This window comes from Dermacentor albipictus, chromosome 6 (assembly GCF_038994185.2).
Source record: "Dermacentor albipictus isolate Rhodes 1998 colony chromosome 6, USDA_Dalb.pri_finalv2, whole genome shotgun sequence".
Lineage (NCBI taxonomy): Eukaryota > Metazoa > Arthropoda > Arachnida > Ixodida > Ixodidae > Dermacentor > Dermacentor albipictus.
The window spans coordinates 79,939,618-80,083,796 of record NC_091826.1 but is presented as its reverse complement, the minus strand read 5'-3'; the positions used below and the strand labels follow the sequence as shown (position 1 = coordinate 80,083,796).

General features: G+C 47.0%; 1 non-coding gene and 1 pseudogene across 1 annotated transcript; one reads left to right on the top strand and one right to left on the bottom strand.

Annotated features, from left to right (window-relative positions):
- Nucleotides 1-10,312: 10,312 nt before the first annotated feature.
- On the top strand, nucleotides 10,313-10,384 carry TRNAE-UUC (transfer RNA glutamic acid (anticodon UUC)). Its single transcript has one exon. It is a non-coding gene; the product is annotated as a tRNA-Glu (tRNA).
- A 65,159-nt stretch (nucleotides 10,385-75,543) lies between these two features.
- LOC139047046 (uncharacterized) lies at nucleotides 75,544-119,666 on the bottom strand (annotated as a pseudogene).
- Nucleotides 119,667-144,179: the final 24,513 nt, after the last annotated feature.

Below are 144,179 nucleotides of genomic sequence, written 5' to 3'. Positions count from 1 at the left end.
ACGAGCTGTACTCTCTGCGGAAGAGACGACATCGCGGTTTCCAAGGCCGTTCAGCACTTTGTACTCTGCGCAGGATTGACGACTCGTTGATCCGACACATAGCAGATGAGAACGGCTGCTGCAGCTGCAAGTTCGTTCGGCTACGATCAACGCCTCTGAAGCAACCTTAAAGTTCCTGTGGCAGACCGACAATAAAGAATGTGTTCTTTTGAATTTTTTCGGCTTGAGTGATGATTGCACGTATGTTCAGGTCGCCGGCGACGGCTTGCACTTGTGCATAACGCGCGTTAGCTATAGGTCATGGTACACGTTCTGCCACGTTATTAGAGGCAATACGCTATTGTGACGACACGCATATTAGTTTATTTAGATTACATTCTGTGTCTTCGATAAAATGTACTTCTCTATTATGAAGTACGCAATTAACCTAAACGAAAATTACAATGATCGTAAAAAAATATCAAGTTTCGCCGATGAAGGGCAGAAATCCTTTGCAACACTCATCTTTGGTCTTGCATTCGATATACGTCGAAATGTGGCTGATGCGGTCGGTACCGCAACCTGAAGCGACACCATAGTCACGCAGCTAGCGCGACGGGTACAAAAGTGTTTGACGCTGCGCCGCCTTCGAGGTGTCGAGCAGTGTGGATCCTGGTAGCGGTGCCACTGCGGCGGTTTGCATTTTCGTCAGTGTTTGCGGTCGCGCTGCGCTTTCCGCGCTTATTAGACAGATACGAATTACATTTAATTAGAAAGGTTTCTTTCTGTGCTTCCCAATAACACATAGTATTATCACCTAAGCTGAAGCGTTACCTGACGGCACTCGAAAGAGTGCGAGCAAAAAACGGTGTTTCTGCTGTACTAGTCACCGTCGTACTGCGCTTCTGGCAGAAGTATTAAGCGTAACAAGGAAAAGCTTGCTTTGCCTTCCAATGAAAAGTGGTACACGCTTTCCTTAAAACATATTGCGTGTAAAGGAAATAAAATTTGTATGTCCACTATTATATACTGGCAAGTAAATTAACGTTTATGCATGAATATAATTTTCACTTTTCAATGCAGAACAACAAGCTTTTGTGTTTTTCTACGTTACAGATGCACTTATCATTTACGCGAGGTTGTTTTGTGTGCTGATGAATAGTTCACGAATTATTGGCATTTATGCCTCTACTTCCTCACGCCTCACTGAAGAAGAGGTAAAGCTATTCAACTTGCGACTCTGCAATTTGATCAAGCAGCAAGCCCTTCTCGATAATTCTAAAAAGGGAAAATTGTGTTATGTTGATTGAGTAATCTACAAGGGTGCTGCGAATATAACCAACTTTTCTGCCGGTCATCATCGTGAAAATTGACAGTCTTGTATGCGGACACGCTCATTCACACGGGTGTTGCACATCAGTAGAGCCCCATTCGATGCCTTGTATTTACTAGCACTCACTAGTTTTACAAAGCAGTGCTTGAAGCAAAGGATTTCCAATAAGTAATAAATCTCGCTGGCGTTTTTGGCTCCTGGAACAAACTGTGGAAAAAAATTATCGTGCTTTTTCACGGAAGTTCCAACAATTGTGAAATGTCGTGCCCCTGAGCATTAGGATTCCTACAAAACGCGGATGTATTCTTTCTCCAGATTTCAGTGTTTGACTTAGACTAGTCGCCGAGCATACCCACATTCCTTCAAACACACGTGTTTGCAACCTCGCCATCGATGCAGCCCAACGAGAGCTAACTCAATTGTGGCTGCTGGTAGAAAAAAAATGAAACAAGAAAAGGGTAGCACACGGTGCAGTCGCCCAAACCTTTAACTGGTGTGCGAAAGCGGCGACTTTTCCGTGCGTCAGCGCCGTTTGACGGGGCGAGGCTGGAAACAGTCTGAGGCTAAGCGCATGCGGACAAAGCGCGCTCAGCTGGGCCCATCGTCTACTAGGCTGTTTCCAGCCTCGCCGCGTCAAACGGCGCTGACGCACGGAAAAGTCGCCGCTCCCACACACCAATGAAAGATTTGGGCGACTGTACATTATGAGTGCATGAGACCAAGCCAGCAGTTTTGCCTATTGTGCAATTGTACCAAGGAGAACAGCAGATAACGTGAGATTTCAGAAATTCTTCTGAGTGCCCAGTTTTGTTGACAGGCAGCTGTGGAAGCGCTTTTGAAGTGCACACAAAACATGCCCTCGAGTCCTTCTAATTTCGGAGCTCGCACGGCGATATCTTCAAACTTGCTTTACTCGCGCGGTGAGGTGCGACGGGTTTGGCATAGTACTGTGCTTGCCCTATTCTACGAGACTCCTGTTGAAAGATAGGATGACCAGGAAACAATGAGCGAGCCCTCTTTCCCCCACTTCACGCAGTGAGAAGAGCGATGGCGTCTTGACCGGTAGCATTCCAAGCTGCGCGCGAAAAACCAAATGTCACGGTTTCCGACACCCAATGAAGTTTTGGAACACGTGATTGCCAGTGGGCGGTCTTCTTATTGTAATGTATATCGTATTTACTCGGGTAATCACCGCAAGTTTCGTGGCCTCTCATTAATATTTTAGATATACATGTATTCCCAGCACTTTTGGTTGGTATGGTATCAACATGTGCGGACGCACATTTCAAGCTGTCAGGGTTCCCAACATTTTCTCTTTTATTTTGCATTTAATTGCGCGGCCGAAACGACGATTTGATGCACCATTGAAGGGTTTTCCCGCTTACCTGATGCATTTCCTAAGCGATTATATATGACCTGGTATATAGAACGTTTATGAAATGATATGTATGTTCCCGCATCATTTATTAGAAATTCTTCTCCCCCTGCTCTCATCCTTATTAGTTCACCTTGTCATAGAATGTTTACATTTATCTCTTGTTTTCCTCTTCAAACGCGGATGCACTTCGTATATATAAAAAAAGCAGCCTATCCGCAGACACAAGGTATACCACTTGTGCAAAGACGTCAATGGAACGCAGTTCGTTCAACTAGGAGGTCAATGCAGGTCACAGTGCAGTTGTCCGAAACTACCAGGTGGGGGTGTATTGGCCGTCTTCAAGGTCGCACAAACGTTGCAGTGAAGTACAAAAGAACAATTTTCCTGGCAACTGTGACCCCTCACCTGTCACCCCTGCCTACATTCCATTCCATGGCTATGGCTTTGGTCACAGTACAGGTGGCTTTCGACTTTTACAATTGACCATAGGCAATGGTCACAGTACATGTGCACATTCAGTCGTGCACACGACTATGTGCGCCTGCTGACGTGTAGGCTATTCACAAACTGCCTACCTGATTTGCTTTCCTTCGTTTTTTTTTTCATAATGCCACTGTATGTACTCACAAATTTTCACTCCTGCTATAGCACCAACGTATGTTGGAGCAATTTGTCCTTGACAGTTGTCTTCGTTGACTTTGACGCGAGCCAACGCACGTGTTGGTATTCATGACGCCACTAAATTTACGCGTGCTTGTGTTCGTAAACTATTTTTTATGCCACTGTCGGTACACTCGCAGGCTTGTATTCTCATTTTCGTTTGCACTATCTCACTGGTGTTTTTTTTGCAGATAAAAGTATATAAACTGAACCGTTGGGACTTGTGTGTAATGTTGTTTGCCGTTTCTTAGAGATACTCAAATTTTGTAATTCCCCCTAATGACCTAATTGGTCTTCATTATTCATTCAATTTTTCAAATATCATTATTTGAGGAACACGAAGTACTTCTGATGTAGCTTTTGGTTGCTCACTACAGAATGCATATAAGTATTTTTCCTAGCGTGAAAAAAAGCCGGTAAACAGGCTCAAGACTATGCGGACCACCTCGTCAGGCAGAACTGGCACGCTTTCTGTGACAAGCTACAGGGGACTCTGAGCACGAAGAGGACCTGGCACCTCCTACGCGCACTCCTGGCCACTGAACCCACCAAAACGAAACAGAAGCAACGTCTTCACAGTCTTATCCACAACCACGCCGGATCAGAAGAACACCTCCTGCGAGAACTACAAAAGAAACTATGCGGAGACGCACCCTCTACCACGTCAACTCGCAGCAAAGAATACTCTGGAAAACCGAACCCGGAACTCGACCGACCCTTCACGCAGGCCGAAATCCACGTAGCCCTATCCAAGCTGACTAGAAATACCAGCCCAGGTAAAGACAGGATTGTTAACAAACACCTACGCAACCTACCGCAGCAGGCCACCGAGGCTCTCCTCTGTTACTACAATGAGTGCTGGGAGAAAGGAGAACTGCCTGCTGTGTGGAAACACTCGGACATCACCATGATCCCCAAGGCCAACAAACCTCTCAGCTTGGAGAACCTACGCCCGATCTCCCTCACCTCGTGCGCGGGAAAGCTCTACGAACATATGGTGCACGACCGCATTACCCAGTACCTAGAAGACAATAACCACCTACCAGACACCATGTTCGGTTTCAGGCGGCACCTCTCAACGCAGGATGTACTCTTACAACTAAAGGAAGGCCTTCTAGATCACCTAAACAATCGAAGCAAATACTCCATAGTGGCAATAGATGTCAAGGGAGCCTCCGATAACGTTAGCCACGACGCGATCCTCAACAATCTCGAAGGAACCGGCTGCGGCACTAGGACCTACGCATACGTCAGAAACTTTCTGATGGACCGCACGGCAACAGTCGGAATCTGCAACATCCGCAGTGAAAGCTTCCTACTTCCAAACAGAGGCACCCCGCAAGGGTCGGTCATTTCCCCGCTACTCTTTAACGTAGCTATGATCAAGCTACCCCCACTACTCGAGACCATACCAGATCTGCGTCACGCAATGTATGCTGATGACATCACGCTCTGGACCGGAGCTACGAACGTTGGAAGGCAAGAAAGTAGCTAACAAGAAGCCGTCGACACCATCGAAAGCTATCTCCGAAACTGCGGCCTCCGCTGCGCCCCAGAGAAGTCTGAACACCTCATCCTGAAAGCAAGAACGAGAGGCCGACCACCCAACTACGAAGAGCCTGACCCCAGCATCACACTCAACGGGACAACAATCCCGAAAGTCGACACTATGCGAATACTTGGACTCCACATCCACAAAGACGGATCGGTAGCTGCCAGCCTACCGAGACTAGAACGCACCCTTTCGCAACTAATGCACCTCGTCAAACGGATCTCAAGCCAAAGAAGCGGGCTCAAGGAGCAAGACACTCTAAGAATAATACAGGCGCTCCTCACCAGCCGCATCACATACGGAACGCCGTACCTGGCTTTAAAGAACGCTGAAATAGAAAAGCTGAACATCATGATAAGGAAGGCAATCAAAGTCGCCCTGGGACTACCCGCCATGGCCTCTACATCACGTCTCCTTAAGATGGGCGTCCACAACACGTGGTAAGAGTTCGCCGAAGCGCACAAGAACAGCCAGCTGGAACGACTCAAGCTCACGCCCACAGGGAGATCAGTATTCCGACACCTAAACTACAGTGAGACGTATGTCGCAGACACGGACAAGAAAGAACGAATACCACCGGACGTTCGAGAGTGCATTTGCATCGCACGTGTCCCGCACAACATGCATCCCATATATCACAAGAGCAGAAGACAGGCTAGAGCCAACGCCATCAAACGAAGTTTCAGGCATGACCCGAATGCCCGCTACACCGACGCGGCCAAGTATCCGCATCGAAACGCGTATGCTCTGAGCGTCGTAGACTCCCAAGGCTCCGAGCTAGCATCGGCAACCATCAAGGCACGCAACCCGGAAACGGCTGAAGAAGCGGCAATCGCTCTCGCCACCACCACATGTACAGACGCAGCGGTTATATTCACCGACTCTCAGGCCGCCTGCAGAAACTTCTTGAGGGGCCGCATCTCGGCCGATGCACTCAAGATACTAAAAAGACGAAGCACTCCGCTCCCGTACACCTGCGTAACGTGGGTACCCGGACACGAGGGCCTAGAGGGGAACGAAGCGGCCCACGCCGCTGCCCGCGAGCACGTCAGCCGGGCTCCCCTCTCCCCACGCGCTCTCGGACCCGTGACAGAAGAGCCGGAGGCCGTATCCACCAACTACTCGGCCATATTGCAACATTACAGGCTCGAGCGTCGAGTGTACCCTCCACCGCACCCTAAACTCGACAGAGAAGAAAGCCTAATCCTTAGACGCCTGCAAAATAATACGTACACGCACGGAACGATAATGCATCGCCTCTACCCGACGCTCCACGGCTACCTCTGCCCACTTTGCAACGTACCCGACACTCTGGCACACTTGCTCCTGGAATGCCCGTGGCAGGAAGGCAGCGAAATGCAACCAGACACGCACGCAAAACGAGCAATAGAAGCAAACGACCTATTCGAAACGTGGGAGGCCAAGCTAACCCTCGGGGACCTGGAAGACCAGCGACAACTCGTCGCCAGGGCCAAGAGGGCAGTCGAAGCCAGAGGGTTCCTGGACTAAGGAGCCCTCCCACCTTAGGGTGATACCCGACCTCGCTCGGGACACTGTTTCGTTTAATAAACGTTTCTCTCTCTCTCTCTCTCTCTCTCTACACACAAAATTGCGGCGCGACTGGCCGATCGAGGCGCTTTGCGTGTAAGCGCAGTCTCCTTTCACGCTGGGAAAAACACTTTTACGTAGCACGTATTGAGCAACAGAAAGCTGTACCGGGAGTTTTTTCTTGTTGCTCCACAGTTTTCTCATTGACACTTTTGATCTGATTGTAATATTTCAGGAGTTAAATTAGGACGAATTATGTAGTTAGGAGGGGCGAAAGAATAATCTGAGTACATCCATGTGATGGTAAACAAGATCACTTTGGTTCGGTCCAGCTACGTGGCATTTGCATATATTTTTTGCTAAAGTTACGCGGGGCACCCTTTATATATATATATATATATTTATATACACATAGGCTAAGAAAAAATAAGTGTCTGCACCGTAGCTAAGATATTTTGTAACGCTGAGCACTGCTATCTCAAAGGTGCGGAGTGAGAGCATTCCTTGGATGCCGGCGCTCTTCACGTCCTCTCAGCTTGCGGAGGAACTGGCAGTTTCCATAAAACAGCGAGAATGGCACCCGACCGAACAAGGGTGCTGTCGGTCGCGAATGCAGAATCGACGCGTTCTCCCTTGTGGCCGAGATGGCGAGGGATCATTAGAGACCAAAAGGGGTGGGGATGGGGGGAGTAGGTGGATGGGCAGGTGGTGACATTCCAGGCAGTGTGTTACAGCGGGAAGTGGGACGGGGAACACAGGAAAAGCGAGGACAAGCGCTTCGCGCCTGTCCCACTTCGCGCTGTACCACAGAGACTAAAATGGAAGACCAACTAACCCAAACCATCACATTTCTAAGGTGGTGACAGTTGGGACAGGATCATGCAGCCATTGTGTCCTACGCCCCAGGTGGCACGCTTACGTTCCGATTTCATTATTCTCCTTGTACAAGGTGCTGTCTCGTTTTTTTCCGGGGAATTACTGACAAAAGGGATTGTGGGTACCAAGGATTTCAGACGCCTGGCAAAGGGAGTGCCCAAAAACCAAGGTTTTCTGAAGTTGTTCTAATTATATGCGAAAGAACAATAAATATATGCATCTTATTTGGGAACAAGAAACATGATTGAACGTACCTGGAGCCTCAAATTTAAAAACAATGGCGTGTGGGTTGAAAAATTTGTTCCGACTTGCATGGGTCACGAAGTGACATGGAGTTTCATACATGAGAGCACCGCATCCGCAGACACCGACAGAATAAAGGAAACACTATAGTGCTGTCAGTACCGTCATCAGTTGTTACAACAAGCCTGTAATTCGGTTAGTAAAGATTTCGCAATCTCTATTTAATCACGTGAGTGCTGCCCTCTGCGCTTCGCCCGTGGGTCGTACAGAAAGAAAATTCTCCGTTTTCATCCCATTTGATGTTTGGTGCCCGAGCACTTCACATATTGATGACTAAAGTTGGAACGGCTTTGTCCGCATGGTTCCACATGCCGACGAGGGCCCGAAACCATTCGGCCGGTTCGTGGGACGATAGGAAACGCAAGTCCTTCGAAAGGGGAGAAGGCAACATCCCGCGCACGCGAGAATTGAAGCACACCATCGACAGAGAGTAGGGGCGCTAGCTGGCGGTGTCGTCCACTTACCCCGATCTTTGTGTGGATAGCTTCTGCTCGTCTGCCTTGAGTTTTTGGTGCATTCTTGGTGATGAGGAATTGTTGTAATTGTGGGGCAAGGGGTCTACCCTCGCTGCCATTACCGTAACTGTATCTCTCAAAGCGGACATTCGAACAATTGTGCGGGAGCCGGAGCTATCACCCGTCAGCGTTCCTGGAGGTTGTTTCCATCTCATGTACTAGCTCAGATCAACGCTGCTTAGCTTCGGTGATTTGAGGAGCCCTCACTGTGGCACTAAAACACGGCCGATGTCACCTTAATCCTCATTCATGTTCATGCAAAGAAACAAAACTGGTTGGCGATAAATGTCACTCCCATGATTCTGTTCATTTTAGTTTCAATCTCTCTGTATTATTACAGTGTTGTGTTCCTCCTGATCAGTCAGCACTGCCGTCAGAAGCCACCTACCGAGATGGTTCATAGGCACGTGTTCCTGGGTAGCTTACAAACACACTCTGGCTTCCTGTACCAGTCGGGCCTCGAGATCCGGCTGTTCCGCGGGACCTAACATTGACGGTGAGAAAATGGCTCGACAAAGTCAGTGCACTCACGGTATTTTTATTTCTTCTTTTAACTTAGTCCCTCTGTTGTAAATATTCCATTTTATCTCTATACTAATCTCTCCCCCTGCTCTTTTACCCTCACCCCTCCTCCGCTGCTGACCGCTGTTCAGGTGTCAACAGACTGCGCTTGATAGCTACTGCTGTCCTTCCTTTCCTTCTCTTTTTCGTCCTTTATTTATCTATCTGTTTATAGGCACAAAGCTATGTTTATACTTCGAAGCCTAAAACCTTCTTTTAGCGGGGATGTTCTTCGGACAATGTTAAACGAAAGTAGACGCCACGAAGAAAAAGAAACAAAACTGGTTGGCGACAAACGTCACTCACCCATGATTCTGTCCATTTTAGTTTCAACCTCTCTGTATTATAACAGTGTTGTGTTGCTCCTGGTCAGTCAGCACTGCCGTCAGAAGCCATCTACCGAGAGGGGTCATAGGCGCCGACTACGGGGACAGGGGGCTCCGCCCCCCCCCCACCTTACGGCAGTGCCGAATCATACCACCCTCTGCCCCGCACACGCACCTAGAACGTCCTTGCCAGAGTTTCGTCACCCACATCAATTGAGGTTTCTTTTGTATTGCTTCGACGTTTTCACTTAAAATTTTATTGTGGCTGATAGCTCACTGCATCATAATTGGTGCAGGCTTTTAATCTCTGCTTTCGCTTCATTTCTGCGAATCCTACCAATAGGAGGACAAGCCAATAAGAAGCACTAACGGTGGCTGCCTCTTTCGTGTTTTCTCCCTTTAACATTGTTTTATATTTCCACTTTAAACAGTATGCTCATACACAATATTGCTTCCAAACCAACCCGACGCAAAAATCCTCTTCTGACCTTGGCCACACATCGGAACCTCATTAAAGTGAACGTGGACCGTGTACCTGTTACGGCTGTGATTGACACTGGCGCGCACGTATCTGTAGTGAATGCTCAGCTTCTGAATCGTCTCAAGAAAGTCCTCACTCCTGCCTCTTCGCCTGTGGTTCACGTCACCGACGGTGGAACACCAGCCGTTAGTGGCCTGTGTCCGGCTCGCGTGAGTGTCGCCGGACATCATACTTCTGTTTTATTTTATGTCCTAGAGCACTGGGGCCCTCGTGACCTCATACTGGGCCTTGACTTTCTGTCTACACATTCCGCTTTAGATAGACTCTTCTTCTGGTGTTTTGCAGCTCGCTCTATTTAAATATAGACACATGAGCAATTTATTATATTTTTGAAAGCGATGGAACCAATTCAAAATTTTTTCTCATCCAAACCTGGGAGGCTAAGTTCGTCTCCGAGGGCCTGGAGCCACAACGATACCTCGATGCCAGGGCCAATGAGGCAGTGCAAGCCATAGGGCCCCTGAAGTGAGGATACATCCCACCTGGAGTAGAAACTGGTGCTTGCCCCGGGATACTGTCGATACCCGTCTGGCGACAATCAACTTCATCGAGAGTGTCGCGTATATACGGGAAATATATCCTGGCCAGAGTGAGCCTCCTGAGTGGGTGTCTATACTCAATCATTTGATCAAGCTGAAGCGATTTTATTATTCAGTGTTAGCCAAAGTATGGTTAACATATGCGAGCATTTAAACGTGTACTTGGTTTGTGCTGCAAACACGCGGAATAAAGAAGAAAAATCAGGTGTAGTCTAGTGGTTAGGATACCTGGCTTTCACCCAGGAGGCTCGGGTTCGATTCTCGGCGTCGGAAGTGTGCGGTCTCATGGTGTAACGCTAGTACTCTGAATCCAGCAATCCGAGTTCAAATCTCGGTGAGAAGTTTTTTTTTTCTTTTGCTTCTCCCAGTTCACCTACAGTGCTTAGTGAGTGACAGCCGCGCTGCTTGACCATGTCTCGAACCCGGCGTGTCTTGTGGCATTCTGCTTCCGGTTCCCGAGCTAAACGGATCGTAGGATCATGGGCTTCAGTGGAGTGGCATATGCGGCTGTTAGCCACGGCAACAGGTTTTCGACGGAGGATGATAAGAATTGCCAGATTTAGAGGATTTCCGGGAATCACTTCAAGCTGTTGGTATGCTCTCTGGTGTCGTCGCGCTTGGAGCGTACCAGATTAACCTTGTATGGGCGGTAACGATGAAGACACCCGTGGCTGCTCAAAAGCTGGTGGCACTGTAGGAGCTGCAGGTGAAGGGGCGTCGCTGCCTGGTCATCGACCCCAAGGAACAACAGGTGAAGCTTCGTATCCACTGGCTTCGGCATGGGGTGGATGACGAAAACGTAAAGACCGCGCTAGCCTCCTTTGGCATAGTGACCGAAGTGATCCGCGAGCGCTGGCGAGTGGATGGCGTTTCCGACAAGGGCTCAACAACCTGAGCAGGGCTGCTGCAGCTCAAAACTGGGATGAAGGTTGATAACCTGCCCCACCAGATTCGCGTCGCCGGCGAGCTGGCGCTGGTGGTAGCCCCAGGTCGTCCTATTCAGTGCCTGCGCTGCCGGGGCTCTGGCCACGTTCGTGGAGAATGTAAGGTTCCCCGTTGCTCCCGGTGCAGGTTTTTTGGACACAACGACGCGGACTGTCCGCGGTCATACGCAGTAGCCAAGGGTTCGGCGCAGGGCGAGTCGTCGACATTAGACCATGTGATGGACGTGACCGAGGCGGAGGAAGCCGCCAAGGGAGCTGGAAACGGCAACCTGGAGGCAGAAACTAGCAGGACGACCATGCCGACCAAAAGAGGACGGAACAACGTCCCTCCCCCCAAGGAGCCAGCAGCTACACTCGATAGCGTGAGGAAGGCCCCGCAAGATAATGAGAGCCACCAGTGAGCTACGGATGCTAAGCAGGCAGAGGAAGACTTCAACGCCACCCCTGCCAGCGCCCGCGTCGAAGGCGTCTTGGCACCGGTCAAGAGGTTCCTGCAACAGGAGAAGAAAGTCGACGGAACGGCTGGCGGTGACTCCGACCCATCGGCCGCTAAGACGCATTCCTGAAGGCGCTCCACTCTCAAGCTTAGGCCGAACATGGAGGCTGACAGTGTACACCCACCGTGAACCCGACCAAAGAGGAACCCGTACGACGGCCACCGGATGGCCACGGAGGTGGCTAGCGGTCAGCTAGACGTTAAGGTGAGCACCATGCTCCGGGCCTTCTCCCCTCCGGCTTACATCAGTAATGACTACCAACGCATCGATTAGCCTCGGCACGCTAAGCGTTCGACGTCTGGCCGCCTAAAGGAAACAGTCACGTTTGCAGACTACTAGCGGACCACGACCTCAACGTTTTAGCCATGCAAGAAACCGAGGTAGACGGTGAGGAGGAGACCGGGAGCATGGTCCAAAGCTTCCCGAATAACTACTACAAGGTAGTGAGCCACGCCTTAGGGACTTCGGCAGGGTGTGTGCATTTCGTGAGGAAGCTTCCTCGTCTTCTCATAAAGGATTACTTCTCGTGCACTTCTGGTCGACTTCTCGTTTATGACTTCAGCTATTGCAATGTCCAACGGCGCGTGATTTGCATTTACGCGCCTAATACTGTTCAAGAGAAGGCAAATTTCTTTTCGAGTTTAAAGCATCATTGCCATGTGCACAAAATGATAGTCTGTGTAGGGGATTTCAACTGTGTATTGAACGCCGAGGTTAGGTGTACGCGACGCGTAGTTTATGATGAAAGCAGCGATATCCTGGCGCAGATTATACAAGAATACGAATTAGAAGATGTCGCTGAGTGTTTTCGGGATGACCGAGACGTGATGTACGCTCACTTTCAGGGCACAAGTCACGCACGATTAGACCGTATCTATCTTTCATACGATTTAGCAGAAAAATGCCAGTAATATGCTGTTACTGCTGAATCCTTTTCTGCCCACTGCATAGTAAAATGCAGGGTGGGCTGCCAAAAAAAACGTAAAGAATTCGTCTGGGAAGCGTGGAAAATGATTGCTGAGCTGCTACGGGATGAAACCTTTAACGAAAACGTAGTGACTGCTGTTAATTCTTTTGGAAAAGACAGATTTGGGAAGATTGGCGAGGAATGGGAGTTGCTGAAGCAAACAATAAAAATGAAAGAAATTCAAAGAAGTAGCGTACTGCTATGTGAAGAGAAGGCCAAAGAACAGTATTTAAAAACATTGCTGGAAAAATTGGCGACGCTGAAATGCAAGCAACCGGGCGCTTATCAAGACGATATGCGCGCTGTTAAGAAAAAGCTCGAAGTGTTCGACGAAGAGCGCTATCGATGCGCACTGGTGCGCGCTAGAGCAGAAAGACTAACATGCGGGGAAGCGCCAACGAAGAGAGCACGGACTAGAAAAAAAACATTCCAGACGTAAGCAGAGTGAGCCCATTGAATATGAATGGGTGGTATTAACCGATAACAATAACATAGGGTGTGCGTTCTTTCAACATTACCAAAAGGTTTTTGCATTCAGGCATGTCAACATGCACGATTTCAAGCATCTATTTTTGCAGCGAATGCCACAGCTGTCGAGCGAAGTTAAAGAAACGTTAGAACGACCAATAACAGAACATGACGTGATGCAGGCCATCGAAGACCTGAACCCTGGCAAGTCACCAGGTCCAGACGCTCTTTGTGCCGCTTGGTACAAATCGTTTAAAGGCCACCTAGCTCCTATTTTAGTCGCAGTTTTCAACGAAGCCTTCGAACTAAAAACATTTCCTCTGTTCTTTGGCCAGTCCCATACAGTACTAATACCGAAAACAGAAGAGACCGAAAAGCTCAAACAACTTTCCTCCTACAGACCCATAGCGCTTACTAACTGCGACTACAAATTATTAGAGACTTTTAGCGTGTCTGGAATTCGGGCAAGCGCGGGCGGTTTTCCGGTTTAGAGGGGGCGTCAAGGTTAGCGGCCAGATTGGTGGCGCCAGCTAGTGGCGCAAAGCTCAACCACACAAACACAGAGCTAATTACTATATTCTGCTTAGCTGCTGGCGTAAATTTTCGACAGTGGCGTAATCGTGTTCACAATTACGCCGCTGCCAAAAATTTGCACGAGTGGCGAAGCAGGATATGGTGAGTTACTGCAGTTTTAGCTATGCGTTTGTCTGGTTGCGCTCTAAAACACCAGGCGGCTTCACCACTCACGTTTACGCCCTGACCATGCGGTAATCCGCCCAAACCGCTCCCGTTTACCGAAATAGCGTACAAGCTAAAAGTCTCTATTGTGGAAAGTGCTGGCACGACGTGTGCAGTCAGTTATTAAGGTAGTCGGCCCACACCAGACGTGTGGCATTCGCGGCAGAACCATTTTTACTAACATTCATAAGATGAAGTGTGTGCTGGAGCATTGTGACGCCATGTGTGATGCAGTAGTGATCCTCCAGATTCACTTGGAGAAATGGTTTGATTGCGTTTCTCACGAGATATTGCTCACCATCCTTGAACACGTTAATTTTGGCCACATAATCACTGAGGGGGTGACCATGGCGTACCGGAGCTGCTATACCAGACTTATAGTTAATCAGACAATGGGGGCCCCCATTAACGTGAAGTGCTCCGTTCGCCAGGGTTGTCCACTCAGTCCACTCCTGTTTTGTGTCTACGTAGAAACGCTGTCAGGCCATCATCGAAAATGAATGTATTAAGGGGCTTTGTCTTCAATCAGCAGAGGGGAAGCTATTGGCATACGCTGACGATGTGGCTGTGTACTGTAAACACAAACAAAGTGTAATGAATACTGTTAATATCGTCAAAAAGTTTGGTAACGTCACTAACAGCTTCATTAACTGGCAAAAATGTTTGGGGCTTTGGCATGGAAGATGGGCGTCTACACCAGACTACTTTTCGAACGTAAACTGGGTCACGACTCCAATTAAATACCTTGGCGTACCCCTTGATGCCTACAAGGACAGTAGCGTGTACTGGAAGGAGCGGACAAAAGAAGTAACAGAAAAAGCCGACCGATGGAACGCCGGTCACTTGTCAATGTTTGCAAGAGCTACAGCGTGCAACATGGTTCTCGTGACAAAGATCTGGTGCGTAATGCAGGTACTGCAGTGCTCATGGATTAATGTGCAGAAATTGAACCGCGTATTTGCTGTATTCATGTGGGCATCGATCTGGGAGCGATGCAGCCGAGACAATCTTTTCCGGCGTGTGAAGAATGGCCGTCTGGGGTTGGCGCACCTCTTCTTGCGTCAATTGGTGAACAGGTTCTTCTTTTTTCGAGACACAAACGACCCAATTCTGCGCACCGTGATCCAAATCAGGCTGTCAAGATCACTTCCCGAATTCCTTGTAGGTACCGAAATAATTCCAGGACCAGTCCGTGGTTTCTTTCGAGAAATAGTTCAGAGTGTTGCCATTTTCCGTGTTCGCTTTTGAAATGCAAATTTGTGGAGTGCAAAATGAAAAAAGCTATACCGTGATTTGCGTGACAGTGTCTTGCTTGTACCCACGTACATTGCCGTGTACACTGGAGACCCAGGCCTAGACGTACTGAAGAGTGACGATGATGCCAGTTCAACCAGCCACGAAATAATTCTTTTTTAAATTACATACCGGCACTTTACCTGTTAAAATCTTCCTGGAACAACATGGGTTCTACATGCCATGGAGAACACGTTGCCTTATTAAAAAAAAACGGAAACTATAGATCATGTCTTCATCCACTGTTGGGAAGGGGTCTTCTTCTGGGACGTATTGCAAAGAACTATAAAAAAGGAGTTACCGATTGATCCCCACGGAATCGGGTTTCTACCAGTAAATGGCGAGGAAGGTCGTTATGCTTACGGCCCTCCACTGTTTATGGCGCACAAGAATGGCGGGCGCCCATTGTGATCCGGATGCCCGACTGGCATGGCTATACTTACGTGAATGCATGCAATCTTACGTGGAAGTAGAGAAGTTGGAACAGCCTGTTCCTGAGTGGCTGTACAGGGTTGAACCTCTGACAGCGCTCAAAGAATTTTCATGAGACAACGTCATCCTACGGTATAGCGGACGGCAACGCATGTGTATAGTACTATTTATTGTTCGGTTCTTGTATTGATTTCCCTTGTGTTTGGTGTCGTTGAATATATTGTTGTATATATCTAAGGAATGTGTGTTGTGACATCTCGAGGACTGGCAATAAAGACAAGAAAAAAAATTGGAGGCTTATCAAGGTTAAGCCCAGTGGATCGACGAAGCATCCACTGGACGTTAATTAACTGGACTAAGCATCCACTGGGCTTAACCTTAGCGTATCCTTAGCGTTTGAAGGCATCTTGACCGCATACACGTCCGGCGCAAAGACGCTGGCGCGGTTGCGGGCACAGAGACTGACGCGACGGCGGGTGTGCGCCGCTTCATCCCTGGCGTGACGTCACATATCACGTGATGCAGCGATGGTGGCGCCGCCGCCACGTCGCGCGCGACGGCGCGAACCGAAGCGTGGAGGCCTCCGCCGGGCGACGTACGACGGCGCGATATGAGGCCTCATCTGCAGCCGGTGTGACGTCATCACGTGACGTCACATCATGTGATCTCACTTCAGGGTCAATGGTGGCCACCGCCGGGAGGCGACGGACGGCGCGATATGAGGCCCCATCTGCAGCCGGTGTGACGTCATCACGTGACGTCATGTCACGTGACACCACTTCAGGGTCAATGGTGGCCACCGCCGGGCGTCGCGCGAAGGCCCGAAACCTACGTTAATATGCTTCGCATAACAAAAGATCCGGCGTGGTTTAGTTAATACGATACCTGGCTTTCACCCAGGAATAGTGGGTTCGATTCCCGGCGTCGGAAGTGTGCAGTCTCATGTTGTAACGTTAGCACTCTGAATCCAGCGATCCGAGTTCAAATCTCGGTGAGACCTTTTGCTTCTCCCAGTTCACTTACAGTGCTTAGTGAGCGACAGCTGCGCTGCTTGACCATGTCTCGAATGTGCTTGAATGTCAAGCAGTCGCGCTGCTTGACCGTGTCCGTGCTAACACCACCTAACGACGGGGTTACTTGGACGCTGAAAGGAGATGGCACTTCCACTTTGGCTGCGGATCGGCAAGTGGCGCGGACGTTCCGCGCGTGCGCCGATCCATGCTTCTGAGAGACCGTCTCGCGTGGCCTCGTTCGAACGCGCCACCGTTCATGTGACCGTACACGCGAGTGACCAGGCGTTGGTGTCCAGCATGAGGCGAACATATTCGCTCGTTATCCGGCAGCGGTGAGTCGGACTTTCGCGATTTGATGCGCGCCCATCGCCATGATTTGTGAATAGGTACTGGGCTAGCAGGCGTTGATGTATGAAAGGTGCAATAAACGCCCTCGTGATTGTTTGCAGTACTGGGTTGTCATTCCTTTGTCGCAAGAGCGCGGATGACAATCCCACACAGCACTTTTCCAATCTGCTCGCTTTATTTCGCCCTAAATCACAGTTGTTTGTCTGGTCAGGTGATCCTTGTAGGAACCATAATGTTTAACAGGGAATATTCGACATCTAGAAAAGCAAACAGCCAAACTATTTTAAAAAAGGTCCGTGTTAGCAATGCTAACTATACGCAATTTTTCGACTTTGTGCTGCCACGTAAACATGACTCTCCCTGGTATTTCACATATACCCATGTTCCTCATCACGCTCAGATAGGTCACAACGCCGTATTGATGGATAATTCTGCCTAAGGCACATCGTATGTGAAGGCTGGCAAACGTACAAGTGCTCTCCAAGCAATTTGTGGCCGTATTTCATATGAATATGATTGCGAATTTAGTAGAACCACGTGTTTCTTGCAACACATTTAGTTGGCAGTAGAAAACATAGGAGGGTCACCAACTACAGTGTTGATTTCTTTTACTTATTTCTCCATCAATTTTTGTTTGTCACAAGGATACACGTAATATGCACTTTTCGATCCGGCGAAAAAGTATCGGACCAGCATGTTTGAGAGGCTTGGGAACTACGAGGTGACCCCGCATCGCTTTTCCGCAGGTCTTCCCAGGGTTCTCTCAATTGCGTCAACGATGGCGTCAAGGAGTGCAAGCACCAGTACGAACACGAGAAGCCGTTCTTCAAGAAATACTCCGCGGCCGTGTCCAACATGTTTGTCTGCGACGCCATCGCCGGCGGCGCCTTGTTCTTCGGTGCGCTGGGGCTCATGCTCACTGGATGGGTGACAGCCAAGTCATAATAAAGCCTGTTACCTCACAACTTGAGATTTTTTTCCCACACGAAGATATACTACGGGTCGACCTACACTTGCAAAGGCCTGTCTGAGCTTCTTTTTCAAAGAGGAGGTGGGGGGGGGGGAATAATTCCCTAAGTGTCTTTGTAATGGACTGTCCATTTCGGCTGCGGCTGAAGTTCTGATTGGCTGGCCTGTGACACCTATCTTCTTCTCGCTCGTACAGCTTCAGCCAATCAATGGCGCCCGAAATGGATAGTTAGGTGGACACGGAACCCTCCTTGTGTAGGAACGGCGCTCCAGGAGGCGGCGTCCGAGTAATCCACAAACTAACTTATCGGTCATGTGCGCGCACCACTGGCTGCGCATCTTTATTTTCGTCGCCCTCGTTTGTCGTTGCAGCCTAAGATGCTTTCACAGTTGCGAAATTTCACGCATAGTAAGGCACGGCACGATTCGGCTTCTGCGAGGGAGGTTCCGAAAGTAAGTTTCATCATTTCTTTTTAAAGATGTTACAGCAGGTCAAACAAACCAACGCCACAAGAATCCACTTCCCGTTGCTGGTTCAACCATAGAGAAGGGAATACAACAAGAGCGGACACTCCCATAGAGCCTAGCGGCTGAATTGACTGCAGCGCACCAAGCCGTCGATGTTAAAACCTGAATCACACTTCCGGTTTCGGTTTTGTGCGCGCGCGTTTTGAATTCTAGCTGGTGCGCGTCACGCCGGCTCCGTTCTTTTTTTTTTTGCAGCAAATATTTATTTACATACTTATTTTTTATTTAATAAATATTTATGTGCAAATTATTTTATAAAGTAAAATTGATTGCGAACGATCTTCACAAGTCTCCATTGAATATGTGCCACGTGCAATTTCATAAAGACTCAAGACACCTTGTGAAATGTGGAAAAATTAACGTTTATTTTATTCTTTGTAAATGCTCGTCGCGGGCTTTTTGTGCATTCATCCAGCGTTGTGGCACCAAGTAAGCAGCAATAGTTTACGCAGGAAGCTCCACCTGACGACGTGAGCTGAAAAAAATTACAAGCGTTATTTTGGTATTAACATCTAAGAATAATGCCTGTAGAGGCGAAGCGTGCGAAAGTGGTGAGTGGGTGGCATTACAAACAAGAGCAGTTCGTATTTACATACACGGCGTAGAAAATACCCGACTCATCCCAAGCAATACCGTACATACCACAAACACATTCTAATTCCAAACATTCCCCTCTTCCCAATACTTATTTCCTGCACTTTAATGGCACGAATGCGTGGGCAACGGCGCGTTTCGCGAACTTGGCTACATCCGACGCGATAGTACGGTACGAATACAGAGAGGTGGCCACAACAAACGCTCTCAACCAGAGCATGCTGGACGCTTGCAGAATGCCCTACTCGCACTCAAGACAAAATGCGTGGGTGCCGTTCACAAGACAGAATTTTCGAATTACTAGTTCCTGGCGTTTGAGCTCCTTGGCTTATCACTTCTGCGTTCTGCAGGCGCAAGCAACGCACTCCCGTGTTATCACTCTTGACGATTGCTCGTCGCGTTTTCGACAAGCGTGGGTACCGAAAGAAGGCTTAGATTGTTGTGGGGACATAAAAATTGCGACAAATTTGTCGGAGTAAGATTCAGTACGCGCCAAACTAACTGTCACCACGACCGAGCTGCTCTTCGCTGAGTCACAACAGGCGCGGCGAGCGGGCCTCATAACATAAAAGTATCGAAAATAATTTTCAACAATGTTGAGCGTCAGAGAAAGAAAAGCGCCATGAACTTGTCAGTGCATTAAAGCGCGAAACCGCGCACCACGGCCGAGCTGATTTTCGCTAAACGAGTCACAGCGCCAGGCGCACCCACTGTGCTCGAAAGGTGGCCCAAAAAGTAATGAAATTAGTTTCAATAATGCTGGCAGTCAGAGAAAGCGCCAAAACTTGTCGCAGTAAAATTCAGTACACGCGAAACTGCGTCACAGCACCCTGTGCGACTATACCACTGAAATTAGTTAAAACAATATTGTGGCTTACAGGAAGCGTCGCAAACATCTCCCAGTGCGATTCTTTAATTCAAATTAACTGCTCCACGACGGCCACGCTGTTTTACGTTAACTGCGTCACAAGTCTAGCCTAGTTGCCGGGCAGTAAGCCTAATTGCCTGAAGTGCGTCGCAGACTGTCGAATAAAGTTTCTCACCTTGCCGTAGTCCAATAGTGCAGTGCTGCCTTGTCGAAGTTCCGAATGAACGCAATAATTCGGCGGGAGGCCACCAAACCAGGCTAAATCCCAAAATAGAAAAACAGTTAGACGGGCGAGTCGAGCGACCAAACAGGCCAACGCTCAGATGCGCGGCCGGTCGCTCTCGCTTCGGTGGTGAGTCTGACGAATGACGTAAACATTTGGCTCGTCATTCGCCAGTTCGCCTGTCGCTAGGCAACGAAAGTAAGCCGCAAAGTTTAACTTAATTTATACGCAGATATTTTTCATTTTTCCGGGAAAGAATAAAAAAATAAAACAATTTCTGTTAATCTCATTTCACATTCTTCTTTTTCTCGATGCTCGCGGCCCCAATTCATCGATGTTAAAAGTATAGCGTGACGTGTTTCCTGTTTCCAATTTTCACCGAGTGTCCGCTCTTGTTCAATCCCTTTCTCTATGGTTCAAAGGAGAAGGAACGACGCATGCGCAGAGCACCGAAGCGAACGCGCCCTAGTACGCTCTATTTTCGGTATTGGAAATAAAGTGTCGCCACGACACTGGTAGTGAAAGGAAAATTCAATAACTTTTGAATATGTGGCTCTATCTGTTCAAACTACACACCAATAAAGTGAAGCGATGCAGTTATATGTTGAAATAAAGTGTGCTTCTGGCCATTTTCTTTGCGCCTTTATTTGGTCGCTTCACTTGTTGCGCCAACAGGCGGCACTTTCGCTCTTATCGCTTCGGCTGCCATTCTCTTCGTCTGCTTCTGCTACCGTCTATTCGCGCGCGCATTTTTTCGTATTGCCTGCAGTTTAACACTTTTTCCGTACGTGCGAATGTTGCGGTAATGTCGGAAAAACTGAGGAAAGGATTCAAAGCTCGCTGTGCGGCTGTGTGATGTGGCAGCTCAGGGAGCGAGGCAAGGTCGATATGTTTTCCGTTTCCCAGCTGACATAAGGTAAGCACACTTTTTTCTGCAGGCGTTATGAAGAAACAAGCGCTGTGCTTATCAAAGCAGCTATAGGACGAAACGGCAGATCTTCCGCGCTTGTTTTCAAGTGAATATCTTTTTTTTTGGTTTGGCGCGGTGCATTGTTCTGCGGTGTTGTAAGAATTAAACTGAAGCCATATATATACTTGGCCGATTGATGCTAGATGACGCGCAGACGGAAATATCTCTTCGGTATATGTTAGCGGTTGCTCTTCATTTTTTACACGGGTTTAAACCTTGCAATTTATATCTGCCGAATGTATTTGAATTCTTCCTGCACAGACCGGTTACGCTGGACAGTTTTTCCGTTGAGCAGTTCTTTTATTATTACATTACCACCTTTGAATGGTCACGAACACAGCAGAAGCAAAAAAAAAACATTGCGTAGCAGTCACTGTTTCCGTTATGAATTACATGAAGCTCGAGTTACCTATGTGTCAACGTAGGATCGCTTCACTTTTCAAACAGTGCCTAAACGGCAGAATTTTGTAAGTCGCTTCTTCTTATTCTCAACTTTGGTTTCGCTTCTATAAGTGTTCTTTACTCATGACCACGAGGTATTTTGACAATTCTTCAGATGTGATACATGGTGAAATGACGCTTAATTGGGTGTCCTGGCGGAGCTCAAGTGGGGGCAGATGTATAAGGGCCACGGCCTCTGCTTGGGCCACTTGAGAGGAAAGGACTGCGCCTACTGTTGTAGTGGAAGAGCGGTTCCTGATCGATGAACGTAAGAAAAATTAGTTAATATTGGTTGCGATTCGGTGCTTCTGTAGTTCATTATTTTCGTACAGATACCACTTGACAGGGCACGGCGCAAGGGCCATGAGCACGGAGAGCGCTGTCTTTTCCTCGTCGTCTGCTAGGGCGCCGGGTGCCTTGTGACGTTACGCAGCGAAATTCGCTCCACGTGCTCCAAGAAACCACGAGCTTGTCTTTTTCGCGTTATCGCTTGCTCGTCTGTGGGGCGCGATGTTCCCGGCCGGTTACGAGCTAAACTAAGGAGCCAAACAATTTTCGCTGACAATGAACGAATTCGCGTTCGCATAAGGTTGCGCCTCGCTTGGCGCTGTACAGCATACGAGACGTCCAAGCCAGTTCTCGCTGCGCGTTGCCGTCTTCGCCCTAAGCTTCGTATACACTCTAAGAAGAATTCCGGGGAAAACGGGAGTAACTGCGCAGGTAGTCCCAAAAAGGGCGCTTTCGTCCCTCAAGGGAGTAACTGCATGGATGTGCGTGCCGTGTGCAAGATTTGGAGAGTAAGTGTTTAGTCCCTGGTCGGAAAGAGAACAACGGGAGGACGAACGGCAACAGTTACTCCACATGCGCTCCGCTGTTTTCGCCCGTGCATGTCGTGCAGTGATGCGGCGAAAACTGTGTTGTCTATAAATCGTGAATAGTTCGAAGTTCGTGCACTGTCTACTGAACTACATGCAAAGCAGCACTATGCCTCCTCGTGATAAAATTGCGTGAAACTTAAAGTTGGTATGTGAAGAGCCATGCCCTTCGTGCGCACACCATAAGTGAGCGATAGACATCAAATGCTCAAGTCATTGATAGACTGCCAGACTGCCAGATTTTGCTGGTCAATAGTACCTAAGTTCTTTCCGTTCCAAGGAGATTACGAACTTAACTGAAGCGATGTGTAGCTCAAACGGGACAAACTAAGCGACAGAGCAATTGTCCGTCTCTGTCGTCTTAGGTGCCCCGTTTGAGCTCGCTACACGTTTACATCACCTAGTGCCTCAGTTTAAAGCACCATAAGAATACTCGGGCAGATTTCTTTTCGCACTCGCTTATGGTTGCAAGTACACTCAACGTTACCCTCTCCCCGCACAGCATACACAAAATGCCCAGTCGCTTTTACATTGCCACACCTCCGTTCTGATGCTTAACCTTGTGGGGATTTGGGGAATTCGACGCGCCATTGCGCGGGCGCATTTCACCCATGTCTGTAATCCTTAGCCACCTCGTCCTTGCTGCGAACCAGTTTTAGTGGTGGCGCTCCACTCGCGCGGTGGTTCGCGGTGAGGGCGGAGCTAGTGACGTCACGGAGCGGCCCCTGGTGGCTACAGAAGCGTATCCCCGCAGGCCGGCTGTACCCGGTTTGGAGGCAAACCGGATGTGACGTGAGCCAGTGCCGTACTCCCTGCCCCAGATAGGTACTTGTACGCCTAGGGAAAGACGCTGCTAGGTGCTGCTGCTAAATCCCTGTGGTTTCTGCTGGCTCACGTTTGTGTTCTGTGGGTTAACGTTCACGTGGTCTTCTTACCCCTCGCTGCATCGTGTTGAATCATGCCTTCCTTGCGCGGTGTCATTGTCGGCGACAGTCAGGTTAAATTCTTAAATAGGTCGCGCCTGCGCCTAATTGAGTCAGTTAAAACCTGCACTTTCAGTTTTGCTGGCTACAATGCAGTGCGACTGGCGAGAGCGGTCTCCACGATGCGCTTCGAGCGTGTCGATTTCGCCGTGCTTTATGTTGGCGGAAACGACCTTGATAGCAACGTGGATCCACAAGAAATATGCGACAACATCAAGGCGAGTGTACTGAAATCACAAAATTCTAAACATTAAGCGCTGATAGTTGTGATTTCCTTTAAATTTTAGGCCTTGGTTGTTCAACTCCAACGAGACGTGGCCCCCGTAGTGCTTGTTTTCAAGGTGCTCCCTCGCTGTCTAGAAGGTGCTGATGCGGAGCAGAAAATGAAAAAGCGTCGCTTGCTTAACCGCAAATTGACGGCTACGCTGAAGCGCATGCCGTGTCTGCGGATTTTGAACCCCGAGGTATGCACCCCCTTTGTTTAGCGGCATGCCGTTGCATACCGTCCGGAACATGCTTGGCTTATTTTTGACTCGGTTGAAAATTTTTTACTTTTTGTCGCTGCTCGCTGCGGTAGAAATGCAGACCGTTTGTCGTAGTTGTGTCTCCATTACAGAATCGCATTACTGCGGTGGACAAAGCAAGTGTTGAGGTACATACTGTGCGCACTTCACCCTTTGTTGGACGGTCGGAAATATTAGTCCCACTTTTCAGGGCAACTTCGCTACTCTGTAGCGGTGAAGTGTAATTCCAACAATTGAACATTCCTGTGTGGATATATGTTTCTGAACCACTTTAAGCATATTTTTTTCGTCCATTTCTTTGTCAAACAACGCGATATAGCGATTGCGCAGATTTACGTCCCTTTCTACAATGTTTGCGTCTGCGTAAGCAGGCGTTTGGTGTGTTGCGACACCACGTACCCGAGCACACGAGGGTTGGACCCTCCCGCGCGTAGCCGTGCGCGGCTTAGCCGTGTCCGGGGAAAAGGGGATCCTGGGGGTTGAGCCAATGCCGGGTGTTCGGACCTTTAAGCCCCCCCCGGTGGAGGCAACACACCCCTTTGGCCTCGGCTTCACGTAGACGGCACCCCCGGACTGACCCACCCGGGGGAAATCGGTAGTTGCCTTTTCCTGTCTCTCTCTCCCTCCAGCCTTCGTCTTTTTCTCACTTTTTCATCTTTCCTGTCTTCTCCTAGCTTCCGTTTACTTCCAATATTTCCTGGCAGCAAGGGTTAACCTTGTGTGAATAACCAACCTAGGTTATCTCATATTTGGTTATAGTAACAACGTACAGCTGGCGTTTGCAGGACCTGTTTTTACAGTCCCTGTAACGTCCCCTTGTTGGGCTCCATGGTGGGTGGCTGGCGTTATTGCCGAAAACTTTCTACTATGGCAAATTCCTTCCCACCCCTCCTTGATCGCCCTCAGAAAAGAGGGCGCACCGAAGATGTATTCAAGTTCTTTGGTCGTGAAAGACCCAACTTCCCACGATTCCATGTTATTCACTCGGAAAAGTCAGACACACAAGTACGCACAATCTCCCCATTTCTAGTTTCAAAGTTCTTAACTGAGGCTCTTGGTCAAGGTTACAAGGCAACAAGGTTGGCAAGTGGAGATCTCCTCTTGGAGCTCCAGAATCTGAAACAATTTGAGAAGTTATCCAGTCTCGTGTCATTTGGGGACGTACAAGTGACAGTGACTCCGCACCGCACTATGAACACTTCACGCGGCGTTGTCTCAGATGATGACCTGCTTCAGCTGACAGAGGCAGAGCTCCTAGAGGGCTTCAATGAGCAAAATGTTGTTAATGTGAAAAGAATAAAGATGAGGCGCGATGGTAAAGAAATTGCAACCAAACACCTAATTCTCACCTTCAATTCAAGTGTCCTGCCCGAATCAATTGAGGCCGGGTACATAAAGCTCCGTGTCAGGCCTTACGTGCCTAATCCACTCCGATGTTTCAAATGTCAGCGCTTCGGCCACAGCTCGCAGAGCTGCCGAGGCCGCCAAACTTGTGCTAAATGCAGTGCCAAAGAACACACCACTGAAACCTGTGAGAACGCTCTCCGCTGTGTAAACTGCGATGGGGAGCACGCCGCCTACTCGCGGTCGTGCCCATCCTGGAAGAAAGAAAAGGAAATTGTTACAATTAAAGTCAAGGAAAACATCACTTTCAAAGAGGCACGCAGGCGGGTTTCATACCTGCCCAAGAAAAGCTTTGCCGAAGTGACGCGTCAGGGGGCAGCGTCACAACGGCCTCCGGCGGCTGTCCGACCCACACACAGTGAGTCGGCAGTTACGCCGTCTGCCCCTGCGGCGGTTGCAGCTAGCGCTGCTCCGCCAGCCGTGGAGAGGGGACCATCGATCCCGAAGGTGGGCGCAGCCGAGGCTGCCTCAACCTCCCAGGTCCCTTCCAGCGCTGGCAACGGCCGGCGCAGCCAAATCCCCCAAGGAGCCCCAACGACCTCCGGGCTGGTGGGCGCAGCGGTCTTGCCCTCCAAGGCGGGACTCTCCCTGATAACCTCTCGCTCGCAAGAGCACGTGTCCGGCGCCTCACAAGAGGCAATGGACACAACACCTATCCTCAAGGCGCAACTAGCGCCTAAGGAGCGGCGAGGCTCCCTCGAACGCTCCAGAAAAGGCAAAACTCCCGTTACAGGGCCTCGAAAGGGCTCTGTAATTTAATCTCCGTAATCTCCATAAACACTACTTCTGTTTCTGTACACACAGCACTTATTAACTTCCAATATGGATACACAAATAATTCAATGGAACGTCAGAGGTCTTCTCAGAAACCTTGACGATGTGCAAGAACTGATCCACAAACACAATCCAAAAGTGCTGTGTTTACAGGAAACACACTTAAAATCTATACACACAAACCTTCTCCGAAAGTACGTTACATTTCGCAAAGACCGCGAGGATGCTGTTGCATCATCTGGCGGTGTAGCCATTATTGCTGACAGAAGTGTAGCGTGTCAGCATTTAAAGCTCCAAACGGCCCTTGAGGCCGTGGCCGTTCGAGGCATACTTTTAAATAAACTCATTACCATCTGCTCTTTGTACATACCACCACATTATCAGCTTCACAGACGCGATTTAGAATCATTAATAGATGAGCTCCCAGAACCCTATATGATTCTCGGTGATTTTAATGCCCACAGTAGTTTGTGGGGCGATTCACGCTGTGATGCGCGAGGTCGCGTCATTGAACAGGTCATTTACTCCTCCGGAACATGTCTCTTGAATACGAAGAAGCCCACATATTTTAACCTAGCCAACAAGTCATACTCTGCCATAGATCTTAGCATTTTATCGCCGACGCTTTTACCCTATTTTAAATTTAATGTGCTTACCAACCCGTATGGGAGTGACCACTTCCCAATAACCCTAACCACGCCGAAACAAGATCAACTTCCCCCGCAGGTTCCTCGGTGGAAGATTGACTCAGCCGATTGGGAACGGTACCGAACTCTTACTCACATGACGTGGACTGAGATGTCTGGTATAGCCATAGATGATGCAGTTGCGTATTTTACAGCTTTTATACTGGATGCCGCCTGTAAATGTATTACGCAAACGAGCGGCATGGGTTCCAAGCGGCGTGTTCCCTGGTGGAACGATGCATGCAGGCAAGCACGGAGGAGCCAGAACAAAGCGTGGGCGATACTTCAAGATTCTCCAACTGCTGAAAACCTGGAAAACTTCAAACATGTCAAATCCCAGGCAAGGAGAACGCGCCGACAAGCAAGACGAGAGAGTTGGGCAAACTTTATATCAAGCATCAACTCCTATACAGATGAGAGAAAAGTCTGGAATAGAGTGAAGAAAGTTAATGGGCAACAAACGTATTCCTTACCTCTAGTAAATAGCCACGGAGAAAGCCTTGAAGATCAAGCCAACTTTCTTGGAGCACATTTTGAATACATATCGAGCTCCTCACACTACTCCGAAGCCTTCCTAAAGTACAAAACGCAAATAGAACGACAAAAGTTAGAAACAAAATCTGCTAAAAGTGCGGCGTACAATGAACCATTCTGCATAGCAGAACTGGAGGCAGCACTTAACTGTTGTCATACATCCGTCCCAGGTTCAGACCGCGTAATATATGAGATGTTAAAACAACTACCATCCGAAACACAGAAAACCCTCCTTTACCTTTACAACGTTATATGGTTTTCCGGCGAGATCCCTCCTGTTTGGAAGGAGGCTATTGTAATTCCAATTCTAAAGCAAGGAAAGGATCCGTCCTCTGCATCAAGCTACAGACCCATAGCATTAACAAGTTGCCTCTCCAAAGTTTTCGAAAAAATGATTAACTGTCGCCTGCTACACTTCCTCGAATCAAGCAATTTGCTCGACCCGTACCAGTGCGGGTTTCGAGAGGGTCGATCTACCAGTGACCATCTTATACGCATCGAGGCACGTATCCGTGAAGCTTTTGTCCATAAGCAGTTTTTCTTATCGGTATTCTTAGATATGGAGAAAGCCTATGATACAACGTGGCGGTTTGGGATATTGAGAGACCTCTCACAGTTAGGTATACGTGGTAATATGTTCAATGTCATCGAAAGTTATCTGGCTAATCGCACATTTCGTGTTCGAGTGGGCAATGTTTTGTCACGGAAATTTGTACAGGAAACAGGAGTGCCGCAGGGCGGTGTGCTCAGCTGCACGCTATTTATAGTAAAAATGAATTCTCTTCGACTACACATACCACTTAACATCTTCTATTCAACATATGTTGACGATGTGCAGATAGGATTCCAATCAAGTTCTCTTGCAATCTGTGAGCGACAGGTCCAGCTAACCCTTAACAGGGTCTCCAAATGGGCTGACGAGAACGGGTTCAGACTGAACCCACAAAAAAGCACGTGTGTCGTTTTCTCGAGAAAAAGAGGCCTGCACGCTGATCCTGAAATTCTGTTGCATGGTGAGCGTCTGCCTGTAAACAAGGAACATAAATTTTTAGGCATAATTTTAGACGCGAAATTAACCTTTGTACCGCACATAAAGTATCTCAAAATCAAATGTATGAAAACAATGAATATCTTAAAGGTGCTCTCACGCACAACCTGGGGCAGCGATAGAAAATGTCTCATGAACTTGTATAAAAGACTCATGCGCACACGACTAGACTATGGAGCCATAGTCTACCAGTCGGCTACTCCAACGGCTCTAAAGATGCTAGACCCTGTCCACCACTTAGGGATTCGCCTGTCCACAGGTGCCTTTAGAACAAGCCCAGTGGAAAGTCTGTACGTTGAATCGGATGAATGGTCACTTGAACTGCAGAGAACATACTCCTCTTTCATGTATTTTCTTAGAGTAAACGGAAACAGTCAGCACCCCGCGTATTACACCGTGAACGATCTGTCCAGTTGTCAACTTTTTCGCAACCGGCCCACAGTGGCAAAGCCTTTCTCACTGCGTGTCAGAGACCTAGCTGAAGAAACAAGAGTTCCCCTGCTTGAATACCACCTTATGTCCCCTGCTATACGGCCCCCACCGTGGCAGTGGCAACCAACAGAGTGTGATACATCCTTCATAACTGTTACAAAGCGCGCTCCTCTCGCGCATATACGAATGTACTTCTTGGAATTACAACACAAATATTCATGTCCTGAATTCTTTACAGACGCATCAAAGTGTAATTCTGGCGTATCTTACGCAGCAATCGGTCCATCCTTTTCGGATACCGGTGTTCTGCACACGAGCACAAGTATCTTTACAGCAGAGGCCTATGCCATATTGGCTGCCGTTAAACACATTAAAGAAAGTAATATCCCAAAGGCAATTATATACACAGATTCATTGCGCGTTGTAAACGCTTTGAAAACTGTCAAAAAATATAAAAACCCTATCATTGTATCTCTTTACTCAGCATTACTAACCACCTATGCTTCCAAGCAGCAAATCGTGGTATGCTGGGTGCCGGGGCACCGCGAGATTGAAGGAAACGTGTTGGCTGACCAGCTAGCCACATCCATCCACGCGAACGCTGCAGACATTTCCATGACTGTCCCTGTAATGGACCTTAAGCCCTCCATAAGGAAAGCGCTCAGGGCTTTCTGGCAGCGGTTGTGGGATAAAGAAACAGAAAATAAACTCCATGTTATCAAGCCATATCTTGGCAACTGGCCGCCGGTATCAAAGAACCGCCACACGGAAGTAATACTTTGCAGGCTTAGAATAGGACATACATACAGTACACACGCATACCTCTTGTCAGGTGGTGATCCACCCATGTGTGATAAGTGTGGTGAGCCACTTACCGTGCTTCACATCCTGATACAATGCAGACAATTAGATGCAAATAGGAAAAAGCATTTTCCATTACCTCACCGGCAACAAATTCCACTTCATCCTCAAATGATTATAGGCATAGAACCTTTCTTCAAACATGAATCCCTGTTTAGATTTTTAAAAGATGTAGGTAGTTTCCATATTATAGCCCCAGGAAATCCGTAGCACAGCCTCTAACAGAGGTTTCTGCTGCGGTAGGTGCAATAAAAGAAAGCACCTGCCTCTCAGCCTTTGTACTCAAAGGCCCCCGGAGGCATTAGTGCTGTTTAGATATTCTCGCATTCTAGCTCCATGATCACTTATCACGCGTACTATATCCAGAGACCACTACATGTATCACTATCATAATTTTATGCTGTATCCTATTTTACGCTTCCATGTCACTGATTGATTTTAGGCCACTTTACAGCCATGTTACATTCCACCATCGCCACTCACAAATCAGCGCTTAACACAACATTATCAGTCATGGCGCTCTTTGGCCATACCTGGCCCTTGCGCCACTAAACAACACACATCCATCCATCCATCCTTCATTCAAACCACCATAGCGGCAAATGGACTCTTTTGATCGAAATTCCGTGTTTTCATAATAGCTGGATTTTGGTGCGGTTAGATGCCTAAATTTCTGGTGCCCATAGCTACCAAAACAGGTGATCAAATTAATAGCATCGCGAACAAACCACATTGCTAAATATGAGAACTGCATAGCCCTCAAGGATTTTCAAGGATTTTCAAGAAGCATCTTTTTTCTAAGATCCCTTGCGATAGTGGAAAGCCCTGAATGAGGATTCTCATACAAAGCATGCTGGATAAGTATAATGAAAACTTGCACAAACTTCATGTATAATGTACTGGCTACACTGGATGCTTGTAATCGTATTACAGGTGACCACGAGTAGGTAGAAACAGACCTTGAGGCTGTATACTGGGACGTATTCCCACTTTTTGCTATTACAGAATGGTCAGCTTTGAGATTTTACGTTATGTGAAAAATACTTCACAAAAAAAGCACTTGTAATGTCTTGGACACAAAGCAATCTGTTCTCTGTTTGCGTCCATGAAAGGGTTAAGATGCACACACTATTCAGAGGTAAGACCATGTTCATAGTTTCTAAAACGAAACCCTTTTTGACTCTTCCTTGATCAGTGAGTGGTGGCTGCTGCAGTCCTGCCAATATTGGTCACTGTGTGCCTGGCACTGGATATGTGCTACTTGGCATGTGTCCAAATAGGAACTTAGATTACCGGTTAAGTGCAGCTCAACATGTACCACTGGGTAGACAAGTAGAACAAGAGGAAAGAAATTAAGTATACAACAGAAAATTTAAAAAGTCAGCCACAGACAAGTCGGAAAGCCAGCCTCAAAGGCAGCCGAGTGTGGACAAAAATGAACTAGACACCAGGGCATGCATTGAGTGTTGAGCTATAGAAGTGAACGAGTGATTACATATTACTGAACATTACAAAGGCTTCACTTATAGCCGATTTTCACGTATGCATGGAATCTGCTAACTTTTCTATGCAAAACTCTACCGGAAAGTATATATTGCATCGATTGGTTAATACATTTTCTAGCATATTTTCTTGTTTTCAGCCAACACACACATCCCTGTTATATGAAACAGATCACTGTAGATGGATGCCACAAGCATATTACAAGAACTGTGAATTGGAAGCTGTTAGCTACCTGTGGCACAAAGTCATGCTACATATAGTCTTTGTGTGCACATTGACTTCATATGTTTTACTAATTTGACTGGCTCCTATTACGCTCAGACTGGATAGCAATAACTCACAGGCCACCTTACGTTTGAGCTACTCGAAAGCCTGCGAAAGCTGGAGGTACATTCATAAAAGTTCATAAGTCCATGGCATTAGTGAAAATTTTAAACCTTTTCTGTTACAGCCATGCGCTGTCAGAAGTGTCTCAATGCATTGCATTGGTTGAACAGGCACGTATTGGCTGTACCACTTGGATTTCAGCGTGAATGCGTAAGCTAGATAAAAACATTCTACCATATCTTGCATCTAAACTTTTGCTCACGAGTGGGAAATGCTGTTTCTGTTGTAATAGATGTGGCTTGCACACAAGGCATGCGCATGCTAAATTTCTGGGTAAAAAAAAAGCAAAGCTATGTTGCATGAACAGAAGGTGCTGCAGCCACATAACCTGACCTTTGATCTTCATTGCGCTCACAGATTGAAGGGATGGAACTAAGTGAATGTCTTTTAAATGCTTGATTTCAGCCAGTTAAATTCGCCAACACGGGGATTCAAACCATGGGTGTCCATCTGCTGTTAGGCTGGACTCTATTTAATAAGAACACTAACTACTGCATTCATTGGTGCTGACAGATATCAAGTCAGTTGTAGTTCAGCATACTGTATTCCGTTTGTCACCAAAATGATTGAGAACCGCTTGAGATCCTTCGATGTCAGCATCCTCGTAATCAGTGGGCACCCCATAAGAAAAACACACAAGGTAAATCTTGAATGGTATCCTTGCAAGTGCAGAAAGTTCTTGAGATATGGGATCAGGTGACACGAGCAAGTGTGAGAAGGCTAGGCCACAGAAACTCGCGTTTCTGATTTGTGCACTATTTGTTCAGCCACGTTAAAATGTGTGGAGCTTTAAGATGTGAGGAGCCTAGACATCTAAAAGACTAGGTAGAAGCAAGCAACTTGAACGCGCTACCAAGCCAAAAAAAAATGTGCAAGTGTAAGCTGTTCATTTTGACTCTAAAGGCACGTTCACACCGAAGACGGGGCAGCTAAAGCAGGCAAACCTCCTCGCCAGGCGCAAAATGAGGCGGCGTCCAATCGCTCGCGGACCAATTTTTTTCCCGCCCGCTGGAGCCTTCCGCTTTGCCACAGCCATTCGGAACACGAGACGACGGTGGCGCAGTAACGACGCCGGTGTGCCCGTGATGAGGATGGACGACAGGTGCCACGAGATGGCGAGACGTGCGCCACAAAAACATTAGATGCTCCGCCTCCTCGGCGGTGCGGGCAGCCATGCAAGCTGTCCAGTCTGAACAGGCCCGCACGCTCACCGCGTTGAAAATCCGCCGAATGTGCCTGTAATGTCCATGTTTGTGCTCCAGACTGTACATATCGCAGTGATCTGAATACATTACAAACAGTTGTCCCAATTGCACTCCTCTTTTTTTTCCCCCTCCAGCATCGATTTCTCAATGCATCTAAGGAGCCGAGGCGCCCCATGTTTGCTGACGATCGGTACCATGTGCACAGGGGCCGAGGAATCGACCAGTTGGCAAAGATCGTTGTTAATGGTCTTGCTCAGCAGTTTGGCCATTGTGTCAAGTCACCTGCACGTGCTGAACCAGGCGCTGTCTACAAGGCAGTCAAGTGCTGCTTCTACAACACCAAGGGCCACAAATCATATGAATGCGTGAAGTTTTGTAGGCCAGCTTCTCGGCACCTGTCAACACAACACTAAATGTTGCCTGCCATCAAACGGCGCCTTTTCAGGGCCACCCATACGTTGTCCGGCAGGTTTGAGATGCTCCTGACCGTTGCCCTCTCAATTTTCCTGCTTAGCTAGGAATCGCTTTGCTTAGCAAGGTATGTCAGGAAGGTAAGGATGCACATCTGGCATAATGCTAGGATTTTTCCTTCCAATTGCATACTTATAGTTTCTGCAATAACATATGCAGAGCACTGCTGAGACCATGCAGTGCAAAAGGGATAAGAATTGTAGTATAACTGTTACTGATAGTGAGGGTGTTTGTACAATATACAGGGTGTTTTAGCTAACTTGTGCCGAGGCTCTAAAAGAGAAAGAACGAAAGAAACTAAGCCTGCAGTACTCAAATGCAATCAATTCAGTTGACTGCCCTTTAGAGCAACTTCAATACTGACGGCTTATTGAGAAATATCTAACTGCTTTATTTTTATGAATATAGCCGCTGTGGTTATTTTTTCAGCACAAAAGAAAGTGCACGAAATCGGAAAAAGTACCATGCAACTATGCACTTTTGAACAGTGACGCGAGTGCTCTCATACATGCATTAAACAAATGAGCAATGTGGCATGCAGACAGGATGTAAACAATATGCAGATCCAACACACTGACAATTATTTAAGCTAAGCTTTCTTTGCTGTTTGTGTTCGTTGATGGCATTTGGCAGTGATGTATTAAATGTTACCTTGCGTGCAACACTTGTGTTTGCAGTACACAGGGAGACATGCGCTCCAACGCTCGAGGTGGTGTTGTGCACTATTCATATCCTGCAAGAGTAGTGGCACTGTCATTTCCTCACACGGCACATCGCATGATGTGTGAGGTAAACAAATCCTTTTATTGAATCCTTAGGAGAAATAGTTGCTTCCTGTGCCCGACGGTCCAGCGCCTGCTGGCCTGTGTACACAGGCTTATGTCACACAGCATGACCTCCCAGTGTTGCAGTGTGGGGACATTGCTTGAAGTTTCGATGCTGGACTACTACTTGCGTACTGTCGTTTTGACGCCGTGGTGCTGTATTGCAGCTTTGCATCCTGTGCCAATTGTTGGCATGGACACACTTCCCATGTTTATTTTTCATAAATAGCATAAACATGCCATACCATACCTTGAATTATCATTATAATATTTTTAGTTTGCCCACAACTGTCACCATGTCTAGTTGTAGTGCTTTCTTTTCCATACAAAGGGTGCTTTCTGACGGCATCTTTACCTTCTCCCGTGATCATTCAGCGAGCACAAGGTAAGCACGGCAGCTTCCGCAATACTTTTGTCTAGGCACACTACTCCCAATGTATCCTTAGCACTGAAATAAAACGCCGCTCATTGCTCAAAGCAGCTTCAGTATAGATTGGCATAGGGCAATATATAGGCATAGACATGTGGCAGTATACAACTTTCTATAGCCATAAAAGGCAACCTAGCCTAGTGCGGCATCTCGATGCTCGTAAAAGCATTCAACTCCGTGTATCTCCAAATAACTAAGCTTAAGCAGACACTGTCAAAATCCGCTCTTGTCACGGTGAGTTGGTGCGGGAACTTAAATGTCGCTATTCCTTCACTTTTGTGTCTTATGTTTTTGCTAAGGCTCTTGCCACAGTTAAAGTTGCTCTTGTGGTATTTTAGAAGGGTAATTTACTAATCACCTAGGCGATGTCATTTCCTTCATTTGGTTGCACTGTATGCATCAGTGCAATAAATGGGTCAAACGGCTTAATACGAAATGTCGCCAGGCCATTTTGGCACGACGCTTGTGGATAACATTTTGGTGTGGCTTGGGCGAGACTGAAAGAAATTGACACATACAAGCACAAAGGCCAGGCACTGTTCCCTTGTGGCCTGCACAACCACTAGAATAGCAGCTAGTCTTATCAATTCATACTGAGTATCACAAAGTGTAACATTGCAAGAACTGTAGCTCGGTGGATGAGACAAGGCACTTACAGCTGTAGCTGAAACATGTGGTGTGATCAACATGAACAAGGTTACAATACTCTACACCCTTTTTGTATTTGTTTTTAACTTTGCCCACAATCTGATTACAGCTTTCCAGAGTTCCTTGGAAAATCCTCCCAAGCACCTGCCATGTACATTGCCCCTCCTCCTCGATGTGGCGTACAAGATGGCAGCAGCAGCTGTGGGAACAGTTGAAGAGGCGAAGAAAGGTCCACTTTATAATAGGTTGTATGTAAATAAAACTGATCGAACTCAACCGATTCGGCTTCCACTTTTGTCAAGACAATTGTCAGCAAAGCAATGGAGCAATTTCAGTAGGGCGATACTAATAAATAGTGCATAGAAATTCTTGGAAGCCCCGTCAGCTTTCTTGCTGTTAACAAGCTGTGTTGGTGAGGTGGTTTAGGCAGGGAATGCCAATTCATGAGGGATGGTCATGGCCACCATGTTCAATGTATGTGCAGCATTAATCAGTTCTCTAGACCTAGTGCACTAATGTCACATGATGCATTTTCAAACCTCGCATGCTTTCTTTGGGGCTGAGAAAATTAATGAAGCATGAAACTAAAATCGGCATGTTGCAGTTTTCAATTAACCATCACTTCATTTGTCCATTCTTGAAACAAATTTTATTGTACCAAATGCATACAGAATGAATTTGTGGAATATCCAAAGTACATTTTGCTTGTTTTGGTCAAGCAGCTGGCAGAACAAAACCATGAATTTCCAAAGCAGAAAGGTAACACTTCTTTTGAAGTACACAACTGGCGAAACAGTGTTGCCAACACACGAGTGCAAAACTTGCCGCCGTTTAAAAAAAGAAGGGAGCTGCTTCACACCACTTCGTTCCTTGACCATTTATTTTTTCTTTTGTGGCTGATTTTTAAAAATCCTTGCTATAGCAAATGCAAGGACATCAGAAAATCAACGCACAACAGATATTGGTGCAATGGTGTAAAGTAATAAAGATATAATTTTGCATGCACATTATTTATTCTGAAATAGAGGGATACAGCAGAAACGTTACTCTTCAATCCCAATAAAAAATATGGAACTCGTGGGCTACACGAGGGCTACGGATAAATCTTGAGGGCCTCTGATTCTGTAATGTGCAGCTATGCTTAAGCACACCAGAATTTTTGGATTCTGCCTCTACCTGGGTGCAGCTTTGTGACCTGGAATGAAAAGCCACAGCCATCGAGCTGCTGCAGTGGCGACATCACAGTAAAAGGTAATAGCGAAAAATTAAAACAATAATATGGCCACGCAACTTGCACATCAGATAGGTCACCTGAAGCTTCTATTTCCAAATTTTCTGGTGTTGCATAGAAGCACAAAAGTTTTGAAAAGTGAATGTGTAATATTTTCATACATTAACAATTATGCATATCTAGCTTTTTTTTAACCATGCAGATATTTAGCAAAAAGTTTTGAGCACGGAGAGCTTGGCGTTTTTGCAAAGGAGTTTCTAGGTGAGGTGGACACACTTTGCAGCTAATGCGAGTTTCAGAAAATTAATTTTGAAAAATTCAGTCACTTTTTTATTAGTAACTTGGCGGCAGCCTTCTAAATGGCATATTTTGAGGCAGTCGCATGTGAACACACCCTTTTTTTTCTAAATCTTGAAAATTGCACTTATTTTGAAATATTCATTATCGCGCTCAATTGAGTACAATCAAAACTTGGTGCATCCTCCTCCACATCAGGCGGCAGTGCCCTGTCAAGAAGTGTGGGACAAAGCTTAAATGATAGCCTGACACTGCACACTGACGCACAAGCTTGCCAGGCAAAGTGTGTTGTATCAGCTGCTACAATGACTGGCCAAGATGTTGTTTCAGACTTTCTGGAGCCTGTTGTCGGGGGTGTTTCCATCTGATGAGATAGCGGGAACTTCTTTTCTGCGCTCCCAGCACACTCGGTTCCAATATTGCCTCGATTTACCAATGAAATTCAATGATGAAAATCTTCAATTAGGTGCAACTTTCAAGATTTGTAAGAAATGAGAGTGCTATAAAATGTGACTGCCTCCAAATTTGTGGAGTTCCAAAATAGAGGAATTCCTCTGCAAGAATGCCACATTTGCCGCGCTCATAACTTTAAAACAAGAAAATCTGTATGGTAATAAAAGACACCCTGTACGTTTACAGTGTGCATTGGAGCATTTCATGCAACCGATATTCAAGCATCTTCTGTCTACAAAGAATTCATAAAGCAAATTTATGCATTACGACTTGAATCAGTTACGAGCACTGGAAATGCAAACACTGTTACGAACCCTGGTCACATGCCAGGCATTGTGTTGCTGCTCTCTGTGTAGGGCCTATGAATAAAAAGCACCTTCAACATCACACAGTAAGCTACCAATTGCTATGTGTAGGAAGACTTACATTTCTTCAAATGCAATTATGACCTAGACATTCTAAAGCTTTTCTAATAATGTACTTTTAGTGAACAAGTACCCCAAACTTGAACAACTCTGAAGCTATAATGCCATTATTATCTGAAAGATGCACTACACATTTTTTTAACGCAGTAAGGAAACATTCATAATCGACGATGCCACCATAGACATGAGAGTCATATAATATTGCACTGCGTGCAGCAAGGATAGCACAATCTCGCACAAAAGATTAGTCTCTCCCGCAGCCTTTGAGGCCCCCTTTATTATGTCTCGCTTATGGTGCCGTGACATGGTACGACACCATGATGACGTAACTTATGATCATGAGTTACTCTTGAATGAAAGCTTATGCACACATGCATATTCCTGCATTGTAACTCTGGAGTGCACTTACAGTAAGCACACTGTGAAAAGAAGAAAAGGCCAAGAGCAAGAACCAGGCAGCCCAGTGCTGTTTGCACCTTCTCGGCTGTTGTCGGTTTAGGTCACCTTCACTGCAGCAGAATCGTGTTATGCGGCGAAGCATAATTATCATCATGCAGTGAAGCATATCTGAAGTTAAAGGGGACACTGTCACGGGGCCCCTGCGGGTGCTTATGGTTACCCGACACTATCAGCTTAAGTACTCGTACTGCGACCTCTTCATGCATTTGGACTACACCAATCGCCATGTGAAAACCTCTGTTCACTACTAATCTCGCTAAGAGCCTAAATTGTTTCCAAACTACAAATTTCACCAAGTGGCAAACTTGGAAATGCTTCTGGAACCTCTTTCTAAGTACTTTAATACTACCAGGATGCTTCAATGTCAAACTGGATTAAAAACCTGGGATGAGATTGCGCAAGCTTCTAGCTTTCTGACTGTTTGCTTCAGCTTCTACATCAGTGAGTAGGCAGTGTTCAATAGGCGCTCCCGCTTCACCAAGCAGACGACCACTGACGAAAGCACGGTGAAGGCGAATAATGAGAGCGCAAGCAAACATTCAGAATGCAAGATCTCGCCCTTGGATTTAGAGAAAGGAAGGATAATTTCAACACCAAGGAACCCAAGTATGCGTTCAACAACAAATGCTTCTGAACGGGCCACTTCCACATCAGCACTGCGGAAAGATTGATGAGCTCATCAACAAGCAGAAATTTTCACTCGTCGCAGAATTTTCACTGCCACAATCGCAGGTTCAAAGATATTTGCATGAAGACATTTTGGGCCAAAAAGAAGTTCCGTTTGACCGATGGTGTAAGCGTGGTGAGCGATGGTGTAAGCGTAAGCCCACTGTTGGCTCGGCTTGTGAAGAGCGACCTGCTGATACCAGACACTCTAAGCAGCTGTTTTCGATGTCTGAATCGATGGTGATATGCAGTAAGGTGTCACTGCTCTTCGAACATGTCGAACTGTTGTCCTTGCTTCATGAAACATTAAATAACTAGTTATGACATTGTCAAACAAAAGTGTTGTATTAGAGAATTTTGTTAACCACGAAGCATAATATCCCTGTACATTATTTACTATGCAGTAAACTATTTTGCATCTCTGGTTGGCAAAAAAATGCATTTTTACAATACCAATAGTATTCATATTAGAAAAATATTTGCTTTGCACTTAGGTTTCATTATTCGAATTTGCTTTGAAATTGAAAAATTGATATTTCCACTCCAATTGTTTTTTACTAAAGCTTCAAATATCTGTAGCATAAGTTATTTGAGGACATAACTTCAGGAATAGCAACAGTATGCCACCAAAGAGTCAATACAGTTCAAATTTTTTTACATTCACAATTGTTTCCTAATGTGCATTCATTAAAACCATCTTTAGCCTCAATAACTGACTAAACTAAGCTTCGATAACAGCTGCATGCTTGGATCGAACGGTGCATATGTTCCGGCCACTCTAGGGTAGCAGTGTAGGAGAAAAAATATCCGTTACTTAGGAATGCCTTTTGGTGACCTTGTGCACAGAAAGACCGGCTGGGCTTTGCCACCTTATGCTGCTGCACAATGGCTATCACTGACTTTTGGGTGTTCTCGATGGCATCCACTTGCTTGAGAAGCTCAACCTCAATGACGTCTGACCACTGGCAGCACTTACTTCTCTTTATCACAGATGAAAATTGCCCACGAACTCTTATTTCGCCCAAAACATGAACTTTTGCCATATTCAAGAAAGTGACACTCTCCAAGTTGGTGTGGTCAGCATGTCTGGCATGCACTTTCATCTTCTGCATCAGAGTGGAGTTACTATCCCAGATTAATGTGCTACAGAGATGACAGAGAGGTTGGTGAAGAAGTCATGTGCCGGTGCTCGTATGAATGAAGTCATGAATCGGTGCTCGTACACACGGGGGCTGGACCATTTCAAACCGCAGTTACATTGGAACTCTGTCCACTCTCGTAGGGTGCATCTTCTGTGTAGTCACTGCAACTGCAGGAATAATTTTCTTCCAAATGCACAAACAGAAAATTGCAGCACTGTGCTTTGCAGTGCTTGGTGCACAGGCAGAACTGCCATGAGCCTTCTCCCCTCCACAATTCTCAAATCTGCCAATTCGCAGATGGCTTTCAGTGGCATCCCTACAGGCAGCACACACAACCTATATGCCGCTACTTGAATTGCTACACACTGAGGGTCTCCATGCTTTTATGTAAATGCTCAAATATACTATAGCACAGGATCTTTAGGGAATAAAAGGTTCTTTCACAGTCCTGACATCTATGCTATTACAAAGCCAACTCCAATTGCACAGGTAGAAATTTCTGTGGAACATTAAATTTTACAGTTCCATGTACCATATTTTCCATACAGTACTATAGTCTGCAGGATCTCATCTGGGCTGAAAAAGCCCCTCTCACCAAGCACCACGGCAAATTTGAATTATATTGCCACATGGTGTTTTGAGCCAGCGAACATTCAGCATTGCGTGCACAGCAAAACGGCGAAGAAGACGACGAAGTGAAAGATCCCGCTCCAGCTGGACAACCGTCGCTTAGTGCTTGGCATTTTTCGCCTCTGGCTGCCCGTACTGTCACTTACTCTTGTGTTAGCGCGTGACAATATGTACATTAGAAGTTGTAAGACGCTGTCAAGGGAGCATTTTATCAAACAAACATTTCTAATTAGTTCATTATTAAAGGAAATGGAAGAAATTGAAATGTTGCATTTTCATGCTGCCAGGAGGTGAGCGCTAAAAGCAACGGCACTCAACCGCTTTGCCTCCCTCCAAGTGATCTTCCTTCTTCGTCTTCCCTCATACCAGAGCCAAGGGTTCACGTCACACTTGCATGACGAGCCTTGTCTTTTCTTTCTTCTTTTCCATCTCTTGCTTTTTTGCTGTGGGGCACACATCCAGGGATGGCATTTAACATTGGATGACGACTTACGAATGTCATGTGCCATGGTTGGTGATGTTGCAGGCAGCACATTTTACATTGAGACATTTGTGCATGCAACCTTGACTCTGGCTGAAGCAGGGCCTGATGGCTTTTCTTTAAAATTTCAGCTGTTTTCCCGCTGTGCATCATTTTGATAATTTGGAGACAAGATTGTTAGTGTGTGATCTATGCACTGCACTTGTCGGTTTGCAAGGTCCAATGTTGGTGAGACGCCTTTTAAATTACAAAGTGCGACTGAACTTCCCAAAGGCCTTTGCCTCCTATGTTCAAGGAAAGCAGCCCACATCCATATACGTTATTCACAGATGTCAATTCTTTTTTTGCTGCTGCTCCGTACTAAAGATGGGAACCCAGGACTGTAGAAGTAGTGTGGGTTTGGTGGTCTGGAGCTTGACCATTGGTTGTCGGGTCGCACCGTTGGCACCAATCGTTACAAATTGTGCACCCAGGTTCTGATGATCGTGCCACTGACTGAATTTTGCAGCAGCTCATGAGTACCGAGGGGGCCAGGCAGTAGATACGATACGGCAACAACGTAACAAGTAACAATGAATGTTTACTTCCCATTGTTACGGAGTGGTCAGCTCTGCAAATTTTCTGATGGAGAGCGACAGACATTCTAGTTTACTCAAAAACTGAAGGCTGAAGTCGATTCGCGAGGATGTTCGTTATAGTGTTTGGAATACCCTCGCTCAAGAGAAAAAGAGAGAAAACACTGGTGGCTGCCGCTTGATACATGGAAGTGTTCAACGGATTTTCTAACCGCCACTGGCTCAGCAGAAGGAAAGGCACTGACGTGCACACATGCACACACAGACACCGCTGGCGTCTTCCCTGCCGAGGAGGAAGAGAAAGAGCGAATGCACACACGAAGCTTAATGGTCCCACTCACTGTGGAGACTACGCAGGCATCAGGGTGTCGTGCAAGGCGTGGGTAAGAAGGGAAAAATGCCTGCACAAAGGGTAAGGTCTCTTCGCTATTGGAGCCTCCTAGGCGTTTTCCAACAGTTGTGGGTGGTTCGGCGTATTTAAAACGTCCAGCCTTTCGGTGTTGCTTTGGCGGCGCGACACAAATTATTGACCATACAGGCCAGTCATGACATCAGGTAAGACTAGTTCTTGTGAAGCTCAACGACACTGAGCTTGAACGACGCCGTGAACGCTCTGTCTTTTCAGTGATATTAGAACAGTTCTTGCATTTTGTGTGTATACAAGTCTATTATAAATCTCTTGTGCATTTTGCAACATGGCCTTAGATATCCAAGCACTGAAATGCAGGCCACATGATCAGAATGAGCAGCATTCACTAGCATATCATGAGTTGCCAGAACAAATTCAAAATATTGTGCTGTGACTATCATTACTGCGTCATGAAGCAACCAGAAATGACAGTACCATGCTTCACAATACGACATTCATTTCTCTTCTGGTGCGCTTGTACTTCTCTGGTCCCCTTTCCACTGTATGGGGCTTTCAGAAAAGCTTTTCTCAGGACAGGGGACCATATTGTGTGCTCAACCAGGTGGCACCCATCACCACAACAGTGCCCCAGTCAGTCTCACCTTGTCATCTCTCGTTCTGTCCAGTGACGCCCTTCGCATTTTAAGGCTGAAGGTTTAGCACTGCGCTTCTGATGACTCTCTTTAGAGCTCTGGGACAGTGCTTCCACTGCTAGGGGCAATGCTACAGAACAGCTATTCCACTGACCCCGGACAGGTACGCTATGTTTGAAGAGACAGAGATAAAACTTTGTGCAGGCTGTCCGACATGTATATACATATTTTTCTCTGCGCCTCTTTCTATGCAACAATACTTTCACTGGTTAACAGGAAGACAGCGTTTCTTTCCTTTTTTTCATTATCTTTTCTCAGTTTTACAAGGCCATATAGTAAAATAAATAAAACAGTATTGACAATATTACAGACTCGTGGATAGCTATAAGTACATGACATGCTCACATACACGAGTGTAAACATGCATGTAAGGAACATACCTGGTACTCCGTAGACACAGCAGAGAGGTATATGTGTGGTTGATGTCAGTCACACTTATGCCTGCCTGGTGCGCTGCTGCTCCAGACCCACCATCTGGTCCTGTCCCTCCTGAGGCTTTGGAAAGATTGTGAACCAGCCCTGCAATTTTCCTGAATTATTGGAAACGAATATGTGCGAGCAGAGGATGCCAAAGTGAGCAAATGAAATGAACAGCCAGGTGCAACAAGTGACATCATTCAGGTGGTGCAGGTGGTTTGGCGGGCTTATAAAATGCCTTAATAATCAGATTTATTTGAGCGTTAGCACGGTGACGAGGTTGCTTCCGCCTTGCAGTGGTGCCAAGGCTGCTGCATGTCTGGAGGTTAAAATGCTCATCATTCTATCATACATGGAAGTATTCCGACTATTTAGTGGAGGCATGGAAAAGCTACTCAAGCCTACATTAGCAAAATCTGTGTGGTATTGATTACAGCACACACACTCCCTCCATGTTCATGCAACCGAATGTAAACATACTGAAACCTGAGGTGTACCTGACGAGTGCAGCACTGTGTTGCTTGCCAACAGCCCATAGGACAGGAAAGGCAAATACCCGTGCACGCATAGTAAACTTGTCACTAGTGTGCACACTTATTTCGGCAAACTGGCATAACAGATGTATTGCAAGTGCAATATATGACTGTAAACCATGTGCTGCGTCTTCGTCACCATAGCTCGAGCTCGGTGAGAATCAAGCGGTTTGATAAATGTGCAACAGAGTCAGCAATGGTGGGACAATTCTGCTTGTGTGACAGTTCTTAGGAAGTGCACAGCGTGCTCGTCTGCCTCTACAATCTAAAAAACAATTGGCTTTGATACACGAGCCAGATCTTTCTGACTGGGCAACATTCTTGCACCAGCTTTGTCAGTTTTTTAGTGCTCCAACTACTTGTGCTGAGGTCGCAAGAAAAGCCCGGAGAGAGTATATAATTCGAGAGTCACGTACCTCTTACATTGTGGATGTCTTTGCAGTGTGCAAACGCATGAACACCACCACACGTATCAAAATGATCGACTGCAACATGTTATTAAAGGCACAAACACTGTTACCTTTTACGTCCTTTGAACGCAGAACCCCAGCACCTCCAACACTTCTAGGGAACCGTTTTATTGTATGCGAGCTAGAGCTATGGCAAGGAAGAAACAACACACACTACGTACGGATGAGGAAGATGAAAGAAAGTCACGTATTGCGCTCACAATATTGCTAACGTGGTAGCTTCCCAAAGGAAGCGGTCACACCACTGCATCTAAAGTGTATGCACAGGGATTGTCATGTCTTCGCTGTCCAAGGGACTGGTAGCAAGCAGCACAGCACTGGTAAGGTGCATTCAAATTACATTCTTAAAAATTGAGAAAAGGCCGATTCAACACAAAGCAACGACCTGACACCCTTCCCAACAAACCTGTTGAACTGGCATTAAGTTTCAGATGTTTGAGGTCACACATAGGTAAACCAATGGGCTAGCTGAATGGTTATGTAGAAGTCGCGGGGCGCTTTTTTCGTTGCGACGATAGATCCGATTTTTTTACAAGTACTGCTCCACGAAGGCGCATGTAACCGGCAAACAGAGTCCTCAGGAGAGCACCTTAGATTATAATCAAGGAAGATGCGCAAGGTCTCTAGGGTACCCAAGGGGCATCGGGGGAATCAAAACTGGAAGCAGGGCGGTCCATAGGTTAGGGTATGTTGCCCCAACCCACGGAACACCCTGCTTCCAGCTTCGTCCGCAAAAGCGGACAGCTGATCGTAAAATGCATCAGAAAATTCGTAAAGTACGACTTACACACAGCCTACAGGTATCATAGATATACTACTAGCACGCGCAGGCCTCGGCGAGCCCCAAACCATGGACCAGTCCGGGTTCTAGCTCAGGTGTCCCCGTTACCGATTTGGTTTCCTGGAGACACCGCCAATAATATGAAACAGTGATACGTTGCTACTAGTAAAAAACACGATTTAAGAAATCTAATTGCGCCCAGCCGCTAACTTGCGACGCTACGTTCAGCACTGCCGCGCCCCATGACTTCTACAACGTCTGTGAGAACTTCGCCCATGAATGTTCGTTCTTGGCAATACTTAGAACTTGTGAATTTTGAGTACCGTTCATGCTTAACTCTGTATTGCTCTGCAGCTTAGTGAAGCACTACGCTTGCGTGCAGCGTACGTACACATCTTACCTGATAGTCCGTGAACGGGGTCTTGTACAAATAACCGCTGAAGAAGAAAAGACTACACTGTCACATGTGTTAAAACACATGCGAAACTTGAAAAAAACAGTTGTACAATGAACCTCCACACGTTAAAATAGCAAGATAATCACTTAAAAGGCGAAAACTATTGAAAACTTTGCAAGCGCAAATCCGCCATTGCTGCTGATATTGATGTTGATCAGGCTGTCCCCTTGCGATCGAGTCGGCAAGCGCGTGGAAGCGCAATTAGCGCAATGTAGCCAAAATAAAGAAAACTGTGCATCTACGCCAAATACATACACGCAAAAGAAACATAATTGGGATTCTCTATAACGGCGTCTCCAACCCCTTGACTGATCTTTCATACAGCTCGCTGCATTAATTAAAATATCTGAAGTGCATTGTTTTCTTATCGCGCAAAAAAATTCTGCGCTTAAGCTTACCCACACAAACACCCGGCGCAAATTCGTAGAACGCTACCAGTGCAGCCACCCCCCCCCCATTCCAAAAGAAGGATACAAAAGACTAATCAATAATAATAGCATACAATTGTAATGTGAGCGTCGGCGCAATCAATGGAGAATTCGATTTTATTTGTTGTAGAAAATCAAATGTGGTGCAGTAAGCAATGGATAGAATTAAGCATATAGCTTCTAGGAGACAAAAACAAAATCTGTCTTGAAACTTGCCGTGGTGCCGCGGCAAATTGCGAGTATACGATTGAAAATAATTGCTTGTGCATGAGTAAGCTTCTCAAAAGGAGTTTCAAGTGTTTCCATGGTATGGCAAAGTTGTATCTTGGCTCATCAAGCTTTTTTTTGTTCATATTGGTCAATTATGTTTACAAAACGAATTGGAAATCCCAATAGTTTTGTTTTTTACCGGGGGGGGGGGTTACAACTGTTAAACAAGACAGAAGCTCACAGGAATATGAAGGCTTGAAGTGATAAACAGTGTTTGGAGGATAAATGTAGCTGTTGTGAACCTTTCGACAAAGATTCGCCTTCATCAGTGCCACAATTAAGGTGTCCACAGCAACCTTTATGCATGCTTAGCTAACTCTCCTACACCCTCAATGTAAGATGAAGAGGAGAATAAGATAGTGCATAGAGTGAAGAAAGTTGAAAGGCAGAAAAGAAATGGGGAGACAGTGAAAGAGAAGGTAGGAGCACACTGAAACACTACACGCCATCCAATGCACTTCCTTACATCTATGCACAGACATACTTACCAGCGGCTCATATGACAAGCTTGGAGGCACCTCTCGTGCTCTAACACACGTACCATCCAGCAGCTGTCACATAGCCACATAACAAAGATGACTTCTGGGTCTGTACCTATTTTCACAGAACACTTACCAGCAGCTCATACAACAAGCATGGAGGCTTCTCTCGTGCTCTAACACACATACCATCCAGCTGTGACATATGGCTGCACACCTCAACCTGCTTCAATAAGGCATGACAGCACAACAGTACTGCACCACTCCTATCTTCCTAACTGTACTGGAGGCTTGTTACCAGTAATCGTGCCCTGCTGAAGTGGTTATTTCTTCAGTTTCTATGCTGCTGTTCCTAAGCTGTCGTTTAAGGACTTTCTTTTGAGCTTCAGAGGGCCTTGAAAGGCTAGATGATGGCTGTGACAATCTAGGTTTCCTTGTAGAGTGAAATCTTAACTGGTGCACAACTTTTTGTTCGCTGGTTCATTTGGATGATCTGGCATCTTTCTTTTTCGGTCACTTTCAACAAGCATGAAAACTGGCTCAAACAACTTGTTTGCCTTCTCAGCCACACCCTCAGAGACTTCACCATCTGATATTGCCTGTCTGACTGAGTCCATTTTTGCTTTTAAGAGTGCTGAGCTTGACACTGCTTTAGCTGCTTCCAGCTTTGTTATACTCTGCACAATGTGCAATGCCTGGCTTGCCTCACATGCTTCTTCGGGTGAGCTCTCGTGGTCCTTGTCGCTGCTAGTTGGATTAGCGATGACCACACAGTGAATGTGCTTGCACACTGTAAAGCGTATAAGACGGTCATAGCAAGTGCACATGTAAGTATGCACACAGACTGCAAATTCCTTGCAGCTCAAAGGACAGCAAGCACCATCTCCCACTTTTGACACTTTATACGAGAGCCCTTTAATAGACTGAGATGGCACAGTCCATGTGCAATCTTCGTTTAATCTGGCACAAGCTGCCATTTCACTGCCAGACCTGTGGTTCTTCTGAATTGTGCTCAGCTTCTTACCCTTTGCCCCTTTCATCATCTAGATAGCCCTCTTCATTAAAAAATGATAAGTCAGGTCCATGAGGGCAGAAATTAGTTTGTCCACACGCTATTTTGTTTTCCCTCCAGCATAGCTTGCTTTAACGTCCTCTGCATGCTCTCAAGGTGCATGTTGGTGTTGACAGGTGCTCTAGTCCTAAAGCAATAGGCCCACTCTTGTGGCATAACTGCATAGTGGTCTTTGAAGTACTTCAGGAAGTCCCTCAGTTTTTCTTCCTCACTAGAAAGGAATTCTTTAAGATACTTTTTAAATTCCTCTTCGTCAAGAAACTCTAACAGTAGCCGCACACTATGGTAGACATCTGGCCTTAGCTGTTTCTCTACACACTCGAGTATCTTCTTACGCCAATTCTCATCCACATGCCAGGCACAGAGACGTTTCTGTTTTGGAGCACCCATGACAATGCACCTTGCGTTGTAGAATTGCAAAGCATCATCAGACATAAATGTCTTAGCGGCCACTTTTTTGGCCATGGCCGCCTCCAGACATTTGAAGAATGCTGTCAAAATTTGCTCGTTCATCCGATTGCAGATGAAATAAGCTATAGGTACACCTGATCCTACTTTATCTAGCACCAGAAGAGTGGTCAGCTCAAACTGGTACCCTGTAGTTCCATGTGTGGAGTCAAGACATACAGTCCCTGCAGGGCCCAATTCTTCTAGTAACTCCTTCTGAGGCTCTGTTATCAGAACAAGAGCAAAGTCTGCTGAAGAAAATGTACCACTTGGGTGCACTGCACCTTGTGCCTTGTACAGGCGGACAAGTGTTTCACCTTTTTCTTTCATCACAAGCACCCACGTGTCTACACTGACAGCGTCATTAGTGTGACAACGTTCAGGAGCAGCAATGTTAAACTGCCGTTTGATGTTATGCAGGGTTGTGCGCTCTGCCAAGTGCACTGGCCTCAGCTTGGATGCCACAGATGTTCTTATTCGTTTTAGGATGATTTTCATGGGCACACCCCGTTCAAGGTCCTCTGCTATGCTGGCCTTTTCCTTTTCACTCATTCTCAAGTGCTGAATTTCTGGTTTATGACCATAATGGTTTCTTTGATACCTGACTTTTATGGTGGTGCCTTCAGGTGTCGGACTCTGAGTGCTGTCCTTTGTGACAGTAATAAATGAAAGACATATCTTACCAGACCTACAGCTCCCCTGGCTTTTCTCCCGACGGCCACTATGAACTTCCTTTTTCCTTGCCTCACCTGATCTATTACAATAATAGTGGATCCTTGTCTCTCCAGTGGCCAGCTTTTTGGGGCCCGTGGGCAAAATGAACCAGCAGTTTTGGCTGCTCTCTTCTTCTGCTTTCTATTCATGAAATTCTGTAATAAATGCACAAAATAGCATTAGATAGTGGCAAGTACTTTGGCGAGAGAGATGCAAACAAAAATAATCACTCTGAAGCCCTTGGACACAGGCTAATGTTGCATTTATTTTACTCCCTCACCTTCAACTTGACTATGTCATGAGGTCACCCTTGATATTGCTCAAATTTCTGTTGAAATTGAATTTCAAATGCGATATTTACCATATTAGTTTTGTCTTATTAAGAAACAAATCTGAAACTTAAGCATGATCTATCCTCACTCCTTCCTCAATACTGAATCGGACTGTACGTTCACCGCAATGCTGTTACGATGACACAAAGACAAACTGACAGCACATTGTACAAGCTACGCCTCGGAACAATGCCCGAATCCCTTCTCTCAGTCTCTTCTTGAAAAGCTCTTTCTTTTCAAGAAGAGCTTGATTTTTTACTGTAGATAGGGGCTTGGCGAGGGAGTGTTCCGTGGTCACGCGGCTATGATCTGGCTTGGGCATGCGCCTGGTTCGAAGAGGCAGCATTATGTGCGATTTCAATAGACCAGTTGTTAAGTCTGCGTTCGTCCTGTCTTCTACCTCGGTGTCTCGTCGCAAGCGCAGTTCAAATTCACACACACACACACACACACACACACACACACACACACACACACACACACACACACACACACACACACACACACACACACACACACAAATGTCTTCCCAAGTAGCCTCCTAATACACTCTTCTTGGATTGCGTATGCGTAAGATTTCGCTCTATTTTATTAAATCTACAACCAGAGTCCTTCAATTGAAGTACTATGGTGGTACTAAAAAATTTTCCCAATCTACGCCGGGAGACCAAGCCGCTGACAGCCGCAATTTGAAGTGTGGTCCTCGATCTACGTCTCTGCCGCATGGCGGCCTGTACTGAGGCGAAGACTACGCCACGCACGCAAGCAGCGCACAACAACGTCAGAACGCAGAGCAAATGCCTCCTCTCGGTTAAGAAAAAAAAAGGGGGGGGGGGATTGCGCGAGCGTCAAATTTCGTTCTATTCTATGAAATGTACTACTAAAGAGTTTTCCCACAATACGCTGGGAGACCATCCCGGCGACATCCGGAAATTCAACTGTGGTCCCGGTTCTGCGTCTCTGCCGCATTGCGACGTGCATTGAGGCGAAGAAGAGGCCACGCACGCACGTGGCACAAAGCAAGGTGAGAAAGCAAAACAGCTTACTCCTGTCGCTTAAAAAAAAACAAAAAAAGGATGTACAAACGTGAAATTTCACTCAACTTGCTGTGCAGAAAAGCAGACCATGCCAAACGTATGTGTTGTAGTGCATCGCGGAGAGCGCGCACACAACTAGAGATGGATAAACAAAGAATTAAATTATATTTAACGAGGGTACAAACTTCAATATGCCCCAAGGAAATAGATTAGGCACCTGCGCAAAAGCTGCTCTTCGCGAAACAGATGGAGAGAGAGAAAACAAAGGCGCAAGGCATAACCAACTACTTTTTGGAGGCACACTGTGCAACAAAAAATTTTTAAAAAGTCCGAGATATAATATTGCGTTTCAACATCATTTGCTCACGATGAATGAGAATAAACTTAATAAAACTGTTCCTCACCCTTATCGTTCCGGAACACCATGTGCACGTACTCAGCATCGAAGTCGTGCGCTGCGATATGGTGCTCCGAATACTTCTCCATTGTAGGCAGGGAAGTGCCACATACGTCGCATTTCATCAATTTCTTGACATCCACGGCCATTTTGTGAACATTCCTGATGTGTTGCAGCATGTTCTTCCTCTGGGTGAATAGCTTGCTGCAAAATTCGCAGCGACGATCGTCATCGCCGATGGCAGCTCGATCACAGACCTGCGCCATTCCGATGCGGAGTAGGCATTGCAAGAGCAGGACAATGTCGAGCAGTCATACTTATAGGCGAACTCGCGGCGTTTGGAAACACGTGGTTTCCGTGTCATTGCACGCACGTGGGTTGTTGTATATTCCGGCGGCAATACAGGGAAGAAGCCTCCCCAATCACGTGACACACTAGGTATTCTGTGACCTCATAGGGACAGTTGGAAACCGACTTAGGGAACCAACATCCGGGAACGCAGGGTCACGTGGATGCTGCCTTCTATTGTTCACCGGCCTCAGCCGGCCTGCGGGGAAACGCATGTGTGGCTACTGCCGTGACGGTAGCGGCTCTCTTTCTCCTTGGGACAGCGCCCGGTATGTACATGCTTCCTCTCGTCCGCCGACACCTTTGTGACTGGGACTGAGCTCACGCACGGCGCCTTTGCCCGTGCGGAGAGCGCGTACCTCGTGTTGTTTCCGATCCCGACACTAAGCCGAAAAACGGGTGCCTAGTGCTCGCGCGAGGTCGTACCACGCCGAGCCGCACTCATCGGAGAGAGAGACAGATTCTTGTTTTGGGAAGGAAAAACATAGGGTATGGTGCAGCGCAGTAACTGTCTCTCAGATGAGGACACCTCAACCGCACTGGACAGGGGGGAACGGGAATAGATAAAGGGGTGAAAGAGGGGCGGCGGCGGCGGCGGCTAGAACGCCGTGCGCGGGCAAGTCGATGGCCTTCGCTTATGAGGTGCAGTGACGCGCCTAGTCGTGACGGAGCAGTGCTTCCTGCGCGGCGAGAACCGCGTCACACATTTGACGAACGTTGCCATCGATGACTGAGCACTGGACGAGCAGGGCCCGCAGTGCAGCAGCGAGAGCGGCTATTAGCGCGTCTCTGGAGTCGCTGTTCGCAGCGGTTGGAGGGCCGCATGACGGCTCAGCTGCGGCTGTCTGGTTGTTGCGGCCGCGTAGGGCTTCACTGTACGATCGGCCCTGCGGGGAGCTAGCAGATGTAGATAGGAGGCCCAAGCCGAAGGAGATTGCCCAAGCTCTCGCGAGTTGGCCCATTGGTTATCGCGAGAGCAAGTAGCATAGCCGCCGGGACTTTTCCTAGCGGCGCGTCCCAGCTTGAGCCTGTGCTCTCGCAGCGACGTGCTACAGGCGCCCCTTACTGCATTTTTCGCCCTTGGTGCGGGATCCCTTTGGTTCCCCGCCGTCCCGGGACCGGGCGTTCGTGCAGTGTTGGGTGCCGTTGGAGACAATAAACGGTTTCCGTCAACTTAGGGCAATACTGTGTTTTTGCGTGCGTCGCCCAGTGGCCCCTTGTGGCCTGAGCTCGCGCGCAGCGGCGCTAGAGGCTGACGGCTGACGCGGCCCTGTGGCTCGCTGAGCTCGAACCCGCGGTGGTCGGTACTCCTGTGAGACCCTAAGACTCCACAACCTGTCTCAATTTCCTACCTCCATCAACCAGTCTGCCCTGGTGCAGTGGTTAGAGTAGCTGACTTGGGAGCGCGAGGACGTGAGTTCGAATCCTGCTTACGTGCACATTTTTTATGCGAAGCATATTACGAGGGCTCAACCCAGCTCCTCAGGCGCGGCGGTGACCATGAAATCACGTGACACCGTGACGTCACGACAGAGGAGAAGTGGCTTTGGCTCAACTCTTGCAAGACGGGCTGGGTGGGAATCGAACCAGGGTCTCCGGAGTGTGGGACGGAGACGCTACCACTGAGCCACGAGTACAACGCTTCAAAGCGGTACAAAAGCGCCTCTAGTGAATGCGGTGTTGCCTTAGAAACGCGCTGTTTCTAAGGCGTGCGTCTCTTGCTCAGGCGCACATTTCGTTGCCGCGCCGAACGCTGCTTTGCTCGACGCTCACCGCGTCCAATGCGGGGCGCGTAGTCGCTGCCCTGTAGCCCATTGTCTTACACCCCTTGGCGGGTCGACGGGAACGCTGTCGCGTTCCACTCTTGAAGGCGAAGAAGTAATGCATGAGTTGTTTCTTCGTCTAGCCGAACCAAATATAGCCAAGCAACAGCAGTTCACCAGGCTAAACAGTGGTTCAACAACTAAAATAAAGGCTAGTATGCTTCGCATCCTGGGCTTAACCTTACCTAAGCCACAGCCATTTTTTCTTTTTTCAGCTCAGTAATCTTTTTTATCACTGTATAAATGCCTAATTTCATTAATTCCACCTTTGCGGAGCATCGGAAATAATTATCGTTACTCCCTTGAGGAGCATCGGAAAAGAGCAACTGTTAGTCCTCGGAGGAGTAACGGCATGGGGAGTAACAGTTCATCCCATCGCACTTACCCCCTAAAGGGAGGAATGGTTGTGGCAGATCAGTTGCTCCCCTAAAGGAGTAACCTCGATACCCCGTTTCCTCCTTTTCTTCTTAGAGTGTACCACTTTATAGCACAAATTCTCAAGCGGCGAAAAATCCAATGGCCAGTTGCCCAGCAGCTTTAAACTATCGGAAGTTTTGCTCTTGCGACTATTTTGCAGAAAAATCAAGCGAAAGTAAAGGAAACTCTCAATTACCTAATCCTTGAGAAGACGAATCAAAACTTTCATTGATCAAGGTAACTATCTCTTAAAACTGATGCCTATTATTCTCAGCGAACTATTGAGAAACTAGCAATACTGAACATGTTACGTAAATATATAGCAGCACTAAAATAGGAACTTTGCTTACTAAATTTCTACTTGAAATCCTGTTACCGAATATAATCAGAAGTAACCTGCATGGATTAAAATAACTGTTTCACGAAAAGAGTTGCGCTTTTTGTCACTTGGCTATGGTGTTGGGCTGCTGAGCACGAGGTCGCGGGATCGAATCCCGGCCACGGCGGCCGCATTTCGATGGGGGCGAAATGCGAAAACACCCGTGTGCTTAGATTTAGGTGCACGTTAAAGAACCCCGGGTGGTCAAAATTTCCGGAGTCCTCCACTACGGCGTGCCTCATAATCAGAAAGTGGTTTTGGCACGTAAAACCCCAAATATTATTATTATTATTTTGTCACTTGCACTTGAAATCTGATAAGGAAGGGGCTTTTCATGTCGTGTTTCCATAAACACGAAGGAATGTCACATGGCGCGCATGTGTTGTCAATGGAATTCTCTTCACAGTGGAACGTGTCTCTCAAGCATAGACAGGGCGCTGCGCCTGTCCTGTGTGCCCGTCTGTAGTGTGCCTTGACAGAACGTGCAACGTCGGCGAAAATTTGCCAACTATAGCCTGACAAGATGTTCTGATTATGCGCTGCTATGATGATGCGTTACATGCGCTGCGCTACCGCAGCGAGGCCAAAACCGGGAAATATACCCACCAGAGACCGCGGGCGTCCTCGACTGACTGAGAGACGATACTCAAAGGTATCGCAAGTCAGCGAAGTTAAATTACCTATGGAGTATACCAGCTGACCTAGCCGTGGTAGCACCAGACCCGCGTGCCCGAGGTTATTCGAGTAGAAGTCATAACGGCAGACAGACGTGTGCTGGCTGCTTGGCCACCGATGGAAGTGCGTGCTTTTACCCGGTAAGAATGGGCACCTGTTGCCTGTATCGAAAGCCGCAGTCTGGGGACGTCACTTCCAAAGCAATGCTGAGGCGGAGCAGTCCGTGCGACAATTCCTTCCATCGCAAGACACTGAGTTTTACCAGGGAAGTTACTTTAAACTGATTGCAAAGTACGAGAAATGTTTTAATGTGGGGGTGCTTATGTGGAAAAGTAGTGCAAAGGGTATTGTTCTTGATGCCACAGTGTATTTTGTTTTTCACAAAAGCTTCCGGGTGAACATAAATGATTTTCGGAACGTCCCTCGCACCAACGACAGCGTTCCTTGCACTATGCCAGGACAGCCTGCTGGGCCACAATGCAAGAATGGCCTCCGCAGCTACCGTTACGCGAAATTTCGGAAAACTGAGAGCATCTTCAAAGCGAATCACTGAAGAACGGGTGTAGAAAAAAGCGTCCCCGGAAGATGCGTCCCCCGAAGATGCGCCCCAGAAGATACGGCGCCGGCATATACGTCTCCTCAGTGATAGCTATCCAGGAAAAAAAAAAGTCCCCAAGTGAGCCATTAACCTAATGAACGAATTCTGTGCGAACTCACTTGACAAAGAACTGCACTCCTTATTGTGCACTTAGCTTAGGCTTTGGAGGTTTAACGTCCCAAAGTGACTCAGGCTATGAGGGGCGCCGCGATGGAGGGCTCCAGATAATATTCGGCATTCTTGGGTTGTTTAACATCCATCTCACATCGGACAGTACATAGGCCTATATCAATGGACACTTTCGTGGCTTCGAGAATAAATGTAAGCATGAAATAAATTGCAGTACTAGGGGACATCGCATTCACTATAGTACAGGTCATGTCAAGTAAAAGCACATCATAAAGCGCTATACTTTCGGTGTCTTCGTTGAAAGGCCAAACTACCAAGAGACGCACTTGCCTTGAGCCACTCCTTTACACCGCCGCCTTATTTTTGTTTATGGGCAGCCCACATCTGTCCGTTGCGTGGTAGCTAGATGACATATGTGACATACGCTATGTTGAGGTTGAGCAAGTTGGTTTGTCATTATTGTGCCACGCCTATGTTGTGGGCTTGACCTCGTCTTTTGCGCAGCGGAAATAATGTATAGATACACTTCTTGCGCATGTGCTTCTGCAAACTGCAATATTCGCGGGAGTTTTTGAAATATTTTTTTTTGCAATGAGAAATAAAAGTGGCTGTGGCTTAGCTAAGGTTAAGCCCAGGATGCGAAGCATACTAGCCTTTATTTTAGTTGTTGAACCACTGTTTAGCCTGGTGAACTGCTGTTGCTTGGCTATATTTGGTTCGGCTAGACGAAGAAACAACTCATGCAGGCGAGCGCACGAGCTGAGACCCGGCTATGTAGCTACGCGGCCGCAAGCGAGCGCACGAGTTGAGCCTCCGCTTTTGCAGCTGATATGACGTCATATGGTAGCTACGCGGCCGCGCGCGGCGCAGCAAGGAAGAGCGTGGTTCCAACAACATTTCAGGGCACCCGTCTATGGGCTTGTTTTCACACATCGGAAATGGGGACACTTTTTCGGGGGAAATTTCTTCCCACATATACTTTCCCATATATACATATACTTTCCGGGGAAATTATTTGCGAGGAATCTTCTCCGGGAACGTTTTTTTACCAGACCCTTAACAAAAAGTGGTGTGCGAATCTTCGCCCCACCGAGGGCTCTCTCTGGACAAACGAAGCTGATCTCTAAGGCCATGTTTTCGTTGACTGCACGCGCCGGAAGCAATTGCACAGCCCGGAAAAGCGTTTGTCATAGGGGCCATGTTTTGTACTATATATATATATATATATATATATATATATATATATATATATATATATATATATATATATATATATATATATATATATATATATATATATATATATATATATATATATATATATATATATATATATATATATATATATATATATATATAGCTCCAAGAGAGAGAGAGCGTTAAAGCAGGTAGGTTAACCGGAGGCGAGTTTCTGGTTTTCTACCCTGCACTGGGACGAAGGATCCTAAAGCGTCACTGTGGTCCGAACGTTTCTTCCGCTACCGCATAAACTCGCTCGATTGCTACGATGACGGGCACACGCTGTTCAAAGCATAAGGGCAGTGGATTGGGCGAGTTGGTGTTGCATCGTAACAATAAAATTCAAACAGCGCTAAACGACAGGACCAGAATGAGGAGGAGACAAACACGGCGCTGATACACACCTAGTTCTGTCCTCGGGCTGAGCTATAGATGACACATTATGGGCGAAGGCCAACTTTTCAACGGTTCTCAGACCCGGGTCGAGACAAAACATAGGTCCAAGGCGCAAGGTCTTTTCATGCTTTGAATCCAAAACGACGTCTTCAAGGACCAGCAGCTTTCCTTCTGCAGGGATACTTCTTATGCCTTTCCGAAGAGATGTTCGGACCGTGTTCCAAAGGAATTCCGTGAGATGGTCAATGGTCACACACCACTCGCGAAGCACACGCTGACCTCGGCATCTAGTCCGGAGCAAGTCCTTGAACAGCCTCGCCTGGCGCCACCACTCACTCTTGAGAATTTTGCACATTCATCTGTTGTGTCCCGTAGACGGACGTAGCAAGCCACAAAGTGCTTGTAAATCCGAAGGGCAGGTATCATAACGGCAGTGCCATGACGCGTTGCGAGCTCGGCAGATACACACGGCGATGATGTTCGAGAGTGCAGCCGGACTTGACATATCGATATTTTGACACATAAAAGACGCCCATGCACAAGAAATGAACTGCAGAAGGGCAGCGGATTGGGCGAGTTGGTGTTGCATGGTAACAATAAAATTCAAACAGCGCTAAACGACAGGACCAGAATGAGGAGGAGACAAACACGGCGCTGAATGTCTGCATGTCTGCGTCATTTATTTGCTTATGTGGCAATTACATTTTAATCCGCTTTTACAGAAGTGTTCAACCGTGTGAACTGAAAGTTTCGCCATTCAAGCTGTTTAACACATATGTAAGAAGGGAGAGAAAGTCATTGCTAATTAGTTTTGCCGCTGGTATATTCTTTGCACAGGTGCGGGAAGGATATATTGTGACGGCAATATTTTCGATCACATACTAGAAGAATGAAGCATTGTTCTCATTTAACATAGCTGCCCGTTGACCATATTCAGACCCGAATTGACCACTTGCAGAAGTCGGAGCGCCACCTAGCACGAAAAACAGGAATCTTGCGCCTCGCCGTTTGGTTGGAAAGCATCCCGGCTCCAGCCTTGCTTTGGTAACGGCGGCATCGAGTGGCGACGTTGTGTTTGCAGAGCTTCTTTCACGTTTTGTGAGAGCGTCGACGTTCTTTGGTAGTTGCCATATATGACCTGCCTTAAATATGATTGAAGAGGACTTCATTCTCTTGCCGTTTTTGCAAATGGGACGGACAACTCACTTCTCAGAGCGCTGGATAACGAGCGACAATGCGTGGGGTTATCTTCATGCCAACACTTCGTCCGTTTGTCAGGCACACCGCCGATGGGCTTTAAAAAAAGAGGGTTAAGTTAAGCGCATAAAACTTAACGTAAACACCGTGGACCCTCCACTTGGCCTCATAGGAGCTACGTACACGCCATCCATGAAGTCGGGCATCTACGTGGTTACAGCATAGTTCACAAAAGCATTGGCGACATTGCCGGAGAGCACTGTGAATGTGTGGCCGGATGAGTGCTTTATGCCTGTCGCATTCCCCGAACTCTTAGTTGTTGCATGGAACAATAGATGTACATGTTCTAGCTTGCAAATTTGATATTCATCTCGTGCTGTTTCGCCAAACTGCTGTGTTGCATGCTTTTGGTTTACGAAGCCGTATCCCAAATTTCGCATGCGCTATATGTACGCGGCAGGTTATTCAGTCTGTTTTTGCGAGCGCTAAGGCCTCAAAGCTTACGCCAACCTATTTTATTATACGTTATAGTAGCTTAAATATGGGCAGCGAGTGCATCCGCAGGCTAGTACGCTCCCGCTCACTCGCGAATACTCATCAACGCAGATAGTAAGACAAATTCGTTCGAAGTCATGGTGGAAGAGAGCGCAACACAACTGACATATACGGAAAAAAAAGAATACGAGCGCAAACTCACAAATGACATGACGTACATAGACTGGCCGCATCTGTTTGAGCCGTTTTTCTCAAATCGCCTAATCGTACTCGCATATACTCAGGGTCACTCAGTGACGAGCGCGAAGGAAAGCTGCATTCTTTATATTTTACAGCCTCAGCGAGCCCTGCCAGCACGTCGCTGGCCTTCTGTTCAGCGTTGCAGAACTGGCAGGAGATGACAAGGGAATAGAAGTCGCCTGCATAAGCCACAGATCCTAGAATGCACTGTTAGCTGCCACGGCGTGCCGTCTGGGTTCGACCGCTTCACCGCTGCCGTCCACAAACTTCTCCACATTAACCTTCGCGGGCGGAAATCTGAAGAAATTACTATTTCGATTTCCACAATGATAGCTCGTGCAGCCGAAAGCGACTCAGTTGGCCGGCATGTCACGCCCGAGCTGCGCAGTTAGCTTTCCAACCACGGAGACGGCGCTCACGAAGCGCCGCCCCGCGGCCGGTTTTGGCGCATGCGCAGTCGTACTCCTGCAAGTGGTCAATTGCCCACCCCTCTACTCTCCGAGACTTGGGTGGTGGTAAGGGTTGTTGAATAGTAACAATACATTACTTCTTTGTGTTCAGATGTGGGCTGGGGATGCGCTGTGACGAATGGAATTTTCTTAGTAATTCTCTGAAGGCGATTACGCTCGCCTTCTGCCGTTGTTGTCAAGGGAGACCGCGTACGAAGCAGAGACATATTCTGTAGACGCGACCTTTTCCTAGAAAAATAGCCTTGCGCGGTAAACAACTTATTAGATTTAGTAAACAGATTTTCCTCGCCATGTGGCACAGTGAAAAGGGAAATGCGATTGAGAAGAAACGTTTTTCAACCATCGACGAGAGAAACCATGTAGCTGCCGCAAGCAAGCATATTCAGGCGCTTTCTAACCGCGTGGTCATCCGCGATGTGCTTGGCAGAGTACTAAGTTTGGCGAGTTGGTGCATTGCTAATCCGACGTAGAGCAAAAAAAAAAAAACCTTAAGAACAAGAAAACAAAGCGCCAAAGTGGTGAATAAAAATTATTAGTGGTATTATTAATACTGAATATACTGTGCTCCGAGCCTTCTTCCTACGCAATAGCTGAGGAAGTTAATAATGAATGGAGCAAAAAGAATTCGTGTAATACTACTAAGAGAAGGCAAGCGAAACAGTGACACATGAAAGGGATAATTGAAAGTGTAATGGTGTTCGCATTTGTTGCTATGTTATATGCTGTATTTATTTTTACAGCGCAATAGCTGCCATACGGAATACTAATCTCGAAATAGTAAGTATTTGGCACTTTTGTGAGGAAACGTGCGCACTCGTTATTTACGGGAGCGTACATTACGAGAACCACCGGACAAAGGCGAAGATCGCGCTAAAGAAAAAAAAAGGAAGGAGCACCTCGTGTAACATGCCGTATAAATGGCGAAACGGCATGCTGGATCGCGTTGGACTTGCATGGTGATGTGAGAAAATGCGACCACCAATAGGCCATAGAAAATAAAAAATTCTCGGTGCACAAGGCTGGTGTTTCCCCATTGACAACTGCTTACGTTTTTTTTTTACTTTTCCACTTTAAGTAAACATATGTCGCTAACGTGCATATCGTATTTTCTTCGAAAGTCAGCTTGCATTGCTCCCCTCCAGTCTCCAGGACGTCAGCCAAACGTGAGTGAGAACAGCGGCGCGTGTCGTCACGTGTCCGCTGCTTGCCGTCTCGAAACGTCATTCCCGAATAAACGTAGGCAACGCGTTCTGGCGTTCATTTATGCAGGAAACTGGGGGCACCTCTGGGAGGTGTCCTCAGCTGTACGTTCTTTATTGTGAAGATGATGACGCTCCGTTATTCCCTACCTCCAGCTGTATTATATTACTTTTGCGTAGCGACTTACAGATAGGTCTTAAATCCTGCAACCTTGATGTCTGCGAGGGACAAGTTCAGCTTGGGCTGAAGAAAGTATCCGAATGGACAGAGGAAAATGGGTTCAAGTACAATCCATGTAAAAGTACCTATAATTTTTTTTTTCAGAAAAGAGAGGACTGCTCCCTGATCTCACTATCGAACTAAAAGGACAGCACATTCCTGAGAACAAAGAACATAACTTCTTGGGCGTAATTCTTGTTTCAAAGCTAAGCATCATCCCCCACATAAAATACGTCAAGGCGAAGTGCCTGAACGCTATGAAAATACTGAAAATTGCACATAAATTGGTGACAGAAGATGCGCAATGAATGAAGTTTAGACTGCGGAGCGGTGGTATATCAGTCTGCTACACCGGGTGCATCAAACATGCTTGAACCTGTTCATAATTTAGGCATACGAATGTCCACAGGAGCTTTCAGAACTAGCTCGGTGGAAAGTCTTCATGTACAATCCAATGAGTGGTCGCTGCACCTGCAAAGATCGTTGTCCAGTTCTTGTATTGTCTAAAAACACATTAAACCTGTCAACATCCCTGTAACCAAACAGCAAACGATATGGCTTGTGCTACACTTTTGCCTAATTGTGCAACGGTGACAAAACCCTTTTCACAGCGTGCTATGAGCCTCATCGAAGCAATGGAAGTTCTTAAAAACCCTCTCATGGCTCCAGCCAAGCAAGTACCACCGTTGTTGTGGCAGCTCAGGGCGTGTGACATTTATTTTGTAGAGGTTACAGAAAACGCCTTCGAAACAGACATACAAATCGCACTTCCTAGCTCTTCAGTAAGAGTACTCGTGCACTGAAGTTTACAGTGAAGCTTCAGAGTCACACGCCAGCATATTTTACGCTGCCGTTGTGCCATCCTTTTTGGAATCCGGCTGTTTGTACCCGGAAACAAGAATACTTACGGCGGAAGGCTCCGCACGATTGTTGGCATTAGGTTACTTCAAGGAAATAACACTACAAAAGGGAATAATATTTACAGATGCATTAGGCATCGCCAAAGCCATCTTTTCGCTACGAAATAACAAAAGCCCTGCCTTTACTGAACTTCATACAGTCCTTTGCGCTTTGTATGCATCTCATCAACATATAATATGCCGGCTACCTGGCCACGGAGGCATGACGCCAATATCAATGTACTTGCCGTCCATATAGCCGCATTAGTGACAACAAGTATTTCTTGCATAAAATCTTTCTTATATATATATTTAACAAGAGAGAGACAGAGCTATAGATTTATTATGATATCAAAGCTGGGAGGTCAGCCTGAATCAATGTTCTGGCCATTGGAAGAACGGGAAAGGGTGCAGACAGAAAGAATAGAGACGTTGATTATGAGGATAAAGATGGTGGTGAAAATATTGCACGTTCAATGACTCTTCAAAGTCTTTTGTCCAGTCTGCTCTCATACAAAAATTTGTTGAGAGCTTTTAAGATTATCAGGCTGATGACGAGAATCAGGAGAAGGTCACAATAGAATCTTTTCAGTTGATGACACAACGACTAATTTTGACACGATGTCTGTCAACGAGTTTCTCTGTACATCGAATCACGGGCACTAAGGGGTCATTGGCAACGCACGTGGGGCAGCGAAACGTTTGATAAACGTCACGTTATTCAGCAAACGTTGGAAATTCACCACCATATACCAAAATACAGTGAACGGAGGTTATTCTCTGTCCTCCTAGGATAGGCCTGATGTATGACACTCACTGACACCATGCGATAAATATGACGATACATTAACGGTCCTTCCTTTATTTTTTGATTGTCGTGAAGTAGAAGCTCAAAGAAAAAAGTATTTTTCCGTGGCATACAGACAACACAGTCCCCTCCAACTGACAATGTTTTGCAGCGTTGAACCAACAATCGACAGTAAGCTAGTTTCAACGTTTTAAGAGATGTTGGCACATTGCACGTTATCACACCATAGTATGCGTAGGGCATTCTCTTATAGAAAAGGCTGCCAGGATAACAGTTTTGTTAAGCACGTGCCTCGCAGCCCTAATGTTCAAGGGCTGATTGGTGAGGTACGAGTGCTGCTGCTATTCCCTCGTTAAGTCTACATCGTTCCTTGGTAATAGAACTTTTGTATTCATAGGATACACCACAAATCATTGTCATTATGTTATTACGTGCATATTTCTCGCAGCTTAAAAGGAAATATTTTTAGGCCACTCAGAGCCAAGTTCTACCATTCACAATTGTGATGCACGAACTCGCCGTTTGCCACGTTCTACCCTAGATAATTCAAATCCATTTATTAGCATTTGCTTGGCGCTCTTTGGTAATATCTCTGTTGCGGCAATAAGATGCATAAATCATGATCATCGAGCAAACTGTATTCAATAAAGAAACTATCGCGTCGGCTCCTTCATTTCTGTCCTTTTAGCCCTGCCTCCTCTCCTCCTCCCCTGCTGACCGCTCTTTAGGTGTCAGCAGACTGCGCTAGGCAGAGACATAGGTAAGCAGCAATTTCTATCATTCCCTCTTGCTTTATCTACATATCTATCTATTTAGATAAATAGAGAAATACAACGCATTATTACCGGCACAAAGCTCTAAAATCCATACCGATCCTAAATATGAAGCATTGCAGTTCAATCCATCGTTCAGCACGCCCGTACATTCCAAAAATCTAAAAAAAGTAATCGGAAGAAGGAAACACAAACAACCTAGTTGACGGTGAACATCACTCAAGGTTCCTTCTCTCTTAGTGTCATTGTATATCATCATCCATGCACGGTGTTGTATTCCAGCAAAATAGTATGTACTGCAGTCTGCGAGCCATATGAGACCGAGACGAATGTTGAAGAACCAGTGGCCCGCAGTCACACGACGGTCGACTCAAAATCGGCAGCGACGAACCCGCGGCACTTAATAGAGAGTTTTAGAATTGGGGGCCCAAGCGGCTTGGGGACCCAAGAAAATTGCGGGCCGCCAGTGCGCATGCGCAGAACCCAAGCCAGTCTTGGGTTCTTGCGTTCGCGTTAACCCAAGACCCAAAAATCGAAAGCTAGCGTGGGCCCCCAAGCTGTCTTGGGCCGCCCTCGCGGGTGACGAGATATCGCGAGATAGCCAAAAGAGCCGAACGAGCCGCAGCCATCCAAAGCAGTTGTCTCTCAGGCGCCAAGCATGACTGCTCCGAGGACGTCGTACGCGCGCTCGCACTTTACGACAGACGATGACCTCTGCATATAGCGAGAAGTACTGGGAACCAATCCGTTTCAAGACGCCAGGTTGTGGCCGCAGGTTGCGAAAAATCTTGCAGAGGCGATAGGCAAGACGTTTTCGCTGCGGTCGATACGCAACCGCTGCGAGTTGCTCATGGCACAGTTCTTGCACAAAGATACTGCAAATCTGAAAAAGTAAGTACATTTTTACTGCACAACTTCTTCCGCTTGCAGTAGGCGCAGGTTAGCTATGTGCTTTGCTTGCCCTTATATAATGTTTATTTGCCTTCGATATGCTGCCTCCGTAAACTTGCGAGAGTAACGCGAATCCGCTTCCCCTGCCACGTGTAGCTACCCGCGGCGAGGGAACTTGTATATGCTGGCGCCCACCTCTGAACAGCTGTAATCACGGCACTATGGTTTCTAACGGATTAGAAACCAGTAAGATATTAGCTTTTGCCAGCGCAACAAAGGAAAACCACCCGTGCGTCGAATTTGACACTAATCGCCGCGCGCCCGCGTACGCCGGATACATGAGCGATAGTCGACGCGCCGGGAAATGAAACACAAGGCCGACGGTGTCAGAAAAATATTTATTGCGTCCCTACAGGGTACTACCAAGGGTTAGAAAAAGAGTTCGAAAATTGGCACGTATTTGAAACATCCAGATACTGCCGTAAATAACGGCATCGACTATTTGAGGCTTGTTCGCGGCGCCATATATTACGTCAGTGACTCCCAAAGGGTTAACACAATAGTGAAACAAGTATAAAGAAAGTATTTGACGTACAGAAATCATAGGTAGCTAACTATCTGTTAATGCAGGTCTGGAAGCGAGGAGCAGTATGCCGAAAAAGAGCAGCTTCTGACAGAAATTTTAGCCCTTGCAAAGGAATTTGGATATGTTATTAGAGGAACCACCTTGAAAAAGGTAGTTGCTTGAACGCAGCCTGACGTACCACCTGGGACTCCAACTGACCGCAGAGCTGCAAATTTTGAGAGATTGGCTGCAGCCCAAACAAGGGATACGGCAGCAGCAGCTCATTATACCCAAGTTGCAGAAGAGGACGGTAATGCATGTTTTTCAATCAAATAATGAAGATGGAATGAGAAGTGTGATGCTGTAATATGCTTGTACCTAATCGCATGTTGTAGAATTTTGTTAAGCAGCATGTATCCTGCAAATTATCAGTTTGTATATAATAAACGTTTGTTTAGCTACTGCATCCAGTACAATTTCCCTTAAACGATTTAAAGGTTATGGAGTTATGACTACATGAATAATAAACCAATGTGAAATGCTATTCATACTTTCGCTCTCTTTGCAGGCATGGAAGATTTTCAGCCCACGGAGGCGTCACAAATTCTATATAGCATATATAGTGGCAATTATGTAGATGTGACGCCTCCAAGTACTCCAAGTGTAGTAATATACACTAACCCAAGAAGCCCACAAGGAGACGCCACCTCTCCACTACCGCAAGACAGCGAGCCGCAACCTCCAGCTGTCAGCCTCCCAAATGGCACTGAGTCGCCTGGACCACAGTCCAATCCCGACACAGGCTGTTTGACACAAGGAAAAAGGAGGATTGCAGTTCCACCATCGAACACCCAGCCCAGCAACCATATGCACGCCAGGAGCAGCACCCAGCAAAGGAAAAGAGGCAGGCGGCTCAATTTTCTCCTCTGTGTGGAGCATTCTGCACTGAATATCTGTGCTGCCTTATGCAAATCAGTGTTAGCCTTTTCCCCTCATAATTTAATGCCTCACAGGTCACCTTTCTGATGTTATTCAGAATAATTTGATGCTGCAGCAGTCTTTGGTCATGTGTTCATAATTAGCCCACACATATCTTGAAAAGTAGTCCATGAGTGCACTTATAACACACAGTTCCGCTTTTGTGACTCCATGCGGGATATTGGGCTCCAGGATATTGTGCAGGTAAACTTTTAATGTCGAAGGGTGAACGTTACAGGGAACTTGATTACTTACGTTAACACACTTTAGGGCGTCTTATACTTGTTATGAGCTGTTCGAAGAGGGATATGTAACAATTGTGTGCTTTCAATTACAGCTGCCAATCCTCCTTCCGAAGGCAATCTTGCCTTTTTTGAGCGAAGGCTGCGGTATGAACAGTCAACGAGAGCAAGAGATGCCACACTAGAAGAGCGGCGCCTGGAGCTGGAAGAGAGGAAACTGTTTCACGAGCAGGCAAAACTACAGCAACATATTACTGAATGGAGAGCGCAAGTAGAAGACCGCGCTGAAGAAAGGAGGATTCAAAAAGAAGAACGTGCTGCATTACACAAGGAACACGAAGCAGAAAGAAACATGTTTAGGACCCAACAAAATGATCTGCTTGATGCTTTAAAGGAAGCGCTGAGTAATAAAGGAAAATAAATCTTTTGGTTTTTCAGAGAAAAGATGTTTATTTGTGAATATTGTACGTTTGGAAAGCTTCCTGCTCCAGCAACTTAATTGCGTTTTGGTTTCACTACAACTTCAAACTGTGTAGACCACATGAGCCAAAGTTCATTTATTGCTTAAATAGGACAAATAAACAATATTCATACCAGCTTTTCTCTCTCAGCTGTTATTAACGAGGTATTCGTTCAGAGGAGGACGACGAAGGTGAAAGAACATTGCCACTTGGTTGCCATGAAGGCAAGTTAGGCAGTTTGTTAAAATCGTAGCTACTTTGTATATTAGTGGCACATTCTGGAGAAAGACTTTCTGATTTTTTTTGTAGTCCAAGAAGGCAAACAGACTGATCGTCTTGCCGAATCCCCATTCTACTGACTGCCTTACAGTGCTCATGGCAGTATTGAATTCTTGCTGCTGTTCATTCAGACGTGCACCAGCATATGGCCGCATGAGCAGAGGGCGGAGGGGGTACGCAGGATCACCGTATATAGTGAATGTATTGCCCTGCATCAACTGGAGAAGCTTCTCGTACAGCCCGCTTTCCCGAAGTATTCCTGCAAAAGAGAACCAATTAGGAATTAACATAATGAGCCACAGAATGTTGCACCTTGCTGTTTCAAAGCGAAGGTTAGATTTAGGAGCAGTGCATTTGCTAGCAATGTGTTCTTACTGAGGCACCGCCTTAATATGAAAGTCGAATTATTATTTATGGAGTCGCATGTCAAAAACAGTTATGCTTAAGATGAGCTTCGCAGAAACTGCACTCAATACACGTGTGTAATTATCTTTCTGGGCGATCATATCGCAAGTGTGTGAACAATGCAGCTGGGAACGAAGAAATGAGGGGCCTTTGATTTACCTGCATCATGCCTGTGGCCTAAATATGGGTCGGCAAGGTCGCAGACGATGCCGTCTGCACACATAATGGCCTGATATTTGACAACATGCTCCCGTTTGTGCCCGGAGAATTACATTCGCTGGTTGTACGTTGGTCGGCAGATCGGTCGGGTCGTTCCATCGACGAAACCCCAGCAATTAGTCAAAGGCGCACCTCGATCATGCACAGCCTGCAATTCAGAATGAAGATTATTGTTGCAGAAGTATTTATTGCAATATTGCTCTACTAAAATGATTTCAACAACTAGGGCAACAGGCGCGTCACAACTGCTTGTACTGGAAAATGCATAACAAGAAAGTACATACACCATAGGTGACTTTCCTATCTCGTGTGTCATATTTGTCAGAGGAAACGAGGTAAAAAGCCGTGTGTGCACTTCCATTTTAACGGCAGTCTGTCAAAATCTTTCATAGCCAATTTACCAAAAAGCTAAGGTTAGAAACATTGTTTTTACAGTATCCTACGACGGCTACAGTTGCTAACCTAATCGTAATAACTTACGTGTTTTAACCTTAATGCAACAGCGTGTACGTACCTGAGAAAACAGAGCGATATTGGCGAGGTTCAGCCAACGATGATTTGTCAAGGACAGGAGGTGACCGAAGGTCGTCTCAATGTGGCCGAAGACAGAGGCAGCTATTCTGGACATCACGGAGGTATGTCGTCCGAAAACGTCTTCTAAATCGCTCCACCTATTAGGATATGCGGGTCGCCGGAGGGCAATCAGGAGAGCTTCTTTACCGGATACTTCTACTCCCTGAATGCTCTCAATCGTATTGGGAGTTAAGAGAGCAGATGACAATTCATAAATATTTCCCTTCTCAAAACGGAACATTCTCCGAAAGACGTCATCTTAAATACTTCCGACGTCGAGCCATCCTTTGCGAGACGCATACTGCCGCCGGCCATGTCGTCGGTAAGTCGCTTCTGGCAACGGTAGAAAGAAGTCTTCGATGTCAGCCCAACTCAAATCAGCGTACAGCAGATGGTCGCAGAGCAAACTTGCTGTACGTCGACTGATTTTTGCCATTTTACGCGGGTGAACTCGCAGTTTCGCAGTGCGTCACAAGAAAACACCAACTAAAAGCACTTGGCTTCAATTGGCTTTGCTTGGCTTATAATTGCACACCTAAGTCGTAACACTAACCGGTACTAACTCAGTGATTACGTTTCTTACATTTTATTGTTCTCTCTTTTTGCTCAAAAATGCATTCTGTTCGTTTTCCCTTGCATGAAAAGAGGTTCATTTTGTTTGCTTTCAAGCACCTTTCTATTTTCTACACTGCGGCGTCCCGAGCGCTCAACCCAATGCTGTCTGCGTTCGACCCAATCCTCAAACTCTGCTGCTCATCTAAACCCAAGAGCAACCGACGCAACGCGGCTTGGGGGCCCAGTGCCTTGCGCCCCCAATTCTAAATCTCTCTAATAGTTTACAGACAGAATGGTTAGGCCGAGCCCTTGTTGAAAGTATCAGCAGTGCGAAGGCCACTACGCGCAGCAGCAAAATGACAATGGTACAAGGCACCGGTCTTTCTGAAAAGAAGGGAAGGGAGGGGGGGGGGGAAGGGGAGACATTTTTGTCAATTACAGCAGCTCACCTGGCGTAACAGGGAAAGACCACATCGCGCTGCTACTTCAAAGAGCAGATTAGTTTCCTTTTTTATGATTATTTTTTGGTATGTCCTTTAAAATGGCGTGGTGACGAATAGTCGCCTATCCGCCCAGATTTATTCATATGAGCTAACCATGTCTTTTTTTCAATCTAGCAGATTTCTATATGTCTCCTCAATATTATTTTTTTTCTTTCTGAAAACGCCTCTGTCTACCTTGTACCGCTGCCTATGACTGTAACAGATCCGATCGAATCAATTCCTTTCCTGCTTTGTTTCCTACCAATGCCGTAAATGTCTCTAGCATACCTCGTCTGCAGGGCGGTTGATGCTTCCAAGAACTCCTGGAAGTTGTGCCTTGCCTACCTGTCTCATTATTCTAAACATGGCTGAGTGACAGTGCGTGCAGGGAGAATCTGAGCTACGCGCAAGATGGCGGCCGGGATGCCTGCACCTTAAAGGGCCCTGAACAAGCCGCAAGAAACTGTGATTATACGCTGGTACATTTTACGTGCCCTCTATAGAGCGTTCTAACGCGATAATTTTTCAAGTTCTCGCCCTAATTGGATTTAATAACTGATATGGGCACTCTGCAATGGTCAGGCGGCGCAGCGATCGGTTCAGCCGTCAGGCCACCGTGTCAGTTGCGCGAAACACCGAGGCGGCCACTGCTACGGAGGCACGCTTTGCGGCGCCCGTTTGAAACTTGTCGGACGTTCTAAATTGTGATTTTAGGGCAATCGAAAACATCGAGGCCTATTTTGGACTACCGACTCTTGAGAAAGGACGTCAAATTTATGACAACCACCATGTATATCATGTCAAAGAAGTAAACAGCACGGTCATCACAGCGAGGTGCTTAAATTAAATCATGCTGATTTAGGCGCCAACACCACGATATGATTAGGAGGCACGCCGTGGTGGGGGGTTCCGGAATAATTTGACCACCTGGGGTTCTTTAACGTATACCTAAATCAAATTACAAGGTTACTTTGTTATTTAGAGCCCGTTGAAATTCGGCCGCCGTGGCCGGGATTTAATCCCTCGAGCTCGTGCTTAGCAGCCCAGCACCATCTATAGCCACTAAGCAACCACCGCAGCTCGCGAAGTATTTGTCACAACAAAACAAGCATACTTACGTCGAACTCAAAGTGAGTTAACAAATCATTATTTTATGCCATTTGAGTGATCAAATACGGCCGTGGATGTCCTTGAACTGTCGTTTGTCGTTGTCACAACTGTAGAGGTTTTGGCGAATTCGTAGCAAGTGCTTTTTTCTCCGTTGACAAAGTGCCTCGAGCATATTCTGGTATTGTCGTTCGGGCTCGAATGTGAGAGGGCATTGCCGCTGAAGCACCATAGAGGGCAATGAGCTGAGACTAAACAACGTGAAGACTGAACATATGTGTGCTAGCGTGTGCGAGAGAAATGCTAATTTTCGAATACTCGACGTGTGCTGCTGTGTACTCCAATTTTAGTTCTGTTGTTCTAAGCGCGAGAAAATATCGGTGCGAATGAGCTCGGTTCCAGCATTCGCGTCTTGATCTTGGCGCAGGCAGAAACACAGTGCGTACAAAGCTCCAGCACGGAGCGCTTACGAAGCTAGATTAGACACGTAACAACCACTGCGCGTTTGTTTCGGAGTAAGACGAGCTAAACAAATATACCTAAACTAATTTACAAGAGCGCGAATGGTTCAGGCGTTTTTGTGCCGTTGACGCTTTATTGCGTGTTTTTACGGATGCCGCTGCTGGTTCCTATTTTATTTTTCTTGTTTTTGCATTTACGTCTTAGTTCGTTTACTAGAATTCAGAAGACCGACTGAGACGGCTATGTGCCGCGCGCGCTGATTGAGCCTCAACTCTCACCTGAATGTTCTCCACTGGGCGAGGGCGATCAGACGAACGCCGTGAACGATGAAAGGCCAGCGCTGGCGCAGAACACGGGCGGCCATTTGGCTCGCACAGATTGTCGTCCCGGCAGTCATTTTCCTGTGCAGGTCCACATCCACAAAACAATAAAAAAGCATTGCTTCTCGACTGCGTACACTGATGAATGCTTACCCCTTTTGCGCTTGCTTCCCGTTAAAGCTGCATACGATTCTCGAAATGTGCCGCCGAGTCAAATCCTGGTTTTCGCACCGCGGAAATAAACTTTCAAAGCGATACGTTGCCCCAAAAGCGCAAGAAAACAACGAATCAGCCGTCACATGAATACATCGATATAGCTATGATAAAATTCAGCTTCCTTCACGCCACGAACACATGGGAAGCTATATCGAGATATACCTACGAGAACGTACCCATGAATTGTTTGCTGTTTCGAACAAAGAATACTATTTTCAAAGTTTAGGCACTGGGAAGGAAGCATATTATAAGCGCCCCTTTCTCTATACATAACTAAATTCAGTTTCGCGTAGATCACCTGTGCAAGACAAGCCCTACGTCTTCCATTGGCAATGAATACTTGTGCCGAAACTGTTAGCAATAGCTTGACAAAGGTGAAACAGAAGCTGTTAGGTACCTAGCATCGCCAAGATAAAGGCTATGGAATTAAAGCAGATATGGCTAATCTTGAACCAATTTTTCTGAGACACGGTCTTGCCGGATTTATATTGCACAATTAATAAAAAAATCTATGAGTACTTTGCCGAGCTAACCTGCGATAGGCAAAAGCCTATCTACGTTCCTTTTTTCTCTCGGAACCACCTGTCAACTTTGATGGATCACCTATTCTTCACCTAAGGCCACCTGTCAACTTTGATTGATCACGTATTGTTCACCAATAGGGTCATCCATCAAGCGCTGTGATAGTTGCCACCGGCTGTGACTGATCACCGCTTTCCCGCGTCCACCACGGACTGTGCACGGACACTCATGAGCCACTAAAGGATTACGCCTTAATAGTTGAGCTTAAGCAGAACAGCGCATACCGGGACTCGTTTCGTTGAACCAGGTCTTCTTCTCCGCCGCCTCGAGACCCGCTTCATTTACCGCTGCGCGAGGTGCTGGTACAATAAATACTACGCATAATTAGTCAGCAATGGTCTTAAGAAAACAGGCACCAGCAGCTTTAGAGCAACTTGTGCTTACTTCTGCTATAGCCAGAGTCCAAGAATCGTTTATGTTTTTCGTAAGGGACAGTTGTTCAGCTTGTCGGGGCGGAAAGCCGTTTTAACAGCGAAGCTGTTCTTGCCCGACGTAAAATGGACCGCGTAGCACAAACCTCCACCGATGGCCACCGACCGAGACGACGCGCCCAGCCGGTTTTCCCGCCGCATCGAGATCTGCGCATGCGCCATGGTAACGGTTAGGAATGCGCATGCGCTTGACCTTGAAAAGGATATCGAAACGTGTACACGGCGGCGCTAGGTCGGTTAACGCCATGGGGCGGCCTAGGAAAGTTCGTGCTGCCGAAGAAGAGGCTGCGCATCGCGAAGCTAGACTACTTTGTAAGAAAAAAAAAATTACGCCTGATGGGAGTTTCTGGTCGAGAATCCGCTATATAATTCTACAACGTATGCATAGACGGGGAGAAAATTGCACATGGAGCTGTCAGGAAACGGTCATAAGCGGGACAGGACGCTGCAATGACATGACGCTGCTTGAACATCAACAACAACACCTCAAAACACATTAAATAGAAGTTGGAACACTCAAATTGGCGTTGGCAAACAGTGTACAATGGCTTGGTAACAGCTTCCCGGTTCGGCGGTGTAGCGAATGGAAAGAGTCAAGAGGTACACAACCTCGTCCTAGTAGTTGAAACGAACAGCCCCTATTTAGGAGCTTTTCTTCGACGACAGCAGGAGCCACGTTGTTTTCCTCTCCTCTCAGGATGCCAAGCTCTGCTGCCGAAGACTGCAGAATGAAGCAGGTATATATAAGTAAAATTACTTGGGAGCGTTACCAGCACAATGAGGAAACAATAGTCACACAAATTAGTAAATACCCTATAGTCGTCTGACTTTTGCACTGGAGGTGTGTGGAAAGTTAGAGCATTCGTACACGCAAACTCATGCAAAGTAAGAGGCCATGATAGTTTAAGGAAGGACACTACAAAATACGAGGCAGAGTTTAATCGACAGAATATTTCTCAAAAAGTATAACTATTTTCTCTATCGATGACTTTCTTGCGCGAATAACTCCAACGGAATATCCCACTGCTGCTCCTCGGTTTGAATTGCCCGCACCGAAACGGACGAGTTGACGTAACCCTCACGTAACCACTCGCCTTACAGATTTCAGTAAATAAACCAGTCCGGACAGCTCAAGAGAGATGTCATAGTACGAAATACAAGGCGCCATGGCAATTTTACACTTTCAACATTTTCTAGCTTACAAAGACTGTTCCAATTACGAATGAAATATTTATTATTGCGATAGCAATTATATGGACACACTAAATGCATTTCTGCCGTCACTGTTAGGTTCCGTATCAACTCCAAGGGCGATAACATCGTCGCAGCGAGCCGTATGTTCTATGTGCGAGTGAAAGCGTGCGAGTATGAGCCCCCCCATCACCATTCAATCTCGCGCACGCAGAAAGGGGGAAGGAGGGAGGCTCGCCCGCAAGGCTACGGTGTTCATGTTGGTTTGCTTTCCTGCTTGCTTGCGCGCCCGTGACAACATGCTTCATAATTTAGTTCACATGCTTATGTTTACAAGTTTATATAAAACTACTTTCCTTACTTGGTGTAGCTGTCCACTAACTTTCTATCGCCATCGATGCTTCGCTATTCGGACCAAACTGTGACTTTTTCATCACAGAAGTCTCAATCTTTCGATCTGGTTGGAATTCTTGTGTTCTGTTTGTGTCTCTTAGCGTCGTTACAGTATTTGCGTGATTAAACTCCTATAAAAAAATTGGCTGAGGCTTAGCTTGGTTAAGCCTAGTCAGATGCGAAGCATATTGGTGGCTAAACTTGGTAAGTAACTTGTCGCCGAGCCGCATACTGAGCACGTTGCTTGGCCAGATATTCTTCCCGCTCTTCATCAGTCTCTGTAGCCCGCCGCAACCTTCGCTTCTCATTCCAACGAGCAGCTCTGTCTCCAAGAGGCATCTCACCTCGTGAGTATCTAGCAGAGGCAAGCGCAGCTGCTTATATAGACGACGCAACCTAAAGTTTGCCCGCGCGGCACCAGCGCCGAATGCTCCACTAGCGGACCGATGGAAGTTTCGAGGGTCGTCGCTGCGCTGGCGCGCGCCCGTGTTCTGTACGGAGGGAGCGCTCGTGCGCGTGGTTTTTGCGATGCCGAGTGCGACCTCATCAGCCAGGAAAGGTGGCACGCAATACTGATGTGTTGTCGATTGCCACAGCAGCCTCGAAAACACGAAAGGTCCTACGCCACCCGTGAAGTTCTACAGATTTCCTGGGAAGTTGTACGAGAAGGACAGAGGACAAGCATGGATAACTGCAGTGCGCGGCCGAGTCAAGTAAGTCTCATACTTTCGCATTCGCGTGTAATATCTTGAAAGCGGAACAGTCATATGCCTGTTTTTAGTACACGGCCGTTTGTTTAGTCGTGTCGCGTTGTTGAATTGTGGTGGCATCCGCCGTTTCTTAGCGGTAAATGCATGCGTGTTGCGCCGCTAAGCTCTACGACGCGTGCTCGATTCCCAGCCACGGCGGCCGCATTTCGAAAGGGGCAAAATGCAAGAACACCCTCGTTACCTTGTGCTTTGATTTTTGTGCACGTTAAAGAACCCCCAGAGGTTAAAATTATTCCTGAGACTCCCCATTACAGCGGGCCTCATAATGATTTCGTGGTTTTGGCACTTGGAACCCCGAATTTATTTGATTGCACTGTGCCTTACCTCGCGATCGGCATAGACGAGCTCAAGAGAATTATTTCCCTTTTCCAAACGCTGCAACTTAAATTACTAGTTGTGCAGGTAACGAAAGGGGCCGCGGGCTACTTTTGTGTGGTAGCAGACCGTATTTAATGCAAGCCGCAGTCGTCGCATGCGTCGGGAAGCGGCAGATCGGAAAGCAGCCGCTCGAGACGTGCGCGTTATGTTTGTTGTTTGCCCATGCTTTCTAAGTATCTAAGTGTGCAAGCACCATAACTTGTAGTGGTACCACTCTTGTAGAATAATATATGCACACAATCACAGGAACGTTACGTTTGCAAACATATTATTCGGGGTAATTTAATCCCCACAACAAACAGGCACACATATTGTTTCATTTATATGCGATGCAGATGGAAGCGGCGCCAAACAGACCAATGGCAATCAGAACAGTCTTCTCAGCAGTCAGCACCACCGGAACATGTGCTTTCGTACTGCAGCGACGCAGCTCTCGAGCAGCAGCAACACACGTGTGAAACAGACTCCAGAACATGCCTTTGTGAAGTGACGGAACCGTCAAGAAGCAGCCCAATGGATCTGCAGTGATCGAGTAGTATGACAAGAAAAGTTCCTGCTGCCAGTGTGACTTATGTTGTAATTGAAATAAAAGTGGCTAAATTTCTTAACATGGTGCGTACCCCTAACTCGACGTTGTCTAGGATCTTGTCGGACACCTGTGACACGCACTTGGCTTTCACTCTCACATCACCGTCCACAATTTGTTCAACGCCCTACACGTTCGGAAGCAGACGCTCCCCTATCGTGAGGTTGCCGCCACGAAAAAAAAGCTGTCGGCGTCGGCAACCTTCTTGAAACCGCACGGCAATCTTTGCATCGCTGTTGTGCAAGCAGGCGATCTGCCACCGTCGAAAACGGAGCGCCGTGAGAACGAGCAGCGAAGAAAAGCGCAGACGGCACAACGTAAACGAAGCGGAGACTACGCCACGACGCGACCGCTCTGCTTGGCGTTTCCACATTGGGGCGCTGTCAGGAGAGGCGCAGTAGCGCCGCCTGGCCATGGTTTTCTCGTCTATACCGCCGCGACGCCGCGAGCGACGGGGCGTGTTGGAGCCCCGTTTCTCCTCTGTTGTGACGTCACGGTGTCACGTGGTCAGCCTTGAAGGCGACGCCGCGAGCGATGGCGCGAGTTGGAGCCCCGTTTCTCCTCTGTCGTGACGTCACGGTGTCACGTGGTATGGCATGAGTACTCAAGGTCATTGAAGGCGACACCGCCGCGCCTGAGGAGCTGGGTTGAGCTCTAGTAATATGCTTCGCATAAAAGATGAAGATTGCGCATTATTATTCTGTTCTGTTTTGTAGTCTGTTTTTTGTACTGTACTTAAGCAAGAAGTAATTAGGAACCGGCACTGGCTGCTTTTGTCGCCATTTTGTTCCTCTAGCTTGCGGTGATTGGTGTGAATTGGTAATAAAGATGTTAGGAAAAGGTACCGATCATCAGCAAGTTAATATATGAAGAAGAATATAATTAATTCACATAAAAGGCTCAGTCACGTCTGCTCCCAACGGGGCCCTATTTGGCAGCATAGCAGAGCACCGAGAGATAACACACGAGTTTCAATCGTCCCGATGTTCACATCCAATGTGTCCACTTTAAGCATCATGATGTCACGATATATTCATCTCCCGAGGAATGAAACCAAATGTAGTTTGTGGACCAGCAATGATAGCAAGATGTTCTAGGTTCGTCAAGCGCTGCCGCTATTATTTTATATGATGCATGCCGAAGACGTTCCGCTAGCTCAAAACACGAAAAGATGGCATGCCAAGCCAGTTTTGCTTCACATATATGCGGACACAAAAAATAAACAAAAAAACTATCGGTAAATGCTACACGGACTTCAGTTGTCAAGCTCGTTGATGCTAAATTTTCCCTGTCATTTTATTTCGCTTCATCCCATCTTAGTCTCCCTAAACCAGCTAATAAAACTTCTGCATGAGCAGGAAGGCATGTCACCTTTCAATAAACTCCCATGTCTGTAGAGCTATCAATGAATAAGAAAGCCGGTGATCTGGAAGCAAGCTAGTTGTGCGTGATGAAAGTTTATTATTGCATATGGAATATAAAAAAGCGATAAATAAAATAATCAAATATTTTTGATTCCTCATGTCAGTGAAATCTATGCAAGATGACATTGACTATTTGCGATCAATCTTTCTTACGCCTTATGCTATCCGAGAAAATATGTTACATACATAAAAATCAATCACACGTTTATGATTAAGACGTAAGAAAGTTAATGGCACCCGTAACAGCAATATAACAAACTGAAGAATTCAAAGGTTACTGCCCATGAGGTCTAGGGATCCAATATCCGCCGCGGCGTCCGCATTTCGATGGAGGCGAAATGCGAGAACACCCGCGCCGCTTGCAATGGGGGCACGTTAAAGATCGCCTGGTGGTCAAAATTAATCCGGAATCCCCCACTACTGCATGCCTGACAATAAAAGCGTGGTTTTGGCGCCTAAAATTCCAGAATTCGTCTCACTGCCGAATGGCATTCCAGAAGTCTATGATAAACTTTTGGTAATTTCATTGTTGTTTATAGGCAACCATGTTCACTTGAATAATACTGTATTAAAAGAGCAGGTACTTCAGGCGCCTACCTCATAGGAAACACAAATTGTGTTACATTGTTCCCACTGACCTTGACTGCCACGTTTGGGCAGCACGTCCACTATCTTCAGGAAACTTCGAATGTGGAGCCAGCAGTCATGGTTAAGGTCGACGAGCTGTAGCCTGAGGCCGGCATCACTAGGGCACTCCACCGTATCCTTCACAACGCCAACCATTTTCATAAACTTGTCAAGGCTACAGTTCTGGGCGCGAAGCAGGGCTCTACGAATGATCTTCTTCGCTTCGGTCTTTGTGACCTCAGCCTCTTCCCTGACCATTTCGAGAAAACGTGGGTGCTTTTGCATCAGCTCAATGGCGCGTATGCCCTCAACACCACCTTTTTCGCCTCGGACGAACTGCGCAGAGTGCAAGATAGTGGATGCATTCTTTTTGGTCACTTCCTGCATGTAGAGAGATTAGCTATGGTTGGTAAAGTATAAAAAAAATATTGATAGGCCTGCAAAAGCAAAATGTTCCAAGTATTTTATAGCGTACGCGAAAACGGAAGTGAAGTGTATACTGCGTACAAATCAATAATGAAATTGAATGTGACCGTGCATATCGTGGACGACATAATCTCGTACATTGCCAGTATGAAGTCTACGCTACGGAATATAATCATTTTAACGTAAAGTGCCATCCAGTGAAACATAGAGTGATCAAACATGAAAGGCAAGCATCATTTTGGGTGCAGAAAGATAATAGACATCAACATCATTATAAGCTTATTTGATGCCCACTGAAGAGGAATGCCTGTCTCGGTGATCTCCAAATACCGCTGTCTTAACCGAGCAGATTAAAACTTGCGCCTACAAATTACAGAAATTATACATCCCGGAAAGATAATATATTGGTTCGAAAATTGCAGTGAGGGAGCGCAATATAGAAAGTTGTTTGCTGGTTCTTTTTTTGCCATGTGCGCGGTTGGCGCACCTTCCGACATGATGCACGTGCTCGCTGTCACATGGTGAGGATCGTAGTAAGCAACATACACCTCCCTGGAAATGCAATTGGCAACGAGGCTTTGCAGCTGCCGACACGACAGCTCGATCATGTAACGAAAAATTAAGCATACTCAACCCGATTTTGTAGAAAATGCTTTCAAGCATCGTGTGTCTGCAACGAACGGGTACTTCTGTGCCCGTGGGTGTGTATTTCAGGGCTCATACTCTCTCTCTCTCTCTATACATATATATATATATATATATATTGAAGTGGGGTTTATGTAGCTCGTTCGAGGGATCGCAGGTAGCTCTAGATACGAGTCCTAGCGCTTCGCACCAACAACCCGCGCTCGTGTCTCGCGCCGCAGCGGTGGCAGTCCGCACAGTGCCACATGCATATTACCCACTACAACTACAGTGCCACATGCATATTACCCGCTACAACTTCCCCCGGGGCGAAGAGGAGCCATCCTGGCGACCTAAGGCGATGATACGATAAGGGGGTCGTGGTACGGCTTCAGGCGGCTGACGTGAACAGTCTCGCGGCCACGGCGGCGTTTGTCCGAAGATGGCGTCACCGGTTCGACCACATAATTCACAGGCGAAGTACACGCGACGATCCGGTACGGACCTTGATATTTCGGGGCAAGCTTTGGGCTAAGGCCTGGAGCTTGGAAGGGCAGCCGAAGCCAGACGTGAGAGTCCACGGCGAAGGACTGTGTGGGCTGATCGTTGTCGTGGCGATCTTTGCGGATTCCTTGGGTATCCGACGTGAACGAGCGAGCCAGTTGGCGGCACTCTTCAGCATGGCGAGCAACTTCGGAAAGAGGGGTGAATTCAGAGGCATCCGGGTGATATGGTAGTACGGTGTCGAGGGTAGTGGATGGTTCACGCCCATAAAGAAGGAAAAATGGTGAGAAGCCTGTGGTAGCCTGAACGGCGGTATTGTATGCGTACGTCACAAAAGGGAGGACATCGTCCCAATTGGAATGATCCGACGCAACATACATGGTGAGCATGTCCCCAAGGGTGCGGTTGAATCGTTCCGTTAGACCGTTAGTTTGTGGGTGATACGCCGTAGTGGTGCGGTGAATAGTGCGGCACGCGGCGAGTAGCTCATTAATAACTTCGGACAAGAAGACACGGCCTCGGTCACTGAGCAGTTCTCGCGGTGCGCCGTGCCGTAAGACGAAATGCCGTAAGATGAATGCGGCGACGTCGCGAGCAGCAGCCGAAGCAAGTGCAGCAGTCTCAGCATATCTTGTCAGGTGGTCTACTGCGACAATTATCCAACGATTTCCGGTAGCGCTGCATGGAAGAGGCCCATAAAGGTCGATGCCAACCCGATCAAAAGGACGTGCAGGACACGGTAAAGGTTGCAGAGGGCCTGTCGTATGAGAAGATGTCTTGCGTCGCGGACAGGCTGCACATGACCGAATGTATTTGCGGACATAAGAATACATGCCGCGCCAGTAGTACCGCTGGCGGAGCCGCATGTAGGTTTTCAGGACGCCAGCATGAGCTTGTTGTGGGTCTGCATGGAAATACGTGCATACGTCGGAACGCAAATGGCGAGGGATGACTAGTAGCCATTTGCGACCGTCGGGCTGATAGTTTCGGCGGTACAAGATGGCGTCCCGTAGCACGAAGTGGGTGGCTTGGCGACGAATGGCTCGAGGGCATGTAGACGTTGAAGAACTGCTAAGAATGTCAATAAGAGAAACAATCCACGGATCTTTTCTCTGTTCAGACGGCATGTCAGTAACAGCAAGCGTAGCAACCGGGCACTCTGTGGATGAAGGTGGCCTTTCGTCGGATCGCATGGGCGCACGGGAGAGCGCATCTGCATCAGAATGTTGGCGCCCGGATCGATAAATGACGCGAATGTCAAATTCTTGGATCCGAAGAGCCCAACGTCCAAGACGCCCCGACGGGTCTTTCAGTGACGCAAGCCAGCAGAGCGCGTGGTGGTCTGTCACAACGTCGAACGGACGGCCATACAAGTAAGGGCGAAATTTGTTTAAGGCCCAAACAATAGCTAAACATTCTTTTTCCGTGACAGAATAATTGGATTCTGCCTTCGTGAGAGCACGACTCGCATATGCAACCACATATTCTGCAAAGCCAGGCTTCCGTTGTGCAAGGACGGCCCCAAGACCAACGCCGCTGGCGTCGGTATGAACTTCAGTCGGTGCACTCGGGTCGTAGTGGCGTAGAACAGGCGGTGAGGTAAGCCGACGACGCAAAGTGGTGAAGGCTTGGTCACACGCCGGAGTCCAGTCGCGAAGGTCACCAGAGCCAGCCAGGAGCTTCGTCAGGGGAGCGATGATGCAGGCAAAATTGCGCACAAAGCGGCGAAAATAAGAGCAAAGACCGACGAAACTGCGGAGCTCTTTCACTGTAGTCGGCCGCGGAAATTCTGCGACAGCACGAAGTTTGTCAGGGTCGGGAAGGACGCCGTCTTTGGACACGACATGGCCAAGTATGGTCAGCTGGCGGGCTCCGAAGCGGCACTTTTTCAAGTTAAGTTGAAGGCCGGCGGTGGTAAGGCAAGTAAGGACTTCGCGTAGACGAGAGAGGTGAGTGGTGAAATCAGGGGAGAAAACTACCACGTCGTCTAAATAACATAAGCATGTCGTCCATTTGAGGCCTCGTAGAAGATTGTCCATCATCCTTTCGAATGTCGCGGGTGCATTGCAGAGGCCGAATGGCATTACGGTAAACTCATACAGGCCATCAGGCGTAATAAAAGCTGTCTTGGAGCGGTCGGATTCATCCACTGGCACTTGCCAATAGCCCGATCGCAAGTCCAAAGAAGAAAAGAATTCGGCACCATGAAGACAATCTAAGGCGTCATCTATGCGCGGTAGAGGATAGACATCTTTTCGTGTAATCTTGTTGAGGCGACGATAGTCCACACAGAAACGAATCGAGCCATCTTTTTTCTTAATGAGGACTACAGGAGATGACCAAGGGCTGCAGGATGGCTTGATAACACCACGTTCAAGCATGTCTTCAACTTGCTCGGCGATGACACGACGCTCGGTGGATGACACGCGGTACGGACGCTGGCGTAATGGTGCGTGATGTCCCGTATCAATGTGGTGAGAGACGGTACTTGTGCGGCCTAATGATGCTTGGTTGCAGTCAAAAGAGGCGTGAAAATCATTTAAAAGAGTAATAAGCCGCTCACGTTGTGTCGGCTCGAGGTCAGCGGCAATAGAGCGACAAAAAACATCCGGTGGTACTCGGTTAGATGGCACATGGGGTGCCAATGCTGTTACGTTGGCAGTATCCACGTCGTCGGGAACAGGGAAATGCACAATAACGTCAGCGTCCACAGTCTGGATGGTACCAATAGTCTCGCCACAGTGCAAAGCCAAAGTGTACGAATTTGGGTTAGAAATCAGTATTTCTGCAGCCCCATGGTGCACCGTGAGGAGAGCGAAAGGCAACAATATAGGCTGGCGGCGGATGAAGACGGCAGCGGGTGAAAACATGACCGTCGCTTCGGCAAGCGATGCGCATGAAAGAGGGACAAATACCGCGCTGTGAGGGGGAAGGTCAGTATCGGAAGCTACACAGATCCTGGTAACATCATGAACTTTAACGTCGTGAGATGGCATATCGCACAGAACGGAGAACTGAACCTCAGCACGTGCACAGTCAATGACGGCGTGATGGCGCGACAGAAAATCCCAACCGAGAATCACATCGTGGGAGCAACAAGTTAGCACAAAGAAATCAATCGGATACAAAATGTCTCGAATCAACAGCCTGGCAGTGCACATAGCGACTGGCTGAACTTGCTGTGCACTGGCTGTTCTAAGCAATAATACCGAAGGCATCATGGTCACTTTCCGTAATTTACGGCAAAGTTTCTCACTAATCACAGATACAGCAGCTCCTGTATCGACGAGGGCAAGACATTTGATGCTATCAACAGACACTTCAATAACGTTAGCGGGGGAAAAACGAGGACTTTGATGTTCCGACGATGACGCAGTTCGTGCCTCAGGAACTGCGGAAATCAGTTTTCCGCCTCAGTAGTACTGGCACTGGGCCTACGACGCATGGGTGAGAGTGAGCGCCGACGAGGGGAAGGCGAGCGACGAGTATTGTAGAGCTGTGACTGCGGTGCTGGTATGTCATCAGCAGCGTAGACTTCCGATGGTGGTCGCTGAGGCATACGGTATGGTCGGAATCCGGAGCTGGGTGGTCGCGCGGTGCCCACGAAGGCCGGCAAGCGCCGGCGGCAGAAGCGCGCTACATGCCCCGGTGTACCGCAGGCATAGCATATTGGGCGGTTGTCAGGAGTACGCCAAGGATTTGTGCCTTGCTGCTGTGCGCTGAAAAAGGGAGCGACCTGCTGGCGAGGCGAGGGCGGATGAGAGAACACCGGCTGGAGAGGCGCTGAAGGCGGAGGAGAGAATCCCGGCAGACGAGGCGCCCGTGCAGCGGCTTCAGCATACGTCAGAGGCGCGGCCACGGGAGCCGGCTGACACGGAAGTGGAAGAGCTTCGGTCACTTGCTCTTGAATTACCTGTCGGATCGCTGGAGCCAAATATTGAGAAGGCTTCTCCGTGGTCGGCAAAATCGAGAGCTGTCGCGCGACCTCCTCGCGCACAAATTCTTTTATTTGCGTCAGCAAAGTTGCGTGGTTGTGGCCAATAACCAATGCTGCTAACGAATCTTCCGTAGGCGGTGGGCGCCGAGCTAAGATGCGTTGTTTCCGTAGCTCGTCAAAACTTTGGCACAAGTTGATAACTTCGGCCACCGTACGCGGATCCTTCGCTAGCAACATTTGAAATGCGTCCTCATCAATGCCTTTCATAATGTGTTTTATCTTGTCCTGTTCCGCCATTGACGGATTCACGCGCTTACACAGGTCAATGACATCTTCGATGTAACTTGTGAACGTTTCACCGTGATGTTGCGCGCGCCCCCGTAAGCGTTGTTCTGCGCGAAGCTTGCGCACAGCGGGGCGCCCGAACACTTCTGTGAAACTTGTCTTGAATCTGCTCCACGTTGTGAAATCGTGTTCGTGGTTTCGGAACCAGAGGTTCGCGACGCCGGTTAAGTAAAACAGCACATTGTGCAACTTTGTGACGTCGTCCCACTTGTTATGCTGGCTCACCCTTTCGTAAGATGACAACCAATCCTCCACGTCATGATCATCGGTGCCGCTAAAGATGGCAGGATCACGCTGGCGCAATGCACCGGAAACGATGACCGTCGGAGGCTGGGGTGCATCTTCCTGGGTGGTTTCGTCAGGCATGGTCGCAGCAGTCGGTAGCGTCCTGCTTCGGAGTTCCAGTTTTTGAGGTTACCCCGCACCTCCACCAAATGAAGTGGGGTTTATGTAGCTCGTTCGAGGGATCGCAGGTAGCTCTAGATACAAGTCCTAGCGCTTCGCACCAACAACCCGCGCTCGTGTCTCGCGCCGCAGCGGTGGCAGTCCGCACAGTGCCACATGCATATTACCCGCTACAATATATATATATATATATATATATATATATATATATATATATATATATATATATATATATATATATATATATATATAGGCAAAAGCAGGCCCGGAAGAGTCCCATCGACATTATTGTTATTTAATGTTACTGCACAAATGTTATTTCTAAAGAAAGCACTGCCTTAAAAATAACCAAGTCACCATTATGACCATTTCTGGTTGGCAGGATTCGAACACAGGACCTCAAGCACAGAATTAGGACATTGAAACCATTAGGCCACGGACGCATTTACCTTGGTGGATGTGTTACTTGTTTGATGATAATCATCATTAGTCATGAAGGCCTCATTTGCGCCACCAACGCTGTTTTTCCGCCAAATTACAACGAATACCACGCATGGACACCATCTTGTGAAGAAGAAATTCTATGAGCTGCCCACATCGTGTGATCCTCGTCCTGTACAATATCGCTTGATCTAGCCTCCGAAATACCTCCACAGATTCCATTGCTCTCAGAGTCAGTGTGGAGCGTAAGGCCTTGCTCTAATTATGCGCATTGCTGCTGCGCGATTGCTCAGTATTTAGTGCGTTCGAGTCCGAAATGCACAATGCTTAAGTGACACTGGCTCAAATTCCAGTATATGAGTGGCTGTGTAGATGCGTTAATATTCTTCGCGCTTAGGCAGTGTTGAAGCTTGTCACTACGAGGTGGCCTGACGGCAAAAGAAAATCACCGGTGTGCCAAACCGAGTTTCGAGCAGTAATATTTCCTGTGGTTCCGTCATACTGGACACACACAACTTGCAAAACGCATGCGCATGAACTTAAGGGCAAAAGCGCATTGAAATGATGAAATCTGTGAAACAATAGCTTAAGATATGAGAGATTTCACAGTAGATTTCATTGCTTAAAGATGTGCAGGACAAAAAACGCGGAGCTACAACAATCTATGTGTTCGCGAGAAAGCGAAGCTCACTATCCAATTAATCGGTGCAAAAATAAACTGTATCAAAAATAACACAGTATCCGAGTAAACTCTGACGATTATTTCATTCAGCTAAGATGTGAATGATGTTTAACATGTATCTTTTTCTGCGTGTATACTTGTCCCTACAAGCGTTCGTGTAACTCCCCTTTTGACATTATTTGGCTCTCTAAATTTCGAAGCACGGCGAGTTTTCTAAAGAAAGCAGTACAATTACTCTTTGCGCATATGTGAGTACATGCAGAATAACAGCGTTTTTGACGCAAAATGTTGATAGATATCATTGTTCCACCTTGTAACTTTCCTAAAGATTGTCCAGTGCCTGCGATGTCTTTAGTAGGCCACCGCTTTCCATGTAATGGCCACAAACAAAAAGCAGTTAGAACAGAGCCATACCAGAATGTCCAGCAGGGCGCTCTCCTTGCGGTTGGCAGCGTCCCTGAACGCTTCGGCCTTGTGTACAGAATAGCTGCGCACCTCTCCACGGCCTTCATGATGCATCGCGTTGAAGATGCTCGCAGGAATACCGGTGAACTCGATGAGGCTGAGACTCCTGCTAGCGCCATGCGCGAGCACGATCAAGTCGTCCCAGAAAAGCACCAGACCTTCGACGTTGACTCTTGACTAGCTTGAGGTTATAGGCAAGAGCATACACCAGTTCTTGCTCCACATCCCGAATTTCCTGGTTTGTCCGACAGTACCAAACGTGAGTAAGGTGTATGTCTACCTCATTAAGCGTGGAGGAGACCCTTATATATGCAGCCAGGGCAGAAAATTCATAGCATTTGAAGCCATCGGTATGAACACACAGTGAAGTTATGTGCTTGCAACCACAGACAACACGTAAAGTGTTCATAACTGAGGGCGGGACGTTGGTAATTGTGTTGCTCGATGCGATAGTTGCATTGTAGATTTGCGGACATTGCTGTAGCGTAATGGTGTTGTGGTGAATGCAAAAACTCTCGATGACAACGTGATCATCAAGTCCCCGCTCCCGGATAGTTGTGGAGACTCTGTCGATACCATCTATGCAGGGCAAGGAGTTGACGACCACGGACTTGATTGCGCTGTTGTCCGCCACTGCGCCGAAGAACACGAGGCACTCTGCTTCTTCAAAGGGCCGCAAATCGATGCTGAGCTGGCTGAGCGACGAGTTAGATTTATGCAGGGCTTCGAACAAAGACTTCATGCACGTAGCCGCTTGGGGATCCGGAAACTGCATATCTGGATCCCAGGATGACATAAGGCACACGTTCAACGACGAAGGTAGCTTCGGGCGGCGTAGTGTGGCATTCCGTTTGATCACTTCGGCGAAGGGGATGACCGTGAAGATGCTGGAAAGGCATGTACACAAATTTTTTGTCGTTACAAATTTAAAACGAAATTTAAAAAACGCGAGAAAAACACTGTTTAGTGCACATACATAATCTTATGCTAGAAACAGAAATCGACGTTACTTAACGCGTAAAAAGAATTTATGTTTTCAGAAACAAAGATCACAGTCTGTTTCATAAAATCCGCAAGTTTTTGACAACCATCGCGTTAGCGAGACGGCGTAAATCAAATATGAAACAACCACATTGATAACCATGACATGACATTGAAATGAGGGGCTGAGTTTCCGGGGCAAAATTTAACCAGAACGAAATTTGTTTGTCCCGTTTTTCGTTAGGGCTCGTCATCTTCCAAATTATAAGCAATCATTTAAGAACGACAGGCAATCTTACTAAGTAACATCAATAGCGCTTTTTTGTGCTTTATGAGCAAGTCCAACTTTAGCTAATCAACATGCACTGCTCACGTGCGTCTCGAGTTACAAATAAAACAAGAGCTTGAATAGACGACACCAATAGTAAATTTACCCCTTGCCACTACAAATTTCAGGAGAAAAACTTAACTCACTGTTACATATAATTCGTTCATCAACATGCAATTCCCAACCAAAGTTTGAAATAAAAGAAAAATATAAGAACGAGTTCGCTTTTATTTCATGCCGTTAAGAGCGATTTTTTCCGAAAAAATATTTGTTGTTTTAAATAAATAATATTTGTGTAGTAATAATTATTTGTTTCCGGAACACTTCAGAATTCAAAAGCTCGCGCCAGCGTATGAAATACGGCGCTATATGTTTTGTGCTAAGTGGCATCCCCTAAATCATATTTGATGTATCATACTTAGTGCCAAATATGCCTATATGACATGTTCGGCATTGGGGAGTTAAACAGTATACGTCCCCTAATAAGTGCTGCGAGATGCCCTATTGGTTGTGGCCACTCATAATACATTTTAAGCTATACACACAATAATGGGTCGTCTACAACGATGACTGCATTGAGTTCTTCCAAGGTATTCATCTCGGAAATGGCGTCGACTATTTCTATCAGGAGTGTTTTCATCAGAGGTGAGCCCCTGTCTGAAAAGTCTGGTGATTTGAGAGTCAATTTGCGTAGCGTGGAGTCTTCTTTGGCGAGGTATCTGGCGAAGACTGCGTTGGAGGCTTCATCGCGGTAGCCGAACACGCTTTCTCCAATGGCGAGTTCAGTGATGCTTTTGTTTTCATTGAGCTCTCGGATGAACCAACGCGCATGATTTTTGTCCATTTGGAGGTCTGCGATATCGAGTGCTGTCAGATGACCCGTGCCTGAGAAAAGTGACCTTCCAGGCAGAGGCATCCCAACTCCGCTTTCCTTTTTGAACTCGTACACTTCTAAGCCGACATATTCACCCAGCGGGATAGGATTGAGCACTTCGACCGAGGAAGTGCGTCTCCAAGGTGGTAGTGTTGATCCGCAGATTCTTTTCAAAGAGGGATTGAGCTTTATTGTTGAGAGCATCGAACGACGAACTGTCAATATGAACGTGAGTTCTAGTGCTGTGATGCAGCGATGCTCGGCGAGTAGATGTTCAAAGAGATCGAGGCAGCCGGGGGTGATTTCTACGCGCCTCACGCTGCGCGGGGGTACAAGTACGAAACGCCGAAGGGTAAACGCCTGCGAGAAGACGCGCAAAATGAGGGGCTGGAGATCGTTACGGATCCTTCCGCGCCCACACGCAAGGGCAGCAGCGTATGTGCGGACACTTCGCCCGACCTCACGTTTACGAAGAACGTCGCTGGAGCGCGGTGGCATAACACGCAGGAGCACTTGGGGAGCGATCACTCGGTGATCGAGATCGAGGTGGACGTGGGACCGCACTATATATATATAGCATCATCACGGTTATCGGGACGGCACCAAGGGCAACCACTACCGGCTGGTGGAATGGGACGCGTTTCGCAAAGCCCGGAAAGAGCATAATCGCGGCAGCGAGGCAATCGACGACATCGAGAGTTGGACCGCGACGCTCAGGAGGGACGTTGAAGCGGCAACGCGGGAAGTACCGCAGGAAGCGCACCTGGAGGTGATAGATAGTAAACTGCAACACATGTGGGAAGCCAAGCGCACCCTGCAAGGCCAGTGGAAGCGTCAACGGCACAATCGAACGCTACGCAGATGCATAGCACGGCTAAACAGGGACATAGAAGAGCACGCATTGCAGGTATGCAAAACGCAATGGGAGGAGACGTGCAACGGTATGGAGAACCAGCTAGGGACGCCCAAGATTTGGCACCTCCTCCGGCATCTCTTGGACCCTGAGGAGACCAAATTAGCGCACGCGTATAAGATCAACAGGCCAGTACACGACTACGAAGGCACGTCCGCGGACATTCTAGAAGCCGTGCGAACCCGCTACGCCAAGGCAACTGGCCCATCGCGCATCCGGTGTACGCGGGGGAGTGTAACGCGCAACTAGATGAGGACTTTAGCGTAGCAGAGGTGAGGGCGGTACTGCACAAGCTCAACAGAAAATCGGCGTTGGGCCCGGGCGGTATAACCAATAAAACTCTCCGCAACTTGGAGATGAGTAGATAGAACAGCTGACGGATTACATGAGGTATGATAACGAAGAAGCAGGTGCTTTCTGCTGTAAAGCTAAGCAAACTATGGAGCAAGTTTTATTACAATGTGAAAACGTCTCCCGAGAGGTCGATTTTGGTACAACAGGCCTCCTCGAAGCCCTTGGGTTCTAAGAAGAGCAGTGGAAACGTAAACATATCCGCAGTAGAAATTAGTAAGAGGCGATTGAAGGATTGGTGGAAGAAAAGTAGGGAAACGACAAAAAACGGAGACGTATAAAAACAAAGTTCCTAATCGGGGATCAGCAAATTTGGTTGGGGGAGTTCATAGTTTTTTTTTCAACGTGCGTAGGACATTAGACAGTATAATAGCAAGAGCTTAGCGGCGCAACCCACTGCCCCGTTCTAAAGGGGACGCTCATGACGTCCGTCCGTCCGTCCGTCCGTCCATCCATCCATCCATCCATCCATCCATCCATCCATCCATCCATCCATCCATCCATCCATCCATCCATCCATCCATCCATCCATCCGTCCGTCCGTCCGTCCGTCCGTCCGTCCGTCCGTCCGTCCATCCATCCATCCATCCATCCATCCATCCACGTATTAGCCCCGATAACGAAAAACAGGGGCGCTGCGAGCGTCACTCGCGTGACTGTCAGGGCACGGACTCATGCCTGTCGTCTGCTGCAGTTCGGGCGGTGACCTGGCGCCTTCTGCAGTGTTTCGTCGTTCCCTATGCCTGTATACTTATGACGTGCCTCTCAGATATATATTTTACGTCTTCATTCGTGAAAATGTAATCAAGGAGCTTAGTTTCTAGACGACAATACATTTCTCAAAGGCAACGCTATATATACTGCCACCCGAGGGAGCTTGATCAGACCAGCGCATTACGGTTTTCTCATGCGCTGATCTACGCGTTGCAGTGGTAGCTCACGTGAATAATGAAAGCATAGACGCATAATCACAGCACATACGAATCCAGTTAGTTTTTCAAATTCACCATGCTGCAACATCTGTGTCACATTAAACTCTGGCTATAAGCCAACCTCAACGAGTCGGCTCACGGGGCTGCGCGTGAACTTGCCCACCGCGCTACCCTCGACCAATCGGAAGCCGACTCACTAGAGAACAGGGACACGCCTTCCACCTACAACGAGATAACTAAACACTACTATCTCAGCCGCAGAACCTACTTTGTTCCTCATCCGCGCCTCAATAGAGCTCAAGCATTAACGCTCCGTCTACTACAAACGAATACCTATCCGAATCCATCGCTCTTAAATAAAATCTATCCGGATACTTACACCAACGCTACCTGCCACGATTGTGGAGATATAGCCACGTTAGACCATATGCTCTGGCGATGTGCTCGGTCACGCTCTATCATCGCTAACAGCTCGGCCAGATGGGAGGCGGTTCTCCGCAGCCCTCTTCTGGCTGACCAACTCTGGGCTGTCCAGCAGGCCCACGATGTGGCCGAGAGGCTCGGCCTTCCGGTTCCCACGTGGGAGCGGCCCGCTTCGTGAAGACTCACGATCTGCAGGACTTTAATTTATAAAGTTTTACCATACCATACCATATATGACTTCTACAACATTGAACTTCATTTTAACACGCTGAAACATCTTTTCTCCCGACGTTCACTGTTCAATACCGAATTTTCCTATTTCTTCACAGAAACGCTCGCCAGTAACACATTTCCCTTCAATACTAAAACTGCGTTCTTTCAATTCAGTCCTGTTGTAACATCTTTGACTTGTGTTCGTCATATATGCTGACTACCCCGCCATTTATGTAATACCCTGTAAAGGGTCATTAGGGGTCCAATATTTGAATATGATGACTTAGCTAACACTGCAGTATAGATTCTTCAAGCACCACTTGCGTTTTTAACCACTTCGCAAGATTAGGCCGTTCTTCACCGGTTAAAATTCAGTGGAGATAATGTGAAGTAAAGCTGAGGTTGCAGCACACGGAAAGGAACGTACCAATATTTATTCCCTTTCTGTACTACGCGTTTAACTCACTTCAGCAATTTACTGGTTCTTCTTGCTTGAGAAACAGGCATTGGCGAATCTGTTTGGAGAACTGCCACAGGGATGCTCGGGCCAAATGTTTGAATGAAGTGTGCCTTTTACACCGTTTCGTTCCAGCCAGCAAGAAGCCGTAGCGTGATTCATTAGTAGTGTGGCACATATTGAAAATATCATTGTTCCCCAGTGGAGGTCAAAAGTCAAGTGAATTCGTGTGAGGCTTGTGATGTCTTCTTTATGAGGCGTATATACGAGGTCCTTTTTTATGTATTGACGAAACGAACAGTTTTCAGTTAGTGTAGTTTAAAGGCAGCCTAAGCTGCGCTTATAGTGCTTCGAGTATGCTATAGTTATTCTAAGCGGTGCGGTGAACAGCTACTTTATGGTTTCAATTCGATGTTCTGCTGAACTGCCGGGTTTCGTGAGAAATGCGTGCCTCGCCATAACAACAGTCGTTCGCTTCCGTTGCGGGAGCGATGTGCCATATCGTCGGCAAAAGCTAGCGAAGGCCATTATGACACATTTCATCGCTTGCAGTTGATTGGTTCTTGATCTTAACCACAAATTTTTTTTTTTCATGTGATTGCCGTTATGGTATCCTGGAAGTATACATATGTTATACATGATGCTCCATCGTGTTAACAGCCAATGCGCTTCTGGGTGCCTGTTTCAGAGAAAGGTGAAGGTTGCCAAACCTTTTCTCACAAAATGCGCGCCTAACTCTTCCTTTGAAGCTTTAATAGAGTTTCCACGTTTAACTAAACTACTCACTAAAGCAATGAGGAAGAATCATGATGAAAGCTTCGCTGGGCAGTGCCCGTCTAACCCCGATTTATAACCTTGATACCAAATATCAAGGTTTTTCTTTCATGCAAAATGCGATGGCTCCCATAGCTATTTACTAAGAGAATGTTAAGAGTTTAGAGGAGCATTATACATAACTTCGCGTGTTGAACTTGCAGACATTATTTTTAAGCCAAATTAATTGACAGACGAATGGCCTGCATGCATGGCCTTGCCATGCATATATGCATGGCAAGGCCAGTAAACCCCGTCAGCGCTACAAAGCTTGCGATACGCAAGTCGCAAGTTTTCATGACTTGCGCTGTTTCGAAGAAGAAACCGCGGTTCAGGAATGGCCGCAGAAATAATCCGAAACATTCTTATACCATGTCACATGGGAGTGTAAACACAATAAATCATTCCACCAACACAATAACCCGAGTGCGGAGCAATGGGAGAGTCGGCTTACCAGCTGCGAGCTCACGGCCCAAAGGGCCTTAGTGCAGCACGCTAGCGAGGTAGCTAGGCTCAGTGGAGCCCTGGAATAGGGGCCCACCCTTGCTGGAAGAGGCTCCAAGTCGCCGGCGCCCAAGACGACCGAGACCTCGAGACGCTAAATTCATGAAGGAACCAAAATAAAGTTTCTCTCTCTCTCTCTCTCTTCGAGTACGGCTTGAGCCGCCAATCCTACCCTGGCATTGAAGTCGCCCATCAGTATAGTGTATTTTGTTTTGACCCATCGCCGATTCCACGTCTTCATAAAAGCTTTTAGACTTCCTGGTCATCATGACTGCATGTAGGGGCATAGACTTGTACCACCTTCAATTTGTACCTCTTATTAAGTTTCACAACAAGACCTGCCACCCTCTCGTTAATGCTATAGAATTCCTGTATGTTACCAGCTATTTCCTTATTAATCAGGAATCCGACTCCTAGTTCTCGTCTCTCCGCTAAGCCCCGGTAGCACAGTACGTGCCCGCTTTTTAGCACTGTATATGCTTCTTTTGTCCTCCTAACCTCACTGAGCCCTATTATATCCCATTTACTACCCTCTAATTCCTCCAATAACACTGCTAGACTCGCCTCACTAGATAACGTTCTAACGTTAAACGTTGCCAGGTTCACATTCCAATGGCGGCCTGTCCGGAGCCAGGTATTCATAGCACCCTCTGCAGCGTCACAGATCTGACCGCCGCCGTGAGTTGCTTCGCGGCTGCTGGGGACTGAGGGCCGGGGTTTGATTGTTGTGTTCATATAGGAGGTTGTGGCCAAGTACTGCACCAGGGTGGCCAATCCTGCTCTAGTGAGAGAGTGCGTTACCGGTTTTGGTCACCGGGATCAGGCCGCACTCCAGGCCTGTTTGTGCAATTTTCTCAACACACGGTTTTCTTTTTTTGTATTTTCCGGTGGAGAATTGCGCGGCACCGGGATTTGAACCACGGTCATCTTGCACGGGAGGCGGATAGTCTACCGTCCCCGCAGGAGTTAAATTAAAAAATTACATTATGGGGTTTTACGTGACAAAACCACTTTCTGATTATGAGGCACGCCGTAGTGGAGGACTCCGGAAATTTCGACCACCTGGGGTTCTTTAACGTGCACCCAATTCTAAGTACACGGGTGTTTTCGCATTTCGCCCCCATCGAAATGCGGCCGCCGTGGCCGGGATTCGATCCCGCGACCTCGTGCTCAACAGTCTAACATCATAGCCACTGAGCAACCACGGCGGGTCCCGCAGGAGTTGTACGCCTCATTGGTGCCCTATTTGATCAGTCAATGTGGACCAATCTGATCTCGGTTATACCGCACGGATGGCACTCGGCTAGAGAGCCTGGTATTTATGACCTGCATATGTGTGGCCATATATAATTGACCATAGATATATATACATTGTTTTTAAGGAGCGTTCCCGTACAGTGATAAAACAAAGGAAAAGACATTAAAAAGAAACAAATCTGGGGGGAAAAAAGGAACATAAGAGGTGAATTGAACTCGTGACCCTTGGATGTTGGCCGGAAAGATAGCTCAGGCGGTTGGTTCGTCAGGCCCCAGCTTAATTTCAAGCGTCATAGCTCCTGCTCCGAGCCTCATACTTACGTGGAAAGGGACTGATGTTGTCCGCGATAGTCGATTTCTTCGAAGGCATACTTTCTTGGAAAAATGGCCGCCCGAGGAGAAGAGCGAACTCGAGCGGCTTTAGAGACTAGGGAAATTACAGCTGTCAAGCGACTAGTGTGGCGACCGCCAGGGAGCTGCAGAGGGCATTGTGCACATTCGACGCGGTGGGGTGAAAACGAGTTTCTCTTGTTGCCTTTGCTCCCTTACTCGCGTTTGTCATCTATATACGCGTTCTGAACCACCCGCAAAGGTAGTGTGCGAGACAGCCACAACCACAGCAGCCCGAAGTAGCAGCAGTGGGAAAGTCGACGGAAGAGGCAAAAGAAGCTTCGTTTCAAAAGCAGCTCGACTACACATGACAAAGCCTACACCTGCTGGTTTTGCCTGCCAAACTCCGTGACGTCATTCTCCTTGATTTGCAGGACATACCCACATCAGGACGCTTATGCGTACTCTAGCTTGAGCGCGCCAGAAGTATGGCTGGCCAGGACTTCCTACCTGCGTCCATGGTTACGTGCAAAGATGCCAAGAATGACAGCGCAACAAATCGTCGTTTACGAAGCTTGCTGGGTTTCTCCAACGCATCGATGCAGTCTGCCAGAAACAAATCGATAGTGGTTGCCCCAAAACCCTTAAGCGCTACGCCGAGACAAAAGTTGTGCAACGCGCCAAGGCTTAAAAATTTGCTGTTTAGTACATACCACACCATTCTCACTAATGGTGCCCAGCGTTATCAATGTTACAGCGAAATTTATGAGCAACGTCTTCAAAGGCGCGCACTATCGCAACAAAACTGGCTTCCTATTTCCCAAACCAACCCACTGCAGGAAGGGTTAGATGGCACCATCGCAGACATGCTATGGGCACTCTGCAATGACCAGGCGGCGCAGCGATCGGTTCAGCCGTCAGCGCCACCGTGTCAGTTGCGCCAAACACCGAGGCGGCCACTGCTACGGAGGCATGCTTTTGCGGCGCCCGTTTGAAACTTGTCGGACGTTATAAATTGTGATTTTAGGGCAATTGAAAACATCAAGGCCTATTTCGGACTACCGACTCTCGAGAAAGGACGTCGAATTTACGACAACCACCATGTATATCATGTCAAAGAAGTAAACAGCACGGTCATCACAGCGAGGGGCTTAAATTAAATCATGCTGATTTAGGTGCCAACACCACGATATGATTAGGAGGCACGCCGTGGTGGGGGTTCCGGAATAATTTGGACCACCTGGGGTTCTTTAACGTAGACCAAAATCAAATTACAAGGTTGCTTTGTTATTTAGAGCCCATTGAAATTCGACCGCCGTGGCCGGGATTTAATCCCTCGAGCTCGTGCTTAGCAGCCCAGCACCATCTACAGCCACTAAGCAACCACCGCAGCTCGCGAAGTATTTGTCACAACAAAAGAAGCATACTTACGTCGAACTCAGTGAGTTAACAAATCATTATTTTATGCCACTTAAGTGATCAAATACGGCCGTGGACGTCCTTGAACTGTCGTTTGTCGTTGTCACAACTGTAGAGGTTTTGGCGAGTAGGTAGCCAAGTGCTTTTTCCTCCGTTGACAAAGTGCCTCGAGCATATTTTGGTATTGTCGTTCGGGCTCGAATGTGAAAGGGCATTACCGCTGAAGCATCATAGAGGGCAATCAGCTGAGACTAAACAACGTGAAGACTGAACAAATGTGCGCTAGCGTGTGCGAGAGAAATGCTAATTTTCGAATACTCGACGTGTGCTGCTGTGTACTCCAATTTTAGTTCTGTTGTTCTAAGCGCGAGAAAATATTGGTGCGAATGAGCTCGGTTCCAGCATTCGCGTCTTGATCTTGGCGCAGGAAAAAACACAGCGCGTACAAAGCTCCAGCACGGAGCGCTTTCGAAGCTAGATTGGACACGTAACAACCACTGCGCGTTTCCTTTGGAGTAAGACGAGCTAAACAAATATACCTAAACTAATTTACAAGAGTGAGAAAAGGTTCACGCATTTTTGTGCCGTTGACGCTTTATTGCGTGTTTTTACGGATGTTGCTGCTGGTTCTTATTTTATTTTTCTTGTTTTTGCATTTACGTCTTAGTTCGTTTACAAGAATTCAGAAGACCGACACCAACCACGATGATCCATTGCAGCCGCCGGATTGTTTCCCCCGGTTTTGAAGGGAAGCGGTACAATTTGATACCGATCGACATTTCCTTCGAGGTGGTGACAATCCCTAACGCAGCAGTATCTGCGCGTGTTCTTTTTGTTCACACTTCCCACGAAGCAGCTGCCAAGAGGCCGCGGTGAATCCACTGGAAAATTGGAAACGCAGGCTTTCAGGCGGGCCTGAGCGCATTACGGACAATGGTGAAATGACGGTGAGGGCCCACCCGCGGGTGCTCACCGCCGCTGCTAGGTGGTGCGACATGTACAGGCCAAACTTCATTGCAGGGCGCCCATAGAAATGTGTTATTGCTGCGAAACCATGATTTCTTGAAGCGAAGGTCATAGTCCCCGTAGACACTCTTTATGGCAAATCAGTTTTGCGGAATCCTGCAAGGCGGAGGAAATATCCTGAAAGGGAAACATTAATTGACCCGAATGTAGCGAAAAGTTACAAAGAGAAACACATGCGGGTTTCGCAGAAAGGACGCTTCCCAGACGAGGATAATTTCGTCCCGGTCCGGGATTGGAACCCAGAACAAACACGATTCGGGGCGGTCGCTCTATCATCTGAGGTAACCAGGAGGCTCGCAGATCGCAGCAAAACGGGCGAATAAATTGAGAACTCGATCGACAATCGAAAACTCAAAACAATTTGCCCGTTTATAGACAATAACAGACACGCACCCCCCTTCCCAACACAAATAGTTTCACATATGAGACCACGTGGTCACTGCAACGCTTTTGTCGACTAAGCCTTCTAGAGGCGAGTTTACAGAAATATTATTCAAAACAAGCGCATTTGACGTGTTATATTTTAACATGTCATAGCACGTAGATCTTCACCTCGTGCACATTCTTGTATTTACTTTTCCTTGTGCTTGAAAATCTCGACGCTCTTTATAAGAGAGTAAATTGAAGAAGGCTAACTCGAAAGACCTCTTCGTCACCACGTCTACGCAGTGAAGCTGAGAGAGACTTGAGGTACCTTTTGATGTGATGCTGTTTGTAGATATAGGTTCTAGCGCTAACGACAGCAGAAATTCTTTGCTATACAACGCTGTTATATACACTGCTCCTAAAAAGAAAACGAAAATGCCACAACTCACAATATCGCACCGGCCAACGGCAAATAGTGCTGTGCGGAAAAGAAAGCTTTGTGTACTTTTGCACATCTGTTTATTACCTAACAGGTTAGGCCTGCTTTCTTGTCCTCGTCTTTACCGCCCGCTTAGCTAATGCCTTTCAAGATGAACCAACGAGCCCATCTCGCCCCAATTGTCCTAATTGCGAATGTGCAAAAGCGAAAGCCAGACCGTCAACGAGTTTCTGAGCAATCTATGTACGCTGGTAACATTTCACGGTTGTCCCAGGCCTTGGGTGGTGTGCAGGACGCGCAAGGAGAGAGAGAGAGTGAACTTTAATAAGCACCAGCAGTTTTGTCGGCTGGGCCTAGGCCTCCCACGATGGGACGTCGAGGTCTTGCCTCTTCGCCGCTTCGTAGGCCTGCTGGGTCGCCCAGAGTTGGTCGTCGGGGTGGGAGCTGCGCAGGGCGGCGTGCCATCTCGACGAGAGGGTCACGGGATTAAGGTCCTCGGTATTGGTGTTTGCACTCCCATAGCATGTGGGGGAGTGTTGCCGATTCAGTTTTACAGACCTTGCATGTCTGGCTCGGGTAGATGTCGGGGTATATAGTGTGATAGCGTGTGAGGGAGGGGTACGTATTCGTCTGCAACAGGCGAAGGGTGGTTGCCTGTGCCCTGTTTAACTTGCGGTGAGGGGTGGGGAAGGTTCTTCTTGCGAGGTAAAATGACTTTACAAGGTCGTTGTATCTTGTAAGGCGGTCGCGTGAGATGGTGCAGGACGCGCAAGGACATAAGAAACAAGCAAACAAACAGGGAAGTTGCAGTGCATTGAATGTCACTCTGCTTCCCGTCAACAGGTACAAAAATGGCACAGTCATTCCAGGAAGGGTTTCAATGGTTTCGTAGAACTGATCTTGTTATGATGGATGAGCAGGAGTGCCAGCGACGTGTGCTCCTTTGTGGGTCAAGCACAAAAGGCCCTTGAGAGCAGAGAGAAAATTAGACCGTGGCCATGCTTTTGCTACACGCAAGGATAAGTTGCAGCCTGCAACGCCCATTAACACTGACATTGATGCCGCCACGAGGTTTGCCCCTGAACCTTGCTGCGAACGCCGGTCTTGACGATTATACCACACACCCACAACATATCTGGGGCATTAAACAAGGCATCTTGTTTTCATTTAGAAATGTGTTATGTATAATGAATAAAGAATAATCAAAATTTCTGGGTAGAAATACATTGCTGCTGCTTAAAAGCAGGGAAAAACAGTTATTACAGAACATCTAATCTCATCTTTAGTGTCTTTGGACAATATTAAATGGCGAAATTGAACGCTGTCGCTTTTATTTGCACAGTTATTTTTTGAATGTATTAAACATAGCGCCTGATTCGTGACATTTAGCATCGAATTTCCGCGGTATATCCAGGCAATATCGAAACCAAGCTCCGCGGGGATGGACGAAAGGGGGCCCATGCATATTGCATGTATTTGCATGCATATGACTTGCATATTGTGTGTGGCTATTGTTCCATGCGGGCGGGTGCCCCGACTAAGAGCAACTGCTCCGGTGTCTCCATCTGTCGGCTCAACAGGCCAGCGCTCCAGTTGTTTTTTGTAAATATACATTTTAAAACACCTTTGGTATTCAATCCATAGTTCGGGCAACAATATCAAGCTGAAACGCCCTGTGAAGAAGTTTGAAACTGAACGTGTCGGCCAATCGCAGCGCCTACCGATAGGGCACGCTTTGCCTGGTTGTGTCGAGTGAGGATTTGCTGCTGCGTGCTGTCATTCAAACTTGTTCCCGAATTTGTTTACAGGGCGTTGGCGTCTGACTCGCAATCTCCATATTTCCTGTATTTGGCCTTCAACTTCGATTGCGAGTATCTCAAGCTACCTGCGATTGTTTGGATTTTGAAAAAAAAAGAAAGTCGACGTGTCATAAATTGCGACGCCCTACACGTTTTCCCACATAAAGAACTGCCCGCAATTTATATATAAAGACCCAATTAGGATTTTTTTAAATTATTCTTTTGAGAGCAACTAAAGCTGCTGAAATGTATTTACGTCTAGTCGTAGACCTTGTATGCAATGACGACAAGCTTCTTACGGCCGCAGCTGTTTTATAGAAAAATGCCGCCTTGTTTAGGCACACTAGCCACCTTGCCAAAACGTGCCACCTTGTTTTAGGACACCGCTTAGAACACTTGCAGAAACTGCAACGCTTACCACCATCTAGTGCGTTATATCACTTTGAAGACCATTGTTACGTCGAAGAGTCCAGCAGTCACCGATTACTGCGCGAATGAGCGCCTGTTCTTTTATCACGTTTACTTTGTAAAGAGGTCCCATTGCAGTCTTTGACTCCGGGACCTGCTCCTGAATATTAACAACTTGTAATCATTCTAATGATCTCAATAAAAACCGATTCTGATTATGATCGATAAAAAGCTCCACGGCGGCATGAGAATTCTCGGCCATTCTTGTTCATTAAAAGAACGTCTGGTATCGAGAATGCCAACATTCGCCTTTCGTTTAGCAATAGACACCGCCAATGACGCTTTGGATTTATAAAAAAATAAGGAGCGGTAAGTGAATAGTCTAATTGAAGAATAGTTATGACGTTTACAATACAAAATAATCGAAAAAGTTGTGCAAACTCGATCAGACATCCTTCAACTAAACGGCGGTCCGATGAAAAAACATAAGCATGTTTCCGTTGCGTTCCAAAATAGACATATCGCGCATGACACCAAACGGCCCAGTCATCTCTGCGGGAAGTAATGTCGCCTCAGTATGGCCTACTACTGCTTGCTGCTTCCTGTGACCCACACCCACCGCCGTCACATGATCTCACAGCGACACGTTTTTTCTTGAGGCCTGGTTCTGCCCCATTGTTTATAACCTATGAGATGGTTGAGCATTGTCATGCCTACACATGGCACATCGCATGTCAGCAGAATTGGCGGAACAACTATGGGGCTCTACGTGCCAAAACCAAAATCGAATTATGAGGAATCGAACATCGATTCCTACTTTGTTTGGGAATCTTTCTGTGTTGTTTAATTTGCATACCGATACTCAGCGGTAATGGTGACAGCGAATGATTATATTTCTTCAGCATTTACTGCAAGACGAGGGCAGTGATTTGGTACCAAATGTTACCTTGCGTGCATCACTGCTGTTCGTCTGCGTAGTGCAATGAACATACACCGAGACGTGTTTGCTTAAGGCGTGGTTCTGAGTCATGGTTTATAAGCTATGAGATGGTTGAGCACTGTCATTGCTTCACATGGAACATCGCGTGGCAGCAGAAGTGGTGGAATAATTATGGGGCTCTACGTGCCAAAACCACAATCGGATTATTAGTCACGCCGTGGTGGTGGACTCCGGATTAATTTTGGTACCCAGCTGTTTTTTAACGTGCACCTAAATGTAAGTGCCCGACCACTTTTGTATTTCGCTGCTTTCGAAATCGGCTTCCATGGTGGGAATCGAACGCGCGACGTCGAGCAAGGCTATAGCCGCATAGCACGGAAATATTCATTTGACGTGTGACCGCTTGCGTAGTGTTGCATAGAACCTTCGGGGATTTAATGTGATTTTGCATCTGAAAACCGTCGGTCATTTGTCCAGTCGACAAATTTTCATGGTTTTTTGTTAGAATTTGCAGAAACGTACAATTCCTTGAGTTCTTCTGCAACTGTTGTCATGTCTGTGCCTATTGCAGTAGTGTTTCCTCACGTTTATCTCATTAAGGTGGCGTTTTCTTTCTCCCAACCATCCGCCCCATAGGGTAACTGCGGGCGAAGAGTGCTGAGGCTGTTGCGCACTGATTTCAGGATTACGCCGCTTCTACGGATTCTCTGCCTCATCTCCTTGCCCCATCTTTGCAACTATATTTACCACTCCTTGAGGCTTGCACGTTATCAGAACGGTAAGGGCTGTGGGGGCTCACGGATAATTAAAGCTGCCAAAAGGCTAATGTGACGACACCCACAGATCTCCAAAGAGCACTGTGCACGTGGGACGCGATAAAAATCTCCAAACGAGTTTCCCACGTCGCCTCTGCTATCTTCCACGTTATTTTCATATATATATTCACGGTCTGAACCCCCCACCCCGCTTCGTGCAAGAATGCAGGACCATGCAGTAGAAAAGTTGGAGGGAGAGGGAAAGAAATCTTCGCGTTAAAACCACACCGTGGCGAAGATGGGGAGAACGTAGGAAAAAAGAAAGTCGTATTTGCACTGGCGCCTAATTCCGTCGCACAAACCCGGCGGACAAGCGTGACGAATGGGCACGTCGCCTCTCAGTCACGTGGCATCCGTTTCCTTCATCGGCACACACAGTGAACCGTGACATGGTGTTTCTTTTTTTTTTTAGCAGGCATACGTAGGTTGCGCCCATGCAGTGTGCTTGGTTGGCAGGGAAAGTAGGAACTATTCAGAAAATCTGTCTGGAATTCTGTAGATTGGAAGTGAGAAACGGCCACAGAAGGGGCAATACTGACGAACTTCAAGTGCCTTGCAGGTTTGAATTCCACTGTTAACTCGGCATTGTGAGCCAGCCGTCAATTTCTGCGTATATGAGAGCCACATTATAAGGGACCGCAACCTGGGCAAGGAAACTGAATTCCAGCAATCGGCGTTCCGTGAAGAGTACAGCTGAGAACTGGTTGGAAAGAGAATGCATCCACGTATTTCCACGAAATAAGAAGAAAGGGAAGGAACATACCATATACCAAGAATTTGCTGAATTTTTGTTAAAGATTAAATAAAGGAATGGTAAACTGGGTATGACGGTAAATGAGAAGACTAGGCTTGTGATAAAATACGAAGAAATATACATTTACACAAAAGAAAAGATTCACTGTCGCCGTTTGCAGCAGACTTGGTCCAAGCAGTTGTAGAATAGAAGAAATATGTCAGGTAAAAGTGAAAACGACATATTAACAGAACCAAAAACAGGCGCTACGAGCCGATACCAATAGACATAGCAATACTGAAATTTCTGTTATTAGTAAACCGGGGAACTCATTCGCTATGTCAACCACACAACTGTAGCTGTAGAATGCAAATTTTACATTCAGCAATGAAGTAAAAATATTTACATTATACATTCAAACTTTAGGTCTCACGGAGGTAGAAAATATGGCCACATAACTGAATAAGGCAAATATATACAGCCGTATCTCATACAAAAGTACAATACACTGGAACAAGCAGGTACAAACATTTAGATGGGAGCTCTTGAATGTGTTTGTAATAATAACCACACAATTATAACCAGTAGGCCTGGTTAATATATCTCTGAGACCTCTTGATGCTATTACAGAAATTGCCTTGAGAAGTTGACAAAGCAAAATACTGTGGCTGCAGGTCTATCACTAGGAAGGATAAAATTAAATTATGGGGTTTTACGTGCCAAAACCACTTTCTGATTATGAGGCACGCCGTAGTGGGGGACTCCGGAAATTTCGACCACCTGGGGTTCTTTAACGTGCACCTAAATCTAAGTACACGGGTGTTTTCGTATTTCGCCCCCATCGAAATGCGGCCGCCGTGGCCGGGATTCGATCCCGCGACCTCGTGCTCAGCAGCCTAACACCATAGCCACTAAGCAACCGCGGCGGGTCACTAGGAAGGATAAGTCGCATCTTGGTGCGGTCGTTTCCAACGATGTACGCTCTAGCCACGTGGTTTGTTCATGCGCCCAGGGTCTTCTACAATGCGTCCACGATAAATTTGGCAAACTGAACAAGGCATCTTGTTTAAAATTTCAACACAAACAGGAGAAACGTTATCTAAGATTAACATACGTAGATCAAATTTCCAGGGTCAACTGCTGCCTTAGCAGTAACTTACTGGTCCAACTGCTACGTACGATCATCAGAATTAGGAGGCGTGTATAATTAACCTATCTGTAATAAGTAGAACATAGCCAGTGCACTAAACCTCACCGCCAAGAAATAAATTTGTAATTCGAGTTGTCAAAAGAAATATATCTCGCCAACCTTTTCAAGCGTAGGTATTAATTGCAGGCAACGAAATACTTGATGAAAGCGTTCGAAATATACAGGTTGGCTGGAATTAGGTGTATTCTGTGCAAGTCCACGTAATTGTGATCTCTTTTATAAACGGCCTAATTGAATGCAAAAAGAACGCAATATAGAGGAAAAACATTATTTCGTAATAACAAGGAATATTTGAAAGTGATTGAAACGTCACCGCAGCAGCTGGGAGATATAAATTCAGTGTTTGATCATTCTTGCGATGATCGAAGATGTCATGCGCACTTAAAAACTTTCATTGAAGCGAAGGCTTAGTCTGTGATTTCAAATAGCTCTGCAGTTTCGCGATAAACGCCCGAATTCAATTTTGTACTATTGAAATTTGGAAGCACCAAAATCTGCAGTCTTTATGCATTTAACGCATCATTGTGTTGGCAGAAGTTCAGGTATTACATGGCGAACACATATTAATTTCCAATCCTCGTCTATCGATTGGGATGACCGTGTGGAATACTTTTCTAAGTAGACATTTCTTCAGCGCAAGCGAAGTGCAAGCAACATGTGGTCATTGTGAACCAAGCCTTTGTTTATTTTTTTTAGCGACGCCATGATAGCTATGTTTACTTCCATTTTTCTCTCTTTTTTTCTGATTTGTCAGCTGCTTGCAACATGCTGATCTGGTTAATTGTCATTGCTGAGTTGGTATTGTCTTAGTGAAATTGAATATGGTGCAATCAAAGTGATTAAGCAGCAGTTGGAAACGTAGGGAGGTCAACAACAACTCAACAGAAAAGAGACCATATATAAAGTGTTAGACATAAGTTTGCGTGCTAATTTTGGCATTAAAATTATACTTCATGAAAGTAGAATAAGTAAAGGACAGCAGGGACACTAGTGCCAACTTGTGTAAATGCTAACCAAGCTCATTGCAGCTTCTACGAGCAAAAATACCACGTGTTAGTGACACGCCACCATTCGCCCTTTTTTGTCATATATTTGCATTGATGAAATTGTTTTCCCAAGGAGAGAAAGTGAAATACAGCTCGCACACTTACTGCGCAAACATAATTACCTAAAGCCAATGACTTAAAGACTGAACGGGTCAGGAAACTCACGTACAGACGCTCGCCATTTTATTTCCCGTAAAATGTTTGCGAAAACATCGTGAGCTTTGTGGTTTCAGGGTTGTAGCCCGGTGTTTACACTTTTGCTAAATCAAGGCAGAAGCGCACTCCATAAGACGATTATTTAGCCACCCGAGATTACGGCGCTGTGTAGGCCTCCGGGAGCTCAAGACCCACCGCAGCAAATATTGCGCGAGTTGTGACGCCTTTTCCGTTTGGCCAAAAAAAGAGAAGAAAACTGGATATATTTTTTTATTCTGAGAACAGATAAGAGCGTTAAGAAAAAAAAACTAAAAATAGAAGGGTATATGGGGAACCAGCGCTGGCCAGGAGGCGCTACGACATTTTTCATGCGTTACTAAAATATGCTGAAACCGTCCGATAGGGAGGCTACGAAGATGGCACGACATATTTAGCGATAAGAAACGTGCGTCTGTATCAATGTTTGCCTAGCCCGATGCGGCCAGCCAAGTTCTGTCCATGGCCATGCGCGCTGCGTAGAGCGCATGCGCTGCTACGTCCTAGCACCTCGGTTCCCTGCCGTTTGAGGAGCCGTGAAAAGTGTGACTCAAGACAATCGGTGAATTTGCTGACACGAAATCACTGCGTGTGCTACTGGAAACTGTGTCTACCGCTCGCTAGGCTGTGTGTTACGGCGCTGCTGTCGGCACGCGAAGCTTCAGCGCTGGTTGCCCATAGAATGTAACACACGTGCTTTTCTTTCTTGCACACATTCACGGATTTCCCGAGTGTTTCTTTTCACCCTCTCCCCTCTCTCTTTCGCCATTTCTGGTACTCGCGCACACAAACGCACAACCACGTGACCACTTTAGGACCACCCTTCGCACGTTGTGAAAGCCAATCAACGACAACCCATAGCCGCCCTTTCCTCCTCATTTCACTACTTCCCAGAAAGTGGAGGCGCAGAGCACCTTCGAGGCTTTAAAAGACGGCGCAACCCTTCCGAGAGCCAGTTCAAGCACGCAGTGGTTTCAAAGCCAGTTCAGCTGCACTGTTTGCGCTATAATTTCATCGCTGCACGCTTCGAAGCCTGGAATCGCAACGCATCTCTTCAAAGCCACGACGGTGACAGCCAGCAGCTTCTGACCTGTTGAGACGAGCGACTGAAGCCCATCGCCGCCACGTCGACGTTGAAGCACACACCCAGTCATGATGCGGTCAAGGCGCAAACACCACAACATCATCGTCGCAAGTGAGTGCGCACGCCCGACCTCTGAAGGTTCGGCTCGTGATGCATGGGTGAATCGCTCTGCGCATTCCTCGGGGAAAGAAACAGGTGTCAAAGATGCCGGCAATCAGCGCAGAAGGAAGCTTCGAAGGCCTTTTTGGAAGCCTTCTGCCGCATCCCACAACCACGTCCAGACGACATGCGACGACGTCGTGCTCGAGGGTAAAGGCCTCCAGACGACTCCAGAATTGGCGATCGAAGCAGCATCGGCGAACATTTCTGCGCGATGCCCGGAAAATAAAACTGCTGTGGACGATAACGACACCCATCGTGGAAGCGAACCTTCGCCGACATTCCAGATTCCCTACTCGTGCAAAAAGCAACCCTCCCCGATTACATACGTTTTGCAAGGATTTAGCGAGTGCCCCTTCTTGGACATGCGACGCATCTCATTCTTGGAGCCTTTGCCCGCATCTTGGTTTTGCGTCATCTGCGGCGCTCTTCCTGCCAAGACCAGGCAGCTTCCCTGCGGCCACGGCATGTGCTTGGTGTGCTGGTATACCGCCTACGAACGCGCCGGCAGACCGCACCAGGCCAACGGTGAGCTAATAATGTTCCTGTGCGGCCTCTGTCCCAAGGATGGTGTCCGGTTCTCCGATCCTGCTCTGGGTGAGGCGACCTGCTCACCGAGTATCTCCACCAAATTGGTGTACTGTGTGTACGGAGTGCATGGCTGCCAGTGTAAAATCGAACTCCGAGATCTGGAGGCCCACTGCCTATACGAATGCCGTTTCAAGCCCACGAGCTGTACTCTCTGCGGAAGAGACGACATCGCGGTGTCCAAGGCCGTTCAGCACTTTGTACTCTGCGCAGGATTGACGACTGGTCCATCCGACTCATGGTGGATGAGAACGGCTGCTGCAGCTGCAAGTTCGTTCGGCTACGATCAACGCCTCTGAAGCAACCTTAAAATTCCTGGGGCAGTCCGACAATAAAGAAAGTGTTCTTTTGAATTTTTCGGCTTGAGTGATGATTGCACGTATGTTCAGGTCACCGGCGACGGCTTGCACTTGTACATAACGCGCGTTGGCTATAGGACATGGTACACGTTATGCCACGTTATTAGAGGCAATACGCTATTGTGACGACACGCATATTAGTTGATTTAGATTACATTCTGTGTCTTCGATAAAATGTACTTCTCTATTATGAAGTACGCAGTTAACCTAAACGAAAATTACAATGATCGTAAAAAAATATCCAGTTTCGCCGGCGAAGGGCAGAAATTGTTTGCAACACTCATCTTTGGTCTTGCATTTGATATACGTCGAAATGTGGCTGATGCGGTCGGTACCGCAACCTGAATCGACACCATAGTCACAGAGCTAGCGCGACGGGCACAAAAGTGTTTGACGCTGCGTCGCCTTCGAGGTGTCGAGCAGTGTGGATCCTGGTAGCGGTGCCACTGCGGCGGTTGGCATTTTCGTCAGTGTTTGCGGTTATTGCACAGATAAGAATTATATTTCATTAGAAAGGTTGCTTTCTGCGCTTTCCAATGACACAGTATTATAACCTAAGCTGAAGCGTTACCTGACGGCACTCGAAAGAATGCGAGCAAAAAAGGGTGTTTCTGCTGTAGTAGCCACCGTCGTACTGCGTTTCCTTCAGCAGTATTTAGCGTAACAAAGAAAAGCTTGCTTTGCCTTCCAATGAAAAGTGGTACACGCTTTCCTTAAAACATATTGCGTGTAAAGGAAATAATATTTGTATGTCCACTATTATATAATGGGAAGAAAATTAACGTTTATGAATGAATATAATTTTCCCTTTTCAACGCAGAACAAACCTTTGTGTTTTTCTACGTTACAGATACACTTATCATTTATGCGAGGTTGTTTTGTGTGCTGATGAATAGTTCACGAATTATTGGCATTTTTCCTCTACTTCGTCACGCCTCACTGAAGAAGAGGTAAAGCTATTCAACTTGCGACTCTGCAATTTGATCAAGCAGCAAGCCCTTTTCGGCAATTCTATAAAGAGAAAATTGTGTTATGTTGATTGAGTAATCTACAAGGGTGCTGCGAATATAACCAACTTTTCTGCCGGTCATCATCGTGAAAATTTAGAGTCTTGTTCGTGGACACGCTCATTCACACGGGCGTTGCACATCAGTAGAGCCCCATTCGATGCCTTGTGTTTACTAGCACTCACTAGATTTACAAAGCAGTGCTTGAAGCAAAGGATTTCCAATAAGTAATAAATCTCGCTGGCGTTTTTGGCTCCCAGCTGGAACAAACTGTGAAAAAAAATATCGTGCTTTTTCACGGAAGTTCCAACAATTGTGAAATGTCGTGCCCCTGAGCATTAGGAATCCTAAGAAACGCGGATGTATTCTTTCTCCAGATTTCAGTGTTTGACTTAGTCTAGTCGCCGAGCATACCCACATTCCTTCAAGCACACGTGTTTGCAACCTCGGCATCGATGCAGTCCAACGAGAGCTAACTCAATTGTGGCTGCTGGTAGAAAAAAAATGAAACAAGAAAAGGGTAGCGCACGGTACATTATGAGTGCATGAGAGCAAGCCAGCAGTTTTGCCTATTTTGCAATTGTACCATGGAGAATTGCACATAACGTGAGATTTCAGAAATTCTTCTGGGTGCCCAGTTTTGTTGACAGGCAGCTGTGGAAGCGCTTTGAAGTGCACACAAAACTTGCCCTTGTCCAAAACTTGTCCTTCTAATTTCGGAGCTCGCGCGGCGATATCTTCAAACTTGCTTTACTCACGCGGAGAGGTGCGACGGGTTTGGCATAGTACTGTGCTTGCCCTATTCTACGAGACTCCTGTTGAACGATAGGGTTACCAGGAAACAATGAGCGAGCCCTCTTTCCCCGACTTCACGCAGTGAGAAGAGCGATGGCGTCTTGACCGGTAGCATTCCAAGCTGCGCGCGAAAAACCAAATGTCACGGTTTCCGACACCCAATGAAGTTTTGGAACACGTGAATCCCAGTGGGCGGTCTTCTCATTGACATGTATATCGCATTTACCCGGGTAATCACCGCAAGTTTCGTGGCTTCTTATTGTTATTTTAGATGTACATGTATCCCCGTCAGTTTTGGTTGGTATGATATCAAAATGTGCGGACGCACATTTCAAGTAGTCAGGGTTCCCAACTTTTTCTCTTTTAATGTTGCATTTAATTGCGCGGCCGAAACGACGATTTGATGCATAACTGAAGGATTTCCCTGCTTGCTCAATGCACTTCCTAAGCGATTATATATGACCTGTTATATAGAACTTTTATGAAATGACATGTATGTTTTGGCATCATTTATTAGAAATTCTTCTCCCCCTGCTCTCATCCTTATTAGTTCACCTTGTCATATAATGTTTACATTTATGTTTTGTTTTCCTCTCCAAACACGGATACACTTCATATATACAAAAAAAGCAGCCTGCCCCAGACACAAGGTATACCACTTGTGCAAAGACGTCAATGGAACGCAGTTCGTTCAACTAGGAGGTCAATGCAGGTCACAGTGCAGTTGTCCGTAACAACCAGGTGTGGGTGTATTGGCCATCTTCAAGGTCGCACATAAGTTGCAGTGAAGGACAAAAGAACAATTCTCCTGGCAAATGCGACCCCTCACCTGTCACCCCTGCTTACATTTTATTGGCTATGGCTTTCGTCACAGAACAGGTGATTTTTACCTTTTACAATTGACCATAGGCTATGGTCACAGTACAGGTGCACATTCAGTCGTGGACACGACTGAATATGCGCCTGCTGACGTGTAGGCTATTCCTTCGTTTGTTTTTGCAGAATGCCACTGTATGTACTTGCAAATTTAACTCCTGCTATAGCACCAACGTATGTTCGAGCAATTTGGCCTGGACGGTTGTATTCGTTGACTTTGATGTGAGCCAACGCACGCGTTGGTATTCATGACACCACTAAATTTACGCGTGCTTGTGGTCATAAACTATTTTTCATGACACAGTCGGTACACTCGCAGGTTTGTATTCTCATTTTCGTTTGCACTCTTGCTGGTTGGTTGTTTTTTTTTGCAGATAAAAGTACATAATCTGAACCATTGGTACTTGTGTGTAATGTTGTCTGACGTCGCTTAGAGATACTCAAATTTTGTAATTCCCCCTAATGACCTAATTAGTCTTCAATATTCATTCAATTTTTCAAATATCATAATTAGAGGAACATGAACTTCTGATGTAGCTTTCAGTTGCTCATTACGGGATGCATAAAAGTGTTTTCCGAGCATGAAAAACGCCTCTAAATACACAGAAAATTGCGGGGCGACTGGCCGATATAGGCACTTTGCGTGTAAGTGCAGTCTCCGTACACGCTGGGAAAAACACTTTTATGTAGCGCGTATTGAGCTACAGAAAGCTGTACCGGGAGTTTTTTCTTGTTGCTCCACAGTTTTCTGCTGGTATAGCCTTTGCACAGGTGCGAGAAGCATATTTTGCGACGAAAATGTTTTCGACCACATATTAGAAGAATGAAGCATTGTTCTCATTCAACTTAGCTGCCCCTTGACCATAGCCAGACCCACACTGCCCACCCCTCTACTCTCCCAGACTTGGGTGGTGGTAAGGGTTGTTGAATAGCAACAATACATTACTTCCTTGTGTTCAGATGTGGGCTGGGGATGCGCTGTGACGAATGGAATTTTTTTTAGTAATTCTCCGAAGGCGATTACGCTCGCCTTCTGCCGTTGTTGGCAAGGGAGACCCCGTACGAAGCAGAGACATATTCTGTCGACGCGACCCTTCCTTTGAAAAACAGCCTCGCGCGGTAAACAACTTATTAGTTTTAGTAAACAGAATTTCCTCGCTATGTGGCACAGTGAAAAGGGAAATGCGATGGAGAAGAAACTTTTTGAACCATCGACGAGAGAAACCACGTAGCTGCAGCAATCAAGCATTTTCAAGCCCTTTCTAACTGCGCGGTGATCCGCTATGTGCTTAGCAGAGTATTAAGTTTGGCGAGCTGACGCATGGCTAATCCGACGTAGAGTAAACAAACTTTGAGAACAAGAAAACAAAGCAGCAAAATGGGCAATAAAATGCATTGTTCGCATTATTATTACTGAATATACTGTGCTCCAAGCCATTATCCCTACACAATAGGTAAGGAGGTAAATAATGAATAAACCAAAAAGGATTCGTGTAATACTAAGAGAAGGCAGGTGAAACACTCACACATGAAGGGAATAATTGTAAGTGCAATGGTGTTCGCACATATCGCTGTGTCATATGCTGTGTTTTAGTACTACAGCGCAATAGCTGCCCTACGGAATACTAATCTCGAAACAGTAAGCATTTAGCAGTTTCATCAGGAAACGGGCGCACTCATTATTTATGGGAGCGCAAAGCACGAGAACCACCCGACAAATGCGAAGACCTCAGTACAGAAAAAAAAAGAGAAAATGAGCACCTCGTGTAATATTCCATGTGAATGAAGAAGCGGGCTGTTGGATCGCGTTATGTGAGGAAATGCGGCCACCAATAGGCAATAGAAAATCAAGAATTGTCGGTGCACAAAACTGGTGTTAACCCATTGACAACCGCTTACTTTTTTTTTCACTTATCCACTTTAAGTAAACATATGTCGCTCACGTGCATATAGTATTTTCTTCGAGAGTCAGCTTGCATTGCTGCCCTCCAGGCTCCAGGACGTCAGCCAAACGTGAGTGAGAACAGCGGCGTGTGTCGTCACGTGTCCGCTGCTTGCCCTCTCGAAACGTCATTCCCGAATAAACGTAGGCAACGCGTTCTCGCGTTCATTTAGGCAGGAAACGGGGGGTACCTCTGGGAGGCGTCCTCAGCTGTACGTTGTTTATTGTGAAGATGAACACGCTCCGTTATTCCCTACCTCCAGCTGTATTATATTACTTTTGCGTAGCGACTTACCGATAGGTCTTAAATCTTGCAGCCTTGAAGTCTGCGAGGGACAAGTTCAGCTTGGGCTGAAGAAAGTATCCGAATGGGCAGAGGAAAGTGGGTTCAAGTACGATCCATGTAAAAGTACCTATAATTTTTTTTTCAGAAAAGAGAGGACTGCTCCCTGATCTCACTATCGAACTAAAAGGACAGCACATTCCTGTGAACAAAGAACATAACTTCTTGGGCGTAATTCTTGTTTCAAAGCTAAGCATCATCCCCCACATAAGATACGTCAAGGCGAAGTGCCTGAACGGTATGAACATACTGAAAATTGCACATAAATTGGGGCAGTGACAGAAGATGCGCAATAAATTCCTATAAAAGTCTTATACGATCGAGTTTAGACTGCGGAGTGGTGGTGTATCAATCTGCTACACCGGGTGCCTCAAACATGCTTGATCCTGTTCATAATTTAGGCATACGAAAATCCACAGGAGCTTTCAGAACTAGCTCGGTGCAAAGTCTCCATGTATATATGTATACAATCCAATCAGTGGTCGCTGCATCTGCAAAGATCGTTGTCCAGTTCCTGTATTGTCTGAAAACACATTAAACATGTCAATATCCCTGTAACCAAACAGGAAACAATATGACTTGTGCTACGCTTTTGCCTAATCTTGCAACGGTGACAGATTCCTTTTCACTGCATGCAATGAACCTCATCGAAGCAATGGAAGTTCTTGAAAACCATCTCATGGCTCCAGCCAAGCAAGTACCACCGTTATTGTGGCAGCTCAGGGCGTGTGACATTTATTTTGCAGAGGTTAAAGAAAACGCCTACGAAACAGACATACAAATCGCACTTACTAGCTCTTCAGTAAGAGTACTCGTGCACTGAAGTTTACAGTGAAGTTTCAGAGTCACACACCAGCATTTTATACGCTGCCGTCATGCCATCCTTCTTGGAATCCGGGTGTTTGCACCCGGAAACAAGGATACTTACGGCGGAAGCCTACCCACGGTTTTTCGCAGTAAGTTACTTCATGGAAATAACACTACAAAAGGCAATAATATTTACAGATTCATTAGGCATCGCCAAACCGATTATTTCGCTACAAATAAAAAAAACCCTTCCTTTACTGAATTTCATACAGTCGTCTGCTCTTTGTATGCATCTCATCAACAAATAATATGCTGGGTACCTGGCCACAGAGGCATGAGGGCAATATCAACATACTTGCCGACCATATAACCGCATTAGTGACAACAACAACTATTTCTGCCATATAATCTTACTTACGTATATATATAGATCAAGAGACAGAGAGATATTTACTATGATAGGAAAGTTGAGAGGTCGGCCTGAATCAATGTTCTGGCCTGCTACTCGGCGTTGGGGGAAGGGGAAATGGTACAGATAGGTAGAATAAAGAAGACGTTGACTATAAGGATAAATATGGTGGTGAAAATCTTGCACGTTCAAGGACTCTTCAAAGTTTTTTGTCCAGTCCGCTCTCAAACAAAAATTTGTTGAGAGCCTCAAGATTATCAGGCTGATGACGAGAATCAGGAGAAGGTCCCATTAGAATCTTTTCAGTTAATGGTCCAACGGCTAATTTTGACAAGATGTGTGTCAGCGATTTTCTCTGTACATCAAATCTCAGGCACTAAGGGGCAATTGGCAACGCACGTAGGGCAGCGAAACGTTTCATAAACGGCACGTTATTCAGCAAACGTAGGAAATTTACCACCATGAAGCAAAATAAAATAAACTGAGGTTATTCTCTGCCCTCTTAGTATAGGCCACATGTATAATCGACACTCACTGACACCCATTACCCTTTGATGATCTTCCTGTATGCGATAAATATGACGATACACTACCGGTCCTTCCCTTCTTTTTAGATTGCCGCGAAGTAGAAGCTCAAAGAAAAAAGTACTTTTCCGTGGCATGCAGACAACACAGTCTCCTTCAGCCGGCAACGTTTTTCGGCGTTGAACCAACATTTGACAGTAAGCTAGTTTCAACGTTTTAAAAGACGTTGGCACATTGCACGTTATCACACCATGGTATGCGTAGTGCATTCTCTTACTAGAGAAGGCTGCCGGGATAACAACCTTGTTAAGCACGTGCCTCCCAGCCCCTATTTTCAGACTGATTGGTGAGGTACGAGTGCTGCTGCTATTCTCACATTTAGTATGCATTATTCCTTGGTAATAGAACTTTTGTATTCATAGGATACACCACAAATCATTGTCATAATTTTATTACCTGTATATTTTTCGCACCATAAAAGGAAATATTTTTAGGCCACTCAGAGCCAAGTTCTACCATTCCCGATTGCGATGCACGACCTCGCCATTTGCCACGTTCTACCATAGATAATTGAAATCCATATATTAGCATTTGCTTGGCGCTCGTTGGTAATATCTCGCGGTTGCAGCAATAAGATGCATAAATCATGATCATCGAGCAAACTGTATTCAATAAGGAAACTATCCCCTGGGATCCTCCATTTCTGTCCTTTTAGCCCTACCTCCTCTCCTCATCCCCTGCTGACCGCTCTTTAGGTGTCAGCAGACTGCGCTAGGCAGTTACATTGGTAAGGAGTGATTTCTATCATTTCCTCTTGCTTTATCTACATATCTATCAATTTAGATAAATAAATACAATCCATTATTACAGGCATAAACCCATAAAATCCATACCGATCCTAAATATGAAGCATTGCCGTTCAGTCCATCGTTCAGCTGGCCCGTACATTCCAAAAATCTAAAAAGTGTGATCGAGAGAAGGAAACACAAAAAACCTAGTTGACGGTGAACATCGCTCAAGGTTCCTTCTCTCTTAGTGTCAATCTATATTATCATCCATGGACGGTGTTGTATTCCGGCAAAATAGTAAGCACTGCACTCTGCGGGCCATATGAGACCGAGACGAATTTGGAAGAACCAGTGGCCCCTAGTCACACGACGGTCGAGTGAAAAGCGGCAGAGAATAACATGCGGCACTGAACAGTTTACAGAGAGAATGGTTAGGGCGAGCCCTTGTTGAAAGTATCAGCAGTGCGAAGGCCACTACGCGCAGCAGCAAAATGACAACGGTGCTAGGCACCGGTCATTCTGAAAAGAAGGGTAGGGAGGGTGGGGGGGGGGGGGCATTTTTGTCAATTACAGTAGATCACCTGACGCTGCAGGGGAAGACCACATCGCGCTGCTATGGCGAAGAGCAGATTTTTTTCTTCCTTTATGATAGTTTATTGGCATGTCCTTTGAAATGGCGGGGTGACGAATAGCCACCTATCGGCCCAGATTTATTCATATAACCTAAACATGTTTTCTTTTCAATTTAGCAGATTCGTATATGTCTCCGCAATATATTTTTTCTTTCTGAAAACGCCTCTGTCTATCTTGTATCGCTGCCTATGACTGTAACTGGTCCGGTCGAATCAATCTCTTGCCTGCTTTCTTTCCTTCCAATGCTGTAAATGTCTCTAGCTTACCGCGTCTGCAGGCCGGTTGATGCTTCCAAGAGAGAGAGAGATAAAACTTTATTGTGTCCTTGATGGGGTTAAGGGGTGGCGGGGGTCGGGAGACTAACCCCCAATCCCCCCCTTCCTCAGACGGCGGCCAGTTCTTGCTTTCTGGCGGCGTCTTCGGCCATCCGGACGGCCCAGAGCTGCTCCTCTGGGTCTAAGCTGAGCAGCAATGTCTCCCACTGCTCGGCCGTACTAATGATGCGTGTGTTAGTGCGGGAGGTGTTGGTGGGTGAGGCTTTGGGGCATTGCCAAATAATATGATTGAGGTCGGCGCGGGCTTTGCACGCTTTGCAGAGTGGTGAGTACGCATCGGGGTACATGCGGTTGTAAAGCACGGGGTTCGGAAAAGTTCGTGTCTGAAGGAGTCGCCAAGTGGTGGATTGAGACTTAGTCAGTGTTTTGTGTGCTGGGGGGTAGCGTAACCGCTCTCTGCGGTAGTGCAGTAGAATTTCTCCGAACGTGACCATTCGGTCCCGCGCGTGACCGCGATGCAGAACAGAGGGCTGGTCGGGATCGGAAGACGCAGGAGAAGGATGATGCGCCCGGTATGCGAGAGCTCGGGCGGCATCGTGTGCGGCTTCGTTTCCAGCCAGACCCGAGTGACCAGGGGCCCAGATGATCTGCACGCGGCGTTGCCTTGAGGGAGGAGTCCCAGAGAGAATCTTTTGCGCTTGGGGTGCTATTAGTCCTCTTGCGTAGTTACGAATGGCCGTTTTTGAGTCGCTGATGATGCAGTGTGCATTGGTAGCCGCGTAGGCCAAAGCGATGGCCGTTTCTTCTCCTACTTCGGGTTGCGTGGCGAATATTGATGCGGCCGCGGAGAGGTAGTACTGCGAACCCGCGACTGCGACGACCGCCATGTCGTTTTGGTTGGGGTAGTCTGCTGCGTCCACGTAGGTTACGTCAGCGGCTTGTTCGTAGCGCTTTTGTAGTTGTTTAGCTCTTTCTGCACGTCGCTCCGGATTGTGTTCAGGGTGCATATTGCGAGGTATGGGCGGGATAGCTAGCTGATCACGAATGTTTGGAGGGATGGGTACTTTTGGTCCGAATTGGGTGGTGTAGGTTATGCCTAGGGTGCCTAGAATGTGCCTGCCCGTGGTGGAATGGGCAAGTCGTTCGTATTGGCTAATACAGTGCGCTTCAATAAGCTCGTTTATGGTGTTATGAATGCCTAGGGCGTCCAGTTTCTCGTTAGAGGTGGTGATGGGAAGATGTAGGACTTGTTTATAGGCCCTCTTGATCATGGTATTGAGTTTGGACTTCTCAGTGGCATTGAGGCTAAGGTACGGGGCGACATAGGTGATCCTGCTCAAGGCGTAGGCGGTTACCAGGCGTATAAGGTTGCTTTCCTTCATGCCGTGATGTCGATTTCCGATGCGTGCAATGAGGCGAGTGGATTGGTGTACATGATTATCTAATTGCTTGAGTATGTCCGTGTTTCTGCCGTTTTGTTGGATGCGTAAGCCAAGGATACGAATGCTAGGTACTGTAGGTATGCGTTGCTGGTGCACGCGGAGTTCCATCTCGGGTGGGTGAGGGTCTGGACGTCGACCTCCCCAATTAGGCTTGTACAGAAGGAGCTCCGATTTCTGTGGGGAACACGCCAGGCCGCGCGGTTCTACGTATGCAACGACCTCGTTGATGGCTTGCTGCAGCGTGTCTTGGATGTCTCCGTCGCTGCCCCCGGTGACCCACAGGGTGATATCGTCTGCGTATAGGCTATGCTTGAGGTTGGGGATGCTAGCTAATGCAGGCGGTAGTCCGAGCAAGGCCACGTTAAACAGAAAAGGGGATAGAACCGATCCTTGCGGCGTGCCTTTACTGCCTAAGTGAATAATTGGCGACTGCAACCCTCCGATGGTAATGGTGGCTGTGCGACCTGTAAGAAAATTCTTTACGTAGTTATAGGTTCGATGTCCAACCTGGAGTTGTGCCAGTTGGTTCAGTATGGCCTCATGCGTGACGTTATCGAAGGCCTTGGTTAGGTCTAGCCCCAAGATGGCTCTGGTGTCCAGCCTGGAGGTTTTGTCGCCATCGATAATTTGGTGCTTGAGCTGAATCATGATATCTTGAGCAGAAAGTTTCGGGCGGAAGCCAATCACGGTATTGGGGAAGAGGTCGTTGTCGTTCATATGTCTGTGTAAGCGTGTGAGGATGACGTGCTCGAGGACTTTTCCGACACATGAAGTCAGGGAGATAGGGCGGAGGTTTTCGAGTAGGAGGCGCTTCCCGGGTTTGGGAATCATAATAATTTTGGCTTCTTTCCATTGTGAGGGGAGGTTTCCAGTTTCCCAGTATGCGTTAAAATAAGCTGTGAGGGCTAGTATAGAATCCTCATCTAGGTTGCGAAGCATTTTATTAGTAATGCCATCAGACCCCGGGGCTGAGTTAGGGCGGAGTGCGAGGATGGCTTCACGTACTTCTGCTGCTTCTGTGGGCACATCCAGGTGGTCGTTATCGGTGCCTGTGTATGCTGGAGCGGGTGTGGTAGGTTGAGGTCCTATGTATCGGTCTATCAATTCTTGAAGAACTTCTGCGTCCGTGCCCGAATGGGTGTGAATAATTTTTTGCAAGTTGTGCTGTTGTGTGTTCTTGCTGTTAGCCGGATCGAGGAGGCAACGGAGGATATTCCACGTTTTGGGCAGGTTTGGTTGCCGCTCCATGCTGTCGCATGTGCTGTGCCAATTTTGACGAGTAAGTTGTTGTGCGTAGTCTTCGATTTGAAGGGTGAGAGTACTAATACGCTTCCTGAGCGTTCGGTTGAGCTTGTTGCGTTTGTATCTGCGTTGCAGACTGGCGAGGGCTTCGCACATATGCAGTAACTTGCTATCTGCCTCCTGCAGATTGGCTTCCTCAGGCACCAATTTAGTAGCTTTGCTCGCGTCTTGCAGCAAGGATGCGACCCAATCTTCGAAAGGGGGTTGGGTACCCGAGAAAGAGGTGAGGGCTCTGGCCTGCCGGAAAGCGTCCCAGTTCATTATGTGGAGTTGACGACCCTTAGGCTTTCGCGGGCCCACTCGAACTGTTGTTTGGATTAAATAGTGGTCGCTGCCCAAGTTGTCCTGTGTGTTGATCCAGTCTGCTTGTGGAATTCGTTTTGCGAATGTCAAGTCCGGAGTAGTATCTCTGCTAACACAGTTTCCCATACGAGTGGGAGAAGTTGGATCCGTGACAAGAGTAAGACCTAGATTCTGTCCGTCAAGCCATAGTTGTCTTCCCTTTCGGCGGTCCATTGAGTATCCCCATGCCACCGCAGGGGCATTAAGGTCCCCTACGATGAGCAGGGGGGCTCCCCTAGCTACTTGATCTGCTTTGGTGAAAAGTCGTAGAAACCTATGTTGTTCTCTGGGGCTGCTGTACACATTGAGGATGAAGAGGCTCTGTTGCTTGCGCCTTGCAGACGGGATGATCTCCAGAAAAATGTGGGCTGCTGTATCAATGCCTGTGTGATGCTGTATAACCGGAATGTTTCGCTTAACTAGTGTGGTTACTTGGGGCCTGCGGTTATCATTGCAAACTGCGGTGTATGCGGCATATCCCGACAGCTTAGCCGCTTCTCCGGTCTCTTGTAATGCGATAACATCGGGGGAAGTATGTGGTGCGAGAGAGGTAATGTATTGCTCTAAGTGTGCTCGCTTTCGCCGGAAGCCCCGGCAGTTCCACTGCCAAATGCAGTAGGTAACACGTTCTGGATTACTCGCAGCCATCTTTGTCGGGACGCGAGTACGGCTTCTTTAGGGGACCTGCTCTGGGACGGAGTAGGGTGTTTTCCAATTCTGTCAAACGGGTATTGTGATTTTGAGCCAAAGTTGCGACCATGTCTTGAAGCACTTTGCGCGTGTCGTCCATGTTTTCCTGTCGCTGTTGTTCTCTTGCCGCAAAGGCTTGCTCAATTCTGGGCAGTAGTAGCGTTTCTAGTTTCGCCGTAAGGAGGTTGTCCATTGCGCGTTCGAGAGCTTTTGCAATGGAGGCGTCGAGCAATGTGGCAAGCTTACAATCTAATGCTTCGTTGAGGTTGCGTTCTATCCGCTGTTGCAGCTCAGTGAGGGCCTCACAGTTCACATTTCCTTCTGAAGTGTATGCTGGTGTTGCAACTTTTGAGATTGGTTCGAGAGCTTTGCGTTTGTGCGAGGTTGGTTGTTGGGTGGTTTTCGGGCAATCTATTGCAGGGACAGGAAGGATGTCTGCATTTGATGGTAAATGCTTGGGTTGTGTGTCTGCAAGTTGGGATTTGAGATTAGCGTTTTCTGTCTTGAGTTCTTGTATCTCAGCACGTAAGGATCGGAGCTCCTGCATGAAGCTGTGCATGGTAGCGTCACTAACTGTGTTCACTGGGGTTGCTATAGGTTGTGTGGTGTGACCTGTGTGGGAGACAATGCTGGCCCAGCTTACCTTGGGGGGTGCGTCTTGCACTTTGACTGTGGTCGTTTTAAGGCTTGTGTTTCCTTGCTGCTGCGGCAGTGTTGAATCCGGTCCGCTCCGAGAGTGACTGCGTCCTTGTGACTGACTGCGACCTCGGGAGCGGCTGCATCCACGAGACCGACTGCGTCCTCGTGAATTGCTGCGTTCGGGAGCCTGCGGTTGTAGTGTTGACTTCGGTGTTGGCAGAGCTGAGTCTCCATTTGCAGAAGTCGATGGCCCCATCTCCTGGTCAGCTCCTTGTTGTCCCAGTCGTAGGCGTTCCCATCGTCGTTGGAGTAGGAGGTGTGGTGTCTGGAAGCGGCGATGGCAGGACTTATCACCAGTCGGGTGGTCTTTGCCGCAGAGCGCGCAGCAAGGGTGACAGGGGTGATCATCCGGTGGATTTACTGTGTCACAGCTCTTGCATTTCTTCTGGGTTGGAGTGGGGCATACATCGGCCCTGTGGCCGACGGTCCCGCAGATGTCGCAGACCTCGATGCGCTTCTTATGTAGATAGCATTTGTATTCTGCTCCGCGGTAGTAGACATGGTACGGTACTTGCTTTCCGTCGAATACGATGAGCACTGAATTAGTCTTGCCCATGCGTCGGGCCTGCAGAATCGTAGGGTTCTTCTTGTAAATGAGACTGTTGGTAATGTCTTCTTCCGTGTCATATGAAGGGATGTTATGTATGACTCCTTTGGCTGTGTCCTCCGGCGGTGTGACGTATGCTGTGGCAGCGTAGCGGACTGCTCCGATGGGGAGATTGCGGATGCGACAGTATTTTTCGGCGTTAGACATCATTGGCGTGCTAACTACAATGACATTATTATCCGTGCATGAGCGGTAAATGTCGTCCTCTGCTTCTTTGGTTGTAATGCCCGTGATCTGTAGTATTGAGTCGCGTATCTGGGCGTCTCCTAGTTTGGACACGTTGAAACCGTCTCTTGGGCGTATGACGATCTTGATATCATTCTTCGGAAGTCGTGGTTGCCGTGGTGCGTGTCGGCGTAGTGCGGGCTGCTCGGTACTCTCGGTGCGTGCGCTTGCTGTTGCACGGAGGGATCCGTGTATGAGTTGGGATGATGCCTGCGTAGTCTGTCGTTACTTACGGTGGCTGACAAGCCACCCTGCTTCAACGGAAACTTCTTCGGGGGCTATTTTCGTGCCTTCAACCTCTACTACCTCCATGACGAGGGGAGGGGCTGCACTTACTTGATCTCACGAGGGTGCGAGTCGTTGGGCGAAGTCCTCGGGAGCCGGGACTGCGACAGCGACGCCGCGCACCTTCGTAGCTGCGGCGCACCTGTCTCTCGGCCAGACGGAGCAGCTGAAGGTCTTGTTAGGGTTAGCAATCTTGTGGTCGTAGAAACCCTTGTCCTGGGTCCCTCTTGATGCTTCCAAGAACTTCTGGAAGTTGTACCTTGCCTCCCTCTCTCATTATTCTAAACATGGCTGAGTGACAGTGCGTGGAGGGAGGATCTGAACTGCGCGCAAGATGGCGGCCGGGATTCCTACACCTCAAAGGGCCCTTAACAAGCCACAGGAACTTGTGATTATACGCTGGTACATTTTACGTGCCCTCTATAGAGCGTGCCAATGCGATAATTTTTCAAGTTCTCGCCTTAATTTGATTTAATAGCGGATATAGAAATGTCTTATTGCTGCGAAACCATGATTTCTTGAAACGAAGGTCGTAGTCACCATAGACCCTCTTTATGGCAAATCAGTGCTGCGGAATCCCGCAAGGTGGAGGAAGTATCCTGAAACGGAAACATTATTTGACCCGAATGTAGAGTAATATTACAAAATAAACACATGCGGGATCCACAGAAAGGACTCTTCGCAGACGAGGATAAATTCGTCCTGGTCCGGGATTGGAACCTGGAACAAACGCGATTCGGGGGGATCGCTCTATCATCTGAGGTAACCAGGAGGCTAGCAGATCGCAGCAAAAGGGGCGAATAAATTGAGAACTCGATCGACAATCGAAAACTCAAAACAATTTGCCCGTTTATAGACAATAACAGGCACGCACCCCTCTTCCCAAAACAAAAAGTTTCACGTATGGGACCACGTGGTCACTGCAACGCTTTTGTCGACTAAGCCTTCTAGGGGTTAGTTTACAGAAATATTATTTAAAACAAGAGCATTTGACGTGTAAGTTTTTAACATTTCATAGCACGTAGCTCTTCACCACGTGCACATTCTTGTATTTACTTTTCCTTGTGCTTGAAAATCTCGACGCTCTTTATAAGCGGGTAAATTGAAGAAGGCTAACTCCCCTTACAAAAATCATTGCAGACTTGCTGCAGAAATTCTGCATACCCCGAGTCACCCGGGATGCAGAATATCTGAAGACAGGTGACAGACTTTCTGTCACCCCCTGTCACCTCCCAGCGCCCAATTGGTACACCCTTTCTGCAGAAATTCTGCATACCCCGAGTCACCCGGGATGCAGAATATCTGAAGACAGGTGACAGACTTTCTGTCACCCCCTGTCACCTCCCAGCACCCAATTGGTACACCCTTTCTGCAGAAATTCTGCATACCCCGAGTCACCCGGGATGCAGAATATCTGAAGACAGGTCACAGACTTTCTGTCACCCCCTGTCACCTCCCAGCGCCCAATTGGTACACCCTTTCTGCAGAAAGTCTGCTCAATCTGTGTAGCTGCAGGATACAGCATTTCTGCAGAAAGTCTGTCGAGATTGTGGTCACAGGATTACAGCATTTAGGCAGACATTAGATAGAATTTCTGTAGCCCCACTATGGGGAACTGGCATGCATGCATGCAATAAAATAACAGACGCAATAGTATTCGTTGCACATTTTATTTGTCTCCGATTTCTTCCGGGCTGCTTGGTTGGGACCAAGAATATCGCTTCCAAGGAATGAAGTAGTGAGTACCGACATCTCATGTGAGTGGCAGTGACCGCCTTGCACACACCTTGTCGCAGCATGCAAATCAGATGCTTTGACGCGCTGTTCAGCCTGCAGAAGTGCCGCAGGCTCGTAAGTGATGTAGATTCCTCTGGCTCACAAAATCGTGACATCCCTAAACAAGAAGAAATGTTCAGTTTACTGTAAAGTTAACCCTGCTGAAACTGTAAACTTGTGACATTGTGAAAAGTCTAGTACAAACAGCTACATGAAGCTGCATGGTTGCACAAATACCCGATTATTACATCACAGGCAGTTAACATGTAAATGGAACTGGAGCAAACATGAATCAACTATAAAAAACTTCACACAAACGCACGTCTGTACCAAGTCAAATGCGAATTGCACAACCAGAAAACTCGTTAACACATGATATAAGCGTTCGAAAACCTAATTTATTTATGCGGTGCAACAAAGCCCTGCCCCAAAAAGGACGATGCATTGAAAAAGAACAGACTCCCTCTTTTTCAGGTGAGAAAACAATTTTTTCCATTAAAGATAGATACTGTTGTTGAAATCTCGGAACCATTTACAAATACACGAAAACACATGACACCCAACGCAAGAAATACAGGCTGCCTGAAGACACTATATAAATAAAAGAACTTGCATACAAGCTAAAATCTGGCCATGCGTCGTACACAGCAATCGGGTGCCATCTCGCGCAGCCGTTAGCTGTGAAGACGACAAATCGACGTACCTCTAGAAATGGCTATACGATTTCTCGCTGAAAAATTACGTACAGAAATAGTAACTTTCCCTGCTTGAATTTTCGCGCCTATTCAAATCAAGCAGTCCCCGGCGCAAGGAAACTTCACAGCAGAAAGCAAATAGTCGATAGATTTTGGCAACATCACGTTTTAGGGCAATTTTCATCAAACTTCGCTAAATGCGCCCTGCGACAAGAACGAACATTCGAAAAGCACGATCATTTTTGTCACGTTACTAATCACCTTGTTACTCGTACAGAAATGCCCACTTCACGGACTACAAAAATGCGCGCACGCGCCGGACTTACCTTTCTAGGCGTGCTCGGTAAACGAGTCTCCGTGACAGCTGCTGCCGCATCGCACAGGTACCGCAGGAAAGACAGTCGGCGCACGGTGCCTCCAGCGTCAACAGCGTAGAATTGCAGATGAACTACAGCACGTGATAGCACAACTTTCAAAAAATTCTTTCGCGCACTGTGATGGAATGCGAGCGCAGCGAGAGTACCATCGGCTTTTCATGAGCCGGTAACAAAGAAAGCGCGACCGGGTCATAACTACGATAATTGGCATCGGCACACCACACGGAAAACACTGAGAGCTACGTTATGCAGTCACAGGGGTTTTTGATCATTAATACACACAAAAATCGCCACAATTCCTCTCGGCACGGCATGTTCACTACCTCATCGGTCGCCGTCACTGCGGCGTGCACATGGCGTGCACGCGTGCATGCCGTGACTTGTCGGTGACCAGGTGCAAACGGGAAAATATACTCACCCGTAATTTTACCGGTGCTCGCGGCCAGCGCCTCCTGGGGGCCGGCGCCGAAAGCAACCACGCAGTCGGTGGTCGGATGGATGGTGTCGGCGTCGCGCGGTAGATATGTCCTTAAATTCAGGCTGCGGTTCGAGCCATAGTATAACTGCTGCATTTAATGTACGTTATGTAACACGCCAGTATTACCTTATTACCTTATTAATTATTAATTATCTATTTTAATGTATGATTTTATTTTTATTATTTTATAATTATTAATTACCTTATTTCAATTAGTATTAAATAATTGATTTATATAACTGCCATTATCAGACTGTTCTTGTAGCAATCAGTGACAAAGTTTTCAAAATGTTAAAATGGCAAAACAGGGCGCAATGATAAAATGTGTCATGGTTCAGGATGCGCACACGTGTGTGTGTGTGTGATTCGTGGGTGGCTGAAAGGTGAAGCCGATTTAACTGTTATTTATAAAATGTGTCATGTAGAATATATATATATATATATATATATATATATATATATATATATTTGGCATGCATATTACATACAAGTCTACTTACTTGCCGTCCACACAGTGTCTGCAGACAATACGCAGACAATCTGTAGACTAGCTCTACATGGAGGTGACTGGTGGGTGACTCATGGGTGACTGAAAGGTCAGACCTATTGAACCGTAATTATAAAATGTGTCATGGTTTAGAATATGTATATATATGCGTTTATATATAGATATACATCTACACACACACACACACTCGCTGGGCATGCATATTACAGACAAGTCTACTTGCAGTCCGCACGGTGTCTGCAGACATTCTGCAGACTAGGTCTACGTGGAGGTGACTGGTGGGTGACTCAAGGGTGACTGAAAGGTCAGACCTATTGAACCGTAATTATAAAATGTGTCATGGTTCAGAATATGTATATACATGCGTTTATATATAGATATACATCTACACACACACACACGCTCGGTGGGCATGCATATTACAGACAAGTCTACTTGCAGTCCGCACGGTGTCTGCAGACATTCTGCAGACTAGGTCTACGTGGAGGTGACTGGTGGGTGACTCATGGGTGACTGAAAGGTCAAAACTATTCAACCGTAATTATAAAATATGTCATGGTTCAGAATATGTATGTATATATAGATACATATACATATCTACACACACACTCACTGGGCACGCATATTACAGACAAGTCTACTTGCAGTCCGCACGGTGTCTGCAGACATTCTGCAGACTAGCTCTACATGGAGGTGACTGGTGGGTGACTCATGGGTGACTGAAAGGTCAAAACTATTCAACCGTAATTATAAAATATGTCATGGTTCAGAATATGTATGTATATATAGATACATATACATAATTACACACACACTCACTGGGCACGCATATTACAGACAAGTCTACTTGCAGTCCGCACGGTGTCTGCAGACATTCTGCGGACTTAGTCTACAGAAAGGTCGAGTCTACAGATAGGTGACAGGGGTGACTGATAGGTGACTCATGAGTGACTGAAAGGTCAAACCGATATTTGTAAGGGTCGAAAGATCTCTTCGTCACCACGTCTACGCAGTGAAGCTCAGAGAGACTTGAGGTACCTTTTGATGTGAGGCTGTTTGTAGATATAGGTTCTAGCGCTAACGACAGCAGAAATTCATTGCTATACAACGCTGTTATATACACTGCTCCTAAAAAGAAATCTAAAATGCCAAAACTCACAATATCGCACCGGCCAACGGCAAATAGTGCTGTGCAGAAAAGAAAGCTTTGTGTACTTTTGCACATCTATTTATTACCTAGCAGGTTCGGCCTGCTTTCTTGTCCTCGTCTTTACCACCCGCTGAGCTAATGCCTTTCAAGCCCATTGCGCCCCACTTGTCGTAATTGCGAGTGCGCAAAAGCGAAAGCCAGACCGTGAACGAGTTTCCGAGCAATCTATGTACGCTGGTAACATTTCACGTTCGTCCCAGGCCTTGGGTGGTCTGCAGGACGTGCAAGGACCAAAAAAACAAGCAAACAAACAAAAAAACAGTAAAGCTGCAGTGCATTCAATGTTGTTCTCCTTCCCGTCAACAGGTACAAAAATGGCAGTCATTCCAGGGAGGGATTCAATGGTTTCGTAGAACTGAATTTGTTATGGTGGATCAGCAGGGGTGCCAGCGACGAATGCTCCTCTGTTGGTCAAACACAAAAAGCCCTTCAGAGCAGAGGGAAAATTAGACCGTGGCCATGCTTTTGCTACACGCAAGGATAAGTTGCAGCCTGCTACGCCCATTAACACTGACATTGATGCCGCCACATGGTTTGCACCTGAACCTTGCTGCGAACGCCATTCTTGACGAATAAACGACACACCCACAACATATCTGGGGCATTAAACAAGGCATCTTGTTTTCATTTAGAAATGTGTTATGTATAATGAATAAAGAATAATCTAAATTTCTGGGTAGAAATACATTGCTGCTGCTTGAATTACAGGGAAAAACAGTTATTACAGAACATGTAATTTCATCTTTAGTGTCTTTGGACAATACTAAATGGCGAAATTGAAGGCTGTCGCATTTATTTGCACATTTATTTTTTGAAGGTAATAAACATAGCGCCTGATTCGTGACATTTATCATTGAATTTCCGCGGTATATCCAGGCAATATCGAAACCGAGCTCCGTGGGAATGGACGAAAGGGGGTCCATGCATATGGCATGTATTTGCATGCATATGACATGCATAGTGCGTGTTGCTATTGTTCCACGCGCGCGGGTGCCCCGACTAAGAGCCACTGCTCCGGTGTCTCGATCTGTCGGCCCAACTGGCCAGTGCTCCAGTTGTTTTTTGTAAATATGCATTTCAAATAACCTTTGGTACTCAATACATCGTTCGGGCAACAATATCAAGCTGAAACGCCCCGTGAAGAAGTTTGAAACTGAACGTGTCGGCCAATCGCAGCGCCTACTGATACGGCACGCCTTGCCTGGCAATGACATTCCGCTTTGTGCCGAGACAGGATTTGCTGCGGCGTGCTGTCATTCAAACTTGGTCCCGAATTTGCTTACAGGGCGTTGGCGTCTGACTCGCAATCTCGATATTTCCTGTATGCGGCCTTCACCTTTGATTGCGCATATCTCAATCTACCTGCGATTGTTTGGATATTGAAAAAAAAAGAGAAAGTCGGCGTGTCATAAACTGCGACGCCCTACACGTTTTCCACATAAAGATATGACCCAACATAATTGGGTCATATCAAGACCCAATTAGGAATTTTTTTAATTATTCTATTGAGAGCAAATAAAGCTGTTGAAATGTATTTACGTCTCGTCGTAGACCTTGTATGCAATGACGACAAGCTTCTTATGGCCGCAACTGCTTTATAGAAAAATGCCGCCTTGTTTAGGCACACTAGCCACCTTGCCAAAAAATGCCACCTTGTTTTAGCACACCGCTTAGAACATTTACAGAAACTGCAACGCTTACCACCTTCGAGTGCCTTATACCACTTTGAAGTCCATTGTTACGTCGAAGTTGCCAGCAGTCACCGATTACTGCGCGAAGTAGCGCCTGTTCTTTTATTACGTTTACTTTGTAAAGGAGGTCCCATTGCAGTCTGACTCCGGGACCTACTCCTGAATATTAACAACTTGTAATCATTCTAATGGTCTCAATAAAAACCGATTCTGATTCTGATCGATAAAAAGCTCCACGGCGGCATGAGAATTCTCGGCCATTCTTGTTCATTAAAAGAATGTCTGGTATCGAGAATGCCAACATTCGCCTTTCGTTTAGCAATAGACCCAGCCAATGATGCTTTGGATTTATAAAAAATAAGGAGCGGTAAGTGAATAGCCTAATTGAAGAATAATTATGACGTTTACAATACAAAATAATCGAAAAAGTTGTGCAAACTCGATCAGACATCCTTCAACTAAACGGCGGTCCCATGAAAAAACATAAGCATGTTTCCGTTGCGTTCCAAGATAAACATATCGCGCATGACACCAAACGGCCCAGTCATCTCTGCGGAAAGTAATATCGTCTCAGTATGGCCTACTACTGCTTGCTGCTTCCTTTGACCCACACCCACCACCGTCACATGATCTCACAGCGACACGTTTTTTCTTGAGGCGTGGTTCTGCCCCATTATTTATAACCTATGAGATGGTTGAGCATTGTCATGCCTACACATGGCACATCGCATGTTAGCAGAATTGGTGGAAGAATTATGGGGCTCTACGTGCCTGCACCAAAATCGGATTATTAGTCACGCCATGGTGGCGGACTCCGGATTAATTTTGGTACCCAGCTGTTTTTTAACGTGCACCTAAATGTAAGTGCCCGACCGCTATTGTATTTCGCTGCTTTCGAAATCGGCTTCCATAGTGGGGATCGAACCCGCGACGTCGAGCAAGGCTATAGCCGCATAGCACGGAAATCTTGATTTGACGTGTGACCGCTTGCGTAGTGTTGCATAGAACCTTCGGTTATTTAATGTGATTTTGCATCTGCAAACCGTCGGTCATTTGTCCAGTCGACAAATTTTCATGGTTTTTTTATTAGAATTTGCAGAAACGTACAATACCTTGAGTTATTCTGCAACTGTTGTATTGTCTGTGTCTATTGAAGTAGCGTTTCCTCACGTTTATTTCCTTAAGGTAGCGTCTTCCTCCTCCCAACCATCCGCCCCATAGGGTAACTGCAGGCGATGAGTGCACTGATTTCGCGATTTCGCCGCTTCTACCGATTCTCTGCCTCGTCTCCTTGCCCCATCTTTAGCACTCTATTCACCACTCCTTGAGGCTTGTACGTTATTAGAACGGTAAGCGCTGCGGGGGGTCACGGATAATTAAAGCTGTCAAAAGGCTAATGGGACGACGCCCACAGATCTCCAAAAAGCATTGTGCACGTGGGACGGGATAGAAATGTCCAAACGAGTTTCCAACGTCGCCGTACCTCTCTTCCACGTTCTTGAGAACGCCACCAGCGGCGGAGCAGAGCGGACGCACCTTACATCGGCTCCGAGAATTTTTCACCGAGATGGCGAATATTTCACCGTAAATGGCCTGAAACCGGTCCCCAAAGGTCAGTTCAGGTGCCCGGCACCCGTCTTCACCTTTCTTCGGAAGTTTCAGACCGGACTTTGTGCGCGAGAAGCGCTTTTCTATCTGACGCGGCGGCCTCCGCGCTATTCGCAACTTTCACGGCCTATAGGGGGCGCCACCTTAAATCCAACATGGCTGTCCGAGAGATTAAGAACTAGAGCAGTCGGTGCAGTGCTGCGGTCGTCTTGCTCAGTGGCATGTTGTTTCGCGCCGTCATGCTGAAATGCCTCTTCAATTTACACGCCCGCTGTCGTTAGCCTGCGTAACGGCTCATATTGGGCGTTAGCAGAACCCGGGATTCGAAGCCAGCTTCGCTGATCATCTTGTGTGTTGCGGCATAAAAGCGTGCACGTCGACGTCTGTGACTGTTGAAGGCCTTTGCATAAAAACTTCGCGACTTCGAAGCAAGCCACATGAGCTGCGGTTTCAGTTTTACCGCGACGGTGTTATTAAGAGAAGTGACCGTGCTTTTTATTTGCTATTCTATTAATTTGACCTCTTTGAGTGGGTACCATGAACTTTTATACGGTGTGGTGCTCTCTGCAAGTTGTTACTTAGACCGCTTGAATAAGTCGCCGTGTCGAGCAAAAAAAAAAACCTTCCTGGTGTCGCGCGACCGTAGTCATTTACATCGACGGCGTGAAAAGCAGCCCTAAAGCAGCGTTTTGTGTGCGAAAATTTATTGTCTAGTTATCCCTGCCTGTGTTCACAAAGCTGTATGTTGAACGCCAGAAGTAAACAAAAAACCATATCTGACTGCTTTTGCGAGCTAATACGATAACAGTTCACCCTTGCAATTTGGTTATTGCGCTTTATGCGTGCTGTGCAAGCTACAGTCTTACGGTAGTTTTACAGCCTGCGTGAGTCCTACCGCGTCTTGCCTATAGACAGATCAAGCGATACATTGCCGACATTTACTGGTCCGCGGTAATGCTCGCTTCATTCTTCCAGTTATCTTTATAAAATAATATACACGCAGATCAGCTGAGGGTTCGCTAAGCAAACACTGTACAGTAGTTTAACGCTTGTTGGACTAGGATTTGTTACTTTACGAGTGCAGTCATGCGCACCTGTGCACACGTTGCAACCGCGCATCAAAGTGGCAGACGAGGTACGAATTCCAGGTCCCTCTATGCCTGCGTCACTTTGCTTTGATGCACAAATGAGAAACTCGTCTCTCTGTTCGAAAATGGTGGAATGTCAAGCCGGTGTTGCACAGCACGAATGTATGAACGAGAACAAGAAATTTTGAAGCAGGTATAAGGCTTCAGGTAGAATGTTTGCGCTCCAACGTAGCCGCAAGGGCATGAGTGGCAAGAACGCAAGCATCAATCATCCTACAACACATATGAGTTAAAATTGCGCGTTATTTCTTTCCCTACACATAATATAGTGCTATGCCTGCGTCTTTATGGACGTGCGTCTATTCATGATTTCAAGTGCTCGGAATTGTCACTCATCTGTCGTATTCCAAAAAAAAAGTCCTCCGGCATGAAGTGCGCACTGCAAACCTTCATCGCTTCTGTGAAACCTCTGCCGATCCGCAGCTTAATAATCAATTTCTTCTTCATGGACGCAGCCGGTGGGAATGAGTGAAGGCTCACATCACCAACCGCATAACTACCGCTCGGCACCCATTGCGGCACGCAGCAAATACGATTACTTCTATGTTTGCTCATTCTGAGCATGTTAAGTGTCCTTCAGGATCCCACAGGAGCTTTGAACGCGTTAAAACATCAACCAAAGGGAAGGAAAAGCGTAGACAACACCAATACGCTACACTAACGGGCGGCAGCCAGCGGCGAGTATAATTTTTCGATTATTTCTGGCCGCCGCCGCATGACGGCGCCACCGTACGTGAAAGTTGCGAATAGGCCTACTTTACGCCTAACGCAACGAGCGTCTCGCCACGACAGCCGGTTAGGTCTTGGCCTACCGGCGTCTGTTCCGACGCCGCTCAGCGCCATGGAGCCGTCCTTGGAGATGGCTTACTGTGTCGCGGGAGAAAATATCACCCCAGAGGAGTTCGCAAGTGACCCAAGGTGGCAGAGGGCCTTTGAAGCCCGGAAGGCTGCCTACCCCCAAGCTCCAACAACTGGCGTCGAGTCCGCTCCCGGCGCCATCGGCCGGTTCTACCGGCAGTTCTTCTAGTTCAGCCACACCGCCGACGGCTCCGCTGACTTCCGGCAAGCCAAAAAGGCACGCTCCTCTACCCAAGCTACCCAAAACAGACCTCAAGGTCATATTCCGACCCGGCGGCGGACTGTGCGTGCGACGGTGCAACGGCGGAGTGCTTCTCCCACTCGTATGCGCGAACGCCCGCATTGACTATAACACCGCCCGGCAGGAGGACAAACTGCGCCTGAACCCATTGAACAATTCGTTCACGATGAGTACCTCTGCGGAAGACCGAGCGCAGAGGTATGTGGCTGTGGACTCTTTGATACTAGACACCGTGCAATACCCACTCCGCGCTTACGTGGCCGCCCCTGACGATGCGGTACGTGGCATCATTTACAACGCGCTGTACAATCAAAATCCAGAAGAAATCATCCAAGATTTGGTAGCTATGAATAAGAGCTCCCAGTACACGACCACTTACGCAAGACCTCTGGGCAAAACCAAGTCTATCTTAATCACCTTCATCAATGTGCAAGCGTTCCCGAAGCAGGCGAACTTCTATGGGACTCTATATGCCTGCCACCATTTCAAGGCCAAAGTGGAGGCATGCCACAACTGCTGGAGGGCAGGGCACCGAGTGGACGTGTGTCCGCACCCCAAGAGCAACCCCTGCCCGCGATGCGGAGTAGAGCATCAACTCGTCGAACCACCCACCTGTAACGCCAAGTGCATCCTCTGTGGAGGGGCGCACTTCACGGGGTGCAAAAAGTGTAAGGTGCGGTTTGACCGCACCGGCAAGACCAAGTCTCCACCCGCAACCGTCAAGGTGGCTTTTATCGAGAAAAAGGCTACCCCCGACTCCACCCAACAACGCAGCTCCCGCAGTCCTACGAGGCTGCTCTCGGACCGCCAGAAGAAGTCGAACAGGGCCTCTTGCTCCAGGACGCAGTCCAGGTCCAGATCCCGTTCCACCACCGGGCGCGGCCGGACCAGGAGCCGCTCCACCTCCTACCCTCCTCTACCTGGGACGGAGATTCAGTCCACGAAACAGGTGAGCTGGGGGCCGCGGTCTCCGTCTCTCGAGCGGGAAAATAAGGAGCTCAGGGCCCAGCTTCAGAAACAAAGTGCCGAAATCGCCGAACTACGTGAACAAATTCAATCGCTGCTTAAGCGCGACATGCATACGCGCAGAACCGACTCTCCTAATCCCCCACCCGCCGCTAGGGCTCCCTCTGTCAGACCCCCCTCTGCGCCGCAGGCATCTAACCTTCCGTCACAAGCAACGTCCCCCACCAGGAATCCCCCCCAGAAGCGCCGTGCGCAGCCTGACGGTAGCGGAGAAAATTCCCAAAACGGGACCACTTCCATGACAGACTTTGCAAACGCTATTCAAAGCATGCAACAAAGCCTCATGGCCATGCAGAAAGACAATGCCGCCTGGATGGCAAATATAGCTAATAGACTCACGGCGCTCGAGAAACGGCAGGGCGCCCAGGAAGCAACCGTGTCTCAGATACAAACTCAGCTAAATGGGCTGCTAGCTTCAAATTCTACAACCTCGGCCTCCGTAGCCGAGTCCCTTCACAGTCATCATCATGGCAGCACGGCCTAACGGGGCCGTGGTATGGCAGTGGAACTGCCGGAGTTACAGGGCTAAGCGCAGCAACCTCCAACTCCACCTACAGTCCCTGCCCACAGATCAAACGCCCACAATCATAGCACTACAAGAAACACAAGGTCCCGCAAAGCTCCTTAATTACACACCTTTCGAGATAGCCAATGCGACCTCCAGCAGGGTAGCCACATTGGTACGTCGAAATTACACAGCTACGCTCCATCCACTTGATATTCCGGACATTGATGGAGTGCTCATAGAACTTCTTCCCCAACACAGACATGACACCAGTCTGTTTGTGCTCAACATCTACAGCCCCCCTAAGGGCCCTGCATCCCCGCTAGTAACGGCGATACGTAAAACCTTAGACATTTGCGGAAGGAACTCATTAGTAATAGTGGGCGACTTCAACGCAAACCACACTGCCTGGGGTTACAGAAAGAACTGCCGGAAGGGTACCACGCTATGGACGCTCATCCAAAATGAGGGGCTCTCGCTCCTCAACGATCTTAATTTTCCCACAAGGATCGGCAACAGTGTCCAACATAACACAAACCCGGACCTTACTCTCACTAAGCACATACCCAATGGTACATGGCTCAATACGCTCAACTCATTGGGCAGTGACCACTTCATCCTTAGCACCTACATCCCTACCCGTACGCTCTCCAAGACACAACGCCGCCAAGTCGCCATCACTGACTGGGACAGGTTTCGAAGGATTAGAGCAGCCGCACCTGAATCCATCGATAACCTGGACACGTGGGTGCAGCAACTAATGGCAGATACCACAATGGCCACATCCCAGGTACCAACTACGTCAGACTCAGAACTCGCAGACAGTAGGCTATTACACATGTGGGAGGCACACAACAGTTTACAGAAACGCCGGCTAGCAAATAAGCACAATCGAAAACTCAAAACCCGAATCGCGGCCCTTGTCAGGGAAATAGAAGAGCACGCAACACACCTAACACGCCAACAGTGGGGGCAGCTCTGCGACCGCATGAGTGCGAATTTAGGCCTAAATGACACGTGGTCATTCCTGCGATGCCTGCTAAACCCCGAAAATAACAAGATCCAACAGCGCAAGAGTCTTTCGCGGCTGCTGCACAGCAACCCAGTGGAAGACAAAGCACTACTGGACTCTCTGCAAACCCTATATCTAGCGGATCGCACAAGGGTCCCCTTACCACCTTACACCGGCCAGGACAATCCAGAACTAGATGCAGACGTCACTGTCTGGGAAGTCCGTGCAGCCTTACATAAGCTCAGAACCACATCCGCTCCAAGGGAGGATAACATCACGAACAAAGCTCTTCGAAACCTTGATGACAGGTCGATACAGGCGATAACCCAACTCTTTAACTCGCACTGGGCCGCAGGAACCCTCCCACCACAGTGGACCCATGCAAAGATAACCTTTGTTCCCAAGCCAGGCAAGCCGCTAGATCTCAAAAACCTACGTCCGATTTCACTCACTTCATGTCTAGGTAAGCTCTTCGAACATGTCATACTAGAAAGACTCCAACAGCATATGCAAACACATAATCTCTTCCCTCACACAATGATTGGCTTCCGCGGGCATCTATCCACGCAAGACTTCATGCTTCAGCTCTCTGAAGAAGTCCTGCACCCCCGGCATGCCAAACGCACAAGAGCCATACTAGCACTCGACCTGACCAAGGCCTTTGACAATGTGGAACATACCGCAGTGCTGAACGCCTTATCCGGTCTACACGTAGGCGGGAGAACTCACGCCTATGTCACAGCTTTCCTACAGGCCAGGACTGCGGTCCTTACTGTGGGAGAACTGACAACAGACAAGGTCCAACTGGGTAGCAGAGGCACACCGCAAGGGTCAGTGCTCTCGCCACTCCTCTTTAACCTCACTCTCATTCCCATGGCCAGAGACCTGGCAAATATTCCCAACCTCTCGCACTCCCTGTATGCAGATGATATTACCTTGTGGACCACTACAGGCAGCATAGGCGACATGGAGGCGACCTTACAGGCAGGGGCCGATGTGGTGGTGGAGCGGGCTATGGCAATAGGTCTCGCGTGCTCCCCCACCAAGTCGGAACTTCTTGTTCTTCACCCCCCGAAAAGTCGCACAGACCCAACTACAAACCCCAGCATCCGTATCCACATGAAGACGTATTCCATTCCAGAGGTCACACAGCTACGAGTGCTTGGCATGGTCATGCAGAACAACGGCAGACATACGGCGACCTTGAACAAACTCACCACCACAGTACACCACACTATGCGCCTGATTAAGCGGATAGCCAATAGACACAATGGGATGAGAGAGCATGACTTGAGAAAGTACAGGCTTTTGTCATAAGCAGAGTACTATACTCGCTCCCATACCTACATCTCAACCGGACGGAAACGGAAAAAGTGGATGCCCTTATACGTCAAGCTTATAAGACTGCACTTAACCTCCCCAGGCACACGCCAAACGAGCGCCTCCTTCGCATGGGGGTACATAACACATTTTCTGAGCTCACGGAAGCCCATCGCACAGCCCAAATTGAGAGGCTGTCCTCTACCACCACAGGTCGGCACATCCTGGACAAACTAGGACTACTCCCGACTTCCAAGGCCCATCAGACATGTCCTTTATCATCGGACATACAAAACCGCATCACTATTCTCCCCCTGCCTAAAAACATGCACCCCGTGCATCACGAGGCACGCAGGCAGTCCAGGGCAAAAGCCCTCTACAAACAACACCAACACGACCACCTCATTGTGTGTGTCGACCCCGCTAGTTACCCACAGGAACCAGCCTATGCCGTAAGGGCAGTGTCCCATCAACATGGTTACATCACAGCTGCCACAATACACGCGCGCACGTCCATAGAGGCGGAGGAGGCTGCCATAGCGCTGGCCATCTCAACCACCGCTGCCGAGGTTATCCTTAGTGATTCCAAAACTGCAATCCGCAACTACTCGAAAGGGCGAGTTCATGAACCGGCACTGAAAATTCTCAATAATCAGACCCCCCTCAGACCAATTAAGCTCATCTGGGTGCCCGCGCACGCAGGCCATCCAGGCAATGAGATGGCCCATTCTATCGCTCGAGTAGCCGTCAACCGAGCCACGCCGTCCGATGACCTGGATAACGCCAGAGACCGATTGGTCGAATATCACGAGATCACCCTCCACTACCGTGAAATGCGGTTGAGATACCCTCCCCCAGATAAATCCTTAACAAAATTGGAACAAAGTACCTGGCGTCAACTCCAGGCACAAACTTTTCTTTCTCCAGCTTTTCTCGCCCTGGTTCATCCAGGCCTATATCAACAGGAATGTACGCTCTGCGGCGCACCTAGAGCTAACCTTCACCACATTATGTTCTTATGCCCTGAGCTCCAGCCACCCTCTGAGTGGCAACTCACCGACGTCGAGGGATGGGAGACCGCGGTGTCTAGCTCCAACCCAGTCGACCAAATACGGCTGGTGGACTGGGCTCTGAGGGTCGCCGAGTGCCACAAACTCCCGGACACCCTACGCGCTCCTGAGCTCCCTCACAAGTAATGTTGTAAAAAGGCTCAAGCAATAAATGTTTACCACCACCACCTTCCACGTTCTTTTCTTATATATGCACGCTCTGAACCCCCCTATCCCCCCCCCCAGCTGCGTGCAAGAATGCAGGAGCATGCAGTAGAAAAGTTGGAGGGAGAGGGAAAGAAATCTTCGCGTTAAAACCACACCGTGGCGAAGATGGGGTGAACGTAGGAAAAAAGAAAGTCGTATTTGCACTGGCGCATAATCCCGTCGCACAAACCCGACGGACAAGCGTGACGAATAGGCACGTCGCTGCTCAGTCAATTGGCATCCGTTTCCTTCATCGGCACACACAGTGAACCGTAACATGGTGTTTCTGTTTTTTTAGCAGGTATGCGTAGTTCGCGCCCATGCAGTGTGCTTGGTTTGCAGGGAAAGTAGGAACTATTCAGAAAATCTCCCTTGAATTCTGTAGATTGGCAGTGAGAAACGGCCACAGAATGGGCAATGCTGACGAACTTCAAGTGCCTTGCAGGTTTGAATTCCACTGTTAACTCGGCATTGTGAGCCAGCCGTCAAATTCTGCGTAAATGAGAGCCGCATTGTAAGGGACCGCAACCTGGGCAAGGAAACTGAATTCCAGCAATGGGCGTTCCGTGAAAAGTACAGCTGAGAACTGGTTGGAAAGAGAATGCATCCACGTATCTGCACGAAATAAGGAGAAAGGGAAGGAACATACCATATACCAAGAATTTACTGAATTTTTGTTAAAGATTAAATAAAGGAAGGGTAAACTGGGTATGAGGGTAAATGAGAAGACTAGGCTTGTGACAAAATACAAAGAAATATACATTTACACAAAAGAAAAGATTCAGTGTCGCGGTTTGCAGCAGCCTCGGTCCAAGCAGTTGTAGAATAGAAGAAATATGTCAGGTAAAAGTAAAAACGACATATTAACAGTACCAAAAACAGGCGCTACGAGCCGATACCACTAGACATAGCAATACTGAAATTTTTGTTATTAGTAAACCGGGGAACTCATTCGCTATGTCAACCACACAACTGTAGCTGTAGAATGCAAATTTTACATTTAGCAATGAAGTAAAAATATTCACATTATACATTCAAACTCTAGGTCTCACGGAGGTAGAAAATATGGCCACATAACTGAATAAAGCAAATATATACAGCCGTATCTCATCCAAAAGTACAATACACTGGAACAAGCAGGTACAAACATTTAGATGGGAGCTCTTGAATGTGTTTCTAATGATAACCACACAATTATAACCAGTATCCCTGCTTAATATATCTCTGAGACGTATTGATGCGCTTACCAATATTGCATTGAGAGAAGTTGACAAAGCAAAAAACTGTGGCTGCAGGTCTATCACTAGGAAGGATAAGTGGCATCTTGGTGTTGGCGTTTCCAACGACGTACGCTCTAGGCACGTTTTTTGTTCATGCACCCAGGGTCTTCTACAATGCGTCCACGATACATTTGGCAAGCTGAACAAGGCATCTTGTTTAAAATTTCAGACAAACAGGAGAAACGTTGCCTAAGGTTCCCATATATTATACGTAGATCAAAGTTCCAGGGTCAACTACAGCCTTCGCAGTACCTTACTGATCCAACTGTTCCCGATGGTTATCAGAATAACTAGGCGTGTATAAATAACCTATCTGTAATAAATAAATAAATTTGTAATTCGAGTTGTCAAACGAAATATATCTCGCCAACCTTTCAAGCGTTGGTATTAATTGCAGGTAATGAAATACTTGATGAAAGCGTTCGAAATAAACAGATTGGCTGGAATTAGGTGTGATTCTGGGCAAGGACACGCAATTGTGACCTCTTTTATAAATGGCCTAACTGAATGCAAAAAGAACGCAATATAGAGGAAAAACATTTTTCCGTAATAACAAGGAATACTTGAAAGTGATTGAAACGTCACCGCAGCAGCTGGGAGATATGAACTCAGTCTTTGATCATTCCTGCGACGATCGAGGATGTCATGCGTACTTAAAAACTTTCATTGAAGAGAAGGCTTAGTGTGTGATTTTAAATTGCTCTGCGGTTTCGCGATAAACACCCGAATTCAATTTTGTTACTATCGAAATTGGGAAGCACCCAAATCTGCAGTCATTATGCCTTTGACGTATTATTATGCCGGCAGAAGGTCAAGTATTACATGGCGAACGCATTTTAATTTCCAATCCTCGTCTATCGATTGCAATGACCGTGTGGAATACTTTTCTAAGTAGACATTTCTTCAGCGCAAGCGAAGTGCAAGCAACATGTGGTCATTCTGAACCAAGCCTTTGCTGATTTTTTTTAGCGACACCATGGTAGCGTAATGTTTACTTCCATTTTTTTTTCTTTTTTTCAGATGTGTCAGCTGCTTGCAACATTTTTGTCTCGTTAATTGTGATTGCTGATTTGGTATTGTCTAAGTGAAATTGAATATGGTGCAATCAGAAAGAGTGATTAAGCAGCAGCTGGAAACGTAGGGAGGTCAACAACAACTCCACAGAAAAGAGACCCTTTAATAAAGTGTTAGACATAAGTTTGCGTGCTAAATATGGCATTAAAATTATACTTCATGAACGCGTAGAATAAGTAAAGGACAGCAGGGACACTACTACCAACTTGTGTAAATGCAAACCAAACTCATTGCAGCTTCTACCGGCAAAAAAAGCCACGTGTTAGTGACACGCCACCATTCGCCCCTTTTTTGTCATATATTTGCATTGATGAAATTGTTTTCCCAAGGAGAGAGAGTGAAATACAGCTCGCGAACTTACTGCCTAAACATAATTACCTAAAGCCAATGATTTAAAGACTGAATGGGTCATGAAACTCGCGCACACACGGTCGCCATTTTATTTCCCGCAAAATGTTTCCGGAAACAGCGTGAGCTTTGGGGTTTCAGGGTTGTAGCCCGGTGTTTCCACTTTTGCTAAATCAAGGCTGAAGCGCACGCTATAAGTCGATAGTTTAGCCACCCGAGATTACGGCGCTGTGTAGGACTCCGGGAGCTCAAGACCCAGCGCAGCAAATATTGGGCGAGTTGTAATGCCTTTTCCGTTCGGGAAAAAAAAGAAAAAAAAACTGGATATATTTTTTATTCTGAGAACACATAAAAGCGTTAAGAAGAAAAAAACTAAACGTAGAAGGGTATACGGAATGTGACACACGTGCTTTTATTTCTTGCACACATTCACGGATTTCCGAAGTGTTTCTTTTCACCCTCTCCTCTCTCGCTTTCGCCATTTCTGGTACTCGCGCACGTAAACGCACAACCACGTGACCACTAACGGACCACCCATCGCACGTCGTGAAAGCCAATCAACGACTATCCATAGGCGCCTCCTTCCCTTTCCTTCTCCTTCCCACTACTCCTCAGAAAGTGGAGGCGCAGAGGACCTTGGAGGCTTTAAAAGACAGCGCAGCCCTCTGAGAGCCAGTTCAAGCACGCAGTGGTTTCAAAGCCAGTTCAGCTGCACTGTCTGCGCTATAATTTCATCGGTGCACGCTTCGAAGCCCGGAATCGCAACGCATCTCTTCGAAGCCACGACGGTGACAGCCAGCAGCTTCTGACCTGTTGAGACGAGCGACTGAAGCCCATCGCCGCCACGTCGACGTTGAAGCACACACCCAGTCATGGTGCGACCAAAGTCACGGCTCAAACACCACAACATCGTCGTCGCAAGTGAGTACGCGCGCCCGACTTCTGAAGGTCCGGCTCGTGATGCGTGGGTGAATCGCTCTTCGCATTCCTCGGGGAAAAAAACAGCTCTCAAAGATGCCGGCAATCAGCGCAGAAGGAAGCTTCGAAGGCCTTTTTCGAAGACTTCTGACACATCCCACAACGACGTCCAGACGACATACGACGACGTCGTGCTCGAGGGTAAAGGCCTCCAGAGGACTCCAGAATTGGCGATCGAAGCAGCATCGGCGAACATTTCTGTGCGATGCCCGGAAAAGAAAACTGCTGTGGACCATAACGACACCCATCGTGGAAGCGAACCTTCGCCGACATTCCAGATTCCCTACCCGTGCAAAAAGCAACCCTCCCCGATTACATACGTTCTGCAAGGATTTACCGAGTGCCCCTTCTTGGACATGCGACGCATCTCATTTTTGGAGCCTTTGCCCGCATCTTGCTTTTGCGCCATCTGCGGCGCTCTTCCTCCCAGGACTAGGCAGCTTCCCTGCGGCCACGGCGTGTGCTTGGTGTGCTGGTATACCGCCTACGACCGCGCCGGCAGGCCGCACCAGGCCAACGGTGAGCTAATAATGTTCCTGTACGGCCTCTGTCCCAAGGATGGTGTCCGGTTCTCCGATCCTGCTCTGGGTGAGGCGACCTACTCACCGAGTATCTCCACCAAATTGGTGTACTGTGTCAACGGAGTGCTTGGCTGCCGGTCTAAGGTCGAACTCCAAGATCTAGAGGGCCACTGCCTATACGAATGCCGTTTCAAGCCCACGAGCTGTACTCGCTGCGGAAGAGACGACATCGCGGTGTCCAAGGCCGTTCAGCACTTTGTACTCTGCGCAGGATTGACGACTGGTTGATCCGACACATGGCAGATGAGAACGGCTGCTGCAGCTGCAAGTTCGTTCGGCGACGATCAACGCCTCTGAAGCAACCTTAAAGTTCCTGCGGCAGTCCGACAATAAAGAAAGTGTTCTTTTGAAGTTTTTCGGCTTGAGTGATGATTGCACGTATGTTCGGGTCGCCGGCGACGGCTTGCACTTGTGCATAACGCGCGTTAGCTATAGGACATGGTACACGTTATGCCACGTTATTATTATTTAGTCATACTGTTGGCCCGGAGGCCGTTACAGGGGTGGGGTACAGCACAGAAAATGAAAAACATAACGTACATTATACACAATGCACGCAAATTATACATAAAATACTGCTTTTGAGCATACATTCATAAAAACCAGGAAACTAGTAAGAGCAGAAATACGAAAGCAATATGCAGGGACAATAAACACAATCTGTGTTGGTGTAACATAATGCACATAATTTTGTTTAGGACATGATTTGCCTCAGATTGTTTTCAAATTGTGTAACGGTATCACATTGAACAATGGCTTTTGGTAGTCTGTTCCATTCATTTATTGTTCTGGGGAAGAAAGAATTGGCGTATGCATTAATGTGGAGTTGAGATATCCGGAAATTTTGTTCATGTGTACCTCTTGAAGTTCCGCCTTGTTTTGGTGCTAAATAGGGAGTAGTATTTATGTTGAAATGCCCTTTCCAAAGCAAAAAAAGAAACTTAAGTCTGGCTACATGGCGTCGTTCTGCTAGGGAGGGTAAGTTAAGTAATTGCAGCATTTCTGTAACAGAATCAGTTTGCGAGTAACGAGACAGAATAAATCGAGCGGCTCTTCGTTGGACTCTTTCAATCATGGTTATCAATCCTGTTTCATAAGGGTCCCAAACAATACTGGCGTATTCCAGTGTGGGTCTTACCAGATATAGGTAGGCAGTTAACTTAGAGTCTTTCGAAGCAAGCTTGAGCTTCCTACGCAAAAACCAGAGTTTCATTTCTGCTGTCGAACAAATGTTTTTAACGTGCTCCTTCCAACTCAGGTTCTTGGAAATAGTTACGCCTAAATATTTAAGGCTATCAACTGCGGCAAGTGTAAACGAACCCAGGGTGTAGTTAAAGTCAACAACATGTTTTGTCTTGTTTGTGACGCGAAATACAAAAGTTTTATTTCTGTTAATTTTCATTTTTGAAATTTCACACCAGTGTTCAACCATGCACCTGCAGAGCTTCGTTAAGAATTTTCGAATCGTCCTGGTTGTTTATCTGTTTATACAGGAGGCAATCATCTGCGAAGAGTCGCACCCTTATGTCTTTGTTAATAGATTGCGCTAATAATTTCTACGTACTGAGTTCTGCCTGTTAGGTAGGCACGAATCAATTGTGTTACATTGTAGTTTATGCCAAGATGAACCAACTTATCAATGAGTTCTGAATGAGGGACTCTGTCGAAGGCTTTGGACATGTCAAGACAAATACAGTCAATCTGTCCCTTGTTATTCAAAGCCTTCGCGAAATCATCAATTGTTTCAACCAGTTGCGTCACTGTCGAAAGATTTCGCCTAAAACCATGCTGATTGGAATATAGAAGTTTCTTGTCTTCCAGGTAGGTGTATATTGATTTTGATATTATATGCTCGAGAAGTTTACAGCATACACAAGATAAGGAAATGGGGCGGTAATTTTCAATTTTTTGCCGGTCTCCTGATTTGAAAACTGGGACAACCTTGGCCACTAACCAGTCATTTGGGACGCGTTTTTGTTCAAGTGACGCTTTAAAAATGATCGTAAGATAGTGTCCAATCCATTCCGCATATCTACGTAAAAAAGCATTTGGTATATCGTCGGGACCATTAGATTTTTTTATGTTAATGTTTAGCAGGAGGGAAACGACGCCTTCGTACGTTACGTTTACGTCCGGCATTTCCGAAGAACGATAGCCAGGCATCTGATATTGCGACGCATCACCACCAGACCGCGGGGAAAAAAACAGACTGAAAAAACGTGTTATAATGTGACGCTATCGCTCCGTGATCGTGCAGAACCGAACCGTTCATGATAATACTATGTGGGTTATTTTCGGGATGTGATAAGTGACGCCAAAAACGGTGTGGCGAGGAGACCATAAAGTTGTACAAGGTTTCGGTGTAATACTTTTCTTTGGCTGTGTGAAGCTTAGTTCGTAATTGCCGTGATAACAGAGCTATTTTTTCGTGGTTCCTTTTTCTCTTCAGTCTTTGGCGGGCGATCTGCCTCTTTAAATGAATTATTTCTCTGGTTACCCATGGATTTTGTTTCTTTTGTCTTATTTTTCGCAACGGTACAAACGTTGAGATACAATACGAGAATATATCTTTAAACCGCAGCCACAAGTCATTGACGTCACTTTCCGCTCTGAAACTGTCCAACGTAAATGATAAGTAGTCGATAATGCTCGTGTCATCGGCTCTGTCATACTGGCGAACAAGTGTGGTCTTTGCTTTATTTCGGGCAGAAGTAAGATCAGTTTTAAGTTCTACAGAAATAAGTTTGTGATCAGATAGTCCACTTTGAATTTGTACTTTGTAATTATCCAAACATGCATCAAGAAAAACTAAGTCAAGCGTAGACTGTGCTGATCCTGCTATACGTGTGTTTTCACGAACAACCTGCGTCAAATCATGATTGAAGGCGATATCAAGAAGAACTTCACAGGAAGCCCGCTCTTTTGTATCAATTGTCAAATTATTCCAGTCAATACCCCCGAGGTTAAAATCACCCGCGAGAATCAGCTTACAATTCGAGGGTTGAAGTCCCTCCAAGTGGCGTTGTAAATCTTCTAAATATGATACGTGCGCGCTTGGTGGCCTGTACAATGCTCCAATAATAAATGACGAATTTTCAAAGTTTATTTGACACCAAACACTCTCGTGATTCGGAATGCCTTGCATCTGTAGGCACTGAACATTTTCTTTCACTATGTCTTGCCTATTAGAGGCAATACGCTATTGTGACGACACGCATATTAGTTTGTTTAGATTACATTCTGTCTCTTCGATGAAATGTACCTGTCTATTATGAAGTACGCAGTTAACCTAAACGAAAATTACAATGATCGTAAAAAAATATCCAGTTTCGCCGGCGAAGGGCAGAAATTGTTTGCAACACTCATCTTTGGTCTCGCATTCGATATACGTCGACATGTGGCTGATGCGGTCGGTACCGCAACCTGAAGCAACACCATAGTCACACAGCTAGCGCGACGGGTACAAAAGTGTTTGACGCTGCGCCGCCTTCGAGGTGTCGAGCAGTGTGGATCCTGGTAGCGGTGCCACTGCGGCGGTTGGCATTTTCGTCAGTGTTTGCGGTTATTGCACAGATAAGAATTATATTTCATTAGAAAGGTTGCTTTCTGCGCTTTCCAATGACACAGTATTATCACCTAAGCTGAAGCGTCACCTGACAGCGCTCGAAAGACTGCGAGCAAAAGACGGTGTTTCTGCTGCACTAGTCACCGTCGTACTGCGCTTCCTGCAAAAGTACTCAGCGTAACAAAGAAAATTTTGCTGTGCCTTCAAATGAAAAGTGATAGACGCTTTCCTTAAAATATATTGCGCGTAAAGGAAATAAAATTTGTATGTCCATTATTATATAGTGGCACGAAAATTAACGTTTATGAATGAATATAATTTTCCCTTTTCAACGCAGAACAACAAACTTCTGTGTTTTTCTACGTTACAGATGCACTTATCATTTATGCGAGGTTGTTTTGTGTGCTGATGAATAGTTCACGAATTATTGGCATTTATGCCTCTACTTCGTCATGCCTCACTGAAGAAGAGGTAAAGCTATTCAACTTGCGACTCTGCAATTTGATCAAGCAGCAAGCCCTCCTCGGCAATTCTATAAAGAGAAAATTGTGTTATGTTGATTGAGTAATCTACAAGGGTGCCGCGAATATAACCAACTTTTCTGCCGGTCATCTTCGTGAAAATTGAGTCTTGTTCGTGGACACGCTCATTCACACGGGTGTTGCACATCAGTAGAGCCCCATTCGATGCCTTGTATTTACTAGCACTCGCTAGTTTTACAAAGCAGTGCTTGAAGCAAAGGATTTCCAATAAGTAATAAATCTCGCTGGCGTTTTCGGCTCCTAGAACAATCTGTGGGAAAAAAAAATATCGAGCTTTCTCACGGAAGTTCCAACAATTGTGAAATGTGGTGCCCCTGAGCATTGGGAATCCTACAAAACGCGGATGTATTCTTTCTCCAGATTTCAGTGTTTGACTTAGTCTAGTCGCCGCGCCTACCCACATTCCTCCAAACACACGTGTTTGCAACCTCGCCATCGATGCAGTCCAACGAGAGCTAACTCAATTGTGGCCGCTGGTAGAAAAAAAAATGAAACAGAAGAAAGATAGCGCACGGTACATTATGAGTACATGACAGCTAGCCGGCAGTTTAGCCTATTGTGCAATTGTACCAAGGAGAATTGCAGATAACGTGAGATTTTAGAAATTTTCCTGGGTGCCCAGTTTTGTTGAC